This window comes from Elgaria multicarinata, chromosome 3 (assembly GCF_023053635.1).
Source record: "Elgaria multicarinata webbii isolate HBS135686 ecotype San Diego chromosome 3, rElgMul1.1.pri, whole genome shotgun sequence".
NCBI lineage: Eukaryota > Metazoa > Chordata > Lepidosauria > Squamata > Anguidae > Elgaria > Elgaria multicarinata.
Window position 1 is genome coordinate 171582509 of NC_086173.1, and position 144179 is coordinate 171726687.

A 144179-nucleotide genomic window follows, 5' to 3' on the forward strand; every position below is an offset into this window, starting at 1 on the left:
CAGCTGGACAACCATCTGTCAGGGATGCTTTAGGGTGGATTCCTGCATTGAGCAGGGGGTTGGACTCAATGGCCTTGTAGGCCCCTTCCAACTCTGCTATTCTATGATTCTATGATTCTATCTTTGGTAGACTTGTAAAAAAGCCAAAGCGTTCTGGATACAAATACACTCTTAAATTCAAAAAAATTCTCAAGACTAACTTACAAATGAAACCGGAGCCTTCCTACAGGGAGTAATGGATAAACAGCAGAAAGAGAAGGGGGAACTTTATTTCTGTATATGACAACAGCAGCGAGTCCGTTGTATGCAAAAAAATGGGAGAATGAAACACCAACAATGAATGAATGGATGTTGAAGATGTTGGAGTTGGTGGAGATGGCAAAACTCACATCGATAACGAGAGAAAAGTCCACATCCACTTTTATATCTGAATGGAAACCTCTGATAGCATTTTTGCAAGAAATGATGTATTTGTCTGTGGAGATATAGTTAAGATAGAAGAAATAAATGAATTTGTTTACTGTGTTAAATGTAATGGAGGAACGAGAAAAGATAGTTCGCATTTCTGATATGAAGAAAGCCGAAAGTACTAGGCATGTGCTCCGCTCTGATTAGAAGCGCAGAAGCAGGAGCGAATTGGCCTGCTCCGCCTTGCCCAGAGGCGGAGTAGAAGCGGACCGCGGACCCCTAGAAGCAAGGCGAAGAGAAGCGCCCGTTTTCGGAGCGCTCCGGTTTCCGCGGTCCGCTTCTATCGCCATCTTGAAACATTTCGCCCATAGGATTGCATTGCGGAAAAGAGAGGGGGATACCTGTGTTGTTTTTGATGCTATCTTTCTGAAAATTCTTGTGCTTAGAGAGACGTGGATGGGGGTCATTTTGAGCCTACTCTCAGCTCTCTGCGTGCTGCAGTTCCCGTGCTATATTTTTTTAAAAATCGGGTAAACAAACAGGGACAGCGCGGGTAAACTGGCGGGTTGTTTTTTTTTAAGCGATGACAGGCACATTCAACTCCCAATCCTGATGAGAATTGATCACCTCATGAAGCATCCTCCAATCCCAGCGTTCGAGGGGGGGACTAAGGCAGAGGCACCCTCAGAGGGGGGGAAGGCAGAGGCACCCTTGACCTCGTAGCGTCTTGTGGGGTTTTGGCGTTCGTGGAGAGAGGGTCTCCTTTAGTTAGGTGCTGCAGCTGTGTACTTTGGAGATAGATTAGGATTTAGCTTGGCGCGTGTGTGTGTGTTTGTTTGCTTCTTTCTAACTTTTAGCTTAGTTTGCTCTGTGTTTTTCCCTTACTTTGATTTAATATAAACTTTATTTTTAAATTTTGGAGTGTGTGTTTGTTTGTTTGGTTGTCCCCCCCTCCCCTCTCTTAAAGCCTGACTGTGTTTCATCTTCCTTCTTCCTTCTATATACAAAAAAATACCAAAAAAAATTATTCTCTATTTCTTCTCTCTGTTACTTGGACTCTGTGTGTGACTGTGTTATTGTGTGAGTGTGCTGTGTGTGCAGTGCACTGTTTGTGAAGTGCAACAGCCACAGATTGAGCATTTCAAATCCTGTTTGGGCAAAGCACACACACTTCTTGTCCCATTTCCCTACATATAGTAATATTCTTATACATATTATTATATTCTTATACATATCATTCTTATACATATTATTATTAGTATTAATATTTTATTCTTATACATATTATTATTAGTATTAGTATATTCTTATAGATATCATTAGTAGTATTAGTATAATATCATCATGAGAAGAGGGAGCAGGCGCATGTCTGTGGCGGGGTGTGCTGAAAGCAGTGGTCAAGGCAAGGCTCAGGCTGGCACCAGTAAGCAGGCTGCCTCTCCTGCTGTGAAAATCAAACGGGCAACTCCTTGGCTGGCTGCTCCGCAACAGAAGCAGGACAAGCAGCAGGCAGAGCCACTCTCTTCTGCAACTTGTGCCCGGCGTTCTCTTTTTGAGGGTGGGAATGGAAAAAGTGCCCCTTTGCAAGAGGCACGTGGCAGCAGTGCCATTAGAGGAGGAGGAGGACTATCCCCAACTCCTTCATTATCCTTTGAGCCCACGAGCCCGCTGATGGACCTGTCTCCAGACCTCCTAGACAAAGTCCTCAGCACAGTGGAGGGGGAGGAGGAGGAGGCGGTGGTCCTCCAGGATGTGGGGGCTGAGGAGGAGCAGCAGCAGCAGGCCGAGGCTCTCTCCCCAGTCTCATCCCACACCTCTTCCGCTGCCACCCGTTTCTGTGGCAACACCAGAGAGTTCAGGCGGGCAATTGGTGGTGTCACCACGGAAGCGAAAAACAAGTATAGTGTGGGACCACTTTGAGGTGGGAGCGGATCCCTGCTTTGCTGTCTGTCGCCACTGCAAACTCACCCTAAGCAGGGGTTCATCGACAGGGCATTATGGAACCAGCAGCATGAAGATGCATCTTCAGAGGCAGCACCAGGCGATCTTGCTGGGGAAAGAGGCGGGCAAGGCGACTGGTTCCAGGGGAAAGCCGAAGGCGGCTGCTGCTGCTGGCACTGCCACTCTAAGCTCTCCATCTCCCATCCCCACAAGGGTTAGGCAGGCAACCCTGCAGGACATGGGGTGGGGGAAGTATGGACCCACAAGATGGCGTTTTCCAACGCCCACCCAGGGTGCTGCTGTGGTGGGGCATCTGCCGGGACTGACTCCTTGCCTGCTCTGCCTGCCTCTCTGCCCGCCTGGTGCCTGGGAGATGAGCTTTGCGGTTCGTGCCCAGCACCCTCCGGCACGCTTGCTCCCAGTCGTCCTCCTCTGTGCCCCTCAATGCATAACTGCTGGCTTAGAAAGAAACAACCAGCCATCTTTGCCTCACTTGCTCCTTGCGCCCGCTTACGGGTTGGTTTGCTATGCGTTAGTGCTCAAGCCATCCTTGCGGCACTACAATGCATGCTGCCTGCCTGCCTGCCTTCCCTCCCTTCTCCCCTTCCCGCCTCGTAGGGATGGTGTCTTGCTTTGACTCAGGGGAGAAGTCCTTCCTGCGCTCACTTAGACTATATCAAGTTCAAAAATCCATTTTTCAAGTGTGCAAGAAGATTTAGGGTTATCTCATGGCATGTTGGGATTTCCTTTCAACTGGCCCCATTGAGCTGTCTGCATTGCAACTTTAAATCCCTGACATACTGGAGTGTCCGATTTTCAAAACTTCCCCTAACATCAGGGGATAATGGGATTGGCTTGAAACTTGGCATCCATGTGGACACATGGGTAAGCTGTCATGGGACCAAAGGATAGGTTTCTGACGTGCAAATTGACATAGTTCTAAAATGGGACTTGATTTGGGGTGAGTTAAAAGGTTTAAGCCCCGCCAAAAATCAGGGGATGATGGGATTGCCTTGAGTCTGGGCATCCATGTGGACACATGGATTAGCTTTCATGGTGCCAGGTTTGAGGTTTCTAACATGCAAATTGACGGAGCTATCGAAAGGGGTGTGAATGGGGTGCCCGATTTTCAAAAATTCCCCCAAAATCAGGGGATGATGGGATTCCCTTGAAACTTGGCGTCCATGTGGACATGTGGATAAGCTATCATGGTGCTGAGTTTGAGGTTTTTAATGTGCACATTGACATAGTTGTAGAATGGGACAATTTGGGGTGTGTTAAGCCCCGCCAAAAATCAGGGGATAATGGGATTGCCTTGAGTCCATGTGGATCCATGTGGATACATGGATAAGCTTTCATGGTGGCGAGTTTGAGGTTTGTAACATTCAAATTGACGGAGCTATCGAAAGGGGTGTGAATAGGGTGCCCAATTTTCAAAAATTCCCCAAAAATCAGGGGATGATGGGATTCCCTTGAAATTTGGCGTCCATGTGGATGCATGGATAAGCTATCATGGTGCTGAGTTTGAGGTTTCTAACATGCAAATTGACGGAGCTATCAAAAGGGGTGTGAATTAGGGTTATGGGTTGTGCGTTAGAGGTTAGAGCCCCGCCAAAAATCAGGGGATGATGGGATTGCCTTGAGTCTGGGCATCCATGTGGACACATGGATAAGTTTTCATGGTGCCGAGTTTGAGGTTTTTAACGTGCAAATTGACGGAGCTATCGAAAGGGGTGTGAATGGGGTGCCTGATTTTCAAAAATTCCCCATAAATCAGGGGATGATGGGATTCCCTTGAAACTTGGCATGCGTGTGTATACGTCCATTAGGTGTCATGGTGCCAAACATGAGGTTTCTAACTTTAACAGAAAAAAAGTTGTATACTTTTTTAGCTTTCAGTGCAAGCCTATGGGGGGGGAAACGGAGCTCCGATCCGGATCCGGAGCTCCGCAGCGCAGCGGAGCGGACATAGGCGGAACGGGGGCGGGGCGGAGCGGTCCAATCCACAAATAGCGGATCTGGAAGAGAAGCGGAGCGGGGGGTCCGTGCACACCCCTAGAAAATACACCTTAACCTTAGATGATTTTTTAATTGTATTTTTGTTTGTACTTTTGTTTGGACTCTATGTAATGTTCTTGTGGTATGGAAGTCTGTGATGTTTGAAATAATTAAAAAATTATTCCCTCCATCTTCCATCAAGGGATTTCTATGGTGGGGTTGGTTGGTCTCAGAACAACATGCCAAGTCCAGGGATTCCCCACCCACCCTTCTCATATTGCTACTTCTAATTGTTTCTGCCAATGTTGTGGTGGGCTTTCAGTGATCCAAACCAGCAATGTTTGAAATAGAAATAAATGCTTTTGGCACCAACATCATTTGAATGGCTACTAAACGCTCCTTAAGGCCTAACTGTTGGTTCTTCCACTTCCTAGGGGTTTTTGAGTAGCACCCCTTGCTTGCTGATGAAAATGGGAATCTGAGCATCTTTCCACACTCTGAGTAAATTTTCCACATTCTTCTCGGTGGCTGCTCCAGTGCTTTGGAACTCTCTTCCCGGGGAAGCTAGACTGGCTCCCTCCTTGATGGGCTTTCGGAAGCAGGCTAAAACTGGTTTGTTCCAGCAGGCCTTTGGAGAGTAATTTGGTCCTCCATCTATGTTAATGGCTTATTTTTGTTGTGTATTTTAAACATTTTTTTAACATTTTTTTTCTTATGTTTTACAATGTATGTTTTAAACTTTGTAAGACTGCCTTGAGGCCCAGTATTGGGCAAAAGGCGGGATATGAATAATAATAATAATAATAATAATAATAATAATAATAATAATAATAATAATGGGCTTCTCCCTGTTAATCTGGTGCTAAAAGGGTTAAATTATGTTGCAAGAAGAACCTACTAGTTCAAGTGAAATATGATCTGATCTGGAATGGGGTAGCTTGAGTGAGGGTTTTGGGGAGATTCACAAGAAGGCCCCTTAAAAAGACCCCAGACTCATATCTGAAATAGCCCCAGAAGTATATTCCAGACCCCTGAGCCATGGACATGAAGACCTTGATGTTTGATTCTATGCTGATCAATGTTATACCATTAACTAAGACTTTTGCTAAGTTGTGCAGGACTGTCCTTGAAGAAAAGGGGGGGGAACCCTCCACATTGGACGTTTACATGCAGCTTCTTAGAGTAGGCTCAAGGCCAAAGTGCTGGCAGAAAGCTGAGCATGCACTGACAGCCACTAGGAGGGGAAATTGTTTTGAAATCTTGTGGTGTGGCACCTGCTGATAAGAAATGAACTAATTCCAGGTTGGGTGTGGAAAGTGACAATACTGAGCAACGGGACACCTGGGATATGACACAAGCTCAAACAAGAGGTCTTCTACGCCAATCCAGATAAGTCACCCAGATGGCAGCCATGTTTTCTAGGACCCCACGAGTAGAACACGTGAGATATTGGGGAGGCGGAGACACCTAACTTCTGATTGGTGAATGGGTAGTATAATCACGTATTCTTGCCAATTGTGATTGGGAGATGGTGGTCTCATCATTCATTGACCCCCAACTTTGAGCCAGAACAAGTGTATAAAAGTACAGGTAGCAGAGCTGTAAGACAGATTTTTTTTATTTTTCTCTTCAACTTCACCTCGTACTGGGACTTGACGGAGCTGGGTAATTATGGATCTCTTTACAATTTTAGACTTTGAGACTCAGAGTATTTTCCTGAAAGTTGGGACTTAGAGTACCATTAGCCTCTAAGACTTGGGTTTATTTTCTGAAGCTGGAACTTGAAATTATTTCCAAGTCTTAGAAGTTCTCTGACTTCTGCTTTTATTCTTCACACGCCTAGAGGAACTTCAGCATAGAGTAGGGACGGTTAACAACAATGTTTTAGTATAGCGCAAGGTATAGTTTAGTATAATTTAGCTTTAAACCACAAAGAGTAAACAGAAGCGGATAAGGAGGAGTCATAACAATGCTAGAAGCTCACGCCATTAACTTATTAGATAAATTTGTAATACCGGCTTTTACAATTGCAATTCTTGTACTCAATCTTGTATTTACATTTCATTCTCTTTTCTTGTAACCACAGAAAGAGAGATTGTATACTTCTATAACCACCATGCCAATTTGTTTAATTTCGCAATTTTTACAATAAACAAATTCTTATTTGCAATCATGTCTGTGGTGATGCTTGTCGGCTGGGATTAAATGTTTGTCTGTTTGGCTTAGCACTGGTTACCCACTGGGGTTTTGGGGACCCATTTGGTGTAGGTTCTGAGGTTAAAAAGGACCCTGTGTGAGTGCTTTGATGAAATCTAAGTTTGCAGCTCTGTCTGCAGCTACTTCCACTGTCTAAGCATTTATAGGGCTTCTCCACAGTTTGAATTCTATGAGGCAACTTCAGATGTGTCCTGCAAGCAAAGCGCTTTCTGCATTCTAGGGCTTCTCGCCTATGTGGGTGTTTTGATGTGCTTTAAAGATTCACATTGCGATTGAAACTCTTTCTGCATACTGAGCATGTGGAACCGCCAGGAACATCCCCTCACATGACCACAGCAACAGGGCAGGTTCATAGGGGAGAAGGCGCTCTCTCAGGTATCCTGGTCCCAAGTCATTTGTGACTTTGTACACTCCCCTTGTCCCTCTCCCAGCAAAGGTCATCCCAGGCCACAGCTAGACCTAAGGTTTATCCTGGGATCATCCAGGGTTCTCCTCTGCCTGAGCACTGGATCCCCTGTGTGTCACCTAGATGAACAGGTTTGACCCCTGGATGATCCAGGGATAAACCTTAGGTCTAGCTATGGCCCCAGAGGGCAACCAGGGCAGTTCTGTGTTGAGTCCTGGACTGGACTCTATTTTTATCTTTTCCTTATTTCTGTACTATTCTGCAAATCCTGGAAGAAGTGAGGAGTCAGCAGAAGACAATCACTTAAAGCTCAACTTTGCAGGTGGACGTTTATTGAATAATTGGACTATTGCATAGTGGTATTTTTTCTATGAGTGCCAATTAGTGGTTGCATCATTTGTACAGAGAAATGTATATAAGGAGTGTTTGCAACCATTGTAACCAGATTAAATCATCACTCTCGTTGCTGTGAACCCTGATGTAAGCTGTATTTCTGTGACCATGTGTGAGTATTGAATTGTACATTGTTTTGCCATAACTAAATAATATCTGTCAGTATTTATTTTTGTACACTACAAACAAAAATCTCTGGCTTATATTTTTTGGTCTTTGCTGTGTTCATAGTTAAGAGCCGCTGTATACTCTGCTATTCTCTGTACTGTCTGTATTTTACAGCACACATAAGTACAGTTGATTATCCGACATTCTGTTCCAAAACCAGGTCTGAAGCCCGATTGAAAAGGATCTAGGTAACCCACCCAGCCACACACCCCTCGGCTAGCTTTTATTAGCCAGGAGGGACAGAGATCGAGAGGGCAAGTGGTTGTCTGCATTGCCGCAAGCACCTTGTCCCCATCCTCAGTACGCAACAACTGGAACTGATCCCACAAAACCGGGCAGATGGGGGCATCGGACACCTCAGCTGGAGCTGTGCTAACAACAGCGTCAAGCTCGCTGCAGAGAGAAGCGATGTTGTTCTCGAAATGCAATGCAAAAAGGTCGCAGTGGGTCCTTGACTGGGCCAGGGCCCCATTGCCCGGGGGAGGATGTGAACACCCCACGGACCACCCAGAACAGCTCTGCTGGACGGCTACTCAAGGACACAACGGAGGCAGCAAACTAAGCCTTCTTATGACAATGGGGTTACTTGGACACACACACACCTGCTCTTCAGACTGCCCGTCTCTCAACTTGGAGCAAAAACAAAATCAAGAGTACGTCCTGGAGCTTTTCTCCAGTGGGAATTCTTTGATGAAAGCGCTTTCCACATACAAAGCATTCATGGCTCATCTCACCTGAATGGATCGTTTGAGGCAAGGTACAATCTGTGATTGAACTGCTTTCCATACTCTGAGCATGTTTATGGCTTCTCCCCTGTGTGAATTCTTTGATGCGAATTAAGTTGCCAGCTCCAACTGAAGTTTCAGTTCAATCTTGAACTGAACTGACTTGCACCTTCTTTTTTTTTTTTAATAATTTTATTTTTCTACAATACTTAAACATACACATTACATCCTCTCATAAAGAAAAAACAACAACATACTACATAATATTGAAACGTTGAATACATAATATCTTATCTAAATAACATAATCAAAATTAACATAGAAGTGCACCCCCCACCTTGGGATCTCATTCCTGATTCCAGAATCTCATACTTTCTTCTGCTGGTGGTTTCCCACTTCCTTTAGAAAACACAAATATTAGGAACTGTTTCCAAATTCCTTCAAAATCATTTGATTTAGCTATACCTCTTCTCCATTTAATATTACTTGTCAATTTATCATTAATAGCTATATCCCATACTTCTTTATACCATTCTTCAATAGAATATTCCCCTTGAATCTTCCAGTTCCTAGCTACAATCAATCTTGCTGCAGTCAGCAAATTCGTTATCAATTCCTTGATTTCCTTTTTACATTTAAAATCTTCAAATAGTGACAGTAATGCAACTTTTGGTGTTCATTCTATCTTCATTCCCACAATTTCTTCAATCTCCAAAAACACCATCTTCCAAAATTTTTGAACATAGTTACATTCCCACCACATATGTAAATACGTTCCTTTATCCCCACATCCTCTCCAATAGTTTGCTGATTCCTGATTATTTATCTTATTCAATCTTACCGGAGTTAGGTACCACCTCCTTATAATTTTAAAATAATTCTTTTATTCTTACTGACATATTTCTCAACGCTCTTTGTTTCCATAGTCCCTCCCAGCCCTGTTGTCCTATTTGTACATTCAAATCTGTCTCCCAAACCATTTTGCCTGAATTATCCATCAACCCTTTCTCCACCAGTATTCTATATATTTCACTCATCAACCCTTTTAACACTGTTCTTTTCTCCCTATCATTTTCTTTCTTAACTATTAATTCCTCAAACTTCGTCAATTCTCTACAATCTCCATTATCTCTTACCCACTTTTTAGTCCACTGTTCTAATTGCCAATAATTTAACCAAGTTAATTTTTTATCTTTAAGGACCTTTTCCATATCCTCTCTTGTATTCATTCCTCTTAACCATTCCCTTAATTTCATTTTATTTTTTTCTAGTAAAACTTTACTTAATCTACTCTTTAATTCCTCCGGGAAATTCTTTAACATTATTACCGGTGACAAAGCAGAGCTGCTCGGAAGCAGCTCCCCTTTATATTTACTCCAAATTTCCCAGTGAGACCTCAGAAGCGGATTATTTATACTTTCTATCCAGTTTTTTTCCCTTCCCTAAAAAATACATTTTCCAGATTAATCTCTATATTACTTGTAGTTTTATCCTCCATCCAATCTAATTCTCCTATTCCTGTAATTGCCTCCACAATATGTCTTAATCTGTTAGCTACATAATATAGTTTAATATTTGGGAGACCCAATCCTCCCTTTTTTGACTTAAATACCATTTACTTTTATTTACCCTCGCTTTCTTATCACCATTACAATAATTATTTATAATACTTTGCCAACTTTTTATCTCTAATTCTGAAATTTTTATTGGTAGCATCCTAAACACAAAATTAATCTTTGCTAAAATCTTCATTTTTATTAATGCTATTCTTCCAAACTAGGATAAGTTTAATCTTTTATATTTTTCCAATTTTGCTAAAATCTTTTTTTAACACATTTAAATTCTCTTTCTCTAAACTCTCTAACTTCTGCGTATTTTTTATTCCCAAATATCTAATCTGGTTCTTAACTCTCATTTCTCTTCCCTTTCCTTCCCAATCCTTCTCTTCCTTTTTAGTATAGTTAAACAACATCATTTCTGATTTGGACCAATTTATTCTTAACCCAGTAACATCCTCAAATTCTCTCAGTTGCTGTTTAATTCTCCCCATCTTTTCTATTGGATTATTAATAGTCAGCAACGTGTCATCTACAAACATATTCAGTTTAATTTTTTTCATACTACCTATTCCTTCAATCTCATCTTCTTGTATTGCATTCGCCAATAATTCCATTACCATTACAAATAGGACCGGCGAGAGTGGACATCCTTGCCTTGTCCCTCTGGCTAGTCGTATCTTGCACCTTCAAGTCAATCTGTAAACACTTTGAAATCAATGTAGTGATTACTAGAAGAAGCTAATATGGATTTGTCAGGAAGTGGAATAGATGGAACAACTATTAGGTGGATTCACAGTTGACTACAGAATCGGACTCAAAGAGTACTTATCAATAGAACCTTCTCAAACTGGGGAGAGGCAACAAGTGGGGTGCCGCAGGGCTCAGTCCTGGGCCCAGTGCTCTTCAACATTTTTATTAATGATTTGGATGAGGAGGTGCAGGGAATGCTTAACAAATTTGCAGATGACACAAAATTGGGTGGGATAGCTAATACCTTAGAAGACAGAAACAAACTTCAAAGTGATCTTGATAGGCTGGAGTGCTGGGCTGAAAACAACAGAATGAAATTTAAGAGGGATAAATGCCAAGTTCTACATTTAGGAAATAGAAACCAAATGCACAGTTACAAGATGGGGGATACTTGGCTCAGCAATACTACATATGAGAAGGATCTTGGAATTCTTGTAGATCACAAGCTGAATATGAGCCAACACTGTGATATGGCTGCAAGAAAGGCCAATGCTATTTTAGGCTGCATTAATAGAAGTATAGCTTCCAAATCACGTGAGGTACTGGTTCCTCTCTATTCAGCCCTGGTTAGGCCTCATCTAGAGTATTGCGTCCAGTTCTGGGCTCCACAATTCAAGAAGGATGCAGACAAGCTGGATTCTGTTCAGAGGAGGGCAACCAGGATGATCAGGGGTCTGGAAACAAAGCCCTCTGAAGAGAGACTGAAAGAACTGGGCATGTTTAGCCTGGAGAAGAGAAGATTAAGGGGAGACACTCTTCAAACACTTAAAAGGTTGTGACACAGAGGAGGGCCAGGATCTCTTCTCGATCCTCCCAGAGTGCAGGACACGGAATAACGGGCTCAAGTTAAAGGAAGCCAGATTCCAGCTGGACATCAGGAAAAACTTCCTGACTATTAGAGCAGTACATCAATGGAACCGGTGACCTAGGGAGGTTGTGGGCTCTCCCACACTAGAGGCCTTCAAGAGGCAGCTGGACAACCATCTGTCAGGGATGCTTTAGGGTGGATTCCTGCATTGAGCAGGGGGTTGGACTCGATGGCCCTGTAGGCCCCTTCCAACTCTGCTATTCTATGATTCTATGAAAAGCATTACAAAAAAAAATACCCAATGAAATAGAACCACAAACCCCAAATGAAATAGAGGAAAAGAAATATATAGGCTTCCCATTCCAAAAAGAAAAAAATGGAACTGTTTGGTAATAGGTAAAATTGCAATATCCTCTCATATTGATAACATATTTTTTTTATGAATGTGGGGATGAAATGCTAAGGTGTTTGTGAACATATTTAGATAACAAAAATCCAAAATTAACATTCATTTGATAAAACTGAGAAATCATTATACAATTATAAGCTTTCCCTTTTAAACTTGCCTTTGGTACAATAATAATTTCATGACTATATACTGTATTTCTGTACATTGCTTAGAAATCAATTAATGTAAGCGATTCATAAATATTGTTAATTAACAACTTCAACAACATCAACAATACCTTGAAGATTAGTAACAAGCACCAAGAATATTTATAATGTATTACTAGTAAGATTAAAACAATTAAACATAATAAATCTCTGGAGTTGATGGTCTAATAGATGTGGATTTAAAAAATAAATAAACCTTAATAAATAATAAACTTAATTCATAAATAACCACAACATAGAAGGGCACTTTTTGTTTAAATGACAAGAGGTGAAAATACTTCCCATCCCACCTTAAAAGAACATTTCCTGCTAATCAGGCCTCTCTGCTGGTCTAGCCAACTTTCTTCCTGGTGGGCAGGATACAGCCTCCTCTCTCCTTCTGGCCTAACAACATTCCTTCTTTCCAACTTCACTATTGTGGCTTTGGGAAGAGCCACCAAAGAGGTTTCTGTGGCAGCTGTGTGTGGATGTGCTTATGTGTGCAAAGACAAGAACACAAAAAGAAACAAAACCCTATGAAGAGAGACTGAAAGAACTGGGCATATTTAGCCTGGAGAAGATAAGATTAACAGGAGACACGATAGCACTCTTCAAGTACTTAAAAGGTTGTCACACAGAGGAGGGCCAGGATCTCTTCTCGATCATCCCAGAGTACAGGACACGGAATAATGGGCTCAAGTTACAGGAAGCCCGATTCCAGTTGGACATCAGGAAAAACTTCCTGTCTGTTAGAGAAGTATGACAATGGAACCAGTGACCTAGGGAGGTCGTGGGCTCTCCCACACTGGAGGCATTCAAGAGGCAGCTGGGCAACCATCTGTCAGGGATACTTTAGGATGGATTCCTGCATCGAGCAGGTGGTTGGACTCGATGGCCTTAAAGGCTCCTTCCAACTCTACTATTCTATGATTCTAAGATCCATCACCTTATCTCCTCCTTCATGCTAATAGCTGTTTATGGGTGTAGCAGAGATCCGCGGCGTCCTATGACACTGAAGACATAGCCATAGGATTGCTCTATAATTTAGCTGTAGAAAGACATTTTTGGATGATAGAATATGTGTATACTCCCTCCACTGAACTTTCCGGAACTCATTTCAATGCCACTTAATGGCTGCACTTGATTTATTATCATTTTGTTATTGGATTACATGGTTAACATTGTTGTGTATTACCATTTTATTGAATGAAATATAATACCTTTGCTTTTCCTTTTGGATCTCTGTGTACATTTGAAGCTTAAAAGGAATGCATTATAGCAATAATAAAGAATATAATCAGGCCTGAATTATTGTAGTCAACTAAAGATTGAACAGTCTCTAATTGTGGGTTCTTTGAATTTTAAGAAGGTTCAGCAGACAGGCATTCTCTTTAGAAGTCAAGCAAGGTCTAAAGAATGATGTATACTTCTATCATGGCCTGGTCATTTTATGGTGCCTTCCTTATGTGTATTCTTTGATGGGATGCAAAGTGTGTGCTCCACCGAAAGCTCTTTCCACATTCCAAGCACTGATACGGTTTCTCCCCAGTGTGGATTCTCTGATGAGCTGTAAAGTGTGTGCTCCACCGAAAGCTCTTTCCACATTCCAAGCACTGATATGGTTTCTCCCCAGTGTGGATTCTCTGATGAGCAATCAGGCTTGAACTACAAGTGAAGCTCTTTCCACACTCAAAGCAAGGATACGGTTTCTCCCCTCTGTGGATTTTTTGATGTGTAGAAAGGCTTGTACTCTGACTAAAGCTCTTTCCACACTCAAAGCATTTATATGGCTTCTCCCCCGTATGGATTCTTTGATGGCAAGTAAGGTATGTGCTGTTACTGAAGCTCTTTCCACAAATCAAGCATGTATAAGGTTTCTCTCCTGTGTGGATTCTATGATGTAAAGTTAGGTGTGAGTTCTGACTGAAGGCCTTTCCACACTCCAAGCATTTATATGGTTTCGTCCCTGTATGCGTTCTTTGATGGTAAGTAAGGTGTGGTTTCTGACTGAAAGTTTTTCCACACTCCAAGCATTTGTATGGTTTTTCCCCTGTGTGAGTTCTCTTATGTGAAGTAAGGTATGTGCTATGACTGAAGCTCTTTCCACACTCCAAACATTTATATGGCTTCTCCCCTGTGTGGACTCTCTTATGTGAAGTCAGGCTTGTGGTAGTATTGAAGCTCTTTCCACATTCCAAACACATATATGGTTTTTCCCCTGTGTGGATTCTTTGATGTTGAGTTAGGTGTGCACTATGACTAAAGTTCTTTCCACACTCCAAGCATTTATATGGTTTCTCACCTGTGTGGATTTTTTGATGTGAAGTAAGGCTTGAGTTCTGACTGAAACTCTTTCCACACTCCAAGCATCCATATGGTTTTTCCCCTGTATGAATTCTTTGATGTGAAGTAAGGTGCTTGTTCTGACGGAAGTTCTTGCCACACTCCATGCATTTGTATGGTTTTCCCCCTTTGTGAATTATTTGATGTTTAGTGAGGTTGGAGCTCTGAGAAAAGCTCTTTCCACATTCTAAGCATTTAAATGTTTTCTCTTCTATGTGAGTTCTTTGATGAGACACAAGGTGTGTTCTCTGACGGAAGCTCTTCCCACACTCCAAACATTTATAAGACTTTTCTCTTGTGTGGATTCGCTGATGCGAAGTAAGATGTGAGCCCTGACTAAAGCTCTTACCACACTCCAAACATTTATATGGTTTCTTCCCAGTGTGGATTCTCTGATGTTTAGTGAGGGTTGAACTCTGACTGAAGCTCTTTCCACATTCCAAACACGGATATGGTTTCTCTCCTGTGTGACTTCTCCGATGTAAACAAAGGTGTGTGTTTTTGCTGAAGCTCTTTCCACACTCCCTGCATATAAATGGTTTCTCTCCTGTGTGGATTCTGCAATGTGAGATAAGTTTGGATTTAGAATGAAATGTTTTTCCACACGAAGGGCACTCATTCATTCTGTTTCCCTTGAGTTGTTCTTGCTGGACCGGGATTTGACTGAAGTCATCGGCTTCACTAAAAATAGATTTATCCCTTCCATTCTTTACTTTGATTTTCTCCTTCCTCCTTGATTCCTTTTGGTTGCCAAAGTTGTCTTCTTCCATTTTATATTTGGCTGTTTTTGATGAGATCCAATTTGGCTCCTGAGAATGACAGCTATCCTGCCCATCACCTGATGGAATAAAGAGAAGAGTTGGTTACGAGTGGAATTGAGAATCTACAATCTATCATAGAATCATAGAATAATAGAGTTGGAAGAGGCCTCATCTCATCCAACCCCCTGCTCAATGCAGGAATCCACCTTAAGCATCCCTGACAGATGGTTGTCCAGCTGCCTCTTGAAGGCCTCTAGTGTGGGAGAGCCCACCACCTCACTAGGTCATTTGTTCCATTGTTGTACTGCTCTAACAGTCAGGAAGTTTTTCCTGATGTCCAGCCAGAAAACGCTAACCATCCCCAAACCTGCTTAGCTTCAGCAAGGTTGCAGCATCATATGCCTTCGGACTATGCTCTGTTAGCTGTTGCTGAGAACTTTTTATATATTTATTAAAATATTTCTATCCTTATATCATTGAGATCTCAGGGTGACGTACAGATAAAGTCAATTCAAACAGTATAAAACAAATAATTTACACAGTTAAAAATTTATTAAACCATTAACAAACTAACACTGGTCAAAGAGTAAAATAAAAATAAATAAAAACAATTAAAACTATGTGCTGCTTTTAGGCAAATTTAGCTTTCAAAGGCTTTGATAAAAAGCGATGTTTTCACTCGGTGCTGAAATGAAGTCAGCGCTGGCGCCAGTTGGGCCTCCAAGGGGAGAGCATTCCACAATCGGGGTGCCACCACAGAGAAGTCCCTCTCCCTTGTCCCGTCTGTCAGGGATGCTGTAGGGTGGATTCCTGCCTTGAGCAGGGGGTTGGACTGGATGGCCTTGTAGGCCCCTTCCAACTCTGCTATTCTATGATTCTATGTTTAGCCTGGAGAAGAGAAGATGGAGGGGAGACATGATAGCACTCTTCAAATACTTAAAAGGTGGTCACACAGAGGAGGGCCAGGATCTCTTCTCGATCCTCCCAGAGTGCACGATACGGAATAACGGGCTCAAGTTAAAGGAAGCCAGTTTCCGGATGGACATCAGGAAAAACGTCCTGACTGTTAGAGCAGTACGACAATGGAACCAGTTACTTAGGGAGGTTGTGAGCTCTCCCACACTAGAGGCCTTCAAGAGGCAGCTGGACAACCATCTGTCAGGGATGCTTTAAGGTGGATTCCTGCATTGAGCAGGGGGTTGGACTCGACGGCCTTGCAGGTCCCTTCCAACTCTACTGTTCTATGATTCTAGTCTGGCCTATTGGGTTGGGGACTGGTTTTATTGTTATTATTGAATGTTTATTGTAGGGTTTTTTTTTTACATTATTGCTTTAATCAAGTTTCATTTTAAAAATATATGTTTTGATTCCTATGATTGGTTCATCCCTCTGTCAGGGATGCTTTAGGGTGGATTCCTGCATTGAGCAGGGGGTTGGACTCGATGGCCTTGTAGGCCCCTTCCAACTCTGCTATTCTATGATTCTATGATTGTAAGCCACCTTGAGTGCCATTTTCTGGGAAGAAAAGGTGGGGCACAAATCAAACCAATAAATATCTAACTATAGCTTCAACAATCAGGTGCCAGTGGCTCTTTTGAAAAGCAACCATGAAACCAGGTCAATCCAGGACAAGTTGCACTTATAAGCTAGAGTTATTATTATTATTATTATTATTATTATTATTATTATTATTTATTTATTTATTTATATAGCACCATCAGTGTACATGGTGCTGAGCCAGTACTGAGGGCCATCTCAATGGCAAGAGATGTGTGGGTGTGGGTAATCTTTTTCCAATGCTCCTTCTTTGTGACTGACATTCCTGTTTAATTCTTACTGGGCTTTCCTGCCCTCTTCCTTTATTCGGGGTCAAAAAAGGTCCCAACCACACACCTGAGAACATACCTGTCAACCCCTCTTCTTCTTCTTTGACATCCTGGGCAGTCGGACCCTCCCCATCTCCGATCCAGGAGGTAAGCTCAGGTTTGGGAAATCCTTGCGAGGAAGCAAATGGACTAGTTATTTCTGGCTACAAAATATTCCCGCTTTACAAAAGCAAACCTTTTCTATGCCCACCTCCCAAAAGGCAGAAGGGGGAAAAAAAGGCCATGTTCTTCTCACTCCTGCACAAGGTGACATAGCAAAAACAGCCGCATGGACCCAGAAGAACCAGGCTGGGTCCATTTCAATCCATTTGGATGGACTGAAATGCCACTTGGGGATGGAGATTTGGAGGTGCCCTCAGCCTTGTTTCTTAACTGCCTCCAGCAATAGGGCAGTATAGAAATAATAATAATAATAATAATCCTTCAGAAACTGGACCTACCACAATACATCCAAACCAACATGCAAAAAGCAGTCATACTTAAAACATGTTCAATAGTCAGAAAGTTTCTGAATCAGTAAAATGACCTGGCAAAGCCACTGGCAAGAACAGAGAAAAAATCATCATATTGCCATGAGTGAGAGAATAATAATTGAGCAGTGGGTTGGACTCGATGGCCTTGTAGGCCCCTTCCAACTCTGCTATTCTATGATTCTATGATTAATAATAATAATAATAATAATAATAATAATAATAATAATAATAATATTGTTCAGTTCATTTCTATACCGCCCGATTGTCAAAACTCTCTGGAAGGTTCACTAAAATTACAACCCACAAATACAAGGTAATAAGAACAAAATATCAAATCTTCAACGTATACAATTTAAAAGCAACTGAAAACAGCCAAAAAATTAATTACAATAAGATCAATGCAAATGTCCACCCAGTGTGCGACCACTGTAAAGAATGCAAACTCCATATTAGGCATTATGAGAAAAGGAATTGAGAATAAAACAGCCAGTATCATACTGCCCTTATACAAATGTACGGTGAAACCACACTTAGAGTACCGTGTACAGTTCTGGTCACCACACCTAAAAAAAGATATTATAAAGCTGGGAAAAGTGCAGAAAAGGGCAACTAAAATGATTCAGGGGGTGGAGCATCTCTATGAGGGAAGGTTACATCAACTGGGATTGTTTAGCTTGGAAAAAAGGAGGCTAAGGGGAGACATGATAGAGGTATACAAAATTATGCCTGGTGTGGAAAATGGGGACAGAGAGACATTTTTCTCCCTCTCTCAAAATACTAGAACCCAATGGGGTCATCCCATGTAGCTGATTGGTGGGAGATCCAGGACAAATAAAAGGAAGGACTTCTTCACCCAGCACATAGTTCAATTATGGAACTCACTACCACAAGATGTAGTAATGGCCACCAATTTGCATGGCTATAAAGGGGGTTGGAAAAATCCCTGGAGGCAAAGGCTATCAATAGCTACTAGCTGTGATGGTTGGGTGCGATCTCCAGTATTCGAGGCAGTAAGCCTGTGTGCACCAGTTGCTGGGGAACATGGGCAGGAGGGTGCTGTTGCACCATGTCCTCCTTGTTGGTCCCTGGCTGATGGAACTGGGCATGTTTAGCCTGGAGAAGAGAAGATTGAGGGGAGACATGATAGCACTCTTCAAATACTTAAAAGGTTGTCACACAGAGGAGGGCCAGGATCTCTTCTCAATCCTCCCAGAGTGCAGGACACGGAATAACGGGCTCAAGTTAAAGGAAGCCAGATTCCGGCTGGACATCAGGAAAAACTTCCTGACTGTTAGAGCAGCGCGACGGTGGAATCAGTTACCTAGGGAGGTTGTGGGCTCTCCCACACTAGAGGCATTCAAGAGGCAGCTGGACAACCATCTGTCAGGGATGCTTTAGGGTGGATTCCTGCATTGAGCAGGGGGTTGGACTCGATGGCCTTGTAGGCCCCTTCCAACTCTGCTGTTCTATGATCATATGATGGCTGGTTGTCCACTGAGTGAACAGAGTGCTGGACTAGATGGACCCTTGGTCTGATCCAGCATCAGGGCACTTCTTATGTTCTCATTCCAGGTTCTGATAAAACAACTGATGCTTAAAGCCCCGTCATATGCCATGAAACGCCCGAGAGCAGAGGGCAATCTTAACCCAGCACCGCAATGTGCGAACCTGGCAAATGCTGATCAAAACCAGACTGAATTTCTCATACATGCCTGGTTGTGAGCACAGCAGCAAAAGCGGACCAGTGCACACAGTTCTCCTGCAATATCCAGCCTGCAATCCTTACAGCAATTCAAATAAGACCAAAGCAATCCTTACTCAGAGAGAGAACGCTCCCATAATTCTCCTGCACAACTTCCTTGTACAAAGCCCTCTGCACGGCAGAACGCAGCAGGACACACTCCTCCTCCATGAAACGCACAGACAACTCTTCGACGGTCACTGGACCCTGAATGGAGAAGAAAGGCTGATCTCTGGAGGAATAATGCCACCACGTCCTCCAAACACACGATCTGGAATGAGAAATTGCAGTGGAATAACTTGGTATTTTCCTAAGGGTTGCTGCTGCATATCATAGAGGAGAGTAGGAGAACGTGGGGAAAGGCGCACAGATCTTTTTCTCCTTCTTCAGATTTGTGTGCAAAGTAGAAGGATCCCATGTTGTCCAGCCTGTAGCGGATGGTATCAGATATCCACAGACGCTGTGTGGGGTTTTCCCTTAGAATCATAGAATAGTAGATTTGGAAGGGGCTTGTAAGACCATCAAGTCCAACCCCCTGCTCAATGTAGGAATACCCTAAAGCATCCCTGACAGATGGTTGTCCGGCTGCCTCTTGAATGCCTCTAGTGTGGGAGAGCCCACAACCTCCCTGGGGAACTGATTCCATTATGGTACTGCTCTAACAGTCAGGAAGTTTTTCCTGATGTCCAGCTGGAATCTGGCTTCCTGTCACTTGAGCCCGTTATTCCGTGTCCTGCACACTGGGAGGATCAAGAAGAGATCCTGGGCCTCCTCTGTGTGACAACCTTTGAAGTATTTGAAGAGTGCTATCATGTCTCCCCTCAATTTTCTCTTCTCCAGGCTAAACATGCCCAGTTCTTTCAGTCTCTCTTCAAAGGGCTTTGTTTCCAGACCCCTGGTCATCCTGGTTGCCCTCCTCTGAACACGGTCTCACAACAAAGGTTGCCCATAGCACTCTCCGCCTAGGGTGACCCTATGGAAAGGATGACAGGGCTCTTGCATCTTTAATAGTAGCATAGAAAAGGGAATTTCCACAGGTGTCATGTGTATGCATGCTGCACCTGGTGAAACTCCCTCTTCCTCACAACAGTTAAAACAGCAGGAGCCCTGCCTAGTTCCACCAAATACAAAAGAGGGCAGGGCTCCTGCAGCTTTAACTGTTGTGGTGAAGAGGGAGTTTCACCAGGTGCTGCATATTTATTTATTTATTATTTCTTTATTACATTTTTATACCGCCCAATAGCCGAAGCTCTCTGGGCAGTTCACAAAAATTAAAACCATCATAAAACAACCAACAGGTTAAAAACACAAATACAAAATACAGTATAAAAAGCACAACCAGGATAAAACCACGCAGCAAAATTGATGTAAGGGTAAAACACAGAGTTAAAACAGTATAATTTAAATTTAAGTTAAAATTAAGCGTTAAAATACTGAGAGAATAAAAAGGTCTTCAGCTCATACACATGACACCTGCTGAAATCCCCTTTTCTATACAACATCATCAATCACAGATTTATGGTGTCCTGGCAAATTGCCATTATAAACTGTTAAAGATGCAGGAGCCCTGTCTTCCTTTCCGGCCTGGCTGGCAAGAGGATGGTGCACTGCAAACCATGCAACTCCGGGCGCACTTTGCAGCTGGTTGTACGGAGACGCTCTGCAAATAAGGGGTGTCTCTTTACCGCCACCACCGGTCTCCTGCTCTTACCCAAATATTGCAAATGAAATACCTGCTTCGTTTCGGCTCTTTCTCCGGGAAAATCGCGACGAGGCCAATTTGCAAGTGCAATCTCTTGAAACCATAGAAGTTAAATGGCTAAAACTCACACAGCCTTCATTTCCGGCTCCTTTTAAGCACCGGGCAGGAGCCTAGTGCAGAAATGGAAGAGCTCCTCTGTACTGCCATATCTCTATGGTGCCCCCCTCCCTCGTCCCATCTCTTTGCATTTAGCACAAACAGGCCACGTTTGCTTGGGAACCAGAAGTGTCGCTGCATTACTATAGAGTGCAAAGCTTTGCAACTTTGCAGGTTTGCAGACCAGATAGGCAGAAAAAGACGTAGGCGTAGATTTGGCCATCAGTACTGCAAGGGTTAATGAACTGAGCTCTGCATCTTAGAGAGGCAGGAAAGATAACAGTGTAGTAGTAGTAGTAGTAGTAGTAGTAATAATAATAATAATAATAATGATGATGATGATGATGATGATGATGATGATGATGATGATGATGATGATGATGATGATGGTGGGGCGAGATTTTATTTATTATTGCATTGATAGCCAGCCTTTTTTTCTTCCAAGGACCCCAGCATACATAATCCTCTTCCTCTCTATTTTATGCTCACAACAACAACCCTGCGAGGTGGGTTGGGCTGGGCTGAGAGTCTGTGACTGGCCCAAAGTCACCCAGTGGGTTTGCAATGGCTGAGTGAGGACTAGAATAGGGTGAGCCTAAGAAAAGGAGGACAGGGCTCCTGTAACTTTAACAGTTGTATTGGAAAGGAAATTTCAGGGGGGGATCTACACTGCTGCTTTTAAAGCACTTTGAAAACGTTTTGAAAACTGTATATGCAGTGTGTCCTGAGCCCAAACAGTTGTCAAAACTGTTATAAAGCGCTTTAAAGCAGTAGTGTAGATCCCCCCCCCCAGGTGTCATTTGTATATATGGGGAACCTGGTGAAATTCACTCTTCATCACAACAGTTAAAGGTGCCCTCTTTTAAATCTGGCCACTCTAGTATAGCTCCTGCAGCTTTAACTGTGATAATGAAGATGGAATTTCACCAGGTTCTCCATACATACAAACGACACCTGCTGAAATACCCTTTTCTATGCAACTGTTAACGATACAGGAGCCCTGTCCTCCTTTTCATAGGGTCACCCTAGACTAGAACCCAGATCTCCCGACTCCCAGTCCAACGCTCTAACCACTACACCACACTGGTTCAATAGTGACCACACCCAACTTTACTTCCCAGGAAAGGAAATAAGCTGGCTGAGACTTCTTAGTGGGGATGGATGGGGGATGGGTGCAAAGGACACAGAAGTGTGGGAGGGTGTTTTAAGGGGGGCTTTTTTCTGGAGGGTTTGTGGCAAAAGAGAGATGAGTATTCCACCCTGCTATGCATTATTTATTTATTTAAGTTATAATGGCATTTATATCCCACCGTTTTTCCTCCAAGGAATAATAATGATGATGATGATGATGATAATAATAGGGGTAGTGGGGCGAGATTTCATTTATTATTGGATTGATATCCAGCCTTTTTTTCTTCCAAGGAACCCAGCATACATAATCCTCCTCCTCTCTATTTTATCCTCACAACAACAACCCTGTGAGGTGGGCTGGGCTGAGAGTCTGTGACTGGCCCAAAGTCACCCAGTGGGTTTCCACGGCCGAGGGGGGATGAGAACCTGTATCTCCCGACTCCCAGACTGACACTTTAGCCACTACACCACACTGGCCCTTCTTGCTGTGAAGGGTGGAGATGCATGGCTTTCAATGTGCAAACTGCCCTCCCCCGCTTAGGGTAACCACATGAAAAGGGGGACAGGGGTCCTATGTCTTTAACTGTTGCATATGAAAGGGTATATCAGCAGGTGTCATTTGTATGCAGGCAGGACCTGGTGATGTTCCCTCTTCATCACTGTTAAAGCTGCAGGAGCCCTGCCCTCTTTTGTAGAGCTAGAGTGACTGGATACAAGAGGGCAGGGCTCTTGCAGCTTTAACTGTTGTGATGTAGAAGGAGTTTCACCAGGTTCTCCATATATACAAATGACAGGTATAGCTTCCAAATGACGTGAGGTACTGGTTCCTCTCTATTCGGCCCTGGTTAGGCCTCATCTAGAGTATTGCGTCCAGTTCTGGGCTCCACAATTCAAGAAGGACGCAGACAAGCTGGAGTGTGTTCAGAGGAGGGCAACCAGGATGATCAGCGGTCTGGAAACAAAGCCTTATGATGAGAGACTGAAAGAACTGGGCATGTTTAGCCTGGAGAAGAGAAGATTAAGGGGAGACACTCTTCAAATACTTAAAATGTTGTCACACAGAGGAGAACCAGGATCTCTTCTTGATCCTCCCAGAGTGCAGGACACGGAATAACGGGCTCAAGTTAAAGGAAGCCAGATTCCAGCTGGACATCAGGAAAAACTTCCTGACTGTTAGAGCAGTATGACATTGGAACAGGTTACCTAGGGAGGTTGTGGGCTCTCCCACACTAGAGGCCTTCAAGAGGCAGCTGGACAACCACCTGTCAGGGATGCTTTAGGGGGGATTCCTGCACTGAGCAGGGGGTTGGACTCGATGGCCTTGTAGGCCCCTCCCAACTCTGCTATTCTATGATTCTATGACACCTGCTGAAATCCCCCTTTCAATACAACTGTTAAAGAGGAGTCCTGTTCTCCTTTTCATATGGTGACACCCCCACCCACCCCTGACAAACCCCATTCCCCAGGAATTATTTGGGCAGTGTGGAAGCAACAGCCTTGCTTGCTTGGGGTGGAGGGGTGGGTGGGCGAAGGGGAGGGAAGAGCTCTCCCCCACCTCCTAAAAGAGGGAAGCACCCCGACAACACAAAAACAAGGATCTGCATTTGTTTTCAATCACATCCTATAGTATGCTAGAGTTGGAAGGGGGCATTTAGGTAGGGTGACCCTATGAAAAGGAGGACAGGGCTCCTGTATCTTTAACAGTTGTATTGAAAAGGGAATTTCAGCAGGTGTCATTTGTATATATGGGGAACCTGGTGAAATTCCCTCTTCATCACACCAGTTAAAGCTGCAGGTGCCCTGCCCTCTTTTAAATCTGGTCACTTTAGTATAGCTCCTGCACTTTAACTGTGGTGATGAAGAGGGAATTTCCCCAGGTTCTCCATATATACAGACAGCACCTGATGGAATTCCCTTTTCTATGCAACTGTTAAAGATACAGGAGCCCTGTCCTCCTTTTCATAGGGTCACCCTAATTTAGGCCATGGAGTCGAGCTGCTTGCTCAGTGCAGGAATCTGGTTTAAAGCATCCCTGGCAGATGGCCATCCAACCCCTGCTTGAACAAGGTGTGGGGACACACCTGCTCATCCTTCTGCACAAGTGCCTGAAGGACCAAATGTTTGTCTTGGGACCATCCACATGCTTCCCGTGCCTTGGAGTGAACGTCCAACCCAGTTCTCGAAAAGGAATAACCGTATGGCTTGGTTTGGCTCATATATAATTTCTATATGCCTGTCTTTGTACATTAGTGATATTTTTTGAATTATTCGTCTATAAAACTTTCTTAGTACCTTTGTGGTTGAGTGTTATCACTCATATTGGTCTATTGTTTATTTTCAACCACAGCCTTCTATTTTACTTTACCCACGATGGCCTGACAGATGACACATTAAGCCATCATGGCTAAAATAACCCACTCTGCAGACCATGGGGTAAGCCACTGTGAGTGGTAAAAAAACAACAGCCCACAAATAATTTTCCTGTCCTTCCTTTGATATCATAGAATCACAGACTAGTAGGGTTGGAAGGGGCCTACGAGGCCATCAAGTCCAACCCCCTTCTCAATGCAGCAATCCACCCTACAGCATACTTGACAGATGGGACATGGGAGAGGGCTTTCTCTGTGGTGGCTTGAAGCATCCCTGACAGATGGCTGTCCAGCTGCTTCTTGAAGGCCTCTAGCGTGGGAGAACAATGACACGCTAAGCCACAGTGGTTAAGCATTTTGAGCTAAACAATACGGCTTTAGCGTATCATGTGGACCATGAGTTAGCGTGTCGTCTGAACCATTCCTAACCATGGCGGCTACATAACCATGGTTTAAACGTGCTCACTAAGCATTTGCAGCAAAAGAGTTCATGGCCTAACCTTGGCTTAACGTGTCGTCTGAACAGGGCCAATGAGTACTATAAAACATCTTACATCTATTCAAAAGTAACTCCCCCCGCGCCCCCTCAGTTGAATGGCAAGCATGAATAGGGCTACAACCTAACTTGGTAACAAATTGGTAATGTCAATTTTAACTCAGCTAACCTTCTCCCTGAATATAATTCTAGGCTGGAAGAGATTCAACGTGTGTGGCACACTTAGTATTTTGTACTTATTAGGCGCTGTGAAGAAACTGAAGTAACAGTTGAACTCTTATGTTTTATTTCAAACACTGTAGGTCTGATGGGATTAACAGTAAAAGAAAAATGCATGCTTTTTTACTTGAGTTTTTAATAAAATGCGTATGTATCTTTCTGCCCGCCCTCATGTGTTTTGCCTCACAACTAATGGCTAGTTTTCCACACTAAATAAACTGGGTGTAGTTTAATAGTGGCAGTCATAATCAAGCGAGGAATTGTCCAGTGGCGAGAGTGACACTCCACATTTGGGGACAGGGAGGGGTTGCCAGAGTGTAGAGCCATTATACAATCATTATACAAATATAAAACTTTCCTTTTAAAGGAAGTCAACCCTGCTTTCTGTACAGTAGTAACCTTATGATCTCATACTGAATTTTTGTACATTTCTTAGAAATTTCTTTTAATGGAAATGATTTATACAGTGGTGGTCAAAATTGTGGATGTCGGAGCTGAGCTAGCGTGACGTTATGGAAAGGAGGGCAGGGCTCCTGTATCTTTAACAGTTGTATTGAAAAGGGAATTTCATAGAATCATAGAATAGCAGAGTTGGAAGGGGCCTACAAGGCCATCAAGTCCAACCCCCTGCTCAATGCAGGAATCCACCCTAAAGCATCCCTGACAGATGGTTGTCCAGCTCAGCAGGTGTCATTTGTATATATGGGGAACCTGGTGAAATTTCCTCTTCACACCACAGTTAAAGCTGCAGGTGCCCTGCCCTCTTTTAAATCTGGTCACTAGTATAGCTCCTGCAGCTTTAACTGTGGTGATGAAGAGGGAATGTCACCATGTATACAAATGACATCTGCTGAAATTCCCTTTTCAATACAACTGTAAATGATACAGGAGCCCTGCCCTCCTTTTCATACAGTCACCCTAAAGTAACACATCTCTATATCAGACACATAGAAAGTAGTCAACCAATCACCAGTTTTTTAAATCGATCCAGAAAATGTCAAGCCAGTCAGCTAAATTTTTGTTGTGGGTGAATTTGTGGAAAGCATTATTAAAGGTTAAATCAACTGGCATTGTTTAGCTTGGAGAAGAGGAGGCTGAGGGGAGACCTGATAGAGGTGTACAAAATTATGCATGGTATGGAGAATGTGGACAGGGAGACATTTTTCTCCCTCTCTGAAAATACTAGAACCCAAAGGAATAGTCCCATCAAGCTGATTAATGGGAGATCTAGGACAGATAAATGGAAGTCCTTCTTCACACAGCGCATAGCTAAACTTTGGGATTCACTGCCACAAGATGTGGTGATGGCCACCAATTTGGATGGCTTTGAAAGAAGACTGGACAAGTTCCTGGAGGACAAGGTTATCAATGGCTACTAGCCCTGATAGTTGTGTGCTACCTCCAGTATTAGAGGCAGTAAGCCTGTGTGCACCAGTGGCTGGGAAACATGGGTGGGAAGGTACTGTTATACCATGTCCTGCTTGTTCATCCCTGGCCGATGGCTGGTTGGCCACTATGTGAACAGAGTGCTGGACTAGATGGACCCCTGGTCTGATCCAGCCTCAGGGCTCTTCTTATGTTCTTATCTACTCTTTCATATTCATAGCTCTTCAAGGGCATAGTGGAAGAGATCCGCCACATCCTATCACGCTGCAGACACAGGATTGCTCTGTAAGTAATTTAGCTATGGAAAAGTCTCTTATACACTCTTCACTGAACTCTGTGGAAGTCATTTCAATAGCAATTAATGAATGTACATGATTTAATATTATTTTGTTATTGGGTTATGTGGTTACTGTTGACTGTGTATAATTACTTTATTGAATGAAATATATCTACAAATTTGAATATAATTATAAAAATAAGGTCGCTCCACCAACTGAATCTCTGTCTACATTTGGAGCTTAATCAGGCCTAAATTATTGTAATAGTTCAGCTAAAGATTGAACAGTCCCCTGTTGTAGAGTATTTTGAGTTTTAAGCAAATTCTTCTCACAGGCATAGAAGTCAAGCAAGATCTAAAGTATTGTAAATGCTTCTAACATGCCCCAGTCATTTTATGGTGCCTTCCCTATATGGGTTCTTTGATGAGACAAAAAATGGGTGTTCCAACGAAAGCTTTTCCCACATTCTAGGCATTGATATGGTTTCTCCCCAGTGTGAATTCTCTGATGCGCTTTTAAATGTGCATTCCACCGAAAGCTCTTTCCACACTCCAAGCATTTGTATGGTTTTTCTCCTGTATGGATTCTCTGATGAGAAATCAGGCTTGAACTACACTTGAAGCTCTTTCCACACTCAAAGCAAGAATATGGTTTCTCCCCTGTGTGAATTTTTTGATGAGTAGTAAGGCTTGTACTCTGACTGAAGCTCTTTCCACACTCCAAGCATTTATATGGTTTCTCTCCTGTGTGGATTCTCTGATGAGAAGTCAGGCTTGATCTACTATTGAAGCTTTTTCCACACTCAAAGCAAGGATATGGTTTTTCTCCTCTGTGAATTTTTTGATGAGTGGTAAGGCTTGTACTCTGACTGAAACTCTTTCCGCACTCAAAGCATTTATATGGCTTCTCCCCTGTATGGATTCTTTGATGGCAAGTAAGGTATCTGCTATTACTGAAGCTCTTTCCACATGTCAAGCATTTAAAAGGTTTCTCTCCTGTATGGATTCTATGATGCACAGTTAAGTGTGAGCTTTGACTAAAGCCTTTCCCACACTCCAAGCATTGATATGGCTTTTCCCCTGTATGTATTCTTTGATGGTAAGTAAGGTGTGTTTTCTGACTGAAGCTCTTTCCACATTCCAAGCATTTGTATGGTTTTTCTCCTGTGTGAATTCTCTTGTGTGAAGTAAGGTGTATTTTATGACTGAAGCTCTTTCCACACTCCAAGCATTTATATGGCTTCTCTCCTGTGTGAACTCTCTTATGTGAAGTCAGGCTTGTGGTAGTATTGAAGCTCTTTCCACATTCCAAACACATATATGGTTTTTCCCCTGTGTGGATTCTTTGATGTTGAGTTAGGTGTGTGCTATTGCTGAAACTCTTTCCGCACTCCCTGCACATAAATGGTTTCTCTTCTGTGTGGATTCTGCAATGTGAGATAAATTTAGATTTAGAACAAAATGTTTTTTCTACACAAAGGGCATTTCTTCACTCTCTTTCCCTTATGATGTTCTTGCTGGACCCGAATTTGACTGAAGTCAACAGCTTGGCTAAAAAAAAATTATCCCTCCCATTCTCTGCTTTGATTTTCTCCTACCTCCTTGATTCCTCTTGGTCCCCAAAGGTGTCTTCTTCTATTTTATATTTGGCTGTTCTTGATGAGATCCAATATGGCTCCTGAGATTGATAACTATCCTGCCCATCACCTGATGGAATAAAGAGAAGAGTTGGTTATGAGTGGAATTGAGAAATGGGAGGCTAGAATCTATCATCAATTAGCTGTTGCTGTGAACTAATAAAATTGCTGACATGGTTATTGGAAACAGCTTTGGTAGTCCTGGAGGACCACAATAGACTAATTAGATGTCCTCTCCATTATAACAGCAGTGCCTTGGGGAACCTTAAAGACAAACAATTTAATTATGGCAATATGGCATAAGCTTTCATAGAATAGCAGAGTTGGAAGGGGCCTACAAGGCCATCAAGTCCAACTCCCTGCTCAATGCAGGAATCCACCCTAAAGCATCCCTGACAGATGGTTGTCCAGCTGCCTCTTGAAGGCCTCTAGTGTGGGAGAGCCCATAACCTCCCTAGGTAACTGATTCCATTGTCGTACTGCTCTAACAGTCAGGACGTTTTTCCTCATGTCCAGCTGGAATCTGGCTTCCTTTAACTTGAGCCCGTTATTCCGTGTCCTGCACTCTGGGAAGATCGAGAAGAGATCCTGGCCATCCTCTGTGTGCCAACCTTTTAAGTATTTGAGGAGTGCTATCATGTCTCCCCTCAATCTTCTCTTCTCCAGGCTAAACCTGCCCAGTTCTTTCAGTCTCTCTTCATAGGGCTTTGTTTCCAGATCCCTGATCATCCTGGTTGCCCTCCTCTGAACACGCTCTGTGTTCCTCTGAACATGCTCTTACCACGCTCCTCTGAACACGCTTTCATGGACCCACCACATTATTATTATTATTATTAGCATGATACCCATTGAAAAATCAACGGCTTTATTTATGGCTGTTTAATGTGTCTGAGAGTGCCTTGGATGGCAAGAAGATCAAACCAGTCCATACTCCAGGAAATAAAGCCAGACTACTCACTTGAGGGAATTATATTAAAGGCAAAACTGAAGTACTTTGGCCACATAATGAGAAAACAGGACACCCTGGAGAAGATGCTGATGCTAGGGAAGAGGGGCTGACCAAGGGCAAGATGGATGGATGATATTCTGGAGGTGACGGACTTGACCTTGGGGGAGCTGGGGGTGGCAATGGCCGACAGAAAGCTCTGGCGTGGGCTGGGCCATGAAGTAACGAAGGGTTGGAAGCGACTGAACGAATAAACAACAAACAATGTGTCTCACTGGCATTTGTAGGATGATGATAGAAAAGTCAATCATTTTCACAGCTCTTGATATCAAGAAGGCGGTTTTCATTTAAAGAATCTTTACAGGAAATATTAACTGGATTGTAAGGAGGAAACTGCACTTCAATTAAATATTACCGTATACACAATATTTTTTTGTAAATACTTCTTCATTTCCTAGTATATGGCCTTGTTCCTCACTGTCTTGAATGAAGAGTTTTAAATTTTCTTGGAACTTTGTTCTGGTGAGTGCAATATATAGCTGCACATGGGAAAATACCGGCTCTCTGAGGAAAACACCCACGTTGTTGAAAGATTGTCCTTGCGCTTTATTGGGCTCTCCCACGCTAGAGGCCTTCAAGAGGCAGCTGGACAACCATCTTTCAGTGATGTTTTAAGGTGGATTCCTGCATTGAGCAGGGGGTTGGACTCGATGGCCTTGTAGGTCCCTTCCAACTCTGCTATTCTATGATTTTATGATGGTAATAACAAAAGCTCAACTCAAAACTTTTCTTTTTCCTAAAGCTTTTAAAACTTGATGTTGTTTGGACTTTATACTGTTAGTTTTACCCTACCCTGTGCCTGCTTACCCTACCCTGTGCCTGTTTGCATTCTCTTCCCCTCCTTATTGCTTTACTATGATTTTATTAGATTGTAAGCCTATGCGGCAGGGTCTTGCGATTTACTGTTTTACTCTGTACAGCACCATGTACATTGATGGTGCTATATAAATAATAATAATAATAATAATAATAATAATAATAATAATAATAAAAAAAAAAGCCGGGATGATTGGGAACTGCCATTTTTTTAGTGTGAAAGATAGTGTCAGTAGGTGCGATGTCTACTCAGGGCAGAAACACTGTGTGACCCTTGTGGGTGCCAGTAAGGATTTGTGCTTTAATGAAATTTGTGCAGAGTTCTCTGATGATCAGTCATGTACCATGACACAAACCCATTTTGCCGTTCAAGTTCCTAATAAGCATAATTAGAGCGTCCACTTTCAAATGAAGAGCGTGAGGTGGCATTCCTGAGGGAGTCTGTGCGTTAAGGAACTCAATTTGATAAGTACTGTGGTTTTCTGGGTCGTCAGTAATGATGGAGTCAGCATTTTGTAAATTTTTGCTTTTGTTGGAAGGAGGTCCAGTATTTGATTGTTGAGTGTCAGGGCATCTTTATTTTTGCTGGTCACAATAATCTTCTCGGACGTTTTACGGATTCAGGAATTTCATGACAATTGAGCTTTCTGGATGTTGTGGATTATTTTGGTAGGCCCTGTTTCTGAAGGTTTTCTAGATATAGTATTTTGACGTGATGCTGGTGACTGATGGGACGAATGGAATAATTTTGAACTTTTCCTTTTGGCAAACGAAGTCAGCAACAGTAATCAGTGAACACTGACCAACACACGCACCATGGCTTATTTGCGATCAACCCTATGGCCAGGTTCACACAACATGCTAACCCACCATGGGTTATTGTGTCATATGAATGCAGTGTGTTTCTCGCAGATATTGGCCTTAACTAGACAGGGCTTTATTCTGGGGTGAACCCCGGGATCATCCCTGTGCGTCCACATGACGCACAGGGGATCCTGGGATCAGGGAGGAATTATTATTATTATTATTATTATTATTATTATTATTATTATTATTATTTGTATCCCGCCTTTTGCCCAATGCCTCCCTTGCCCCAGGATCTTGCCCTTCCCTTTGGGCCCACTTTTTCCACGGTCTTGGGCTGAATCAGTGCTCAATGGCAAGAGATGTGTGAGTGTGTATGATTTCCCCCCTCAATGCTCCTTCCTTGTGACTGACATTCCTGTTTAATTCTCACTGGGCTTTCCAGCCCTCTTCCTTTGTTCAGGGTCAAAAAGGGTCCCAACCACACACCTGAGAAGATACTTGTCAATCCCTCTTCTTCTTCTTCTTTGACATCCTGGGCAGGCGGACCCTCCCTGTCTCCGATCCAGGAGGTGAGCTTAGGTTTTGGAAATCCTTTTGAGGAAGCAAATGGACTAGTTATATCTGGCTACAAAATATTCCTGCTTTCCAAAAGCAACCCCTTTCTACGCCCGCCTCCCAAAAGGCCGAAGAAAAAGGCCATGTTCTTCTCACTCCTACACAAGGTGATGTAGCAAAAACAGCCGCATGGACCCAGAAGAACCAGGCTGAGTCCATTTCAATCCATTTGGATGGATTGAAATGCCACTTGGGGATGGAGATTTGGAGGTGCCCTCAGCCTTGTTTCTTAACCGCCCACAGAGCTCCGGAAATAGGGTGGAAAAGAAATGTAAATAAATAAATAATAAACCTACAGAAACTGGGCCTACCACAATACATCCACACCAACATCCAGAAAGCTGTCATACTTGAAACATGTTCAATAGTCAGGAAGTTTCCGAATCAGTAAAAGACAGAATGACCTGGCAAAGCCAGTGGCAAGAATAGAGAGATGGTGATGATGAAAAATGACAATGACCCAGTGTACACGTAACAGTTAACTATGGGTTAAATAAACCATGGTCAGTGAGGGCCACACCAGAGTGAGTAAGCATATTGACGGGGTTCACATAACACGCTAACCCACGCTCAGTGGTTGAGTGTGGGTTGTGGTTGAACTATGGCTTAGCGTCTTGTCTGAACTCAGGACATTTTCCACTTGGTGGCTTGCTAACCACGTAGGGCAGGGAGTCTTGTTAACCGCACTGAATAACTCAACAACAAACCATGAGTTCTCAAGGTGGCTTGTTTGAGGAAAAATGACCCACACTGCATTGTTAGAGCAGGCCACGCTGCACAAAAAGTCCTGGGTTTGGACAACCCACTGAGCCATGGTTCTACAACAACCACTGAGTGTGGGTTAGCGTACTGGGGGAATGGTGTCTCTGTCTCCTTCACGCTTTGCATCAACTTTCATAAACAATCCTGCATGGTTTGATGCAATGTCCAAACCTGGAACTCTTGGTTGTTGAGGGAGAAACAACCCAGAGTTCCAAACCAACACCGCACCTGAGGCCTCATAGAATCATAGAATAGTACAGCTGGAAGGGCCCTACAAGGCCATTGGGTCCAACCCCCTGCTCAGTGCAGGAGTCCACCCTAAAGCATCCTTGACAGACAGCTGTCCAGCTGCCTCTTGAAGGTCTCTAGAGTAGGAGAGCCCACAACCTCCCTAGGTCACTGGTTCTAGTGTCGTACTGCTCTAACAGCCAGGAAGTTCTTCCTGATGTCCAGCCAGAATTTGGCCTCCTGAAACTTGAGCCCATTATTCAGTGTCTTGCACTCTGGGATGATCGAGGAGAGATCAGGTTTTATAGCCCTGTCAGGCTTTATAGCTTTCGAGGAACAAATTGAATAAATAAATGTGTACATATAGCTAGGACGGTCATGGGCTAGTGGCTCTTCTGAAAAGCAACCATGAAACCAGGTCAATCCAGGACAAGTTGCACTTATAAGCTAGAGTTGAGCCAGTACTGAGGACCATCTCAATGGCAAGAGATGTGTGGGTGTGGGTGATCTTTTTCCAATGCTCCTTCCTTGTGACTGACATTCCCGTTTAATTCTCACTGGGCTTTCCAGCCCTCTTCCTTTGTTCAGGGTCAAAAAAGGTCCCAACCACACACCTGAGAAGATACCTGCCAACCCCTCTTCTTCTTCTTCTTTGACATCCTGGGCAGGCGGACCCTCCCCGTCTCCGATCCAGGAGGTGAGCTCAGGTTTGGGAAACCCTTTCGAGGAAGCAAATGGACTAGTTATTTCTGGCTACAAAATATTCCCGCTTTCCGAAAGCAACCCCTTTCTACGCCTGCCTCCTAAAAGGCAGAAGACAAAAAGGCCGTGTTCTTTTCACTCCTGCACAAGGTGATGTAGCAAAAACAGCCGCACGGACCCAGAAGAACCACCCTGACATTCGGATGGACTGAAATGCCACTTGGGGATGGAGATTTAGAGGGGACATGAGCCTTGTTTCTTAACCGCCCACAGAGCTCCGGCAATAGGGCAGTATAGAAATGTAAATAAATAAATAATAAAACTTCAGAAACTGAGCCTACAACAGTTTTAAAATCTCTTCACTGGCTGCCAATTAGTTTCCTGGCAAAGTATAAAGTGTTGGTCATCACCTTTAAAGCCCTACATCAATGGTTCCCAAAGTGGGCAGTACCGCCACCTCGGGGGCGGTGGGATTGCATAGGGGGGCGTTAAGAGGCAAGGGGGCAGCAGTGGGGCGCTCAAAGTGGTCTTTTCCGTACCAGGAGTTTTGGTTACAGAAGGAAATTTCTGATCGCTATCCTGCACTATGGAGAGTGGTTCAGAAGCTCCTGCAGTTCCAACATCATATTTGGTGGAATGTGGTTTTAATGTGGTCTGCCTACTTCTCTCCAAGCAAAGAAATCGACTCCAGATTACTAAACATGGTGATATAAGTCTTATATTAAGTGACTTTAAACCAGACATTGGGAAACTGGTATCACTTCATCACATTAAGAATTTACAGAATAGTGAGGTCCTCTACCCTTGTTACTAAATGTGATATCTAATATTCTTGCTAAATGATTATCAGACTTTGGAAGGGTGATATCACTGGACCAAGTTCATCAATTATGTTTTATTGAATAAACTAAAAAAAATGTAATTGGATTTTGAATAAATATTCAACTAATTGTTACTGGTTTGAATTTTATTGTTATTATCTTCTTTAGTGGGTCATTGAAAACCGCTATTCTGAATAATGGTTTTTATAGTGTAGGGTAGGGGGCAGTGGGCATGAGTTTGTGGAACCAAGGGGGCAGTTACCTGAAAAAGTTTGGGAATCACTGCTTTAAAGGACTCTCTGGGGAGGAGAAGCTATGGTTTGTTTCTGTCTTTATGTGACTTTTGACCACATTTCCAATCCTCCTCTTTCTCCTCCTCCTCCTCGTCTGTATGCTACCCTAAGATCCCAGTGATATAGTGTGCAATACCACTACCCTACATGGTTTGGGTCCCGGCTGCCTTCTCCCATACAATCCGCCCTGCACACTTAGGTCTTCTGGGAAGAATCTACTTCAGTCTGCCAAAATTAGGCTGACAGGTATTACCCAGAGGGCCTTTTCCTCTGCCGCTCCCAGATTGTGGAATGGCCTGCTGGGAGAGATTCGTCAACTTAATAGTCTTCCGGAATTTAAGAAAGCCATTAAAGACTGATCTCTTCCGGCAGGTCTACCCAGTTGAATTTTAAGATGCCTTTTAATAATGTGCTGCTTTTAATAATGTATTAGTTTTAAATGTTTTAATTATATGTATTTTATGGTGTTTGCATTTGTGTTGTACCCCGCCTCGATCCGGAGGGAGAGGCGGGTAACAAATAAAATTATTATTATTATTATCCTCATCACAGTATATTCACATCAACATCCAGAAAGCAATCATACTTAAAACATGTTCAAAAGTCAGGAAGTTTCTGAATCAGTAAAAGACAGAATGACCTGGCAATTGTGAACCGCCGAGGGAGCTTTGGCTTTTGGGCGGTATAACAATGCAATAATAATAACAATGATGATAATAATAATAATAATAATAATAATAATAATAATAATAAGCCACTGCCAAGAATAGAGAGATGATAACAATGACAAATGACAATGACCCAGTGTTCACATAACAGTTAACTATGGGTTAAATAAACCATGGTCAGTGAGGGCCACACCAGAGTGAGGAAGCACATTGACGGGGTTCGCATAACACGCCAACCCACGCTCAGTGGTTGAGTGTGGGTTGTGGTTGAACTATGGCTTAGTGTCTTGTCTGAACTCAGGACATTTTCCACTTGGTGGCTTGCTAACCATGCAGGGCGTCTTGTTAACCGCACTGAACAACTCAACAACAAACCATGAGTTCTGAAGGTGGCTTGTTTGAGAAAAATAACCCACAATACATTGTTATAGCAGGCCGCCCTGCACAAAAAGTCCTGGGTTTGGACAACCCACTAACCCACGGTTCTACAACAGCTTTTGTAAACCGCCCAGAGAGCTTTGGCTATGGGGTGGTATATAAATATAAATGTAAAAAATATAATAAACCCACACTCAGCAACTGAGTGTGGGTTAGCGTACTGGGTAAATGGTGTCTCCGTCTCCTTCACGCTTTGCATCAACTTTCATAAACAATCCTGTATTGTTTGATGTAATGTCCAAACCTGGGTTGTCCAAACCCAGGACTTTTTGTGCTGGGTTTTTCCTGCCCTGCTCTGATCGCAGTCAAAAAAGTCCCAACCACACACCTGAGCAGATACCTGTCAATCCCTCTTCTTCTTCTTTGATATCCCGGGCAGATGGATCCTCTCCTTCTTTGATCCAGGAGTCGAGCTCCGGTTTGGGAAATCCTTTTGAGGAAGCAAATGGACTAGTTATTTCTGGCTACAAAATATTCCTGCTTTTCCAAAAGTTCTATGCCCTCCTCCCAAAATGCGGAAGAAAAAAGGCCATGTTCTTCTCACTTCTGCACAAGGTGACGTAGCAAAAACAGCTGCACGGACCCAGAAGAACCAAGCTGACATTAGGATGGATTGAAATGCCACATGGGGATGGAGATTTGGAGGTGGCACCAGTCATAGAATCATAGAATAGTAGAGTTGGAAGGGGCCTACAAGGCCATCGAGTCCAACCCCCTGCTCAATGCAGGAATCCACCCTAAAGCATCCCTGACAAATGGTTGTCCAGCTGCCTCTTGATGGCCTCTAGTGTGGGAGAGCCCACAACCTCCCTAGGTATATTTGTTAACTTCCTAGAGAGCTTAAGCAATAGGGTGGTATAGAAAAGTAATAAATAATAATAATAATAGTATGGGCTTGGCCCACCCATGAACTCCATGCGCTGCCTAAACCCATAACTCTAGGTTGTTGAGGGAGAAACAACCCAGAGTTTTAAGCCAACAACACACCCTTGCCACGTAGGGCTTTATAGATTTCGGCACATGGAGGGGAAGCCCCATGAGGGAAGCATTTCCCCCTAACTCACCTGTTGAAGTTCTGAGCCAAAATGAAGAGAGATGAGGAGTATATATTAGTGACACTCCTAGAGAGAAGGGGAGACTCAGGTTGGTTGGATGCGGGCCTGGTATGATCTCAGGGATGTGAGGCCTCCTTGCTTATAAAGACCTACCCAAGTGTTGTTTAGGGTGCAATCTTACGCAGGTTTAGGCAGAACAAAAGTTCTACAACTCCCAGCATTCCCCAGCCAGCCATGCTGACAGAGGAATTCTGGGAGATGTAGAACCTTTTTCTATCTAAATATATGTATTAGGGTGGTTCCTTTAGATTCTATGATTCTGATACCTGTAAGTAACTTGACTATTTCCTGCACTGCCCACTTTTGAGGAATTGGCTGCTGACTGTATCATTTATTAACAGAATCATAGAATAGCAGAGTTGGAAGGGGCCTATAAGACCATCGAGTCCAACCCCCTGCTCAATGCAGGAATCCACCCTAAAGCATCCCTGACAGATGGCTGTCCAGCTACCTCTTGAAGGCCTCTAGTGTGGGAGAGCCCACAACCTCCCTAGGTAACTGATTCCATTGTCGTACTGCTCTAATAGTCAGGACGTTTTTCCTGATGTCCAACCAGAATCTGGCTTCCTGTAACTTAAGCCCGTTATTCCGCGCCCTGCACTCTGGGAGGAACGAGAAGAGACCCTGGCCCTCCTCTGTGTGACAACCTTTGAAGTATTTGAAGAGTGCTATCATGTCTCCCCTCAATCTCCTCTTCTCCAGGCTAAACATGCCCAGTTCTTTCAGTCTCTCTTCATAGGGCTTTGTTTCCAGACCCCTGATCATCCTGGTTGCCCTCCTCTGAACACGCTCCAGCTTGTCTGCGTCCTTACAGTGTGTATCCGACTCTGTGTTCAGTCTGAATTGTGTGAATAAGGCAATTCCTGATCAAAAATGGACTGATATGAATTTCTTATATATTCCTGGTTGTGAGCATAGCAGTGAAAGCGTACTGGTCCACACAGCTCAGCTGCAACATCCGGACTATAATCCTTACAGGGATAAAGAGCAATTCCAATAAGGCCAAAGAAATCCTTACCCAGAGATGCTACATTCTCATAACTCTCCTCCATGACTTCCTTGTGCAGAGATCTTTGGCCAGGATCCAGCAGAGCCACTCCTCCTCCGAGAAATGCACGGCCACCTCCTCAAAGGTCACCAGACCCTGAAAGAAGAAGAACGCATTTTCTCCTGACCAGTAATGCTGCCTCATCCTCCAAATGCACACTTCCGCTCATGGTCTAAAAGGAGAATTTGCACTGGAATAAATTGGTATTTTCCTAAGGGTTAATCTTTGCACTCTCAAAGTCAAACCCCCTCGCAGTCTGCAATACCTGAGGCCCAGAGACTTTGAGTAGGGTGACCCTATGAAAAGAAGGACAGGGCTCCTGTATCTTTAACAGTTGTATTGAATAGGGAATTTCAGCAGGTGTCATTTGTATATATGGAGAACCTGGAGAAATTTCCTCTTCATCACAACAGTTAAAGCTGCAGGAGCCCTGCCCTCTTTTAAATCAGGTCACTCTAGGATAGCTACTGCACCTTTAACTGTTGTGATGAAGAGGGAATTTCACCAGGTTCTCCATATATACAAATGACACCTGCTGAAATTCCCTTTTCTATGCAACTGTTAAAGATACAGGAGCCCTGTCCTCCTTTTCATATGGTCACCCTAATTTATATTGTTATATTTTTTGTAAACCGCCCAGAGAGCTTTGGCTATGGGGCGGTATATAAATGTAATAAATAAATAAATAGGGCCACATGGTCCTCATTGCATGTCAGAAAAATCTTACCAGTGTACATAAACATATAAAATTTTAAAAAGGTTACAATTGACTAATACATCAAAAAATGAGATGCTCAAAACATAGAAGCTAGGCAAAATGCAAGGTATCTCTCCTATTTCATACCCTGTCAGTCTCCTATGTTCTGTTAACTCCAAGAGAAGATCCCAAGAGAAGATCCCAGGAAAGTAATTGGAAACAGCACTTTTTCAAAGCAGTAATGCAAGATCAAGAGACGCAGTGGCCTGGTTCACACAACAAGCTAAACCATGCTGCTTCACCAACCCCTTTTTGAAGCCATCCAGATGGGTGGCTGTCATTACATCTCGTGGCAGTGAGTTCCATAATTTAATTCATAGAATCATAGAATAGCAGAGTTGGAAGGGGCCTACAAGGCCATCGAGTCCAAACCCCTGCTCAATGCAGGAATCCACCCTAAAGCATCCCTGACAGATGGTTGTCCAGCTGCCTCTTGAAGGCCTCTAGTGTGGGAGAGCCCACAACCTCACCAGGCAACTGATTCCATTGTCGTACTGCTCTAACAGTCAGGAAGTGTTTCCTGATGTCCAGCCGGAATCTGGCTTCCTTTAACTTGAGCCCATGATTCCTTGTCCTGCACTCTGGGAGGATCGAGAAGAGATCCTGGCCCTCCTCTGTGTGACAGCCTTTTAAGTATTTGAAGAGTGCTATCATGTCTCCCCTCCATCTTCTCTTCTCCAGGCTAAACCTGCCCAGTTCTTTCAGTCTCTCTTCATAGGGCTTTGTTTCCAGACCCCTGATCATCCTGGTTGCCCTCCTCTGAACACGCTCCAGCTTGTCTGCGTCCTTCTTGAATTGTGGAGCCCAGAACGGGACGCGATTTGTATAAAGGCAATATGATACTGGCAGTTTAATTCTCAGTTCCTTTTCTTATCATGCCTAACATGGAGTTTGCCTTCTTTACAGCGCCTGCACATTTGCATCTTGCTTTTCCACCACGACCCCAGGATCCCTTTCTGGGGATCCCTTTCTGCAGGAATCCTGCAGTGACCCCCAGCTCTGATCCCATTAGGTTATACTTGAATTTGCAAAAATGCAAATCCAGGTTCACTTTGCAACTGGTTGCATGGAAAAGCCCCACCGGGAAGGGCACATCTTTCACACACACACACACACCCTTTCCCCCTGCTCTTACCCAAATGTTGCACCTGGAATGCCTGCAACGCTTCTGCTCTTTAACTAGAAAACTCGAGAGGAAACCAATTTGCACCCTGCACCCTCTGCAGACCATGGAGGTAGGAAAGGGGGACTTAATGACATGTGCACAGCCTTCATTTCCGGCTTCCTTTAACCACTAGGGAGGAGCCTAGGGCCGAGATGGGGGAGTGACTCTAAAGCTGTATCTCTATAGTTCCATATCTCTATGTTGCCTCCGTCGCATCTCTTCGCATCGAGCGCTGTCCAAAGAGGCCGCGTTCGCTCGGGAACCGGAAGTGTCGTTGCAGTTCAATAGGGTGGGGGAAAAAGAGGCAGAGGGGAGATTTTGCCACTCAGTCCTGCAGTGATTAATAAACTAAGCTCTGCTTCACAGAGAGGCAAGAAACTCTCTCTCTCTCTCTCTCTCTCTCTCTCTCTCTCTCTCTCTCTCTCTCTCTCTCTCTCTCTCTCTCTCTCTCTCTCTCTCTCTCTCCTCTCTCCCTCCCTCCCTCTCTCTTATACACCCACCTTCAATTTCCAGGCTGAGATTCTTCTGGAGTGTGTGTCTGTGTGCGTGCAAAGGTTGATTGGGTTCTATGGATAAATTTCTGGGTGATTTGCAGTAGATCAGTAATGGTTTCTCATGTCCCAGTTCCCCAATAACAGTAACAACTACAACTTTAAACTTTCTTTATTACGATCCATAGATCCATCAAGAATAGGGTGACCCTATGAAAAGGAGGACAGGGCAGGAACCTCACGACTGCTTTATAGCGGTATTGATGTGCACTGATAACTGTGTTGGGTCCTATGACACATGGCATATACCACTTTCATACCACTTCCATAGTGTTATATCCTGCTTGGTGTAGATGTGTCAATGGGCCCCAACAGTTGTCAGTGCACTTTAGTACCCCTATAAAGCATTGGTGTGGCTCCTACCTTTCTATACAGCTTTCCTACCACTTTCATAGTGGAATATCCTGCTTGGTATAGGTGAGCCTCCTGTCTCTTTGACAAAGTTCAGGCCAAGCCCAACTTTTTCTGCCTCTTCGGTGCCTATGGGGCGGCATCCGTGGGTTGTTGCAAACATGTTTTCTCTTGTCCTCCACCTGGAACCATGCAAGACACTCCATGAGCTCAGAGAGGAGATGTTGCCTTCCCTTATGATTATCAAAATCATAATAATTACTTCTTTTTCTTCCTCCCCTAAAGACTGCTCATAAACTTCACAACAGAGAGCACCGTGGAACCGCTTGTTCTATGAAGAATGAAAGGACAGCCGCCCATTAATACCTTGTGTTCCATCGAGAGTTTCTGCTCAGCTTTAGGGCAGGCAGAAACTATCTAGCTATGAGGTTTAATATCACCCCCTCTACTTGTAAAGTCACTGGTGCCTTGCTCACGCAAGAGACGTCCGGTCTCTCTCGAATAGCTGCATATGCTTCTGAGAGAAGCAATCACAAATACAGTAACTAGAGCCCCTAGAGCCCCAAAGATGTTGTTTCTTCTGCTTCTGCTGTTTCCTCATGCAGCCTCCAGGATGCTGCAGGCAAAATGCCCACTGAACTTGCCAAAGGGTTTATTAAATACACCAAATTATTACAAGCCAGGAAACCAGCTTGTGAGTGGTATTGTATCTACAACACACAACATATTCGGACCGCTTCGTTTTCAGACTTATCCTGGTGAGAAAAGCTATACGTAAGTCACGATGTGGCACTGAATTTAGTGCTATGATAACCAGGGCTTGATTTTGTACACTCTGGTAGTCTTTAAGACAGGAAAGTCTGTTTTGTGGAATGTGTTCTTAGAAAATCCCTGTACATGTTTTCCTTTTATAAGAAGCCTTTGGGAATAGAAGAACATGCAGGCCAGTGCTCACTTGGGAAAATAATCTGTTAAAGAAACATCTATTTTGATAGCAATAACTTTTTCTGTGGGATCTCACATTTAGTCTCATAATTTAAGCCTATGCTTAATTGTAAGCCTATGCGGCAGGGTCTTGCTATTTACTGTTTTACTCTGTACAGCACCATGTACATTGATGGTGCTATATAAATAAATAATAATAATAATAATAATAATAATAATAATAATTTTATCTTTTCTGTGGTGTATTGTGTTCAATGTTGCAATATAGTTTGTGGTTAATGAAAATAAAATTTCTATACTGTTCAAAAGAATTACCATAGAATCATAGAGTTGGAAGGGGCCTATAAGGCCATTGAGTCCAACCCCCTGATCAATGCAGGAGTCCACCCTAAAGCATCCCCGACAGATGCTTGTCCAGCTGCCTCTTGAAGGCCTCTAGTGTGGGAGAGCCCACAACCTCCCTAGGTAACTAGTTCCATTGCTGTACTGCTCTAACAGTCAAGAAGTTTTTCCTGATGTCCAGCTGGAATCTGGCTTCCTTTAACTTGAGCCCGTTATTCCGTGTCCTGCACTCTGGGAGGATCGAGAAGAGATCCTGGCTCTCCTCTGTGTGACAACGTTTTAAGTATCTGAAGAGTGCTCTCATGTCTCCCTTCAATCTTCTCTTCTCCAGGCTAAACATGCCCAGTTCTTTCAGTCTCTCTTCATAGGGCTTTGTTTCCAAACCCCTGATTGTCCTGGTTGCCCTCCTCTGAACATGCTCCAGCTTGTCTGCGTCCTTCTTGAATTGTGGAGCCCAGAACTGGATGCAATACTCTAAATGAGGCCTAACCAGCGCCGAATAGAGAGGAACCAGTACCTCGCATGATTTGGAAGCTATACTTCTATTAAAGCAGCCCAAAATAACATTTGCTTTTTTTTGCAGCCGCATCACACTGTTGGCTCCTATTCAGTTTGTACCTGCAACAATTCCAAGATCCTTCTCGTTTGTAGTATTGCTGAGCCAAGTATCCCCCATCTTGTAACTGTGCATTTGGTTTCTATTTCCTAAATGTAGAACTTGGCATGTATCCCTATTAAATTCCAAGTGTTATGCAAGTGTTGTTAGCGAATATCAAGCAGGATGCAAAATAGCAGTTCTCTACTCAACTGTTTCTGTCTGTTTTGAGGGAGGTGAATTGCTGCTTGCTACTTACAGTGCAGAAGTACCCTCTGTTGCTGTAAAGGAAGAATGTACAACCAAGACATAAGTTCATCAAATTTCAGGAAATGATGTAGCATTACTTCAAAAGGAGAGTGGTTAGGGTTAGGGTTTGCTTTGTGGGACTGTTATGATGTTTGGCGTTTTCTCTGGTCGTAATTATGGGTGGCCGTTGTGAAGGAAAGTTGGAATGTCCTCTGAAACTCCCTTCTCCTGGCCAAGAGGCCTGAGCCAAACTGAGCAGAACTAACTGAGCAAGACCACAGCCATTTTGGCCGTTCTTCATAGCCATAATTTGCATAGCTTTGTCGTGACTAGGCCTGTTCCCCTTAGGCTGGGGGAAGGCATTTCAGGTGATCAATCAGAATCAGATTCTGAAGCAGAAGAGACAGCACCAGAAGAGACAGCTTCCACACTAGAGGCCTTCAAGAGGCAGCTGGACAACCATCTGTCAGGGATGCTTTAAGGTGGATTCCTTCACTGAGCAGCGGGTTGGACTTGATGGCCTTATAGGCCCCTTCCAACTCTACTATTCTACGATTTTATGAAACATACCAGCCTACACGGGAAGTCGGGGAGGTGTGACTCTCACCGGCTCTTCACCAGCTAGGGTTGAACCTTCACCAGACCTTATTACTGAAAACGTTAACAACACACAGTCTGTGGGAAATCTGTATTCTTCCGAGGGGTATGGCACTGAAAGGCTAGCTGATCCTAGAGTCTGTGCAGACTCAAACAGTTGGAGTTAAAGGAACGTGAGAGAAAGTCAGCCCGGCTAGCTTCTTGTCGAAGGCTTCCTCAGAACCAGCCTCCTTGAAGTTAAAGCATTCTCGGAAAAGGCTTTCTGTTCTTGAAATGACAATTGTCTTGCTTAGTTTGCATAGTTTTGATTGGTCTCTCTTCAGGTGGGAAGAGATGTTTATTGCCGGAATAGAGTTTTGTGGATTACTTGGCAGACCTCTTTAATGTCTCCCAATAAGGTGGGAGGTTTTTGGGAAACGCCACAAGCTTGTCATTTCATTGATGCAGGTTGAGGAGTTTTATTTTAACCCAACACCAGTTTTTTCCAGAATACCTTTAACCAAAGAACAGATGCTCTCTGATTTCAAATTATGGGACCAGTATCCCAGACAGGCGATGTGCCTAAGATGCTCCATCTGGTTTTCTAAACACAAAATATCAGCACATTGCTTCTTCATGTTCCCTGCTTCTTTTCAATACTAATCTATAAGATCCACCCTTGGAGAGGTTGTGTGGTAAAACTATGTTATAAAAGTCTGCAAAGAGAGAATTAATTTGCATAAGATCAAACATCGAGGTGACATTGTTCCTGCTTATTTGTCAGGGATAATTTCATTTCCTATTTGTCAGGTGCGAGGGCCTTGCAGGTTGTAGGTAGACTTAATTAGAACTAGTTTGGAAGGTGTTTTTTTTATGGAGACTGACATTGTGATGCACATCTTTTGAAGGACAGTAGGAATGACTGAATACTGGAACCTCCTGTCTTTCCTGGTGGCCATTCATGAGGTCAACCAGAATCCCAGTCTATTGCCCAACATCACCCTGGGCTACAACATCTATGAGAACTATTTTGATGCAAGAATGACTTACGATGCCATGGTAGATCTTATTTCTCCTGGGCAAGCAAATGTCCCAAACTACAACTGCGGAAGACGGAACAAGCTGTTGATTTTTATCGAAGGGGCTGACACAGACACCTCCATCCACATTTCAGCTCTGTTGGGCGTCTACAAAACCCCCCAGGTATGAATGCACACACAAAGGCAGTCTGCAAAGAATCACCCTTGTAACCAGAGAAAATGCCAAACATCTTATAGAGAGGGAAGGACTGCCATTCCAGAAATGGTCACCCTGTCCCTTGTTGTAACCAGTAGCTAGAAGCCATAGGTGGAGAACCCATGGGGTCCCACGGAGAAGGGGCTGTTGTACCGTGGGAACAATGGCTCCACAAAGGGAGTTCTAAAAGCACTCTGTGAAACTTGGGCCATAGCTAGACCTAAGGTTTATCCTAGGATCATCCTGGGTTCGTCCCTGCCTGAGCGCTGGATGTCCTGTGTGGCACTTAGATGAACAGGTTTGACCCCAGGACAATCCTGGGATAAACCTTAGATCTAGCTACGGCCACAGTTGTATTGGTTCCTTCGTGGTAACATGGTGACCTTTACCGGAGGTTAATAAAGATCACTAAAATGGGGGGATATTCCATTCAGTGGACACAGAAATGCTGTGGAGGATTGTCCTTCTACTATGTAAAAAGGAAACATACGATTAATAGATTAATAATTTAATAACTCTCTTCGAGAAATTCCTAGCCTAGAAATAACTGGCTATGTCGCTGTGAAACAAGCCTAACGAACTTTGGGTTTGACCGGAAAGTGATAATGGTAAATGATCTACAGCACAATCGTAAATACAGCGTAGCTTGGGGGTTCTTTTAGATCCATCATTGTCACTTGAGGCTCAGGTGACCTCAATTGCACGGAGTGCCTTCTACAAACTCCGGTTGGTGGCCCAGTTATGCCCCTATCTAGACAGGGATAACCTGGCTTCAGTTGTCCATGCTCTGGTAACCTCCAAGTTAGATTACTGCAATGCGCTCTACGTAGGGCTGCCTTTGAAGGCGGTTCGGAAGCTGCAGCTCGTGCAAAATGCAGCGGCCAGATTGATTTCGGGAACCAGAAGGTTCAACCATATAACACCTGCTCTGGTCCGCTTGCACTGGCTGCCTATATGTTTCCGAGCCCAATTCAAGGTGCTGTTTTTGACCTATAAAGCCTTACACGGCTTGGGACCACAATACATGACGGAACGCTTCTCCCGACGTGAATATACCCGGTCACTACGTTCAACATCTAAGGTCCTCCTCCGGGTGCCTACTCCGAGAGAGGCTTGGAGTGTGGCAACGAGGGACAGGGCCTTTTCGGTGGTGGCCCCCAGACTGTGGAATGATCTCCCTGATGAGGCTCGCCTGGCACCAACGCTGCTATCTTTCCGGCGCCAGGTTAAGACTTTCCTCTTTGCCCAAGCATATGGCGGCACATCCTAATTACCCACATGTTTAGTTTTTAATCGGTTTTTAATGCTTTATGTGTGTATGTACTGTGTTTTAGAGTTTTAAATTTTGTATACTTGTATTTACCTCAATTTTAGAATTTCTGTAAACCGTCCAGAGAGCCCTGGCTATGGGAGCGGTATATAAGTGTAATAAATAAATAATAAATAAATAATAAAGAACAGCTCCAATAATACCTTGCTAAGCTAGACCTGGAATCAACGGAAGTCTCCAGATGTTCCTCTAGCTTTTCGTCTCTAAAATCCACCCATGAGGAAGAGAAATACCTGTCAGAAATCGCTGCCCCCTTCCTCCGCAAAGCACTTACAAACCTGCGTTTCCAGACAATGAAAACTAAATTTATTTATTTATTACATTTCTATACTGCCCAATAGCCAAAGCTCTTTGGGCGGTTCACAAAAGTTAAAACCATAATAAAACAACCAACATGTTAAAAGCACAATTACAAAATACAGTATAAAAAGCACAACCAGGATAAAACCACGCAGCAAAATTGATATAAGATTAAAATACAGAGTTAGAACAGTAAAATTTAAATTTAAGTTAAAATTAAGTGTTAAAATACTGAGAGAATAAAAAGGTCTTCATTTAGGGAGGGGAGATATAAAAATATCCTCAGAGAACAATGTCTATGTATTTGTTGTAGCCAGGCAGTAGAAGATCCTATACACTATGTCTTTTACTGTAAGCTACAGTATATAAAAACGCCTAACGAGATTTTTAGCTCCGCGTGCTAACCTCATAGATATAGATATAATAAAATATTTACTCTCAAATACAGCCAAACCCATCATGCTAAACCTGGCTAGGTTTGCTGCCAAACCAGCATGGATTAGGGAAGTTTTAGAGGACAGTGATGCCATTTAAAGAAAGGTTGTTCATAGCTGTGTATTTATATAAATTACTCTGAACTTGTATATCCCTTCTGCCTCGCCATTGATAGCCTTTTCCTCCATGAATTTGCCCAGTCTCCTTTTAAAACCATCAAAACCGGTGGTGATAACTATGTCTTCGGGAAGTGAATTCCACAGTTTAACTGTGTAAAGAAGTACTTCCTTTTCATAGAATCATAGAATAGTAGGGTTGGAAGGGGCCTACAAGGCCATCGAGTCCAACCCCCTGCTCAATGCAGGAATCCACCCTAAAGCATCCCTGACAGGTGGTTGTCCAGCTGCCTCTTGAAGGCCTCTAGTGTGGGAGAGCCCACAACCTCCCTAGGTAACTGGTTCCATTGACATACTGCTGTAATAGTCAGGAATTTTTTCCTGATGTCCAGCTGGAATCTGGCTTCCTGTCACTTGAGCCAATTATTCCATGTCCTGTACTCTGGGAGGATCGAGATGAGATCCTGGCCCTCCTCTGTATGACAACCTTTCAAGTATTTGAAGAGTGCTATCATGTCTCCCCTCAATCTTCTCTTCTCCAGGCTAAACATGCCCAGTTCTTTCAGTCTCTCTTCATAGGGCTTTGTTTCCAGACCCCTGATCATCCTGGTTGCCCTCCTCTGAACATGCTCCAGCTTGTCTGCATCCTTCTTGAAGCTGTTATCTGTCCTGAAGCTTCCACCAATCAGCTTTATTGGATGACCCCATTTAGTTCCAGTATTATGAAAGAGGGCGAAATAGGCCTCCCTTTCCACTTCCTCCATAGCAGGCATAATTCTGTACACCTGTATCATGTCTCCCTTTACTCTCCATTTTTTTGTGCTGAACCGTCCCAGATGTTATAACCTTTCCTCATACGGAAATTTCTGCAGCCCCATGATCTTTTTAGTTTTCTGCACGTCTTCCAACTCTGCCATATTCCTTGTTGGGTGTGGTCACCAGAACTGTCCATGGAATTCCAAATGTGGTCGCACCATAGATTTCTATAAGGCCAGTACGACATTGGCAGTTTTATTTTCACTTGCTTTCCTAATTAATTGTTGTGAACCGCCCAGAGAGCTCCGGCTATTGGGCGGTATAGAAATGTAATTAATTAATTAATTAATTAATTATGCCTACTATGCTGCACACTGGATCAAGCTGTCCACCACAACCCCATGGTGTCTTCCTTGGTCACTCACTGCTAGGGTGACCAACTGTCAGGATTTCCCCGGATTTGTCCTGGTTTTTGTTCTTTCCATGGTGTCAGGGGGGATTTTCTATAATTTTCAATAATGTCCTGGAATGACACACCTTCCCCTTTAAGGCTGCCATTAGCATGGCAGGAGTGAATGACATGCTTTCTTGAGGCACATCATTCCCCCACCCCGAGCTCCAATTGAGGTCTTAAAGGGGAAAGTGGGTCATTCGTGGACATTATAGAAAAGGCCCCAATTGGAGTGGATGGTGGTGGTGCAGAATGAAATCCTTTCCCCTCCTCCACTCCAATCGGGTTCTTTAAGGTGGCGGGGGAATAACGTACTTTCTGCAGGACTCAGAAAGCTGCTTCCCCACACACACACTAGGTGTCCTCTTTTTTGGTTTCCCAAATATGGTCACCCTACTCACTGCTAGCTCAGATCCCATGAGTTTATCCTTGGTTGAGATGTGCTCAAGTTAGAGGAAGCCAGATTCCGGCTGGACATCAGGAAAAAACTTCCTGACTGTTAGAGCAGTATGACAATGGAATCAGTCACCAAGGGAGGTTGTGGGCTCTCCCAAACTAGAGGCCTTCAAGAGGCAGCTGGACAACCCTCTGTCAGGGATGCTTTAGGGTGGAGTCCTGCACTGAGCAGGGAGTTGGACTCGATGGCCTTATAGGCCCCTTCCAACTCTACTATTCTATGATTCTATGGTTTGCGCCGTTATGTACATTAAACCACAATTGCTGTTTTCAGTTCCTCATAATCCCCCCGTTTTTCACAACAATAGGTCACTTATGCTCCTGTTCATCACGTTCTTGACAAAACCCAGTTCTGTCTTCTCTACCGGATGGTTCCAAAAGAAGAACCCCCCTACCTGGGCATTGTCAAATTGCTCCTGTATTTCAGATGGACGTGGGTTGGTCTCTATGCTACAGACAATGAGAACGGCGAAAGGTTCATAAATACCTTGAGACCTGTGCTCATCCGAAATGGCATTTGTGTTGCTTTCTCACAAACCCTCCTAAAAGACCTTCTTGTAGAAGTAAGATTGATCGATGTGTGGCTACAGAAGTATTCATTTTCCACCAACAGAGCCAATGTCTTTGTTTACTATGCAGCATTTTATTCTGATGTGGATATAACAAGTCTGCAGGTTGTATTAAACAAAGTTGGGAACCCCATTTCTGGGAAAGTTTGGGTCACAATAGCGGCGCCATATACCAGCTTGACCATAGCTTTCAAGTTCTATCTCACACGTCTCCATGGTTATTTATCTTTCTTCACCCGGACGAAGAAAGAAACAAGACGTCATGGCATGCCAATGTCACTGTTCCTATGTTGTGGTCCAGTTCTGGAAGATGGATTTCACTGTTCATATTCAAAGGACGCGTCATCTGTGAAAGGCCGGGAACGATGCACAGTGAAAGAGAACCTCAAAGGTTTACCGCAGGAGCTCCTCGAAAGAAGTGTGTACCAAGACACCTACAACATTTACAACACTGTCCAAGGCATAGCACAGGCCTTAAATGCTGCCTACTCATCTCGATCCAAGAAGACAGCGTTGATGAGTGGAGGCAGGTTGGAAGGTGAAAGGATTCCACCACTGCAGGTATTCCTTCTTTGCCCGAAGTTGGCTCCATTTCAAATTGGAATCTATTGTTTTTCTGTGCAGTCATTACTTTTGAAGCCAGGCTTAGGCCATGGCTAGACCAGCCCTATATCTCGGGATCATCCCTGTGCATCCACGTGATACACAGGGCATCCTGGGAGCAGAGAGAGATGATCCCTTCCTTTTTTAAAAAATATAATAGTTTTTTATTTTTCCAATACTTAAACATGCATCAATACGACAAAAAGAAACAACATTATTATTATTATTATTATTATTATTATTTATTTATATAGCACCATCAATGTACATGGTGCTGTACAGATAACACAGTAAATAACAAGACCCTGCCGCATAGGCTTACAATCTAATAAGTTGTAGTAAACAATAAAGAGGGAAGGAGAATGCAAACAGGCACAGGGAAGTGTAAACAGGCACAGGGTAGGGCAAAACCAACAGTGTAAAGTCAGAACAAACTCAATATTTGAAGGCTATAGGGAAAAGAAAAGTTTTGAGCTGAGTCTTAAAAGCAGTGATTGAGTTTGTAGTTCTCAAGTGTTCTGGAAGAGCGTTCCAGGCGTAAGGGGCAGCAGAAGAAAAAGGACGAAGCCGAGTAAGGGAAGTGGAGGTCCTTGGGCAGGCGAGAAGCATGGCATCAGAGGAGCGGAGAGCCCGAGCGGGGCGATAGTGTGAGATGAGAGAGGAGAGCTAGGCAGGAGCTAGGCAGTGAAGAGCTTTGAAGGTCAGTAGGAGAAGTTTATATTGGATTCTGAAGTGAATTGGAAGCCAATGAAGAGATTTCAGAAGTGGAGTGACATGGTCAGAGCAGCGGGCCAAGAAGATGATCTTAGCGGCAGAGTGGTGGACAGAGACCAGCGGACTGATGTGAGACGAAGGAAGGCCAGAGAGAAGAAGGTTGCAGTAGTCCAACCGAGAGATAACCAGTGCGTGAACGAGAGTCTTGGCAGAAGAGACAGACAAAAACATAACCCATAAATGTTGAATAACCTTAATAGCATATTTCCTAGTTTAATCTGTTAACATAATCATACTTAACATAAAAGTGCACACCCCACCCTGGGATCTATTCCTGTTTCCAAAATCTCATTGTTTCTTCTGGAGGTGCTTTCCCACGCCCCTTAGATAAAACAAATTCTAGGAACTGTTTCCACATTCCCTCAAAATCATTCGTTTTTGTTATTCCTCTTCTCACTTTTATATTACATGTTAATTTATCATCAATAGCAATGTTCCATATCTCTTTATACCAGTCTCCTATATGATAATCCCCATGAACCTTCCAGTTCCTAGATATCATTAACCTTGCTGCCGTCAGCAAATTCGTTATCAATTCTTTTGTCTCTTTATTACAGTTAAATTCTCCATATAGTGATAACAATGCCACTATAGGTGTCTCTTCAATCTCCATTCCTACAATTTCTTTTATCTCATTAAATACCATTTTCCACAATTTTTGAACAAATTTACATTCCCACCACATATGCAAATATGTTCCTTTTTTTTGACACCGTCACCAACAATTTGCTGAGTTCAGCTTATTTATTTTATTTAATCTCACTGGGGTTAGATACCACCTCCATATAATTTTATAATAATTTTCTTTTATCCTCACAGACATATTCCCTCTTTGTTTCCATATTCCCTCCCAGCTGTGTTGCCCTATTTGAACCTTCAAATCAGTTTCCCAGACCATCTGATTATCTAGATCCATTCCAGTCTGGGTTCCGATCTGGTTACGGGACTGAATCAGCCTTGGTCGCCCTGATGGATGACCTTTATCGAGAGAGGGACAGGGGGAATGCAACCATGTTAATCCTGCTCGATCTCTCGGTGGCTTTTGATACTATTGACCATGGTATCCTCCTGGATCGACTCCGTGGGATGGGCATCGGAGGCACTGTTTCACAGTGGTTCCGGTCCTACCTACGGGGTCGTTTTCAGAGAGTAGCATTGGGTGACCAGTCCTCGGCCTCCTGGCAATTGAGCTAAGGAGTGCCGCAGGGCACCATCTTGTCCCCAATGTTATTTAACATCTATATGAAGCCATTGGGAGCGGTCATTAGGGGATTTGGAGCTAAATGCCATCAATACGCTGATGACACGCTGCTCTATCTCCCTGTGACAACTGAATCAGGTGAGGCTGTGCAAGTCCTGGACCAGTGCCTAGACTCAGTAATGGGCTGGATGAGGGCCAATAAACTGAGACTGAATCCTGGCAAGACGGAAGCCCTGTGGGTGAGTGGTTCCCGAGTCCGGGAGACAGGCTCATTGCCTGTTCTGGATGGGGTTGCACTGCCTCTGAAAGAACAGGTTTGTAGTTTGGGGGTACTCTTAGACCCATTTCTGTCGTTGGAGGCTCAAGTAGCCGCCACGGCTCGGAGTGCCTTTTACCATCTTCGGTTGGTTCGCCAACTATGGCCTCTCCTGGACAGGGATAGCTTGACCACGGTGGTACAGGCATTGGTAACCTCAAGATTGGATTACTGCAACATGCTCTATGTGGGGCTGCCCTTGAAGCTGCTCCGGAAGCTGGAGCTAGTGCAGAATGCTGCAGCTCGGCTGTTGTCTGGAGCTGCCCCTTTCCAGCATGTAACTCCTCTGCTGAGGGAACTGCACTGGCTGCCTATTCGCTACTGGGCCATGTTTAAGGTTCTTGTACTTGTGTACAAAGCCCTAAACAACTTGGGACCAGGATACCTGAGAGAGCGCCTTCTCCCTTACCGACCTGCCCGGTCACTGAGGTCATCCGAGGGCCTGCGCCTGGTGGTTCCACCTAGATCCATCTTCCGATTGGAATCCACCAGGGGAAGAGCCTTCAGCGTGGTGGCGCCCCTCCTGTGGAATTCCCTGCCTCTGGAGGTCAGACAGGCTCCAACCTTGCACTCCTTTCGGCGTCTCCTGAAAACATATTTATTCCAAGAAGCCTTTCTTTAACATTCAGCCTTGGATTTCTGTGTTGTTGTTTTTTGCTTCTTTTAAAATTTTGTTTTAACTGTTTTATTCTGTTTTTATTTGCATTTTACCTTGTACTCCGAAATTTTTCAATGGGGAGCGGAATAGAAATATTCTAAATAAATAAATAAATAATCTTACCCATACTTTCTATCTCCCCCTTCCCAACTAATATTCTATATATTTCTCTCGTTAACCCTTTTATCATTTTATTTTCCCCTTTCTCAATTTCTTTTTTAAAAATCAGCTCCTCAAATTTTGTTATTACGCTACACTCTCCGTTATCCTTTAACCATTTCTTCATCCATTGTTCTAATTGAAAATAATTTAACCACAATATTTTTTTCTCCTTTAGTGCCTCTTATTATTATTATTATTATTTATTTATATAGCACCATCAATGTACATGGTGCTGTACAGAGTAAAACAGTAAATAGCAAGACCCTGCCGCATAGGCTTACAATCTAATAAAATCATAGTAAAACAATAAGGAGGGGAAGAGAATGCAAACAGGTACAGGGAAGGGTAAGCAGGCACAGGGTAGGGAAAAACTAACAGTAGAAAGTAACAGTAGAAGTCTGCACAACATCAAGTTTTAAAAGCTTTAGGAAAAAGAAAAGTTTTTAGTTGAGCTTTAAAAGCTGTGGTTGAACTTGTAGTTCTCTTCTACTTCTTCTCGAGTATTCATCTTCCTTAACCAATGATTAAGCTTCATTATATTCCTCTCTATTAAAATTTTCCCCAGCTTATCTTTTAAATTTCCTGGAAAATTCCGTAACATTATCACTGGTGTTATTGAGGAAATACTTGGAAGTAAGTCCTTTTTGTATACACTCCATATTTCCCAGTGATTTTTTAAGAACGGTTTCTCTATTTCTTCCCCCCATTTTTTATTATATTCTCTAAAACATATATTTTCTAGTTTCCATTCTATCTTCTCCCTTTCTATCCTCCAACCAACTTAAATATCCTAATCCTATCATGCTTTCTACTAAATGTCTCAACCTATTAGCTACGTAATATAATTTTAAATTTGGGAGTCCTAACCCTCCTTTTTTTTGCATTATATACCAACTTTTTTTATTTATTCTCGCTTTCCTATCACCATTGCAAAAATTATTTAAAATATTTTGCTAACTTTTTAATTATTTTTCAGATATTCTTATTGGTAACATTCTAAATAAAAATTTACATTTGGTAAAATCCTCATTTTTACTAAAGCTATTCTTCCAAACCAAGATAAATTTAGCCTTTTATATTTTTCTAATTTACCCATAACTGCTTTTTCAAATTATTTAAATTTCCCTTTTCTAAATCCTCTAAATTTTTTGTAAGTTTGATTCCCAAATATTTAATTATTTCTTTAATTTTCATATTCTTCTCTTTACGAGATGATCCCCTTCTTGGGCTGGGATTTCACCCTACCCTTTTAGCTTGCTTTTTCCACAGATCCCGAGACAATGGAATGTGTGGCCAGGCTTCACGGATTGTCCCAGCTCCTCGCGAGTAACTTTTTAAAAACAAAACAAAATGGCGGCCGTGATGTCACGCACCACGTGTAGACCAGGGCGATGATCTCGTAATCATAAAATTGCAAGATCGTCGTTAACCTACCCCCTTGTCTAGCCATGGCCTCAGAAAAACGTTCAGAAGCAGCGATGAGATTAAGTAGAATTCACAAAATTAGGGTGACTAAATGCACCGGGAAACCTGGAGACCTCTGGAAATACAGAGGTCTCCAGGCCAACTGGGACTGGCCCCCAATTCACTGGGGAAAAGGGCTGGTAGACGCGTTCCTGGACTTTCAGGAACAGGTGCTCCAGCCCTCCCCCAGCGCCAATCTAGCATAGCAGAAGGCTAGATCAGTGTTGGGGGCGGGGACTGGAAGACACGTTCCCAGACTTCTGCTGTGCTGACATGATCACATCAGTGCAGCAGAAGGCTGAAATGGCCCTTATGGTGAGGAGCTGGAGGACGCATCCCAAGACTTCTGGGATGGTGTCTCCCAGCTCCCGCCTCTCCCCAGGGTTGATCTAGCCCCTCTGCTGCGCTGACTAAGGCCACACCCCCTTGGGGCTGGACATGTTGGGGTGGCCACGCCTCCTGAGGGCAGCTATATTGTCCTCCTTTTTGGTTTCCAAAATAAGATCACTCTACACAAAATGGATTCTCCTGTGTTGTGGTTTATAAATCTCCATGTCTGGATGAAAAGAGAAGTAAACCAGACATGAAAAAGCAGAAGTGATGTCCAGTTTAGGGACAAACAGGTACATCAGAATTTATGAGACATTCTGGGAAGAGGTTGGTCTAAACTGATGATGTGGGCTCATGGACTTAGATATTTTAAAATAAATGAATATGTTTTAAGAGGAAGGACACTGACTTTGAGAAGGGTTTTTTTTAAGTCTGAAAGAGGAGGAAGGTTTCTTTCCTTTCCCTCAGGCTTGAGATCCAGGATGTTGCTCTGAACCTAGCATATAGACCTCAGTGACTCCGTAGTTTTGCCCGAGAGACATGGAAGTCCCTGTGCTGAGAAGAATCCCTTTTGCAGAGTCTGCATGAGTGGTGCAGGATTTGTGAGTGTACAGCTGCAAGATTTGTGAATACGTCATCCTGCGTTGCTTAGGTTTGTGATTGTGTTAAAACTTGTCTTTTCTCTAATAAAATGCATTTAATATTAAACTTCGACAGATGTTTTAAGTTATAAGGTGAATGCAAATATTCTGTGTTGAATCCTCAAGTGCACTTGCACCTACAATACTCGGGCTAAACCAGGGAAATCTGGAAAGAGCGTGCCTAGTTATCTAATACCAAGAACGCTAGAATTTCAGCCTTTTAGAGCTTCATCACACCAGCGTTATACTGTGCATTCACCGCGAATTATATGCAAAGGACTCTGATGTTTTCTGCTTTATAATCTGCTTTTAATTGTGAAGTACTCCGATGCATCCTGGTATGATTGTGCTGCTACCCTAAAAGAAGCGCCAAAAACAGAATCGTGGAAAGAGCGACTCTTCTTACTCTCCCACAATCCCAAGGCTAATTTTAACATACTTCCTTGTCCTCCTCCGAGTGGCCACTGGGGGCGCAGAAGGATGATTTTTAAAGATAAAGACATCGCAATTGGCACAGTAATAGATATTAAGGAGAGTTTTCAGCATACCAAATTTGAATCAGATTGGGTCATCTGTTGATTTTTAATGATTTCTTACTTTCCCCCCCTTAAAACCTTTTCCTGGTATGCAAAGGATCTTGGGAATGCCGCCACCCACAGTGTGATTTAGCTAACAACAACAACAATGATGACAGCTTTACGCTATGGAGATAATTTGAGGGAAACAGTTACGTGGGATGAAGCTCTGAGTTTCCCCCCTACACTTTCCTTCTGGAATTTTCTTTAAAATGCGAAACAGGAGTTCCGCTAAAATGTTTATGCAAAATGTCAACGTCCACAGCATTAGACTTCAAGTACTTGAAGAGCGTATCAGCTATATGTCTAAAAGATGTATGTTCCAACCATCGGTCCTAGGGCATGGTGGAAGTTTCACATCTATTTAATGAATTAAAAACAGTATTGCAATTATATGTCTTAAAGTCATAAGTTCCAGTCCTAAGGCATGGAGATCACCTTCTAATCTCTGGTGTTTTCTCCATTATTCTAGCTTTACCGTTTCCTGGGAAACTTCCAGTTTTACAATACCACCATGGACGGAGTGTATTTGGATGAGGACGGAGACTTGGCAGCAGACTTTGACATTGTAGACTTTGTGTTACTTCCCAATAGAACTGTTTTTATGGGAAAAGTTGGGAGTTTAGAGAGACATCGGTCCTCAGACGTCACACTCAGCATTGATGATGGTGCTATGGTGTGGCCTCTCTGGTTTAAGAAGGTGGGTAAAAAATACCTGTTTCATTGTAATACCCTTAAACATCTGTTATGTTTGCTAAATCTGTTATTATTATTATTATTTATTTATATAGCACCATCAATGTACATGGTGCTGTACAGAGTAAAACAGTAAATAGCAAGACCCTGCCGCATAGGCTTACAATCTAATCTTACAATCTGTTGTATATTAATATTTGTTTTCTTGAATTTAAGAAACCCAAAACTTCTGGGTTTTTTTTATGGGAGCTGAGGGTCTTGTGAATTCACTCATTCACCTGAAATCAAAGCAATGATACATCAAGGTTCCTCTCCCTTGTTGTCATCACAAAATACGGCATGACATGCACTATAAAATATAATGCTTCCATTACTCATTATAACCCCCTGCTCGAATCCACCCTAAAGCATCCCTGACAGATGGTTGTCCATCTGCCTCTTGAAGGCCTCTAGTGTGGGAGAGCCCACCACCTCCCTAGGTATAGAATCATAGAATAGCAGAGTTGGAAGGGACCTACAAAGCCATCAATGGAGAGACAATGGAAGCTATAAATTGTATATGCGGTGCTCTGCAGATTCATATAGCAGACAAACCAGGAGCGGCTTTGGGGGGGGGGGGGGAGGAATGAGGCAGCAGAATCGGAAAATTCAAACTAAAAATGGCGCGAACCAATGAGGCAGCCGATAGGTGGGAAATCGGCCAATCCCGTTGTCCTACCCTCATAGCTATGCCAACATGTCAAAATTCAATTTAACACATTGTGATAACACGGTGCAAACTAGGATGTGATCTAAAAGTCATGGTAAATCGCAAATGTGAATATATGCACTATCGTGTAAAAAACCCAGCGCTACAGCAAATGGATGGCTGTTTCATGTGTCCTGAAATGTGAATATGTGCATTTAAGTTGGGGTAAACAAGCTGTATAGAATATGTGCATTTAAGTTGGGGTAAACAAGCTGTATAGACAAGGCCCTGGTCTACTTAGCTCAGTATTGTTGGCAAGGAGAGACATTTGACCTGCAGGGTCTGAGGGAAGGATTTTCTCTGCCTCAGCTATAGATTTCAGGAGATGAATGTAGGATTTTTGGAAGCAAAACATGCGCTCTTCCACTGAGCCCTAACCCAGAAGTCAAGCTGGACTGCTCAGCCTATGAATGCTTAAGACGATAGGGTTGCGAATTCTCTAATTTTAATCCTGACAAGCAGCCTCTTGCAAAGGTTATCTTAAAAAACAATCGCATGAGGCTAAGGCTATCCATGGCTACTAGCCCTGATGGTTGTGTGCTATCTCCAGTATTTGAGGCAATAAGCCTGTGTGCACCAGTTGCTGGGGAACATGGGCGGGAGGGTGCTGTTGTGCAACCATGTCCTGCCTGTTCATCCCTGGCCGATGGCTGGTTGGCCAATGCGTGAACAGAGTGATGGATTAGATGGACCCTTGGTCTGATCCAGCCTCAGGGCACTTCTTAGGTTCTTATGAATGGTTAACTACATTGATCAGAGAATCAGAGAATAGCAGAGCCAGAAGGGGCCTACAAGGCCATCGAGTCTAATGCAGGAATCCACCCTAAAGCATCCCTGACAGATGGTTGTCCAGCTGCCTCTTGAAGGCCTCTAGTGTGGGAGAGCCCACAACCTCCCTAGGTCACTGATTCCATTGTCGTACTGCTCTAACAGTCAGGAAGTTTTTCCTGATGTCCAGCTGGAATCTGGCTTCCTTTCACTTGAGCCCGTTATTCCGTGTCCTGCACTCTGGGAGGATCGAGAAGAGATCCTGGCCCTCCTCTGTATGACAACCTTTTAAATATTTGAAGAGTGCTATCAGGTCTCCCCTCAATCTTCTCGTCTCCAGGCTAAACATGCCCAGTTCAAGATATTTCACACTTGTCTGGAGAATAGCAGCTGTTGGGGTGGGTGGGATCTGGTCCAGATTGGGACTGTGGAGGAGAGAGGTTTAAACATTTCCTAAAATGGCAGAGATTTGATATGGTAGGGAAATTCCTATGGGTGCCACTGAAGTTCCATAGATCAAAATATCCCTAACTCTTGATGTTCTGTCTTTATGGGTAGATGGTGCCTTATTCCAGATGTAGCCCAAGATGCAGGCCTGGATCCCTCAAGGTGATTCAGCAAGGAGAGCAACCTTGCTGCTATGACTGTTTTCCTTGCCCAGAAGGAACCATCTCCATCAAAGAAGGCAAGTGACTCCAGAGGAAAGGGTGGTCCATTCCTCTAGAACAGAGTTAATATATCCCTCCATTCACCAAAACTCAACCAGGTGGTTCTCAACTTCCCTGTGACTGAGGTGTAAGCAGCTTGTGCTGTTTCAGATGTTGCTGGACTTCAGTTCCCATCAACCCTATCTAGTATAGAAAATAGTGATGAGTGTAGCTGTAGTCCAACAACATCTGGAGGGACACAAATATCCCATTCATGCTATGTGTGTCATTTCTACAGGTAATTCTGTCCGGCAGAGTGCAGCCTCTCTGCTGAACAGTGTCTCTCCTCCAGCCCAGAAAGAAGACATCTTCAGCACTGCTACACACACCACTTTGGATGACTGAAGTCTCTTCTTGCCCATCAGTACTCTGCATGGATAGTTCCTGGTCTCTTCTCAATCCTTCACCTTGTGTGGCTCCTGTGGCATCTAAACTCTCTTAGCAAATAAATTGGAATATAATAATGTTGCTGAAGCCTCTCCTTTTCTTTCCAGATGCAGACCTTTGCACTGCATGTTCTGAAGATCAGCATCCAAACAAGGAACGAGATCAATGCATCCCCAAGGTTATAACCTTCTTATCATATGGAGAAAATGTGGGCATCAGTCTGGTTTCCATTGCTGTATTTTTGTCCTTAACCACAGGCTTTGTTTTAGGAATCTTCATTAAATTCCTAGAAACTCCCATAGTCAAAGCCAACAACCGGGACCTCTCCTACGTTCTCCTCATATCTCTCCTGCTTTCCTTCTTGTCCTCCTTCCTCTTCATTGGCCGGCCAAGGAAAGGGACCTGCCTCCTCCGACAAACAGCCTTCAGCATCATCTTCTCAGTTGCTGTCTCTTCTCTGTTGGCCAAAACGATCACTGTGGTGTTGGCCTTCTTGGCCACAAAGCCAGGGAACAGCATGAGGAGATGCTTAGGAAAGAGCTTGGCAAATGTTATTGTTCTTTCTTGCTCCAGTGTCCAAGTTGGACTTTGCACCATCTGGCTGGGGACCAATTCTCCCTTCCCTGTTTCTGACATGCACTCCCAGCCTGGACAGATCATCTTGAAATGCAACGAAGGGTCTGTCACCATGTTCTATGCTGCCCTTGGCTACATGGGCTTCCTGGCTGCCATCTGCTTCACAGTGGCTTTCTTGGCTAGGAAGCTGCCTGGGGCCTTCAACGAAGCCAAGCTGATCACCTTCAGCATGCTGGTCTTCTGCAGTGTCTGGGTGTCCTTTGTGCCCACCTACCTGAGCACCAAGGGGAAATACATGGTGGCCGTGCAGGTCTTCTCCATCTTGGCCTCCAGTGCTGGTTTGCTGGGCTGCATCTTTCTTCCCAAGTGCTACATTATTGTACTGAGGCCTGACCTAAATGCAAAGGAGCATCTAACGATGAAAACAAAAGATAGCATCTGATTCTGGATTCTCTTCCGTTTTGGAATCTGCATCCAGCATAGCAACCATGAAAGCAAGGTAGCAGCCTGAAGATGCCTCCATGAGCTGTTATTATAAACTGTCTCCTTCCCTTCAGAGATATCGCAAATGCAACTGGTCACATCCAATGGAGATGGATGCATGGTCAGCATGGAATGGCCACAGGCTCTTTTTAATTCATGTTTGCCATGTAATACCTTTCCTCCAGTATAAGAGATACTGTACCTCTGTATACCAGTGGCTTTAAAGCCACTTCTTTAATTATCACATCTTGAGTTGTGCGAGTTGCCCCCTTGCTTACTGTTCAAATTGAGCTTCTCTCAATGGAGAACAAACATAGAATCATAGAATAGTAGGGTTGGAAGGGGCCTATAAGGCCATCAAGTCCAACCCCCTGCTCAATGCAGGAATCCACCCTAAAGCATCCCTGACAGATGGTTGTCCAGCTGCCTCTTGAAGGCCTCCCATGTGGGAGAGCCCACAACCTCCCTAGGTAACTAGTTCCATTGTCGTACTGCTCTAACAGTCTGGAAGTTTTTCCTGATGTCCAGCCAGAATCTAGCTTCCTTTAACTTGAGCCCATTATTCCGTGTCCTGCACTCTGGGAGGATTGAGAAGAAATCCTGGCTCTCCTCTGTGTGACAACCTTTCAAGTATTTGAAGAATGCTATCATGTGTCTCCTTAGCCTTCTCTTCTCCAGGCTAAACATGCCCAGTTGTTTCAATCTCTCCTCATAGGACTTTGTTTCCAGACCCCTGATCACCCTGGTTGCCCTCCTCTGAACATGCTCCAGCTTTTCTGCATCCTTATGTTTTTAAATTTTGTATATTGATTTTTAATGTTCGGCCTTTTAAAGTTTGTGAACTGCCTTCACATAGCTTCTGCGGCAGGGTTTTGCTATTTTATTGTTTTACTCTGTACAGCACCATGTACATTGATGGTGCTATATAAATAAATAAATAAATAAAATATATGGGGCTGTACATAAACGTAATAAATAATAATAAATAAATAAATCCTGATGTGAGCAGACATGGACCCTGTTCTTCTGCCTGGCATGTCCTGGCAGATTTTCATCCCACCTCTTCTCAAGGTGGCTTGTTTGAGAACAAGCCTGGTTAAAAAGCCATCCTATGGAAAATGTTCTGGGTGCAGGGAATGTGCTAGCCTACAATTCCACAAACAATCTGCAGTAGAGTAAAAAACTATACTCAGCTACTGAGTGTTTTCGCATGATATATCTGTACATAAAAAGCGGAACGTACGTGTGTTTGTATGTCTGGAAATTCTAACCCACTTCTAGATGAGTTAGAAACCTAAAATTTGGGACGCTGACGTCTCTTGGTGTACAATCAACCTCCAGTATCAACTACAGAATTCGTTACCACAAGATGTAGTGACGGTAACCCAATTTGGATGGCTTGAAAGGGGGTTGGATAAATGCCTGGAAGAGAATGCTGTCAATGCCTACTAGGCTTTATGACTACGTATGTGCTGCCTCCCGTATCAGAGGCAGTAAGCCTATATATACATACCAGTTGCAGGGGAGCATGGGTGGGAGGGTGTTTTGCACCATGTCCTGCTTGTGGGTTCCTGCTCAACAGCTGGTGGGCCACTGTGTGAACAAAGTAGTGGACTAGACGGACCCTTGGTCTGATCCAGCCTCAGGGCTCCTCTGGTGTTCATTCCAATCCATGCCTTGCCATGGACACATTTTTCCTGTTGCTTCTGAGACCAATATGTTATCACCACATCAACCGTCCACTACAAGAATGGGCCTTCTTCTCCAGAGAAAGTTGTCTAAGCCTCTGCCTATCTTCTGTGGTCTTTTTACACATTGTCGTCACCAACACTTCCTTTCTATGGTCTGTGCGTCTGTATATAATTTGATCTAATTTCAGTTTTTAATCATCAGAACGCCAGCTTTCCAGTACATCTGTCCATAGCGAATAAACAGAGGGCTGCACAAGTGTTTCAGCTCCAAGGGCTACGTCCAGGGTCACTTGCAGCTGTGCGCGGGAGGGCACACAACACTTCACACAATTCTGCCTCCCTCACAGACACATAAAAGGGTGGAAGGTTGAGCACTCCTGCCCCAAAGGAATTTGTTATAGTGTTACTATTGTAGACCCTCCGCAGATGCTCAGCCTGCACATATATATAGTCAAATTTCATATCACAGTGATGCCAGAGGTGCATGTCTGTAACAATATGAGAGCCAGTGTGGTGTAGTGGCTAATGTGTTGGACTGGGAGTTGGGAGATCTGGGTTCTAGTCCCCACTCAGCCATGGAAACCCACAGGGTGACTTTGGGCCAGTCACAGACTCTCAGCCCAACCAACCTCACAGGGTTGTTGTTGTTGTGAGGATAAAACTGAGAAGAGGAGGAGAGTATGTACTGTATACTGTCTTGGGTTCCTTGGAGGAAACAAGTTGGGATATAAATGCAGTAATAAATAAAATTAAAATAAAACAAATACATTCATAATATTTAGGGGGAACTCATCCAATCCATATGTGCCTAAAAGAATAGCTTGACCAGGGCTCATCTACACCAAGCAGGATATTCCACTATGAAAGTGGCATAAAAGCAGTATATAAAAGGCAGGAGCCACACGACTGCTTTATAGAGATATTGAAGTGCACTTCAGGATCTACATGACTGCTTTAGAGTGGTATTGAAGTGCACTGACAGCTGTTGGGGCCCATTGAGACATCTACACCAAGCAGGATATAACACTACGAAAATGGTAAGAAAGCGGTATGTGGTATGTGTCAATGGGCCCCAACAGTTGTCAGTGTATTTCAATACTAGGGGTGTGCACGGACCCCCCGATCCTCTTCGCGCCCAATCCGCAAATTGCGGATCCCACCTCGATCCGCCTAGGGGCCACTCTGCTCCACTGCGGAGCTCTGGCTCCGAATCGGAGCTCCGCAGTGGCAGGGAGTGGCACCAGGTGAGGCCCCCCTCCCTCCTCCCCCTTACCTGTGTCCGTCCCAGCCCATCCCAGCTTAAGCCCGTGGCTCAACCAGGAACTGTAGGCCCCGATTGCAGGCCTACACTTCCTGGTTGAGCCGCGGGCTCTAGTGAAGCTGGGATGGGCCGGGCCGGACACAGGTAAGACCCTCCGCCCCCTTACCTGGCTCTGCCGCCATTGCCGCATGGGCGGCGGCAGCAGGGCCAGGTAAACCCCCTCCCTCCTCTCCCTTACCTGCATCCGTCCACGGTCCCGCAGCTGCTTCAACTGAGCCCGAGGACTCAACCAGGAAGACTAGTCCGTAGTTGCGGCCTAGTCTTCCTGTTTGAGTCCTCGGGCTCAGTTGAAGCAGCCACGGGACCATGGATGGATGCAAGTAAGACCCCCCCCTCCACCTTGCCCCCTTATCTGGCTCTGCCGCCGTCACCGCATGGGCGGCAGCGACAGCGGCAGGGCCAAGTAAACCCCCTTACCTTTTTTGCGGAGCTCCGGATCGAGGCGAAGGATCCGCCTTCACCTCGATCCGCTCTGCAACGCTCCGTGGCTCCCCCAATCCTCTTCGCATCTGCCTTAATGGGAGGCGAAGCCCCCCGATCCGCTCCTGCTTCTCCGGTCCGAGGAGAAGCAGAGGACATCCCTGTTCAATACCGCTATAAAGCAGTAGTGTGGCTCCTGCCATTTATATACCGTTTTCATACCACGTTCATAGTGGAATATCCTGCTTGGTGTAGAATCATAGAATCACAGAATAGTAGAGTTGGGAGGGGCCTATAAGGTCATCGAGTCCAACCCCCTGCTCAATGCAGAAATAATGAGCCCCAGGTCTCCTCCATGTTTCTCTAACATAGTTCAGGCCACGCTCAACTTTTTCCCTCCCTGACCCTTGTCTGACCATGGCTCTGTGTTGGTAAGTTCTTACAAACATGTTTACTCCAGCCCTTTGATCACACAAGAGAGTCCATGAACTTGGAGAGGTGAATTTTCTTCCCATTTATAATTATCAAAATCACAGTGGTTATGTCTTCTTCTTGCCAAAGCTCAAGAGATTTCCCCCAAAGCTTGCCTTTTAGACCAATAACGTATACATCAGCATCAACAGCAGCAAGTTGTAACTTCTTCTAACAAGAATGAAAGGACTGGTGTGCACAAATACTTCATGTGCCATTGAGAGTTTCTGCTGAGATTTATGGCAGGCAAGGAGACTACGCAGCTGTGAAAGTCATCCCTGTATTTGTAAAGTCCCTGGAGCCTTGATCTTGCAAGTGACTTCAGGTTCTTCTGATTAGCTACTTACAAAGCTGGGAACAGCGGTCACTATTGGAGTGACTAGTGCAGGCAGACCCAGAATTATGTTCCTGCTGCTGTTTCACCTGTTACCCTGTGCAGCCTCCGGGATGCTGAAGGCAAAATGCCCACTGAACTTGGTAAGGGATGATCCGGATGCGCTGAGTTTTTACCAGCCAGGACACCACCTCATTAGTGGTGTTGTATCTACCACACACCCTATATTTCCACTACACGTTTTCTTCAAGCCTTCCCTGACCATAATTTCTCTGTAAGTAATTCTGTGGCACAGGGTTTAATGATATGCTACCCAGTTTTTGTTGATAGTCTCATAGAATCATACAATAGTAGAGTTGGAAGGGGCCTACAAGGCCATCGAGTCCAACCCCCTGCTCAATGCAGGAATCCACCCTAAAGCATCCCTGACAGATGGTTCTCCAGCTGCCTCTTGAATGCCTCTAGTGTGGGAGAGCCCACAACCTCCCTAGGTCACTGGTTTCATTGTCGTACTGCTGTAACAGTCAGGAAGTTTTTCCTGATGTCCAGCTGGAATCTGGCTTCCTGTAACTTGAGCCTGTTATTCCGTGTCCTGCGCTCTGGGAGGACCGAGAAGAGATCCTGGCCCTCCTCTGTGTGAGTAGTGATGTAGTTAAAAGCAGCTAAAGTTGCATTTCCTAAGCATTTCTTGCTGTTAGAAAAGGATGGCTGAGCCCATTACTAAGACTTCTGTATTGTTGTCTCTGATAGTTAAGAAGGACAATTCTTGTTTTGTGGAACTTGTTCTTGGAATGTTAGTGTCCACATTTTGCCTTTGGAGGAAAGGCTTTGGGAAGAGATAAACACGCAGGCACCAGCAATTGCATCCTTGCAAATTGCTGAAGAAGCATCTATTGCGTTATCAATATCTTTGTCAAGGAAGGTATGTGCTTTATCTGGTTGTTTGGGTGACCACCAACTGAATAGTGTGTAGTTTTTGCAGACATACAAACTGATGAGGGCCATTTAAACTAATATGTTATAGCACAATCTGGTGTCGTAGTTTTTTGGCATACCGTAATCCAAATAAACAGATGCTGTCTTTGATTTCAAACTATATTACTTCCTCCCGTTCCCTGATAATTAAAATGGTGAACATTAATAATAAATAAATAAATAAATAAATAAATAACATTGTTGGATGTCTTTGAGTTGCAGATATTAAGCACAACTGAATACATTGTGTAATTGAAAATTGTGTTCTTTACAGTACAGGAGGCTAAGGGGAGACCTGATAGAGATGTTCAAAATGATGCATGGTGTGGAGAATGTGGACAGGGAGACATTATTTTCTCCCTCTCTCAAAATACTAGAACCCAACAGGGTCATCCCATGAAGGTGATGGGTGGGAGATTCAGGACAGATAAATGGAAGTACTTATTCACACAACACATAGTTAAACTATGGAACTCACTACCACAAGATGTGGTGATGGCCACCCATTTGGATGGCTTTAAAAGGGAGTAAAATTGTTTCTTTATGAGTAAAACCCAGGTATTTAGGGTGCTTTCAGATAGGCGGCTGCTGGTGCTAACAATCAGAATGCATGGTGCAGCAATTCCAGCTTCTTATCCTCAACAAATGCACGTTACCAAAAGCAGACACCACCATGCGGGGCTCTCCTCTTTTGCTTCTGGCATGGATCTGTGCTGACAGTTTATTGCTGTGCTAACAAACTGAGACTCAATCCAGACAAGACGGAGGTACTGTTAGCGGGTGGTTCATCTGTCCGGCGAGGTGATGTTTGCCCTGTCCTGGACGGGGTTGCACTCTCCCTAAAGGATCGGGTCCGTAGCTTGGGGGTGCTCTTGGATCCAGAACTGTCACTTGAGGCACAGGTGAACTCAGTGGCAAAGAGCACCTTTTATTAGCTTAGGTTGATATACCAACTACGCCCTTATCTGGACAGAGATAGCCCAGCTACAGTGATGACCTCTGATAACCTCTTGTTTGGATTACTGCAATGTGTTATATGTGGGGCTGCCTTTGAAAATGGTCCGGAAACTTCAACTGGTACAAAACAGGGCAGTGTGCTTACTAACAGGGACTGGCCGATGAGACCACATCACGCCAGTCCTTTCCCAGCTTCATTGGCTGCCAGTCCAGGTCCGGGCCCGATTCAAAGTGCTGGTATTGACATTTAAAGCCCTAAATGGCTTGGGGCCAGGATATTTGAAGGAACGCCTCCTCCCATATGTACCTGCCCAGACCCTAAGGTCATCCTCAAGGGTCCTTCTCCACGAGTCCCTGCCAAAGGAAGTGAGGCAGGTGGCTACCAGGAGGAGGGCCTTCTCTGCTGTGGCACCCCGGCTGTGGAATGAGCTCCCTGGGGAGGTTTGCTTGGCACCTACGTTATTGTTTTATTTAATTACATTTATATACCGCCCCACAGCCAAAGCTCTCTGGCCGGTTTACAACAAAAGTATACAAAAATTTAAAAAACATAAAAACAGTATAAAAACAACAGTATCCATTTAAAAATAACATGGGAGGCCTTAGACGCCAGGTGAAGACCTTTTTATTCTCCCAGCATTTTAACAGTCTATAAATGAATTTTAACTTGGTGTTTTAAATTTGTAATTTTGCATTGCTGCTGTTTTTATCTGGTTGAGCTTTTATATTGTATTTTATATTATGGTTTTATACTGTTGTTTTATACTTTGAATGTTTTTAATTTTTGTGAACCGCCCAGAGAGCTCCGGCTATTGGGCGGTAAGAAATGTAATAAATAAATAAATAAATAAATAAAATAAAATATCTACATGATGTAGAAAAGCCCTTAGGGCTGTGCACTCCCCCCCAATCACGTCAGAGGTCATTTCGGAGCCTCTGAAATCGCTGCAATTTGACTCGGAGTGCTTCGGGCTTGGCCACCTCGCTTTGGGACTGAAGTGAGGTTCACCCCCCCTCTAAAGTGGGTCAGCCTCTGCAGGTTCCTGGGCAACCACACAGCAGGTACCCTAAAAAACTGGGTGCATGACTGACTGGGGTCCATTGGACTCCCTGCTCACCTCCCTCCCCCCTTCTCCACCATACCTGGAGCTGATACAGCCAGGACTGACCTTTGCTGTACATCCTCCTTCCTTGGATCCACGGCTTCAGGTAAGAAGGGGGCACTCTCTTTTTCATATATTGATGGCCACAAACTATGGTAGCTGTAAAGGGTTACAGTGGCCAAATTGGCTTGCCTTGACTCAGATTTGGGGCTCCAGCCCGAGGCGGTGCACAGCCCGACTTAGAATTACAAAAGAAGGAATTTGACATGTGTATTTTGAATGGAGAATGACATGAGGATGCACATCTTGTTGCAGTACAGAAGCACCACGTGAATACTGGAAAGTCCTGTCCTTCCTGATAGCCATTCATGAGGTCAATCAGAATCCCAGGCTGCTACCCAACATCACCCTGGGCTACAACATCTATGAGAACTATTTTGATGCAAGAATTTCTTACGATGCCATGATAGATGTGCTCTCTCCTGGGCAGGCGAATGTCCCAAACTACAACTGTGGACGACAGAACAAACTTCAGATTTTTATGGAAGGGACTGACTCTGATACCTCCATGCAGATTTCAGCTATGCTGGGCATCTACAAAATCCCCCAGGTACCAATGCACAAACACTTGTCATCTACAAAGCATCAACATTGGCCAGAGAAAATGCCACAAGTCATACTGGGTTGGAAGGAGTGCCATTCCAACAATGCTTACCTGGTCCCATATTCTCGTGTGGCTAGAAGGCACATGTAGGGAACTGTTAGAATCTCCCAGGGAAGGGGTTGTTGTACTGTAGGAACAGTGTTTCCACATGGGGAGTAATCAGATCACTCAATGGAACGTAGTCGTATTGGTTCCTTTTGGGAAGGGAGGGACATCCTTGCAATTTTTGTGAACCGCTCAGAGAGCTCCAGCTATTGGGAGGTATAGAAATGTAATAAATAAATAAATAAATAAATAAGCTACAATAGCAAATTCACAAGTGGTGACACCATGAGCATAGTGGCAAAGAACATCCTGATGGATTATGAGATGAGGGCTCAGATTCCACCACATAAAGATAGAAATATAGCCTCCATGTAGCCTTTGGGTGGGGCGGGGCGGGAGATAGGCAGTTCTCAGTGGGATCTACTTTATTTTTCAATAGAACTCAAAAATCCACCATTCAAAGCTTGGTGACAAATAGTGGCTTCTATACATGGAAATATTTTAAGCATGAAGGAACAGGGTGAACCTGAACATGCCAAGCTCAGGAATTGTTTTTCAGTACCAGATCGAAGTCCTTCTAAACTTAAATCCATTACTGCCTTTATCCCAAGCTTTCTTTTTCAGCATCCGAATTTAGGTAGGACCTGGATTTAGATGCTGTCATTTTAAGAGAATTGGGGATCAGAAATGTTCCTTGTTTTACTGCAAATCACCTGGAGATCTACCCAAAGACCCAAGTCTATCTTCTTCCTACCCCTGTTATAGGAGATTGTCTGTCAACAGTAACATTGGGTTGGACATCCTGCAACCACTGGGATGCAGAAGAAGGCAGACATGAAGTTCCTGATGGAATGTCAATTACTGCATTAATATAAGTATAGATTCCAAATCCCGCAAGGTACTGGTTCCTCTCTATTTGGCCCTGGTTAGGCCTTATCTAGAGTATTGGATCCAGTTTTGTGCTCCACAATTCAAGAAGGATGCAGACAAGCTGAAGCGTGTTCAGAGGAGGGCAACCAGGATGATCAGGGGTCTGGAAACAAAGCCCTATGAGGAGAGTCTGAAAGAGCTGGGGATGTTTAGCATGGAGAAGAGAAGATTGAAGGGAGACATGATAGCACTCTTCAAATACTTAAAAGGTTGTCACACAGAGGAGGGCCAGGATCTCTTCTCGATCATCCCAGAATGCAGGACACAGAATAACGGGCTCAAATTACAGGAAGCCAGATTCCAGCTGGACATCAGAAAAAAATTCCTGACTGTTAGAGCAGTACGACAATGGAACCAGTTACCAGGGAGGTTATGGTCTCTCCCACACTAGAGGCCTTCAAGAGGCAGCTGGACAACCATTTATCAGGGATTCCTGCATTGAGCAGGGGGTTGGACTTGATGGCCTTAGAGGTCCCTTCCAACTCTACTATTCTATGTTTCTATGACTTTGTATCTCCCCTGACCCGCAACGGGACCCATTCCCTCCCACTTAGCCCATGATTGATCCCAGCCACATACTCTGGCACCCCATGGGACCCTACGAGAAGCTGTAGTTCAGTGGTACAGCAAAGCCTCTCAACCATTGTTGGTGTACAGCTCCAACTAGGGATGAACGGGCTTTGTTAAATAACTTCTGTCTGTGTTTCATGGATTCTCAGGCATCTTTCATTGATGGAATCGGGGACTGTTGTTTTTAATGACAATTTTGTTCCTCTGGCGCAAATATGCACTTGTACAAATTCCCCCCTTCCAATTTTTTTAAAAAACCTGGCCTGAAAGCCTTCAGAAGCCAAAGGTTCATAGAATCATAGAATAGTAGAGTTGGAAGGGGCCTACAAGGCAGTGTATTGTATTCCTTTATTTACAGTCAACAGACCAATATAAAACAAGAAGATACACCATTATATAAAACAATACAGAGTAGGGATAAAAAGAAGGAGTGTTACAAAATCACTAAAGATACTAGATGGTTATTTGTTGGTTTCTGAAAAGGGAACAGAATTGGGTTATTGGGGCCTAGCATAGTGAAAAAGGGAGGGATATATAGATAATAAAATTGCTAATCTGTGGATTTAAACGCAATCAACATCCATAAGCGATCTGGTGCGGATGGCCAAATTCAGGAATTTGGCCACCTGCTCAGTGGTAGATTTACTGGAGCCCTGAAGTAGACTAATCAGGAGTGACTCAGGGGATCGTCCAGGGAGACGTTGCATAATAGGACATAATAGGTCTTTTCTTGCCTGTTGGTAAAAATTGCAATGGAAGAGCACATGCAAAATGGATTCCACCTCGATGTTATTACATGGGCAGTATCTGTTTTTGGATGGAATTTTCTTATATCTGCCCTCCAGCAACTTGGAGGGGAGGACGTTAAATCTTGCTAGGGTGAATGCTTTCCTGTATTTGGGAATGGTTAACCAACCCAGGTATAGCATTCCGTCTTTGCAAGAAGGGACTGGGAGACCCAATGATTGGGGGGAACATGGTCCCCAGGCAGTTCCCCGGAGCTCTTGGTGGTCTATATCCAGTAGTCTCTGTTTGGTGATCTGTTTAGCGCTGTCCAAGTCCAGAGATAGCAGGAAAAAAGGGGATAGCCCTATTGAGGTTACTTTTTGCACCACTGCCCTAGACCAGTGAGATTCGGAGGGTTCTAACAGGACTTTGGTAACCAAGGAGTTGGGGGTGAGCATTAGGTGACAGCGGAGCCAGTAGTGTATGGTGAATATCCAAGCTTGGCATTTAAGTGTACTTAGTCCAGCCTCCAATTTGAGGGCAGCACCAGAAACACATCTAGGGACTTCAAATATAAGCCTGAGGTAGAGATGTTGCACTCCTTCAAGAGAACTTTTGAAGTGTGGGAACCATATTGGAGCTCCAAATAGAGTCTGAGACACTATTTTAGCTTTGTAAACCTGGATGGCTGCCGGTAGATATTTCCCACCTTTCGCATAGAAGAATCGGGATAACGCACCAATAGTTTGTTCAGCTTTGCTCTTGGTGTGTTTGCCATGTGCCCTCCAGTTTTGAGCTTCATGAAACCATAAGCCCAGGTATTTATATGCGTCAATTTGGTTGATTCTGTTTCCCCCCATGGACCAGGGGAATCTTACCTTCCTCCTGGCAAAAACTACCACTTTGGTTTTTGAATAGTTAATTGTCAGCAGGTTTTTCTCGCAGTATTTGGCAAAACCATTTAGTAGTCTCTTGAGGCCCAGTCGAGTCTGGGAGATCAAAACGGCATCGTCAGCATAGAGAAGAACAAAAACTTTTGTTGAACCAATCTTGGGTGCATGCGATGGTAATGAAGCCAACCAGACAGGGAGGTCTGCCAGATAAAGGTTGAACAAGATGGGGGCGAGAACACATCCTTGTCTGACACCAAGTGAGGTGACAATCTCATTTGTGAGATGTCCTTCTCTACTGCAACGAACCTGGGCAGATGTTTTATGATGCAGAGATTGAATCAGGAACAGAAGCCTGCTTTCGATAGAAAGCTGTTCCAGTTTGCTCCAAAGATGGGCTCGGCATATTGAATCGAAGGCAGATTTGAGATCAATAAAAGCGGTGAATAATTTGCCTCCACTGGGTGTAGAATATTTATGAACCAGGTGAGCCAGTACCAGGCAATGGTCAAGAGTAGAGCAGCCTGCTTTAAAGCCAATCTGTTCTTCTCCCAATATATTGTTATCAAGGATCCATGTTTTTAGTTTCAAGGCCAAGAAACTGGCATAGACCTTACCAACTACAGATAAGAGGCTAATGGGTCGATAGTTGGATGGGTCCTTTTTGGGTCCTTTTTTATATATTGGAATGACAATGGCTTTTAGCCAGGTTGCGGGAATTAACCCAGTTTTATTTATTAAGGAGAAAAGAGGTGCTAGCAGGGCAGTCCACCAGCTGATGTTGCTTTTCAGCATCTCTGAAGGGATGCCATCTGGTCCAGGAGCCTTACCTGACTTTAACTGTAGTATTAAGTCCTCTACAGTGCTGATATTGACATTGGGCCAGTTAGGGGAGTCAGGTGGCAGTCTCGGATCAGAATTTGATATGTGGCTGTCATTAAAGGCGATATGGAGATGATTCTCCCAGATTTCAGCCGGTATATGGCATTCCATGCTGCCATTGCTGTTTCCTAGGGCACCTGATACTATCTGCCAAAAGGTTTTACAATTGTTGGAAATGGAAGCCCCTATCAGTAGTTGCCAGGTTTCCCTGTCTGCCTCTCTTTTTTTGTGTTGCAGGAGCTTCTTGTATTTTTTCTTTAACTCATAGTATGTGCGTGGTAGTTGGCGTTCATTGTTCTCACGGTAGGAGCGGTAGGTGAGCTGAATTTTTCTTTTAAGGTTTACACAGTCCCAATCAAACCATTTATTAGTACGAGCTCTCTTGCATTTGGGGTTGCTGAGGTTGTTTAGGAGGGAGGAGTACAAGTCCTGCATTAGCTCCTCGTAGGCTAAGATTCCCAACTCAGGGGGCGCGTCTACTAAAATCTGTGCGATAGTGTTCCTATAGCTGGGAGAGAGGACTAGCCGATCAAAAGCCTGTGCCGTTTTGTCTGTCCATTTGAGCTTTTTAGCACACACAGCAAAGGGTGGGCTGGAGAGTGGAAAATGTTTCGCTTCCATCCTAATAGGCCCTGGAATATGGAGAGAAAGCTCTAGGGGCAGATGGTCACTGTCAAAACGTTCCGCAACTCGGAGGTTACACCCCAGGGTTTTCAGGTCCTTATGGACTAAAATGTAGTCGACCACACTGGCCCCCCTGGAGGAGATGAATGTGAATTCACCCCAGTTATCATCTGTGCAGCAGCCGTTCAAGATAAGCAGGGCGTTTTTTGAGACAAATTGGAGCAGACATTGCCCAGCAGGGTTTACAAATGAGTCCTTAGAATGACGTACATTGGCTCTAAGTTGCTCCTTGCTTGCAATCAAGCTATCACCGCGGTTGGCAGGGTCCACTAGGTAAGTTCCTGTTCTTGCATTTAAATCTCCTGCAATGATGGGGTAGGCGTGCGGATATTTGGCTATCGTTTCCAGATAGAAGCAATCGGCTTTAAGCCAGGAAGCCATTGCCTCCTCCTTGCAAGTTGCTGGAGCAAAATAGACATTAAATAAAAGTAGGGTCAAATTAAAGGCCCTCAGTTCCAGGATCAGGGCCAGCACAGAGGAGTCACAGCTAGGCAGCTCTGTTGTTTTGGCATCGAGGGAGGATGAAATCAGGAGACTCAGCCCCTTGCTTGCTCTACCCTTGCCTTTATTGGGAAGTGCAGGAAGACAAAAGGATACAAATCCATTCACATGTATGTGCTCGCAACACCAAGTCTCTTGTAGCAGGACAATATCAAAGTCTGTCAGATAGTCGAGAAAACTTTGGTTCCCACTTTTAGAGTTCCACCCAGCGATATTCCAGGAGAGGAGTTTTAGGGGAGGAGTTATTTTCCCCTTTCCTTGTCAATCTTGCTCGGTGATTGTGTCCAGGATTCCTTCCAGGTTTTCCAGGATACAGCCGTTGGAAAAGTTTACTTGGGGGCTGGGTAGATCCCTGGTTAGCTTGCATGATTTGATAGGATCTGAGGAAACACCTTCATGGGGTTCTGGCTGTTTCGAGTTAGACCAAGATAAGTGATTTGAACTTAAGATTTTACTTTTAGGGTCGTTTTTAGTACACCTGTGTGGATCAGCTAAGGGCTCCCTATTGCCCACACTGCCAAGTGCTGCGTTTTGGTGTAGATTGCAGGATTTTGATATCACAATCTTGGGGCTCAGAGCCACGCCTCCCTTGGAATATGGTTGCTGCAGATCGCATGTTCGATGCGCACCCTCATACGTATCACAGTGATCCTCTGCTGGAATTGCTTCCACGACAGAATAGCGGTCAGGGGATTTTGGGCTGATTGTCGTTAGGCACTTTGTATTGTGTTGGTTATTGTGCATAAGGAGCTTTCTAAGGTTGGAAAGTCTCAGTAAAATCTTATGTTGTTCTTGCACCGGTAGGGCGTCATAGCTGTCAATTAGCTGAATTTCTTCGGGTGAGAGGTCCTTGTTGACAGAGTTGGTACTGTCTGGTGTAATTTTCTTAAAGCAGTCGATTTTGTTATTGTCATTTGAGAAGCCTACACTATGGTTAATTTCGAATGATTGGTAGAGAGTAGGGGGATAATCATCAGACATATTTAGATCAATCAGTTCCCCTACCGGTGGAGCATTGTTAGCAAGTCTGGGGAAGCAATGGGTTCTTAAAGAGAAAACTGGGGATACATCCTCAAAATGCCTGCTCACCCTCATGCCAATCCTTTGGAATGTTTCTTTAGCCTTGTAGATTCTGGAAGCTATATTGGGTGACACAAATGTTACAATGGCTCGAGCTGAGTGGTAGTTATAAAAGATATATTCTACTTTAAGGACCGAGTCTGAGTTAAGCTGTAGTGAGGTGCAAGCTGTTATAACCTGTATAAGGTGTATTATACGCTCCGATTGTGCTAAGCACCCCTTGGGCTTCGGGTAATTGGAAAAAACTAGATTCTGTTTCAGAAGCTGAAGCTGCCATGGTTTGTTAGCTAAGTTATAGTTCGAGTTTGGATTGAACTCCAATACCGCTGAGGTAATAGGTATTACCTTTTTTGGGAGATGTGAGATTGACCAGGGGTCCTGGGTCACATCTTTGATGGAAACAGGGGTTTGAAGGCAAAGAGCATTTGGTTTCTGTTCCAGGCAGGCCCTATTAGCAGAGTCCTTATTTGCTTTTTTAATTTTTTTGCATGATCTCGAGGGGCTTCCCTGTGGGTTCCTGTCCCTTCCATTCTCGTTTTCTTCCAATAGCTTAAATAATCTATCAAATTGCATTTTGGGTATGCTTCTCGAACTAGGAAGGGTTTTTATATTTTTTGATTTCTCTGTGTTACAAATTGGGACCTTTGAAGTTTTGAGTTTACGTTTGCCGCTGAGCTTGACTGTTTTGTTATTATCTTTACTTTCATCAACATCAGCTTCATCATCACTCTTCATATCGTGAGTGTTTTTATTAACCTCCCTATTTGGATGATCTTTGGCAGAGAGCCCGCTGACATATATGACGTTGGAGGTTGGTGTCGATTTTTTTCCAGAAGTCCTTATTTCAGTTTCACTTGACTTGCCCTGGATTCCTTCTTTAGATCTGCCAAGCGCAAAGACTGTTAAAGTAGTCAGAAGCTCCTTGCATTCTGATAGAAACTTCTTTATCAAAGATATATCGTCAGCCCAATTCAGAAACAGTTTCTTGGTCAGCTCATGTTGGCTGTTAAGCATATTGACTACTGCGTGGAGGTCTTTGTCTTCAGAAGAGATAGAGTGAGTGTTTCGATATGAAGATGAAGAATCGAGTTTCTTGTCCGAGAATGCATCCCGGCCGATTGGTATGACAGGACTTGTAGAACTGCCTTGAGGAGTTTCAGATGCGTGAGACGTAGGTCTAGTCTCTGCAAGGGGAGCCCCCACAGATGCAAGTTCTGCGGCTAAACTGCATCTACGTTCCTCTGGGTTTTCCCACTCCATAACCCTCATTATACTCTGAGGACCCAGGGACCAGTCTAAGACCTCCAAATCAGGAGTCTTTGTCTCAGGCGTTGGATTGGGATTTTCCTCAGAGTTGGTGGCAAAGAAGTTAGTAATTTTTAATTGTTTATGGGCTTTAGTATAGGAGATCACATCATCAGTCACTGGGACCAGACCTAGTTGTTTATATCCATCCCTGGTGAGGACCATTGTGCTCCTTATCGTGTTGCACACAGTCAGGGAGCTGGAAAGAGCCCAGTGAGGCACAAGGAGTGATATCCAGTAACTGGTGGTCAATGTATTTTCGGCGATTCCTTTTTGTTACGTCTGAATGGCGGTAGCTCTAAGGGCAGCAGGAAGAAACAGTCCAAGTTGCAGATAAGCTGGTTTACTAACAGACAAAGCAGTCTCCCTGTAAGCAGGTGAGGGCAGTTCACTAACTTTAAGAGTTAGTGATTAGATGATGATTAACAACTTTAATGCTTCGGAACCTCCCAATACTTAGTTCCTAATTGGACTTGACGTCCTGCCATTAAACACACCTGGGGGAATCAGCATCTAGAGAGTGGGATCACTTACGACAAGGATTTATGTATAGCGTAGTTACTGGTAATCAAATATTTTGTTTTGTTTGTTTGTTTTGCTTCTGCCTTTTTATCCGTTTCCTTCCTTCTTCTTTGTTTCTTAATTTCTTAATTCTTTGGTTCTTTGATGACTTACTTCTTTTAATTCCAAGTTCCTGTCTCTCTTATTTCATGTTTAATTCTTTGATTCTTGTTTGGTTCTTCTACCTCCTCGATGCAGCCTGAGAGGTTTGGTATGCGGGGGAGCTTCTCTAGAGATATCCAAGGGAGTCAAAACAGCCAGGGAACCCTCTATTTGCCGCTCCTTACTTGTTAGAGAACAGCCCAGCTTCAGCCCAGCTTCAGGTACAGAAGATTAAAATTCCACGGCTCCACAGCAGCAAGTAAAACATTAAAAAAGTTAAAAAGTTAAAAACAACAACTCTGCTATATAGAAACAGAGGAGGTCAAAATACCGCACAGCCTTCCTCCTTCTGAGAGGCTGCCAGTTTTTTTTTTTTTTTTTGCTTTGGTTTTAAAATACAAGATAAAATGTTCAAGGCTTGTAAGAAAAAAGAGAGCTAAAATCGGTCGAGTTAAAAAAAAGAATACTAAAATAATTGTTGGTAGTTCCGAGAGCTCGGAGCAAGGTGTCCTCCCTCCTCAGACCGGAACAGGAAGCTCCAGATTCCCTTTGCTGCAGTGATGTTGACCTTTACCGTGGTGACGTTGACCATGGGCCTACAAGGCCATCGAGTCCAGATTGGATTAATAAAAACCCAAACTCAACTGAACACATCGGAGATTTCTCTGACACTTCTAGCCATAACAGGCTTATGTTTAGCCGATTTGGCCCATGGGCCAGAATAAATTCTCCACCCCTGGGCTAGGGCTATTCTTTTTTTCAGGAGATTGTCAGAGAATCAACTCAAAATCTTGTTTTCATAGAATCATAGAATAGCAGAGTTGGAAGGGACCTACAAGGCCATCGAGTCCAACCCCCTGCTCAATGCAGGAATCCACCTTAAAGCACCCCTGACAGATGGTTGTCCAGCTGCCTCTTGAAGGCCTCTAGTGTGGGAGAGCCCACAACCTCTCTAGGTAACTGATTCCATTGTCATACTGCTCTAACAGTCAGGAAGTTTTTCCTGATGTCCAGCCGGAATCTGGCTTCCTTTAACTTGAGCCCGTTATTCCGTGTCCTGCACTCTGGGAGGATCGAGAAGAGATCCAGGCTCTCCTCTGTGTGACAACCTTTCAAGTATTTGAAGAGTGCTGTCATGTCTCCCCTCAATCTTCTCTTCTCCAGGCTAAACATGCCCAGTTCTTTCAGTCTCTCTTCATAGAGCTTTGTTTCCAGACCCCTGTTCATCCTGGTTGCCCTCCTCTGAACACGCTCCAGCTTGTCTACATCCTTCTTGAATTGTGGAGCCCAGAACTGGACACAATACTCTAGATGAGGCCTAACCAGGGCCGAATAGAGAGGAACCAGTACTTCACGTGATTTGGAAGCTATACTTCTATTAATGCAGCCCAAAATAGCATTTGCCTTTCTTGCAGCCATATCGCATTGTTGGCTCCTATTCAGCTTGTGATCTACAACAATTCCAAGATCCTTCTCAATCAGGTATATACAGAGGGATGATCAATCCAAGCCGAGGTCAGAGCACATGCAGTCAATCAGTCAAGAGGGTCGGGCAAGAACTGGAGTCATCACAATAACAGGCCAAGGTGAAAACACCATAAACTGTCAGTACATTACACAATCTGGAGGCAGTCCAAAAGGTCAGGAAACAGGATTTCAGGCAAGGTTCCGGAAACATGGTACAAGGCAGGATGGACCAAAGTTGTTCCACCGCTGGCTGATTCCAAATGCAGGCTTTTCAGCCCACAGCCTGTTGGACCCCACCCAGAGCTCAGCTGCAGTCATCCAAGCTCTCCTTTCAGAGCCCTACTCCTGAGGAGACCCTTTCTCCCTGAGGAGACCTTTTCTGCAGGCGAGCACTCTATCGCACAGGAGACTTATTCGCCTGTCGCTTGAGGCAATGTCACTCCTGGGGGTCAAGGGGGCACTCAGCCTCTGCCTCAGAGGCAGAGTCCCTTTCCCCTGGCAGGGATGGTCCTGCAACGACCTCCCCTGAGGGCTCTGGTGGGTCTGATAGTGGTCTTGGGTCTGGGGCTTCGGCTTCTGGGGCACCCTGGGCTTCTGGGGCCTTTAGGTCCTCCTCTGAGGAACTCCTCAAGTAGGGGCATGACACTGGGCAGTTTACAAAAGTTATATATGATTTGGCCTAAATATAGGGTGACCATATGAAAAGGAGGACAGAGCTCCTGTATCTTTAACAGTTGCATAGAAAAGGGAATTTCAGCAGGTGTCATTTGTATATATGGGGAACCTGGGGAAATTTCCTCTTCATCACAACAGTTAAAGCTGCAGGTGCCCTGCCCTCTTTTAAATCTGGTCACTCAAGTATAGCTCCTGCAGCTTTAACTGTGGTGATGAAGACGGGATTTCATCAGGTTCTCCATATATACAAATAACACCTCCTGAAATTCCCTTTTCTATGCAACTGTTAAAGATACAGGAGCCCTGTCCTCCTTTTCATATGGTCACCCAACTAAATACAATTCATAGAATCATAGAATAGTGGAAGGGGCCTCTAAGGCCATCGAGTCCAACCCCCTGCTCAATGCAGGAATCTACCCTAAAGCATCCCTGACAGATGGTTCTCCAGCTGCCTCTTGAATTGAAATCCTCCATCTCTTCTTTTCCTTACTAGGTCAGTTACGCTTCTGTTCAACATGTTCTTGACAAAACCCATTTCCCTCTTCTCTACCGGTTGGTCCCAAAAGAAGAACCCACCTACCTAGGGGTTGTCCAACTGCTCCTGCATTTCAGATGGACGTGGATCGGTCTCTTTGCTCCAGACACCGAAAATGGGAGAAGGTTCACGAGCACCTTGACACCTGCGCTCTTAACGTATGGCATTTGCGTTGCCTTCTCACAAACCATCTTACGATATTTTCCTTCTATGTATGAATGGTTAATAGAGCAGATCTATGAGTCTTCCTTGCCCACCTTCAAAGTCAATGTATTTGTTTACTATGGGGCAGCTCAGTCCTTAATTGATGTAATTGGTCTGCAAGACATGGTTGATGAAGTATTTTTCCCAACGTCTGGGAAAGTTTGGATCACAATAGCTTTGCAGTACACCTGCTTGAACTTGGCTTTAAAGTCCCGTAGTACCAACCTCCATGGTTATTTGTCAGTGCTTATCGGGGAAAAGAAAGGAACAAAGAGTCATAAAGTGCCACCTTCATCGCTTCTTTCTTTTGGTCCAGACTCAACTGAGGCATTTCATTGTTTATATTCAAAACACGGATTTTCGGTGAAGGGTCGTAAACGATGCAGAGTGAAAGACAGTCTTCAAGGGTTGGCTCCAGACCTCCTTGAAAGCAGCCAGTCCCAAGACACCTACAGCATTCGCAACACTGTGCAAGCCATAGCACAGGCCTTAGATGCTGCATACTCCTCCAGAGCCAAGCAGAGGGTCTCGGTGGGTGGAAGCAGATTGGAAGGAGAAAGCCTTCAGCCATGGCAGGTACTCTTCATTTCCTCAATGGTGGTCCCATTGAAATTATAGTCAGATTCTGAGAATCTTTTGGAAGCCGTCGTGAGATGAGGTAGACTTCACAGATTCCTGAAGCACTGTTATTATTATTATTATTATTTATTTATATAGCACCATCACTGTACATGGTGCTGTACAGATAACACAGTAAATAGCAAGACCCTGCCGCATAGGCTTACAATCTAATAAGTTGTAGTAAACAATAAAGAGGGAAGGAGAGTGCGAACAGGCACAGGGAAGTGTAAACAGGCACCGGGTAGGGAGAAGCTAACAGTATAGAGTCAGAACAAACTCAATATTTGAAGGCTATAGGGAAAAGAAAAGTTTTTATTTATTTATTTATTTTATTTATTTATTTATTACATTTTTATACCGCCCAATAGCCGAAGCTCTCTGGGCGGTTCACAAAAATTAAAACCACAGTAAAACACCCAACAGTTTAAAACACAATTACGAAATACAGTATAAAAAGCGCAACCAGGATAAAACCACACAGCAAAGTTGATATAGGATTAAAATACAGAGTTAAAACAGTAAAATTTAAATTTAAGTTAAAATTAAGTGTTAAAATACTGAGTGAATAAAAAGGTCTTCAGCTGGCGACGAAAGCAGTACAGTGTAGGCGCCAAGCGGACCTCTCTGGGGAGCTCGTTCCACAACCGGGGTGCCACAGCGGAGAAAGCCCTCCTCCTAGTAGCCACCTGCCTCACTTCCTTTGGCAGGGGCTCACGGAGAAGGCCCCCTAAAGCATCATTTTAGCTGAGTTTTAAAAGCAGTGATTGAGTTTGTAGTTCTCAAGTGTTCTGGAAGAGCGTTCCAGGCGTAAGGGGCAGCAGAAGAAAAAGGACGAAGCCGAGTAAGGGAAGTGGAGGTCCTAGGGCAGGCGAGAAGCATGGCATCAGAGGAGCGGAGAGCACGAGCGGGGCGATAGTGTGAGATGAGAGAGAAGAGATAGGCAGGAGCTAGACCGTGAAGAGCTTTGAAGGTCAGCAGGAGAAGTTTATATTGGATTCTGGAGTGAATTGGAAGCCAATGAAGAGATTTCAGAAGTGGAGTGACATGGTCAGAGCGGCGGGCCAAGAAGATGATCTTAGCGGCAGAGTGGTGGACAGAGACCAGCGGACTGATGTGAGACGAAGGAAGGCCAGAGAGAAGAAGGTTGCAGTAGTCCAACCGAGAGATAACCAGTGCGTGAACGAGAGTCTTGGCAGAAGAGACAGACAAAAATGGTCGAATCCTGGCAATATTATACAGGAAGAAACGACAGGATTTAGCTACTGCCTCGATGTGAGGAGTGAAGGAGAGTGAGGAGTCAAATATAAAGCCAAGACTACGAGCTTCCTTGACCATGTCATGCTTTTACCAGCTTCGGCTGGTTCGCCAACTATGGCCTCTCTTGGACAGGGATTGCTTGGCCACGGTGGTACAGGCATTGGTAACCTCAAGATTGGATTACTGCAATGCGTTCTATGTGGGGCTGCCCTTGAAGCTGCTCCGGAAGCTGGAGCTAGTGCAGAATGCTGCAGCTCGGCTGTTGTCTGGAGCTGCCCCTTTCCAGCATGGAACTCCTCTGCTGAGGGAACTGCACTGGCTGCCTATTCGCTACCGGGCCAGGTTGAAGGTTCCTGTACTTGTGTACAAAGCCCTAAACAACTTGGGACCAGGATACCTGAGAGAGCGCCTTCTCCCCTACCAACCTGCCCAGTCACAAGGTCATCCTAGGGCTTACTCCTCGTGGTCCCACATAGACCCATCCTCCGATTAGAGTCCACCAGGGGAAGAGCCTTCAGCGTGGTGGCCCCCCTCCTATGGAATTCCCTGCCTCTGGAGGTCAGGCGGGCGCCAACTTTGTATTTCTTTCGGCACCTCCTGAAAACGTCATTGTTTCTGGATGCCTTTCCTTCACGACCAGCCGTGGTTCACAGTACACCTTTCATTTTGCTTTTAGAAATCTATTTTAAGGTGTTTTCTTTTGTTTTTATTTTATTTTATCTTGTACACCGCTCTGAGATTTTCAAAGGGGAGTGATATATAAATATTGCAAATAAATAAATAAATAACCATCATGAGTTATCAGGTTGTCTGGTGGGAGTAGAGTGAGCATATGGAAAGGAGGTCAGGGCACCCGTATCTAACAATTGTGTACAAAAGGGTTTTTTTCAGCAGGTGTCATTCATAAGCATGCAGCACCTGGTGAAATTCCCTCTACATCGCAACAGTTAATGCTGCACTAGCTATACTAGAGAGACCAGATACCAAAGAGGGCAGGGTTATCGTGATGTGGGGTGGTCACCATGGGTTATTTGGGCTGGCTACAGAGCTGAAAGGCAAGAGTAGTAAAAAACTATCTGCCCCTCTGCTCTTCACTGGCTTACTGATTAAGAACACATTAAATTGGCCAAGCCAGCAATGTAGAGGAGGCAGCCTATGAGGTTTGGTCCTGATAAGAAGTACCCTGCTGGATCAGACCAAGGGTCCCTCTAGTCCAGCACTGTGTTCACACAGAGGCCAACCAGCCATTGGCCAGGGACCAACAAAGCAGGACAGGGTGCAACAGCACCCTCCCACCCATGTTCCCCAGCAACTGGTGCACTCAAGCTTACTGCCTTGAATACTGGAGGTAGCACACAACCATCAGGGCTAGTAGCAATGGATAGCCGTTGTCTCCTGGAATTTATGCAACCCCCTTTTAAAGCCATCCAAATGGGTGACCATCACTACATCTTGTAGTAGTGAGTTCCATAATTTAACTATGTGCTGTGTGAAGAAGTCCTTCCTTTTAATCTGTTCTGAATCTCCCACCCATCAGCTTCATGGGGTGACCCCATTGGGTTCTAGTATTTTGAGAGAGGGAGAAAAATGTCTCCCTATCCACATTCTCCACACCATGCATGATTTTGTACACCTCTATCATGTCTCCCCTTAGCCTCCTTTTTTCCAAGCTAAACTATACCAGTTGATGTAACCTTCCCTCACAGGGAAGATGCTCCAGCCCCTTCATCATTTTAGTTGCCCTTTTCTGCACTTTTTCCAGCTCTATAATATCCTAAGGAGGCACCTGATCCTGCAAACCTTCAATGTGTTATAGGTGCCCACTGTTTTTTGGTGCACCTGGGATTTTTGCTGCTTTCGTAGGTAGTGCTGGGTTTTCATCATGCATCAGATGCCTCCTTAGTAGAGGATGCTGGCTATGAGGTTTGGTCCTGATCCTGCAAACCCCTAAGATGCTATAGGCATTGCCCCACTTTTTGGTGCACTTGGGAATTTTGCTCTTCTGGAGTAAATGCACAGCGGATTTTGGCGCCTCCTTAAAACGTCACTATTCCAGGAAGCCTTTCCTTAATGGTGTCTCCCAACAAGGAGAGGCTCTGTGTGGAGTTTGGTCCAGATCCTGAAGAACCCCAAGGTTTTCTATCCACTTCCCACTTTATGGGACCCTCACGATTTTTGCTCTCCTGGAGTAAATTAGAGTGACCCTATGAAAAGGAGGACAGGGCTCCTGTATCTTTAACAGTTGCATAGAAAATAGAATTTCAGCAGGTGTCATTTGTATATATGGAGAAGCTGGTGAAATTCCCTCTCATCACAACAGTTAAAGGTGCAGGAGCTATACTAGAGTGACCAGATTTAAAAGAGGGCAGGGCTCCTGCAGCTTTAACTATTGTGATGAAGAGGGAATTTCACTAGGTTCCCCATGTATACAAATGACACCTGCTGAAATTTCCTTTTCAATACAACTGTTAAAGATATAGGAGCCCTGTGTTAAAAGGGTTGATGAGCGAAATATATAGAATATTGGTGGAGAAAGGGACAATGGATAATTCGGGTAAAACGGTTTGGGAGACAGATTTGAAGGTACAAATAGGACAACAGGGTTGGGAGGGAATATGGAAACAAAGAGCGTTGAGAAATATGTCAGTAAGAATAAAAGAGAATTATTATAAAATTGTATGGAGGTGGTACCTAACTCCGGTTAGATTGAACAAGATAAACAATCAGCAAACAGAAAATTGTTGGAGAGGTTGTGGGGTTAAAGGAACGTATTTGCATATGTGGTGGGAATGTAACTATGTTCAGAAATTGTGGAAGATGGTGTTTTTGGAAATTGAAGAAATTGTTGAAATGAAGATAGAAAGAACACCAAAAGTTGCATTGCTGTCACTATTTGAAGAAGATTTTAAATGTAAAAAGGAAATTAAGGAACTGATAACGAATTTGTTGACTGCAGCAAGATTAATTATAGCTAGGAACTGGAAGATACATGAGATCCCGTGGTGGGGGGTGCACTGTAGGTGTATTGATTATGTTATTAAGATAAGATATTGTATTCAACTGAATTATGTAGTATGTTGTGTGTTTTTTATGTGATGTAATGTGTATGTTTATGTATTGTAGAAAATAAAAAAAAAATTATATATAAAAAAAAAAGATATAGGAGCCCTGTCCTCCTTTTCATATGGTCACCCTAGAGTAAATATGACAGAGGTTGGTGGTGGATCAGGTGCCTCCTGATTGGGGGAGGCTGTGCATGGCATTTTGTCCCAATCCTCCAAATGTCTAGCACTTCAGAGCTGAAACAGCAGCACTGCTTGACAGGGAGATCTGCAGCAGAACACAGGTCTACGTGTGAGTCAAATAACCCACAGTAGCTTAATAAGCTCTTGAGAGTAGCTTATTAAACCATCATGGGCTATTGTGATGTCTGAACACAGCCTGAGTGTTCAAAAATATAAAATCTACATATCCATCATGTCTAAAATATATGTGCACCTACTATGAGTCTTAGGACAAGGTAGACATTTTCACATTCTATATGTCCGTCCCCCCTGCCGTTCTAGTTGCATCCTTTCCTGGGAAACTTCCATTTTTACAATACTAGCACGGCCGGCATGTATTTGGATGAGGACGGCAACCTGGCCACTGACTTTGACATCTTGAATTCTGTGACACTACCCAACAATTCCATTCTTATAGAGAAAATTGGGAGTCTAAGCAGACAAAGGCCCTCAAACATGATGATCACCATTGACCGGGATGACATTGTATGGCCTAGCTGGTTTAACAAGGTGGGTATAAGCACTTGTTTCAATATATGTTCTATTGTTATGACCCACAGCATAATCAGCCCAATATCAGAGTCTACTACCGACCACCCAATCAAGGGGAAGATGAGGATGAAACTTTTGAGAAACAAATTGCCAGTGTTTCAAGGGAGTGTGATGTAGTAGTGATGAGGGACTTCAATTACCCCAATATCTGTTGGGAGACAAATACTGCCAAAAGTGGCCCTTCCAAGAAATTCCTGACATGTGTGGGTGATAACGTTCTCCTACAGAAAGTGGAGGAAGGAACTATTTATTTATTTATTTATTTATTACATTTTTATACCGCCCAATAGCCGAAGCTCTCTGGGCGGCTCACAAAAATTAAAAACATAATAAAACAACCAACAGGTTTAAAGCACAAATACAAAATACAGTATAAAAAGCACAACCAGGATAAAACCATGCAACAAAATTGATATAAGATTAAAATACAGGGTTAGAACAGTAAAATTTAAATTTAAGTTAAAATTAAGTGTTAAAATACTGAGAGAATAAAAAGGTCTTCAGCTGGCGACGAAAGGAGTACAGTGTAGGCGCCAGGCGGACCTCTCTGGGGAGCTCATTCCACAGCCGGGGTGCCACAGTGGAGAAGGCCCTCCTCCTAGTAGCCACCTGCCTCACTTCCTTTGGTAGGGGCTCACGGAGAAGGGCCCCTGTAGATGATCTTAAGGTCCGGGTAGGTACATATGGGAGGAGGCGTTCCTTCAAATAACCTGGCCCCAAACCGTTTAGGGCTTTAAATGTCAATACCAGCACTTTGAATCGGGCCCGGACCTGGACTGGCAGCCAGTGAAGTTGTAAAAGGACTGGCGTAATGTGATCTCGCTGGCCATGATCGGCAATCCTTAACATGATATTGACCACGTCCCATGTGGACTAAGGGCAATGATCCCGGACGCAAGTAAGTCCGGGATCGCCCTTTCTCCCTCCCTCTACACCCATAGGTGTAGAAAGGGCCTGAGAGGCGGCAACCTTCGTGGGTATGAGGGAGGGACCTTTCTCCATCCTAGCTGAAGTTGCCAGGATTAAACCTTGCACCTTTTGCATGCTCAGCATGTACTCTACCACTGCACCCTTTCCCGGCAGTCAAGTGCTCATCACTGTGTAAATATTTAAGAAGATAGAGTTGGGAATGCTAACATTTTTTCTTGCAAACATTATCTTGAAAAGCAATCACATGCACGATTAACCAAACTGATGGATCAAGCTACACTGAGAAGCCAGTGTGGTGTTGTGGTTAGAGTGTTGGACTGGGAGTCGGGAGATCCGGGTTCTAGTCCTCACTCGGCCATTGGAAACCCACTGGGTGACTTTGGGCCAGTCACAGACTCTCAGCTCGACCTACCTCACAGGGTTGTTGTTGTGAGGATAAAATGGAGAGGAGGAGGATAATGTGTGCTGCCTTGGGTTCCTTGGAGTTAAAAATGTGGGATATAAATGCAATAATAAATAAAATAATATTTAACACTTCAATTGTGACTGACAGCTGCTGTGGGACAGGCTTATCAGGATTGGGACTGTGGTTCAGAGAGAAGGGATTTAAATGTATCCTATTGTTCCACAATCCCGATGGAGATCTCTCACTGATCCTGCCTGAGTTGCTATTAGAAATGATTAGGGTGACCCTATGAAAGGAGGACAGGGCTCCTGTATCTTTAGCTTTGTTGTTGTTTATTCGTTCAGTCGCTTCCGACTCTTCGTGACTTCATGGACCAGCCCACGCCAGAGCTTTCTGTTGGCCGTTGCCACCCCTAGCTCCCCCAAGGTCAAGTCTGTCACCTCCAGAATATCATCCATCCATCTTGCCCTTGGTCGGCCCCTCTTCCTTTTGCCTTCCATTCTCCCTAGCATCAGCCTCTTCTCCAGGGTATCCTGTCTTCTCATTCTGTGGCCAAAGTACTTCAGTTTTGCCTTTAACACCATTCCCTCAAGTGAGCAGTCTGGCTTTACTTCCTGGAGTATGGACTGGTTTGATCTTCTTGCAGTCCAAGGCACTCTCAGAATTTTCCTCCAACACCACAGTTCAAAAGCGTCTATCTTCCTTCGCTCAGCCTTCCTTATGGTCCAGCTCTCACAGCCATAGGTTACTACGGGGAATACCATTGCTTTAACTATGCGGACCTTTGTTGTCAGTGTGGTGTCTCTGCTCTTAACTATTTTATCAAGATTTGTCATTGCTCTCCTCCCAAGAAGTAAACATCTTCTGATTTCCTGGCTGCAGTCAGCGTCTGCAGTAATCTTTGTGCCCAGAAATACAAAATCTGACACTGCCTCCATGTTTTCTCCCTCTATTTGCCAGTTATCAATCAAGCTGGTTGCCATAATCTTGGTTTTTTTGGTGCATAAAAAAGAGAATTTCAGCAGGTGTCATTTGTATATATGCAGAACCTGGTGAAATTCCCTCTTCATCACAACAGTTAAAGCTGCAGGAGCTATACTAGAGTGACCTGACTTAAAAGAGGGCAACTTTAACTGTTGTGATGAAGAGGAAATTTCCCCAGGTTCCCCATAAATACAAATGACACCTGCTGAAATTTCCCTTTCAATATAACTGTTAAAGATACAGGAGCCCTGTCCTCCTTTTCATAGGGTCACCCTAGACATGGTGAGAGAACTCTTATTGGTGCCAATTTAGGTCCATGGACGAAACAACACCCTGTTACCATGTCTTTATGGGTAGAGTGTGCCGCATTCCAGATGTACCAGTAGCTGCAGACCCGGCTACGTCAAGGTGATTCGGGAAGGAGAGCCACTTTGCTGTTATGACTGCGCTCCCTGCATGGAAGGGACCATCTCCACCGAGGAAGGCAAGTGATTCCAAAAGAAGAGGGCCAAGGTTTCCATCTTTCCTTTGGAAAACTTTGAACTTGGAGTGAAAAGAACTGACTTTTAATCAGCTTCCCTCAGCCTGGTGTTTGGTTGTGGGATGCTGCTGAGAATGGTAGTTCGACACATTCAGACATTACCAGAATTAGGATGATAGTGTTAGGCGTAGGGAAAGGATTGTGATTGCAAGAGCTCATGGTGGTAATGGTTTTACTTTGCTTGAGCTATTTATCCATACTTCAGGACTTTGGGAGCTTTTGGCTACCTGTTTACACCCTCTAGATGATCAATAGGATTGTCATGAGCACCTGTCTGTGTCCAGGAGCCCAGTGGACCTCCACACAACACACATCCCCAGCTGGGAGTTCCTCTTGCAAGTGCGGTTGACCCCTGAGCACTCGCGAGGCTCCAGCAAGTCCTCAGCAGCTCCCTGCGTCAACCTGAAAATTGTGCATTCGCCACTGATGCAACTGGGGAAGTATGCATTTTTGGGAGCCTCTGTAAATTTCACATTTCCCCTCCTGTCCTTCACCAATGGTGGTCTTAAAGGCCCCCATTGACGCAAGGGTAAAGGCGCCATTGACTCAAGGGTAAAGGTGCCATTGACGCAAGTGTATGTGGTTGTAAATGACCTGATTTCCAGAGGCCCCAGAAAGTGTGTTTTCCCCTCCTCCACCAATTGGGTACTTAAGGGAATTGACTGGAGATGAGGAGGGGAAAGTATGTCATTCTTACTGCTCCAATGGAGGCCTCCGGAAAGTGCATTATCCCCCCTCCCCACATCATCCCCCCTCCCCACACTAATGGCAGTCTTAAAGGGGAAAGTGTGTCATTCCAGGACATTTTAGAACATTACAGAAAATCCCCCGACACCCAGGATAGAACAAAACCCAGGACAAATACGGGAAAAACCTGATAGTTGGTCACCCTAAGGTCAGGTCTTTGGGTTGTGATCCAAGGCAGCAGCAGAGTAGTGGGCTTGATGTAATTTCTTTCTTTCAGCCTGAGGAAGAGCTGGTGCAAAGCCAAGCGAGTTCCTTTCTAGAGACAACTAATCAATGCACAACATCAAGGCCTGATCAGTTGCCAATAGACAAAGAGAAGGTGAACTAGAGCAATTACAAATGCAAGGTCTAGGAGGGAACATAGAAACCAAATGCACAGTTACAAGATGGGGGATACTTGGCTCAGCAATACTACAAATGAGAAGGATCTGGGAATTGTTGTAGATCGCAAGCTGAATAGGAGCCAACAGTGCGATATGGCTGGAAGAAAGGCAAATGCTATTTTGGGCTGCATTAATAGAAGTATAGCTTCCAAATCACGTGAGGTACTGGTTCCTCTCTATTCGGCCCTTGCTAGGCCTCATCTAGAGTATTGCGTCCAGTTCTGGGCTCCACAATTCAAGAAGGATGCAGACAAGCTGGAGCGTGTCTAGAGGAGGGCAACCAGGATGATCAGGGGTCTGGAAACAAAGCCTAATGAAGAGAGACTGAAAGAACTGGGCATGTTTAGCCTGGAGAAGGGACGTTTGAGAGGAGACATGATAGCACTCTTCAAATACTTAAAAGGTTGTCACAAAGAGGAGGGCCAGGATCTCTTCTCGATCCTCCCAGAGTGCAGGACACGGAATAATGGGCTCAACTTAATGGAAGCCAGATTCCAGCTGGACATCAGGAAAAACTTCCTGACTATTAGAGCAGTACAACAATGGAATCAGTGACCTAGGGAGGTTGTGGGCTCTCCCACACTAGTGGCCCTCAAGAGGCAGCTGGACAACCATCTGTCAGGGATGCTTTAGGGTGGATTCCTGCATTGAGCAGGGGGTTGGACTCAATGGCCTTGTAGGCCCCTTCCAACTCTGCTATTCTATGATTCTATGAAATAATTTAGCACCCAATTGGTATTTATACATTTAGGGCCCGTTTAGGGCTCATTTAGTCCACAAATTAGGACTATTCTCTCATTGTTATTCCTAAAAAAATAAAACATATAGATAGATAGATAGATAGATAGAGAGAGAGAGAGAGAGAGAGAGAGAGAGAGAGATTCCAAAACACCTTTCAGGCTAGATACAATCAATTTTGAATTATACCTTTGAGAAGATAATACCTTACTCAAAATATGCCAATTGAACTGAAGCCTATGATTCTTTTCTAGACATCTATATTTCAAGCTTTCTGATGTGTATAACTCAGACAATTGTTTTTGCTCATACATAAGTGAAATTTTAAGTACACTTTTGACCTGGAATAATACAGGTCACGCCTGTCCTCGCGCCTGTTCATTACCAAATAACTTTTTGGCCCAAGTGACAGGGCTTTAAATCAGCATTTTCTCTTTGGATACCATCCAAATCACCTTGACCTTTATTTTTATGCCAGTTACCCAGTATTCATCGTGAACCTGCTTGTGAATCTGCTTATTCCCTTTCATACAATGACTACTTCTTACTGATTTAAATTTTAAATTCTTAATTATTTATCATTAATATTTGATATTTGCATTTCATAATAAGACATCCTACATTGTTTTATGCGAGGTGGTTAGGGATTTCTCAATAGTCTTCCCTGCAAGTCCAATAAAGCAAAATCAGGTATTTCCCAGGACAGTGGCTTTGGTGGAGATTCCTACCAACACACACTGGTTCAGAGAACATGCTAAGCTATGGTTAAGCCACTAACCCTTTTGCAGCAAGTGGTTAGCGAGTGTGTTTAGCCATGGTAAGGAATGGTTTACATGGCACACTACATCATGGTTCAGATGACATGCTTAGCCATAATGTTTAGTTCAAAAAGCTTAACCATCATAGTTTAGCATGTTGTCTGAACAGGACCAAGATGGTGGTTTATGAACAGGAGAGGTATAGGAAACATTCAAGATCCCATACTGCACATTAGGCTCCTTGAGGAGCAGAATTAATTCATCCCCCAATATAGATTATGGAAGGACAACTTGTGGCTCTCCAGATGTTGTTGTGGCTCTCTAGCATAGCCAATGATGAGGCATGATGGCACCTGAAATCTAACATCTGGATAATCACAAATTGTCCAGTCCTGCTAAACATGTTGTTCCAACTTGTAAATTGTCTCACCCAGGGGTGACTCTCTGGTGGACAGTGTCATCCCAGAACACCTCAGCCCTACTACCCACAATACGTTCCATCACTTCATCCACTGATCAGATTCCTCTCCCCATCCCCACTACACATGGATATTTTCTGGCCTCTTCTCCATCCTTGGTTTGCATAGGCCCCCTTGGTATCTCAGTTTTCATCAGAAATATATCATAGAATCATAGAATAGTAGAGCTGAAAGGGGCCTACAAGGCCATTGAGTCCAACATCCTGCTCAATCAATGGGGGATATTAATGATGCTGAAGTCCCTCTTTTTCTTTTTAGATGCAGACATTTGTACAGCATGTCCAGATGATCAGCATCCCAGCATGGACCGAAATGAATGTGTCCCCAAGATTATAACCTTCCTGTCCTGTGAAGAAACTTTGGGGATTATCCTGGTTTCTTTTGCCCTATTCTTATCCATAACTACAAGCTTTGTCTTAGGAATTTTCATTAAATTCCTAGAGACCCCGATAGTCAAAGCCAACAACCGGGACCTCTCCTATGTCCTCCTCATCACCCTCCTGCTTTCCTTCTTGTCCTCCTTCCTCTTCATCGGCCGGCCAAAGAAAGCGACCTGCCTCCTCCGACAAACAGCCTTCAGCATCATCTTCTCAGTTGCCGTCTCTTCTGTGTTGGCAAAAACCATTACTGTGGTACTGGCCTTCTTGGCCACAAAGCCAGGGAACAGGGTGAGGAAGTGGCTGGGGAAAAGTTTGGCCAACTCCATTGTCATCTACTGTTCCAGTGTCCAAGTTGTCATCTGCACCACCTGGCTGGGAGTCTCTCCACCCTTTCCAGATTCTGACATGCACTCCCAGCCTGGACAGATCATCCTGCAATGCAATGAAGGGTCTGTCACCATGTTCTATGCTGCCCTTGGCTACATGGGGTTCCTGGCTGCCATCTGCTTCACAGTGGCTTTCCTAGCCAGGAAGCTGCCTGGGTCCTTCAACGAAGCCAAGCTGATCACCTTCAGCATGCTGGTCTTCTGCAGCGTCTGGGTGTCCTTTGTGCCCACCTACCTGAGCACCAAGGGGAAATACATGGTGGCCGTGCAGGTCTTCTCCATCTTGGCCTCCAGTGCTGGGCTACTGATCTGCATCTTTCTTCCCAAATGCTACATTATTGTACTGAGGCCTGAACTGAATACAAGGGAACATCTCATGATGAAAATGAAAGATGGCATCTGATTCTTAGTATACTATTTTCACTTCTGGAATATATGTCCAGCATGGCTATCATGGATGTGAACTGTATGACTTAGGAGTCAACTGCGGGCTTTAACATTTATCATAAATAGCCCCCCCTTCCCTTCACAGATATCTCGAAAGGTCCATGACCAATGTAGGTAAATTCAAGGTGACCTTGGAATGTCCACAGACAGTTTTGATTTAGTATTTTGCATGTAATAATTTACCTCTAGAATAAGAGAATAGAAGTACAGCTTCCAAATTACGTGAGGTACCCCTCTTTTTGGCATCGGTTAGGCCTCATCTTGAGTATTGCATCCAGTTCTGGGGACCACATTTCAAGAAGGATTCAGACAAGCTAGAGGGGGTTCAGGGGAGGGCAACCAGGAAGCCCATTCTGCCATGCCAGGCAAAGCCTAGGCATGGGGAGGGATTTGTGGGCAGAGAGAGAGAGAGACGAGGCCATCCTGCATAGGGCAGGAATTCGCGCCACTCTGGACTGGGAGGAGACTTGACCAGATATAAGCTGGTCACTTACCCCTTGAGACCCTCTTTCTAGCTTCCGCGGCTCCAACTGGACATCTCAGCAGGACATCCCGGCATCAATGGCGCACGGATCTCCCAGGAGCACATCATCTTCAGGCCTAGGCCCTCAGGTTTGCCACCGCGGGGAAGGGACGCAGGGACGGACCTGATTTTAGCTCGGGAGGCCCTCGCCTCATACTTAAGCCTCCGTGCATCGAGAGTGGGAACGCGGGGAAGCCCCAGCCCCCGCCTTTCTTGATTTTCCCCTGTGCGCATCGGGACAAGCGTCGGGCTCAGCCTCGTGGCCTTGCCTCGGCACGGGCAAGCCCAACCAGTGCTTTGCTTGGCCGGGCTCTGGCCTGTGCCTGAGCGGGGAGCGCCAGCAGGGACCGGAAGCCTAATTCCGGCCCCAGCACAAGGGAAAACGAGATCAGCAACACCCGGAGGCTATGCAAACGGGCCGTAAAGCCCTGTGTTCTTATAATACACCTCGGAGGGAACGACCTTGGGCTGCTAAAAGGCAAAGCCCTTATACTGCAAGCCATAGCTGACTTCAAGATTATTCGGCAACGCTGGCCGGGCGTAATCATAATGTGGTCGTGCGTGCTGCCCAGGTTTACATGGCGATCAGGCTGCGACATCAAAGCGATGGAACGGGCGCGGCGACACGAAAACAGCGAGATCTTCAGAGAAATAATCAAACATGGAGACTTTAGCATTTTGCACCCCACGATCACGCTAACCCGGAGGGAGCTTTACAGACAGGACGGCGTGCACCTTTCCGACATAGGCAATGATCTATTCCTACATGATCTGCAAAGGGCTCTGCGAGGCATACTCCTAGGTAGTGTGGGGGGGAGTGACTAAGCAAGTGGCTTGACGCCCCCCATGGCAGGTAGGGTCGGGCATCCAGAGGGAACTGAATGGCGAGCATTCATAGGCACTGTTACAATGATAGGTGATTCCCGAGGGCTCCCAGTGTTGAGCCTTGTGGCCGGGCTGGGGGATAAGGACCATCTATGAGGCCGACGTCTCTCACCCACCTTGAGCCTAGGGGGCATGGGTTGGGGGTGACAAGGGAAGGTCTCCCTACCCCATTTGGGGAAGGACAGCAGGGCGGTGAGAAGCAGAGCGCCACCCGCTGGGCCAAGAAAGCAAGCCCCTTCGCATAGAAGGTCTGCTTGCAGGCTTGACTGGATGCCCGATAGGAACCCTTTGCAGATCTTGAATAAAAGTGGCCCAGTTTAAATCCAATATATTGTGTCGTCTCTTATTTCTTGCGTCCGCCCCACAAATGTTGAACTAAGGGTGTCTCTAAGGAGCCAGAAAGTTCACATGAAATTCTCCATCTTCCAAAGCAAGTAAACGATGCGGAAATATGAAGAAGGGGCTGTGGGATGTATGCAGAGGTGACAAACCATGTAGGGGCTGCTTCTTTTCATTCTTTGAGCAGCCTGCCATCTTTCCCAGGAGAATTTCTGCCTGTATTTCCTGGAGGCAAGTGAAGTTCTCCCATCTTTCATCACTCTCCATAACTCAAGGCCCATACAAGATTGTTGCCCTGAATAATGTCCCTTACTCCATTTAGTAGGACCGAAGGACCCTTCCCAGCTCCTATCAATGCAGGCAGATATTCACCTGCCTTACCCCATATCATACATAAATGGGAATACCTCCTTTCCCAGTTGAACTTCTGTCTGCATTCCTTGGACATGCAGGTTGTCTGCAAACAGCCTCCTTTTCCCCAAAATAAACAGTCCTAGTTGATGTCACCTTCCCTCATAGGGGAGATGCTCCAGCCCCTTAATCAGTTTAGTGGCCCTTTCCTGCACTTTTTCCAGTTCTATAATATCCTTGTTTAGGTGTGGTGACCTACTGTGGAGGAGGTCACCAGGATTCGAACCATGGTGTATCAGGCTGGAGTTCAGCCATTTCCTTCAGTGCCACATTCCTGAAGAAGATCACTCCCAATCCAGCCCCCAGCCCACCCAGTCTGCATGTTGATGTGGTAGGAAATCTCTTGTAGGTGTCCATGAAGTTCCATAGATAGAAATACCCCCTGACTCTTGGTTCTCTATCTTTATGGTTAGACGGTGCCTCAGTCCAGATGTAGCAGAAGCTGCAGTCCTGGATACATCAAGGTTATTTGGGAAGGACAGCTCCGTTGCTGCTACGGCTGCGCTCCTTGCATGGAAGGAACCATTTCCACCACCGAAGGCAAGTGGTTCCAAAGGAAAAGGTGGTCTGTAGGGAATGGGGCCAAGGATTCCCCCGCCTCTTTGGATGGCTTTGAATAATTTTTTTAATGATGCTGGAAGTCACTCTCCCCCCCACCCCAGATGCAGAACTTTGCACTGCATGTCCAGAAGATCGTCATCCCAACATGGACCGGAATGAATGTGTCCCCAAGGTTAGACCCTTCCTCTCCTGTGAAGAAACTTTGGGGATTATCCTGGTTTCCTGTGCCCTATTCTTATCTGTAACTGCAGGTTTGGTCTTAGGAATCTTCATTAAATTCCTAGAAACCCCCAAAGTCAAAGCCAACAAGCGGGACCTCTCCTACATTCTCCTCATCTCCCTCCTGCTTTCCTTCATGTCATCTTTCCTCTTCATCAGCCGGCCAAGGAAAGCGACCTGCCTCCTCCGACAAATAACCTTCAGTATCATCTTCTCAGTTGCCGTCTCTTCTCTGTTGGCCAAAACGATCACTGTGGTGCTGGCCTTCCTGGCCACTAAACCAGGGAACAGGGTGAGGAGATGGCTGGGGAAGAGTTTGACCAATGCCATTGTCTTTTCCTGTTCCAGTATCCAGATTATTATTTCTACCATCTGGCTGGGAACCTCTCCCCCATTCCCTGAATCAGACAAGAACTCCCAGCCTGGAGAGATCCTACTACAATGTAATGAAGGGTCTGCTTCCATGTTCTATGCTGCCCTTGGCTACATGGGCTTCCTGGCTGCCATCTGCTTCACGGTGGCTTTCCTTGCCAGGAAGCTGCCTGGGTCCTTCAACGAAGCCAAGCTGATCACCTTCAGCATGCTGGTCTTCTGCAGCGTTTGGGTCTCCTTTGTGCCCACCTACCTGAGCACCAAGGGGAAATACATGGTAGCCGTGCAGGTCTTCTCCATCTTGGCCTCCAGTGCTGGGCTCCTGGGCTGCATCTTTCTTCCCAAGTGCTACATTATTATATTCAGGCCTGAAATGAATGCAAAGGACCATCTAAGGATGAAAACAGAAGATGGCATTTGATTTTGACTACATTCGTTTCAGTTTTGTCATCTGGAACCACCTTGGCTTTCACAAATACAAGCTACTAGTCTTAAACTGGAACCTTAATAGCATCAAGTCTCTCTTCTTGATGTAGTTACTGCAAAAGCGTTTGGTCACATCTGACTGATGTGAATGCATAGCGACCCTAGAATGGTCACAGACCTTTTTAATTTCATGGGTTGCTTGTAATTTTTCCACTCCAGAAACAGAGGTGTCATTCCTCTGTATACCGGTTGCTCCAAAGCCTCTTCTTCCATCCTTAGGTGCCAAATAGTTTGTCGGCGCTCCTGTTGTGTCTCTGAATGCCCACATGCCTTTCTTGCTCCTGCCACGAGTAGCGGGGAGTGTCCCATTGGTAGCAACCACTGACTCCTCTAGTGCCACAAATGAAGGTTTGTAATTGTGTATGGTTGGAAACTGACCAGGAACTTAAGATGCAGAACGGAATTCCGCTGGTTATCCATTTGAATTTCTCATGAAAAACTGAAACAGTCAGAGAGTGCTACTTAACAAGAAAGTACCGACCCTATTTCTCCGGTCAGAAAACTTCTGCCTCCTCTTTACAATTTAAAGGCTAAGGCTAAGAGTCCTGTGTAACTCCAAAGCTCCCCCAATGCATTGTGAACCCTCATTCAGTGCAATAAAGGCTTTCTATTTCTGGACCTTTGTGTTGAACTCATCCTTCTCCCTTCTGCCCTGCTCTTTCAGTTTCATTTGGTAGAAGCTCTGCTATAGGTTGTCAGATAGAGAGGAGCCTTCCAGCGGTGTTGGAATGCAAGTCCCACCATCCCCAGCCAGCAAGGCCAAAGCCCATAGGAGCTGCAGTTTAAGAGTGGGGAAGGGTGGAGCAGACTTTTTGTTTCATCTTTCTCAGCTTCTGAGAACCACAATGGATCTTGGATCTTTGGAAGGAACAAGTATTTCAAGGTTCTTAAGACCTTTATTAGCTAGAGTTGCTGAGATCTAACTTGGATCTAGATATGCAAAGATACCAGAAGTGAAAGGAGCATGACGTGTGCTCTGCTCCTACTAATAGGAAATGAAAGAAAATCTCCTTTCCTCTCAGACACTGAAGGGAGGAATGATAGACGTGAACGATATTATGCATGGTGTGGAGACTGTAGAGAGGGAGACATTTTTTTCTCCCTCTCTCATCTTATGAGTATCCAGATTCATCCCATGAAACTCTGGTGGAGATTCAGGACAGATAAAAGTAAGAACTCCTCCACACCGCATATGGTGAAACTATGGGATTTCCTACCAGAAGATGTGGTGACGGCCCCCCATTTGGATGGCTTTAAAAGGGGGTTGGATAAACTGCTGGAGGAGAAGGCGATCAATGGCTCCTAGTTGTGCTGGTTCTGTGCTTCCTCTGGTATCAGAGGCAGTAAGCCTACCTACAGCAGTTGCTGGGGAACTTGGATGGCGAGCAAAACCAGTGATCTAAGACTCCAGGGAACAGCCACCCCCTCTCTCTTGCAACACATGCTGTCTCATCGGTTGTTAGGAAACCTGGGGGGGACCCTTCCAGCATTTGGGAAGGCACAGAGGAGATGTTGGAGGACCACGTGCAGCTACCCAGGTAAAGTTTGTCCTTCTCTGTCCCATGATGGTTGTGAACGACCCAGAGAGCTTTGGCTATTGGGTGGAATAGAAATGTGAAATAAATAAATAAATAAATAAATAAATAAATAAATAAATAAAGTGGTCTTGAGCACCCAAAAAGAATGGCTCCTAACATGGTGTTTCTCCAACAAAGTGCAGGCCCAACTCAACTCCCCCGCCCCCGGTTCCACCCTTCTTTAAGTTTGGCGCGGTGCTGGGGAATATCTTGCAAACCTGTTTTCTCCATCCTTGCACCTGGAGTCACACAAGAGACTCCACGAACTTGGAGCACTGATGAACCTATTATCAAAATGATAGTGGTGGTGGTTTCTTCTTCAGCTTTCCAAATCTCGAGGGATTTCGTCCCTAAAGGTTGACTTTGAGAATAACATAACCATCAGAATGGAGAGAAGCGTGAGCTAACTTCTTCCAACAAGATGGAAAGGACTGGTGCATATAAAGTCCTGGTGTGCCACTGAGCCTTTCTGCTGAGATTTTGCGCAAGCAGGGGTTAGGCGGCTGTGAGGTTTAATATCACCCTCGTATTTGGGAAATTGCTGGAGCCTTGCTCAAACAAGGCACTTTGGGTTTTGTCCAATTAACTGCTTATCAAGTTGAAATCAGCCGTCATGATTGCAGAGACTATAGCAGGCAGACCCAGAATTATGCCGCTGCTGCCGCTGCTTCTACCCTGTGCAGCTCCTCGGATGCTGAAGCCAAAGTGCCCACTGAACTTGATAAGGGATAAACCAGGTGTACTGAATTATTACAAGCCTGGAGACCACCTCATTAGCGGTGTCATGTCTACAATTCCCATTCAAGTTCAACTTCATGATTTCCACAAACCTCCCCGAATCTTTCTGTATATGTAAGTAATTTTGCTGCAATGGATTTAATGCAGTAATAGCAGTAACTTTCTTGCTTGGAACCAGGCACCACCAGTATATACAACCAATACAGTCACATATCTGTACAGCACCATGTACATTGATGGTGCTATATAAATAAATAATAATAATAATAATAATAATAATAATAATAATAATAATTTATATACACACTTTTTCTTGCTTGCAATTTTATTGATCATGTGTAAGGGTAGGGTTATCAGGGCTTGGTAGTACAGCACCCTGGGAAAATCTTGTCTGTCTGTCTGTCTGTCTGTCATTCTCTCTCTCTCTCTCTCTCTCTCTCTCTCTCTCTCTCTCTCTCACACACACACACACACACACACACACACACACACACAAAACCTCTGCATTTGAGGAGGGATGTCTATTCTTCACTTTGCTGATGCACAGCTGTGCATCTCCAGTTAATTAAAATTAATAGATCTGCTACATTCCCTGAGAGTTTGCTCTAATGGGACAAAACTGGGCTCAGGGTGCTGTTTTCTCTTTTGTGTTTGTGGGTGCTAAACCTATATTTTTCAGATGCTAATGAAAAAAGAACAGCATGTTTATGACAGAGAGATCAAGAAAAGGGTGGATGTCTGACTGAGAGGAAATTGACAGAAATGTTCAAGTACTAAGCACAAAGTTGATGACTTAGGCCTTAGCTAGACCTACATGATAGTTCGGGGGAGAGGAAGGGAGACCTCATGTTGGGATTAACACCAGATCTCCCACCCCCGTTTACACGTAAGGTGCTACGACCTCAGGAGGGGAGGCGTTGCGCCCGCCATTTTTTTTCTTAAAGCAATGGCAATACATACAGGTGTGCGTAAAGGTAAGGTTTTTTAAAATTTCATTTCATTTCCCCGCTACCCCCACCCTAACCCTGATGGGTGCAGTGCTCATGGCTCCGCGTGAGATCAAGAAGATCTGAACTGTCCAGAAAAAACTGATGAATCAATTAGATGGCAACTAAATAGATTTGGTTCATGTGAAGGACGCAGACAAGCTTGGGTGTGTTCAGAGGAGGGCAACCAGGATGATCAGGGGTCTGGAAACAAAGCCCTATGAAGAGAGACTGAAAGAACTGGGCATGTTTAGCCTGGAGAAGAGAAGATTGAGGGGAGACATGAGAGCACTCTTCAAATACTTAAAAGGTTGTCACACACTCTTCTTAATCCTCCCAGAGTGCAGGACACGGAACATTGGGCTGAAGTTAAAGGAAGCCAGATTCCAGCTGGACATCAGGAAAAACTTCCTGACTGTTAGAGCAGTACGACAATGGAATCAGTTACCTAGGGAGGTTGTGGGCTCTCCCACACGAGAGGCCTTCAAGAGGCAGCTGGAAAACCATCTGTCAGGGATGCTTTAGGGTGGATTCCTGCATTGAGCAGGGGGTTGGACTCGATGGCCTTGTAGGCCACTTCCAACTCTGCTATTCTATGATTCTATGACTGTAACCTGGACCCAAATCATGTAGGGCTTTAAAGGTAGTAACCAACACTTTATACTTCACCCGGGAAACTAATTGTCAACCAGTGAAGTGATTTTAAAGTTGGTGTAAACATTTTAAAATGGGCAATCACCTTGTGAAGAACTTCTTGTTGCAGGAGTGGAAGCCAAAGTGCATACTGGAATCTCTTTTCTTTCCTGGTTGCCGTTCAAGAGATCAATCAGAATCCCAGCCTGCTACCCAACGTCACCCTGGGCTACAACATCAACGAGAACTATTTCAATTCCAGAATGACTTATGATGCCTTGCTAGACCTGCTCTCTCCTGGGCTGGCAAATGTTCCCAACTACAACTGTGGACGAGGGAGTCAGCTGCTGGTTTTTACTGAAGGAGCTGACACAGACACCTCCGTTCATATTTCAAATATGTTGGGCATCTACAAAATCCCCCAGGTAAGAATGAAGTCTGCAACAAATCACTGTTTGGCCAGATAAAGTGCCAGAGTTCGTAAAGAGGAGAAGGACCTCTGTTTCAGTACTGGTCACCCAGTCCTCATTCCAGTGGCTGGAAAGAATGCGTAGAGAACCCCCTAGGATCCCCCAAAGGAGGGATGGTGGTTTTGTGTGGGAATAATGTCTCCACAAGGGAGTCATCAGAGTCCCTTGGAACATGGAAGACGTAGTATTGTATCCTTTAAGACAGTGAGGGAAACTCTTCTAATTGTAACTTGCTTTTTTAGATTTCTTAAATATTTTAATATTATAGAGGGTTTAATTCTCTTTTAAATTTTGTAAATTAATTTTCACATGTTTTAATTGTATATATTTTAATATTGTATCCACCTTGAGTCCCAGTATTGGGGAAAAGGTGGAATAACAATAATACAAATCATAATGAAGGGCTTTGTTGTTGCCTGGTTCAACTGTGGGTCAAATAGTTAGGAAGGATCTGTTGTGTAGGTTGGGGCAGGATAGATAGATTAGCACCATGGAAATATCTGCTTTGGGCAGGAGGTTGTTTCTATGTAGCTCCAACAATCACCAAATTAAAACTGAGCTGTAAGTAGGATTTGGGAGTCACTGTGTTACATTAGTGTCCTCATGGGCAGAGTTCTCTGAGTCTGACAATGGTCGTACAGCCTCCTCTGAATTCAGGGGGTCTGGGTTATTTCTGGAAATCTGGGTCCTGGAGAGGCGGAAGCCTTGTGATGACTTTCAGTGACCAAATCCTCTCCCTGACATATTAACTCTGGGACCTCTTCTAAGAACAAGGGGTTATTCCTGCCCCAACCGGATGTCTGTATTCCATGTAATGTTTTTATGTTATGTATAAAAAAAATCATTCCAAAACGAGAAGAAGAGGTTAGAATCCTCGGAAGATGTAGGTTTGTGGTTCAGGTTAGACTTCAGATGGACTGTGCTATAAAGCCCTCCCTTTGCAGTAATGCTGCCAATCAGAATGATAGGCAGTTTTAAAATTATAAAAACGTTTCAATGAATATATTTTATCTCAGGATTGACTTGAAAACAAGACAAATCCTACATCTTTTCCTTTCCTACCAGGTCAATTACGCTTCCATTCATCCTGTTCTTGACAAAACCCTGTTCCCTCTTCTCTACTGGTGGGTCCCAAAGGAAGAACCCGATTACCTGGGGATTGTTAAATTGCTCCTGCATTTCAGGTGGACATGGATCGGTCTCTTTGCTTCAGACACTGACAATGGAGAAAGGTTCCTAAACACTTTGACACCTGTGCTCATTGAGAGTGGCGTTTGTGTGGTTTTCTCAGAAACCATCCTACGATCACCTGACTATTCAGGTGACTTGTTGATAAAGCAGCTACAGAAGTACTCATTTTCCATCATCAGAGTCCATGTGTTTGTTTACTATGGGGCAGCTCAGTCCTACCTGGATGTAGCATTTATGCAATACATAGTAAACCAAGTCTTTAAACCAATTTCAGGGAAAGTTTGGATCACAATAGCCTTGCTTTACAGCAGTTTGACCATGTCTTTTGAGAGGCCTATAATACACCCTGAAACGCATGGTTATTTATCATTTTTAATAAAAATGGAGAACCAAAGAAAACGTAAGAATATGCCATTTTCACAATTTCTTCTTCAGCCGTTTTTGATTGCTCATGGGATGGATTCAGGTCGAAAAGAAGGATTTTATCCTGCATATTCAAAGCATGCATTATCTGCGAAAGGCCGGAGCCGGTGCACGGTGAAAGAGAACCTAGAAGGTTTCCCTCAGCATCTCCTTGATGCGAGCCTGTCCCAAGACACCTACAGCATTTACCACACGGTCAAAGCCTTAGCGCATGCCTTAAATGTGGCGTACACATCCAGATCCAAGCGGATGGCTTTGGAGGGTGGAGGCAGAGAGGAAGGCAAAAAGCTCCAGCCGTGGCAGGTATTCTTTCTTTCCATGAAGGTGGCTCCACTGCAAATTACCATGAGAATTTACATATTTCATGGGATAGAATTCATACATTAATCAGGCAAGGTGGACTCTCCTCATCAGCACCTGCAACTTCTTGCCATGTGCTTGTGTCCATTTTGTAGTCTCATTGCTATAGGAAGCTCCCAGTGTGAAGAGAATTCCTTGGGCACTGCAACATTCATTTCCTCTGTCCCCCGACTTCTTCTGTCTGACTGAGTGATTCCACCTTCTTCTGCCAACATCTGCTCCTATCAACCACTTCCCTCTTTTCTGGAAGAGCTTATATGGTGCTTCCATGTAAGCCCTGAGTGAAATGGTGTCCTCCCAAAATAGGGTGTCTGTGCTGTTTTTAAGCAAGTTCTGACTCAGCTAGACTGGTTGCCAATTTCTTTCCAGGGAGAGAGATATCTGCTGTCCTACGTATTTGGACAACGGACTTTGCTACAATGATTAGGGATTTTTGTATAAGTTGCCTGCCGACTGCTTCTGCAGGGTGAAATGACATGTATATTGAAGGAATGAGTGTGTGGGGGTGGTGAGGAATGAATGTTCATGCCCATAGAATCATAGAGTAGTAGAGTTGGAAGGGGCCTATAAGGCCATCGAGTCCAACCCCCAGCCTAATCCTGTTTCCTTCCCCAAGGCTGATTGTGCTGCAAAGTTGCTGGCCATTTGCACAGCTCCCAAGGGAGGTGTCTGGCAGAATTAGTCCCATTAATTGCATAAAAGCCTATGTACACCATTTGCTGGGGAACATGGGTGGGAGGGTGCTGCTGTTGCGCCCAGGTCCTGCTTGTGGGTTCCTGGTCGACAGCTGGTTGGCCATTGTGTGAACAGCATGATGGACTTCAAATACTTAAAAGGTTGTCACACAGAGGAGGGCCAGGATCTCTTCTCGATCCTCCCAGAGTGCAGGACACGGAATAACGGGCTCAAGTTAAAGGAAGCCAGATTCCGTCTGGACATCAGGAAAAACTTCCTGACTGTTAGAGCAGTGCGACAATGGAATCAGCTACCTAGGGAGGTTGTGGGCTCTCCCACACTAGAGGCCTTCAAGAGGCAGCTGGACAACCATCTGTCAGGGATGCTTTAGGGTGGATTCCTGCATTGAGCAGGGGGTTGGACTCGATGGCCTTGTAGGCCCCTTCCAACTCTGCTATTCTATGATTCTATGATTCTATGACTAGATGGACCGATGGTCTGATCCAGCAGGGCTCTTCTGATGTCCTCATGAACTCAGAATATAATGCACAACTCAGCATTTCTGTCCCTATAACAGTACCCAGAATCTCCTGCCTGAAAAGACCTGCACCCCATTCTGATCCTTGAGGGTATTTTTTAAAAAAGCATGTAAAACTGCATCGATAACGTCAATTCAACTAGGGCAGGATCTACACTACTGCTTATAACGCTTTATAAGGGTTATGACAACTGTTCAGGCCCAGGACACATTACATATACAGTTTTCATACTGTTTTAAAAGTGTTATATCCTGCTTGGTGTAGATTGGCCCTAGGTCTTCCAGTGTCTAGAATGTTACAACTGGAAGTTAAGGTCTGTAGCATTAGACCACAAGTATGGAATGGCCGGCCGGAGCAGAGTCGTCAACTTGACCGTCTTTTAGCATTCAAGAAAGCTATCAAGACTCATCTCTTCCAGCAGGCCTATCCACTGGAATTTTAGGATTTTCTTGGAATGTTTTTAGGATGTTTTAACTATGTATATTATGTTCTTAATTCAGTTTTATGTATTTTATATTTACTGTTGTTCCCTGCCTTGATCAAAATGGAGAGGTGGGTAAGAAATAGATGATGATGATGATGATGATGATGATGATGATGATGATGTATATGCTGAACCAGAAAACTTTTTTAAAAACAAGAACAACAACCACACATTTCTATTTCATGTATAAAAGAAGTGTGAGCAGATGTCCCAATATTTTAACTACAACTCCCAGAAGCCCCAGCCAGCATGGCCAATGGTCACGAATGCTGGCAATTGAAATCCCAAATATCTAGAAAGCTACTTTCTGCCCACCCTGGTCTAAAAGTCATGTGCACCAATGATGGATTGTAGAACACAATCAAGTGCTCCATTCGGATGTTTCCTCTGCCATTCTAGCTTCATCCTTTCCTGAGAAATGTTCAGTTTTACAATACCTCCAGGATGAGAATGAAGTTGGATGAAAACGGTGACTTGGCACCTGACTTTGACATCGTGAACTACATGATGCTTCCCAATAAGTCCATTCATTCAGGGACCGTTGGGAGTCTGGAGAGAAAGGGGACCTCAGACATCACATTCACCATTGACCAGGATGCTGTGAAATGGCCCAGCTGGTTTCACAATGTGGGTAAAAACATATTTTATTTATTTATGCATTTATTTTAGGGTGACCATATGAAAAGGAGGACAGGGCTTCTGTATCTGTAACAGTTGTCCTGAAAAGGGAATTTCAGCAGGTGTCATTTGTATATATGGGGAACTTGGCGAAATTCCCTGTTCATCACAACAGTTAAAGCTGCAGGTGCCCTGTCCTCTTTTAAATCTGGTCACTCTAGTATAGCTCCTGCAGCTTTCGTTTCTATGCAACTGTTAAAGATACAGGAGCCCTGTCCTCCTTTTCATATGGTCACCCTATTTTATTTAAGCATTGAAGGATTTCTTTATAGTTATAGTTCAGTGATTATGGTGATCAACGTTAATATTTTTTCTCAATTTCTAGATATGTGCATTTTTTTAAAAAATAAAAATATCCAAGATCTTCTCTTTGATCCTCCCATATCCTTTGCTGATATTTCAGTTGTAGACAGTAAGAAATGTTTACAAGCCTTAATTTAAAGTCTTTTGGAAGAAAAGCTGTTTAAGTGCTCAACATGATGAGAATCGCAGGTCTGAAACTTTTCCTTCAAACAGCTGGATGAAGCAGGCAAAGAAACAAGCTCCAATAAATAACATTTTAAAAATAAATCTATTCTTCCTTTAATTATGAACAGAGAGTTTGTTTAAAAACGTTTGCCCTTGTGAGATCTCAGTCTTGAGCAAAGGATGAAGGATGCTTCTGGCTGGTAATTGTTTTTTAATTGTCCACCTTCGTCCCGTGCAGCTATGAAGAATAAGATCTGTACCTGACATGTCTTTATTCTCAACTTCCAAGCAATGTCCTGTCCCTTCATGGAATTTAATTTACTTCAATTTCTGTTGCATTCTAATCATTTGTTGAATTTTATTATATATTTTGTGTGTGTGCATGTGTGTATCTGTGGTTTACAAAAAAAATTGTTAGGGATATATACTTTTCAATCAAGCACCAAAAAGAAGAGAAATGTTGAACTAAGGGTCTCTCTAAGGAGCCAGGACGTTCACATGAAATTCTCATTCTCCCAAAGCAAGTAAACCATGCGGAAATATGAAGAAGGGACTGTGGGATGTATGCAGAGGTGACAAACCATGTAGGGGCTGCTTCTTTTCATTCTTTTGAGCAGCCTGCCATCTTTCCCAGGAGAATTTCTGCCTGTATTTCCTGGAGGCAAATGAAGTTGTCCCATCTTTCATCACTCTCCATGACTCAAGGCCCATTCAAGATTGTTGCTCTGACTAATGTCCCTTATTCCATTTAGTAGGACCCAAGGACCCCTCCTAGCTCCTATCAAAGCAGGCAGATGTTCACCCGCCTTACCCCATGTCATACATAAATGGGAATTCCTCCTTTCCCAATTGAATTTCTGCCTGCATCTCTTTGATCCCCTCCCCCCATTTTAATGCACAATAGGATTCAAGGCAAAGACACTATTGTTGCTCTAAACATTATAAATGACTCCCATTAGTAGCATTCAAGGAATCCTCCTAGTTCCTTTCAACAAAAACATTTAGAAGTTGGCTTTTGACATACTGTATGTTGTCTGGGTATATGTTTTTATGTACTTTGCATAATATGTTTGTATGGTTTTATATTTTCGTGAACAACCCAGGGAACTTCAGCTATGGGGAGGGAGAGAAATATCAGAAACGAAAAATGGAATTAGTGAAGCATAGGGAGATCCTCAACTGGAACATCCCAAACATCTCATAAAGCGATGGGACTATCGTATTTTCCAGTTGAACGTTTGCCTGTATTGCCTGGATAAGTGGTAACCCCTTTTACCTATGCCCATGACTCAAGGCTGGGACAACATGGTTGCTCTAACCACTGTACTTATTCCGTTCAGTAGAACTCAGGAGGTCCTCCCAACTGGAACCATGTTCTCTTTGTTACGCTGTCCCCCTGGTGTGTTTGTGGGTGTGTGGGTGGGGGTGTTGCATCTGCTGGTGAAAATGGAGCACAAGGGGGGTCCTCTTTATATTCCAGTTTCCAAGCAGAATCGGAGATCCCCTCCCCCATCACCCCACGTTTCCCAAGAGACCTAGATGGAGATGCCTGGGGTTGAACTGCCCTTTCCCAGCAATCTGGGTTCATCATGATATAGATATTTAAGAAGACAGGAGCAAGATTATCTTTAAAAAGCAACTATATGCATAATGAACCAATATTAAGGTTCAAGCTACACTGATATTCAACCCATCACTTATAAATAGCAGCTACTGTGGAGGAGGTGACCAGGATTCGAACCATGGCGTATCAGGTGGGAGTTTAGCCATTTTTTTCAGTGGCACATTCCTGAAGAAAAGCACTCCCAACCCAGCCCACAGCCCACCCAGTCTGCATGTTGACGTGGTAGGAAATCTCTTGTAGGTGTCCATGAAGTTCCATAGATAGAAATACCCCCTGACTCTTGGTTCTCTGTCTTCATGGTTAGACGGTGCCTCAGTCCAGATGTAGCAGAAGCTGCAGTCCTGGCTACGTCAAGGTGATTCGGGAAGGACAGCCCAGTTGCTGCTACGGCTGCGCTCCTTGCATGGAAGGGACCATTTCCACCAGTGAAGGCAAGTGGCCCCAAAGGAAAAGGTGGTCCATGGGGAATGGGGCCAATGATTTCACCTCCTCTTCACATGGCTTTGAATGTGGGAGTGAAAACAAATGATTGTTTGGGCAGCCTCTCCCAACCTGAATGGCTCCAAGATGGGGAAGGCTTCCCAGGATGGCAGGGAGAGATCCTTATGGCTGTGGTGGGGATTCCAGCAATCACTCACACACACACACACACACACACACACACACACACACACACACACACACACTATGGGCCCATTCAAAAGACACCTTAAATTATGGCGTTAACCAAAAGCTTTATTTACCATGGTTAAAGCCATGGTTTAAACTCTCTACTGAACACGGCTCAGCTTTCTGGATTAACCACTGTATTCTGATCAGGGACACACACACATACACAAACTTAGGCATAGAAATATAAGCATTGAGCAGGGGGTTGGACTCGATGGCCTTGTAGGCCCCTTCCAACTCTGCTATTCTATGATTCTATGATTCTAAGCAACATGCAAGTAACGTGTAGATGGGAGAGTCAGAAGGTTATGCCTAAACAGTGTCTGTTGGAGGACTTGCCTTTGCCAGGAAAGCTGTGGCTCCCAGAAAAGGATCCTCTCATACTCAAAGAAGACATGGTAGGAGTGCTGTTTCTCATGAGCAAGAAGGGTTGTGGCCTTACTGCAGAAGTCGCAAGATGTGCATAGTGTCAGGTGCAGGCCCAATCCCTCTGGCATCGACACAACACATAGCCACGGGGTTCTGAACATGCCCCTACATCAAGTGTTGATAGCCTGGGCCCCTGCAGATGCTGTTGGATTGAAACTATCATCAAGCCTAGTCAGCAGAGCCAAAGGGAAGGTGTGCATGAGCAGAGTTTAAGCCATACAACATCTGCAGGAGAACACGTTGCCCCATCCTGCTATACGTTCTTGATCTTCTCAAAAGTCCGCCTAGCCAGGGGAGGAGACCATCTTCGGACTCCTGCCCGCAATTACATTCTACCATGCAAAATCTCCTGCTTCACATTTCAGAAGCAAAAGCAATGGAAAGAAAAGCAGCTGATGAAATGAAAAGAAGGAGAAACAAATTTTCAGGATGCTGAAGGTTTTATTGTGGCTTGTAAAGCCCTAAGTGAAAGTCTACAATAAACAGTTCAGCATCCTGAGAATTCATTTCCCCTTCTCACTGCTTTACATTCCTACTCCACGAGATAGTTCCTGACCTTTCTACCATCATTGGCTAAGGTGCCCCCATCCCAGAACATCAGCATTTACATCACCAAAAGAAAATGTTTGTTTTTTAATGACGCTGGAAGTCACTATTTTTTTCTCTCCAGATGCAGAACTTTGCACTGCATGTCCAGAAGATCGTCATCCCAACATGGACCGAAATGAATGTATCCCCAAGATTATAACCTTCCTGTCCTGTGAAGAAACTTTGGGGATTATCCTGGTTTCCTGTGCCCTATTCTTATCTGTAACTGCAGGTTTGGTCTTAAGAATCTTCATTAAATTCCTAGAAACTCCCATAGTCAAAGCCAACAACCGGGACCTCTCCTACGTTCTCCTCATCTCCCTCCTGCTTTCCTTCTTGTCCTCTTTCCTCTTCATCGGCCGGCCAAGGAAAGCGACCTGCCTCCTCCGACAAACAGCCTTCAGCATCATCTTCTCAGTTGCCGTCTCTTCTCTGTTGGCCAAAACGATCACTGTGGTGCTGGCCTTCCTGGCCACAAAGCCAGGGAACAGGGTGGGGAGGTGGCTGGGGAAGAGTTTGACTAACGCCATTGTCTTTTCCTGTTCCAGTATCCAGATTATTATTTGTACCATCTGGCTGGGAACCTCTCCCCCATACCCTGAATCAGACAAGAACTCCCAGCCTGGAGAGATCCTACTACAATGTAATGAAGGGTCTGCTTCCATGTTCTATGCTGCCCTTGGCTACATGGGCTTCCTGGCTGCCATCTGCTTCACGGTGGCTTTCCTAGCCAGGAAGCTGCCTGGGGCCTTCAATGAAGCCAAGCTGATCACCTTCAGCATGCTGGTTTTCTGCAGCGTCTGGGTGTCCTTTGTGCCCACCTACCTGAGCACCAAGGGGAAATACATGGTGGCCGTGCAGGTCTTCTCCATCTTGGCCTCCAGTGCTGGTTTGCTGGGCTGCATCTTTCTTCCCAAGTGCTACATTATTATATTCAGGCCTGAAATGAATGCAAAGGAACATCTAAGGATGAAAACAGAAAATGGCATTTGAATTTGACTACATTTGTTTCAATTTTGTTATCTGGAACCACCTTGGCTTTCACAAATACAAGCTAGTCTCAAACTGGAACCATAATAGCATCAAATCTCTCTTCTTGATGTAGTTACTGCAAAAGCGTTTGGTCACATCTGACTGAAGTGAATGCATGGTGACCCTAGGATGGACACAGGCCCTTTTAATTTTATGGGTTGCTTGTAATTTTTCCACTCCAGAAACAGAGGTGTCATTCAGTTGTTCCAAAGCCTCTTCTTCCATCCTTAGGTGCCAAATTGTTTGTTGACGCTCCTGTCGAGTCTCTGAATGCCCACATGTCTTTCTTGCTCCTGCCACGAGTAGCGGGGAGTGTCCCATTGTTAGCAATCGCTGACTCCTCTAGTGCCACAAATGTAGGTTTGTAATTGTGTATGGTTGGAAACTGACCAGGTACTTGAAATGCAAAACGGAATTCTGCTGGATATCCGTTTGAATTTTTCATGAAAAACTGAAACCGTCAGAGAGTGCTTCTTAACAAGAAAGTACTGAGCCTATTTCTCTGATCAGAAAACTTCTGCCTCCTCTTTACATTTTAAAGGCTAAGGCTAAGAGCCCTGTGTAACTTCAAAGCTCCCCCAATGCATTGTGAACACTCATTCAGTGCAATAAAGGATTTCTATTTCTGGACCTTTGTGTTGAACTCATCCTGCTCCCACCTGTCCTGCTCTTTCAGTTTCATTCGGTAGAAGCTCTGCAGGTTGACAGATAAAGAGGAGCCTTCCAGTGGTGTTGGAATGCAAGTCCCACCTTCCCCACCCAGCAAAGCGGGAATCCATAGGAGCTGCAGTTCAAGGGTGGGGAAGGATGGAGCAGACTCTTTGTTTCATCTTTCCCAGCTTCTGAGAAACAAGATGGAAGGATCTTGGGAATGAACGAGTATTTCCTGGTTCTCAACACCCTTATTAACTAGAGTTCCTGAGAGCTTGCTTGGATCTAGATATACATAGGGTGACCATATGGAAAGGGGGACAGGGCTCCTGTATCTTTAACAGCTGTATTGAAAAGGGAATTTCAGCAGGTGTCATTTGTATGCATACAGCACCTGGTGAAATTCCCTCTTCATCACAACAGTTAAAGCTGCAAGAACCCTGCCCTCTTGTCTTGACCAGATACAAAAGAGGGCAGGGCTCCTGAAGCTTTAACTGTTGTGATGAAGAGAGTTAAGGTTGTAGAAAATTCCCTTTTCTACAAAACTGTTAAAGATACAGGAACCCTGCCCTCCTTTTCATATGGTCACCCTAGATATACAAAGATACCACCAGTGAAAGGAGAGTGAGGTGTGCTCTGCTCGTACCAATAGGAAATGAAAGAAAATCTCATTTCCTCTCAGACACTGAAGGGAGGAATGATAGAAGTGAATGACATTATGCATGGTGTGTAGACTGTAGAGAGGGAGACGTTTTTTATGAGAATCCAGAGTCATCTCATGAAACTCACTGGTGGAGATTCAGGATAGATAAAAGTAAGAACTCCTCTACACCGCATATGGTTAAGCTATGGGATTTACTATCAGAAGATGTGGTGGTGGCCACCGATTTAGATGGCTTTAAAAGGGGGTTGGATAAACTGATGGAGGAAAAGGTGATCAACAGCTCCTAGCTGTGCTGGTTCTGTGCTTCCTCCGGTATCACAGGCAGTAAGCCTACATACTACAGTTGTTGGGGAACTTGGATGGTGAGCAAAACCAGTGATCTAAGATGCCAGGGAACAGCCACCACATGCTGTCTCATCGGTTGTTAGGAAAACCGAGGAGGGGGACCCGTCCAGCATTTGGGAAGGCACAGAGGAGGTGTTGGAGGGCCATGTGCAGATACCCAGCAAAGTTTGTCCCTTTCTGTCACATGATCGTTGTGAATGACCCAGAGAGCTTTGGCTATTGGGTGGAATAGAAATGTGAAATAAATAAATAAATAAATAAATAAATAAATAAATAAAGTGGTCTTGTGCACCCAAAAAGAATGGCTCCCAACATGGTGTTTCTCCAACAAAGTGCAGGCCCAACTCAACTCCCCCACCCCCGGTTCCACCCTTCTTTACCTTTGGCTCTGTGCTGGGGAATATCTTGCAAACCTGTTTTCTCCATCCTTGCACCTGGAGTCACAGAAGAGACGCCACGAACTCGGAGCACTGATGAACCTATTATCAAAATCATAGTGGTGGTTGTTTCTCCTTCAGCTTTCCAAATCTCGAGGGATTTCGTCCCTAAAGGTTGACTTTGAGAACAATAACATAACCATCAGAATGGAGAGAAGCCTGAGCTAACTTCTTCCAACAAGATGGAAAGGACTGGTGCATATAAAGTCCTGGTGTGCCTTTAAGCCTTTCTGCTGAGATTACGCACAGGCAGAGGCTATGCGGCTGTGAGGTTTGATTTCATTCTTGTATTTGGGAAATTGCTGGATATTTGCTCAAACAAGGGACTTTGGGTTTTGTCCAATTAACTGCTTATCAAGTTGAAATCAGCCGTCACAATTGCAGAGACTATAGCAGGCAGACCCAGAATTATGCCGCTGCTGCCGCTGCTGCTGTTGCTGCTGCTTCCACCCTGTGCAGCTCCTCGGATGCTGAAGCCAAAGTGCCCACTGAACTTGATCAGGGATCAACCAGGTGTACTGAATTATTACAAGCCTGGAGACCACCTCATTAGCGGTGTCATGTCTATAATTTACATTGAATTTGAACAATTTGATTTCCACAACCCTCCCCGAATCTTTCCGTGTATGTAAGTAATTTTGCTGCAATGGATTTAAGGCAGTAATAGTAGTAAATTTCTCGCTTGGAACCAGGCACCACCACAATATGCAGAGAAAATGAAGAAAACAATACAGTCACATGTTTATGCATAAACATTTTCTTGCTTGCAATTTTATTGGTTATGTGTAAAGGTGGGGTTATCTGGCCTTGGTGGTACAGTATCATGGGAAAAGCTTGTCTGTCTGTCTGTCTGTCTGTCTGTCTGTCTCTCTCTCTCTCTCTCTCTCACACACACACACACACACACACACACACATCTGAAACGCTGCATTTGAGGATGGATGTCTATCCTTCACTTTGCTGATGAACAGCTGTGCATCTCCAGTTAATTAAAATAGAGATCTGCTACATTCCCTGAGAGTTTGCTCTAATGGGACAAAACTGGGCTCAGGGTGCTGTTTTCTCTTTTGTGTTTTGTGGGTGCTAAACCTATATGTTTCAGATGCTAATGAAAAAGGGTCAGCATGTATATGACAGAGAGATTTAGAAAAGTGTGGATGTCTGACTGAGAGAAAGTCGATTGAAATATTCAAGTACTAAAGCACAAAGTTGATGACTCAGAGTCCTTTGCTCATAGAGAAAAGATGTGAATATTCCAAGCATCAAAGACTGTATTGATTGACAATCACTTACATTGTGATAACTGGAGATGAGAATTAGAGATGTCCAGTTTGTAGTATTTATGGTTTCATATATCTGAAGAACTTCCTACAGCCAGCATACGAAGAATAACCTTTATTTCAAGTGAGTCACGATACATACAAAAACTGCCTCTCCCATGTCATGTGAATGCATTTATACAAACCACTAGAACACTCACTCAAGTCAATTAACCCAATCAGCACACAATCATTACATCTTTCCTTTTTTCTATTTTTTAAAATTATCGTACCCAATTCTTAGAGGTTTTCTCACAATTCTTCCTCTAGATGTGATTACTGGTTTCTCCTCCAGCTCCATCTTTTTTCTTCATTCTGTTCCATATTTACACTTCCACCACCTTCTTTCTCACTCTCCCTGTCATGACTTTCCTCACTCATCCTTTTCCCAGACGTTTGTAAGTCCTTTCTATTTCGCCTATATAACCTTTCATCCTGCGTTTCCACCACATATGATCTAGGATTTTGATGATGCTTAATTACTTTTGCTGGTTGCCATATTCCTTCTTTCTGAATAGTAACTCTTTCTCCCACATCCAGTGGTGGCAATAGCTTAGCCCCATGATCATAATACATTTTTTGCTTTTTCTGTCTTTTTTTTAACTGTTCTTGCACCCTACTATGTGAAATACCTTCTGGTTGCAGCAATGTCTTTGCTACAGGTAATCTTGTTCTCAACCTTCTTCCCATTAGTAGCTGTGCTGGGGACTGATTATCTAGCATAGGTGTATTTCTAAGATCTAACAGGCAAAGATATATATCTGTATTATCCAAGCTACTCTTCTTTAAGATCTTTTTGACTGTTTGAATAGTTCTTTCAGCCATTCCGTTTGATCTTGCACAATATGGACTAGAAGTGACATGCACAAAATTTCATTCTTTTGCAAACATTCTGAATTCCTTAAAGTTAAATTGAGGACCATTATCAGATATTACAATTTCTGGTATGCCATGTCTAGCAAATACAGATTTACAATGCACAACCACACATTTACTAGTTAGTATTTCCAATGCACACATTTCTGCAAATTTTGAATAATAATCTACTATCAAAAGATATTCTTTCCCATGAAACTCAAATAAATCTACTCCCAGCTTCTGCCAGGGTCTTTCTGGTATTTCATAAGGCAACATTGGTTCCTTTTGATTATTATTTCTGAAAGTTTGACATATCTTACAAGATTGTATTAATCCTTCTATTTGCATGCACATACCTGGCCAAAACATCACATCGCAAGCTCTTCTCTTACATAACTCAATTCCCAAATGACTTTCATGAATTAATTGCAACATTTCTTTCCTTAACTTTTGAGGCACAATCAGCCTATTATTTTTAAATAATAATCTATCATACACACTCAATTCCTCTCTATAATTCCAAAATGGCTTAAGTCCTTCAGATACTTGTGCTTTCCTTTCTGGCCACCCTGACAAAATAACTGCTTTTAATTCTTGTAGAATGTTATCTTCTGATGTTAATAATTTAAATTCCTTATATTTTGATTCAGAAATAGGTAAACAAGACATTAGCAGATTTACAGCTACTTCAGCTTCTTCAGTGTTAAAATTTTCTCCTGACGTCATACAAGCTCTTGATAATGCATTAGCTATTTTCAACTCTTCACCAGGTTTCTATTTTACATTCAAATGGTATTTCTGTAATGTTAACAACCATCTCTGAATTCTTTGAGGAGCAGCATGTAATGATTTTTTAAAAATTACTTCCAGTGGTTTATGATCAGTTTCAACAGTAATTTCTCTACCATATATATATTGATGGAATCTAGTACACCCAAATACAATAGCCAACATTTCTTTTTCTATTTGTGCATATGATTCCTGACACTCATTCACTGCCTTAGAAGCATATGCCACTGGTAAACCTCCTTGCAGCAAAACTGCTCCCAATCCTATACCACTAGCATCTACTGATACAACCACAGGTTCATTAACACTATAATATCTTAACACAGGAGCTTTTGTTAATATCTGTTTTAATTCATTATATGCTTCTTCATGATCTGGGTCCATTCAAACTCTACCTCCTGAGTTAGAAGTTGTCTCAAATTAGTTGTCAATGTAGCAAGATTTGGAATGAATTTAGCCAAATAATTGACCATGCCTAAAAATCTCTGTAACTCCTCTTTATTTTGAGGACTTGGCATTACATTAATAGCTTCAATTTTACCTTTATCAGGTTTTATTCCTTCTATAGTCAAAATATGTCCCAAATATTTGATTTCACTCATAGAAAATTTACATTTATCTTTGTTCAATTTCAAATTCTTTAACCAAATCTTTCTAGAACTTGTTTAACGCTTTCATCATGTTCTTGTTGTGTCTTTCCCCATATCAAAATGTCATCAATATAACACACAACTCCTTCTAACCCTTCAAACACTTGTTGAATGGCTCTTTGATATATTTCAGGAGCAGATGAGATACCAAAAGGCATTCTAGTAAATCTATATCTGCCAAAAGGTATATTAAAAGTACATAGTCTGGAACTCTTTTCATCCAGTTTGATCTGCCAGAATCCATTACTAGCATCCAACACAGAAAACACTTTTGCACCTGACAACTCACTAGTAATTTCATCTACTGTTGGTAATTGAAAGTATTCTCTCCGGATTGCTTTATTCATATCCCTTGGATCCAAACAAATTCTTATTTGATCTTTACCAGGTTTGTCCACAATTACTATTGAATTTACCCATTCATTTAATTGCTTCTTAGTCACTTCCTCTGCTCTGCAAATGTCCACAGCTTTTTCCAAAGTCAAATCGGCTTCTCTCAGTAGCCTTGCTCTGAGATTATCTGATCTTATTCCACAAACAATTCTGTCTTTAATTAAAGAGTCACACAGCTGACTGAATTCACATGACTGTGCCAATAGCTTCAATTCAGTCACATAGGAATCAATAGGTTCTTCCTCATTTTGAACCTTTGGAAAAAAAAGTGTCTCTCAAATGTAACATTTCTTTTAGGAGCACAATATAATTCAAACTTACTCAGCAAAATTTGTATCTTGTGCCTATCAGTTTCATCATCAAAATGGAAGGTATTGTATACTTCTCTTGCTTCTTCGCCTATTACATGCAAAAATAAAGCAGCTTGAAGCTTCTCGCTTTTCTTATCAGCTCCACTTGCTATACAATACAGTTCAAATGCTTGCTTCCACTTTATCCACTTTTCAGCCACATTACCTTCAAACAAAAGCTTTTATGAAGGCTTTAGCTGATCCATTTGATTACTTCTGACACCATGTAGTATTTATGGTTTCATATATCTGAAGAACTTCCTACAGCCAGCATACGAAGAATAACCTTTATTTCAAGTGAGTCACAATACATACAAAAACTGCCATGTCAGGTGAATGTATTTATACAAATCACTAGAACACTCACTCAAGTCAATTAACCCAATCAGCACACAATCATTGCACAGTTCAGGCAAAAAGTTTAAAGAAACCAACATACTTTTTTAAGGGAAAAAAAAGAGCATAGTAAAATGTGACTTTATCAAGGTGATGTGCTATTAACCTTATAAGAACAAGTCCAGATACAAGAAAATTGGTTCCACCATCCAGTATCATTATGAAAGACTCATATTTAATTTTAGTGAACCACCCAGAGAACTTTGGCTATCAGGCAGTAGAAAAATGTAATAAATAATTATTTGATTTTTCTATTTTATTAGTAACGAGAAGATTCAAAACTTCGTCTGATGCATGCAACAATTATTTCCCCTTTTCATTCTTCTTCCTTTGCTTTATGGATAAAATAAAAAAAGAATTGTATTTACAAACCTTCACCCATATATTGTAAACTTGGCTAGGATGTTTAATAAAGTGCTTATTAGTATTTTAACATAATTGTTTTGTTTATTTTTCTAAGATAGAACAGATCAAGAAGGTCTGAACTGTCCAGAAAAAAACGGATGAATCAAATAGAGGGCAACTGAATAGATTTGATTCATGTGAAGTAAGAATGGAATTTTGCAGACAAAAATCTTAATGCAAAGGTACATACATAAAAGGAGGAGGGGAAGAATAAACTTAGTAAACTGGTTTAACAATAAGAGAACATGAGAAATACCAGGTATGCAGGGGACATCAACAAAATAAACCTGCTGAATAAAGCAAGTCTATATCCTGACTCTGAGAAAGATGACCTGATGAACAACAACAGAAAATGCAGATTGCACTTACACTAGCCTGTGACCCTACATAGGGAACTTTCGGAGTGACCATAAAGGACCCGAGTCCTTGTAATATTTCCTCAGAAGTTCCCAAAGCATCCACAGCAGCAAAAACAGTCATTCTCTCCAAGATAACATCTTGGGGTTTACAAAGAACAACTGTACTTCTCTTTGCATCTTTCCATTCTAATACAGCTCTTTTTTTTACCTCCCAGAGTTTCCCATTATCTACAGAAGCAAGATTCTGAGAGGATCATAAAGTCTATCACACTTTTACCCCTCAGGCCACAATATGTATATAAATTTGAATCTGTCTGTGCTGTTCCTTGGGTGTCTATGTCTAACTGGATCCTGCAATTCTTTCTTATATGCACCATTTCTGAGCCATTGAATACCATTCACCACATCATTAGCATCTTATAATATCGGGCACTTTCACACCTTAACAACTTCACAGCCTTCAAACAACAACCTGAGGCCATGAGGCCCTCTCTCACATAGCCAAACGCCACCTCACACATGAATGGTGCTCACAGAAGGGGTCACATTGGGGAACATCCACCAATGGGCAAAGACACAAGTACTGCTGGTTGCATTGTTCTAGTTGGTATCTCTGAATAACCAACATTGTCAGATGCTTGGATTTGCTTGAGGCTTGGCATGGATGTGTGTACATGGATAAGCTATCATGGTGCCAAGTTTGAGATTTCTAATGTGAAAATTAACAGAGATATCGAAAGGGGTGTGAATTGGGTTTAGGGGTGAGGCGTTAGAGGTTAAAGCCCCGCCAAAAATCAGGGGATGATGGGATTTGCTTGAAACTTGGCATGAATGTGGATCTTGATGGCATCTGTGAGGGTGCCTGCTTCCAAGTTTTTATCTGTCAAAATGTCAGAGAAAGTCCCATGTCTGAAAATGGGGTGTCCGATTTTCAAAATTTCCCCGAAAATCAGGGGATGCTTGGATTGGCTTGAGGCTTGGCATGCATGTGTGTACATGGATAAGCTATCATGGTGCCAAGTTTGAGGTTTCTAACATTAACAGAAAAAAAGTTGTAGGGTTTTTTGTATTTCGATGCAAGCCTATGGGGGGAAAGCGGAGCTCTGATCTGGATCCGGAGCTTCGCAGCGAAGCGGAGCGGACTATAGGCAGATCGGAGCGGAGTGGAGCAGACTCGATCCAGAAGTGGCGGATCTGGAAGAGAAGCAGATTGGGGGGTCCGTGCACACCCCTAATATGCACCATTTCTGAGCCATTGAGTACCATTCACCATATCATTAGCTTCTTATAATATCGGGCACTTTCACACCTTAACAACTTCATGGCCATCAAACAACAATCTGAGGCAACGAGGCCCTCTCCCACATAGCCATCCGCCACCCCGCACATGAACGGTGCTCACAGAAGGGGTCAAATTGGGGAACATCCACCAATGGGCAAAGATACAAGTTCTGCTGGTTGCATTGTTCTAGTTGGTATCTCTGAAGCGTCTTTCCCAAAGGAAAGACGACAAACCCATTTAAAAGTTGTGTTTAATTAAATTATTTACATACCGATTCAGGGGCTGGGTGCTGCATTTCATGTTTTAGTATGCGGCTAAAAAAAAAAGTACCCTATTCCCCTCTGTACAAAGTATCATTTTGTGATTAAATCCCATACTGAATTTACTGGAAAGGCCAGATGAATTAAAGCAAACAAACAAACAGAAATTGGATGTGTTTTTGTAATAACACCAACACCAACGATAGTAATTCTTACCCGCCTCTCACCATGGAGTGAGGTGGGGAACTACATTAAATACAACAGTACAACACATAAAACTGGTTAAAAGAGCATTTTAAACCAATACAATTTTAAAATAACAATCACAATATTCTAAATTCTGAGGTTTAAAATCTGTCTGGGTAGGCCCGCTGGAAGAGATTAGTCTTCATGGTTGTCTTTAACTCAGAGAGAGTACGAAGCTGATGAATCTCCTCTGAGAGGCCCTTCCACTGTCTTGGGGCGGCAGAAGAAAAGGTCCTCTGGGTCACTGTTGTCAGCCTAGTTTGGGCTGAGGGGTAAATTCTTCCCAGAGGCCCTGAGTGTGTGGGACGGATCGTAACCTAGACCCAAACCATGTAGGGCTTTAAAGGTAATAACCAACATTGTCAGCCAGTGAAGTGATTTTAGAGTTGGTGTAAACATTTTTTAATGGGCAATGACCTTATGAAGCACTTCTTGTTGCAGGATAGGAAACCAAAGTGCATACTGGAATCTCTTGTCTTTCCTGGTTGCTGTTCATGAGATCAATCAGAATCCCAGCCTGCTACCCAACGTCACCCTGGGCTTCAACATCAATGAGGACTATTGCCATCCCAGAATGACTTATGATGCCTTGCTAGACCTGCTCTCTCCTGGGCTGGCAAATGTTCCCAACTACAACTGTGAACGAGGGAGTCAGCTGCTGGTTTTTACTGAAGGAGCTGACACAGACACCTCCGTTCATATTTCAAATATGTTGAGCATCTACAAAATCCCCCAGGTAAGAATGAAGTCTGCAACAAATCACAGTTTGGCCAAAGAACATGCCAGAATTCGTACAGAGGAGAAGGACCTCCGTTTCAGTAATGGTCACCCAGTCCTCATTCCAGTGGCTAGAAAGAATGCGTAGAGAACCTCCTAGGATCCCTCAAAGGAGGGATGGTGGTCTTGTGGGGGAATAATGTCTCCACATGAGAGTCATCAGAGCACTACATTGAAGACAGTGTATTGCGTCATTTAAGACAATGAGGGAAACTCTTCTAATTGTTACTGGATTTTTTAGATTTTTACAATATTTTAATACTATAGAGGGTTTAATTCTCTTTTAATTTTTGTAAATTAATATTCATATGTTTTAATTTTATATATTTTAATCTTGTATCCACCCTGAGTCCCAGTACTGGGGTAAAGGTGGAATATTAATAATGAAAATAATAATGAAGGGCCCTGTTGTTGCCTGGTTGCCTGGTTCAACTGTGGGTCAAATATTTAGGAAGGATCTGCTGTGTAAGTTGGGGCAGGATAGTTAGATTAGCACCATGGAAATATCTGCTTTGGGCAGGAGGCAGGAGGTCAACTAGGGTTGTTTCTACGTAGCTCCAACAATCGCCAAATTAAAACTGAGCTGTAAGTTGGATTTGGGAGTCACTGTGTTACATTAGTGTCCTAATGGCCAAGTTCTCTGAGTCTGACGATGGCCGTACAGCCTCCTCTGAATTCAGGGGTCTGGGTTATTTCTGGAAAACTGGATCCTGGAGAGGCGGAAGCCTTGTGATGACTTTCAGTAACCAAATCCTCTCTCTGACATATTAACTCTGGAACCTCTTCTGAGAACAAGGGGTTATTCCTGCCCCCCCCCAAATGTCTGTATTCCATGTAATGTTTTTATGTAATGTTTTTATGTTATAAATGTTTGTGAAACAATAAAAAAAATCATCCAAAATTAGAATCCTCTGAGGATGTGGGTTTGTGGCTCAGGTTAGAGTTGATTGATTGATTGATTGATTGCATTTCTATACTGCCCAATAGCTGAAGCTCTCAGTTTAGAGGGACTGCGCTATATAGCTCTCCCTCTTCAGTAATACTGCCGATCAGAATGACAGGCAGTTTTAAAATTATTAAAACTTTTCAATGAATATGTTTTATCTCAGCATTGACCTGAAAGTGAAACTACTCCTACATCTTTTCCTTTCCTACCAGGTCAATTATGCTTCCATTCATCATGGTCTTGACAAAACCCTGTTCCCTTTTCTCTACCGGTGGGTCCCAAAGGAAGAACCCCCCTCCCTGGGGATTGTCAAACTGCTCCTGCATTTCAGGTGGACGTGGATCGGTCTCTTTGCTTCAGACACCGACAATGGAGAAAGGTTCCTAAACACCTTGACACCTGTGCTCATCGAGAGTGGCATTTGTGTGGTTTTCTCAGAAACCATCATATGGTCATCTGACTTTTCAGGTGACTTGTTGCAAAATCAGCTACGCAAGAACTCGTTTTCTGTCATCAAAGTCCATGTGTTTGTTTACTATGGGGCAGCTGAGTTCTACATGGATGTATCATTCATGCAAGGCGTAGTAAACCAAGTCTTTAAACCAATTTCAGGGAAAGTTTGGATCACAATAGCTTTGCTTCACAGCAGTTTGACCATGTCTTTTGATAGGCCTCTAGAGGACTCTGAAATGCATGGTTATTTATCATTTTTAATAAAAATGGAGAACCAAACACAACGTAAGAATATGCCATTTTCACAAATTCCTCTTTGGCCATTTTTTATTGCTCCTGGGATGGATTCAGGTCCAAATAAAAGATTTCCCCCTGTATATTCAAAGCATGCATTATCTGTGAAAGGCCGGAGCCGGTTCACAGTGAAAGAGAATCTAGAAGGTTTGCCTCAGCATCTCCTTGATGCCAGCCTGTCCCAAGACACCTACAGCATTTACCACACGGTCCAAGCCTTAGCACATGCCTTAAATGCGGCATACACATCCAGATCCAAGCGGATGGCTTTGGGTGGAGGCAGAGAGGAAGGCAAAAAGCTTCAGCCATGGCAGGTATTCTTTCTTTCCATGAAGGTGGCTCCACTGCAAATTACAGTCAGGGATGGGAAGAAATCAACTCAGTGGAAAACACCAAGTGGTGCTGATGCAGAAATCCAAGTGGGGGTTTCAGTATGTTGCTCCAACAAAGAGCAGATGAGACTGAGATTTAAATATGAGCTTGGTTGCCTTTAGAAACCTCTGTGACTGTTAGAGCAGTACCACAATGGAATCAGTTACCTAGGGAGGTTGTGGGCTCTCCCACACTAGAGGCCTTCAAGAGGCAGCTGGGCAACCATCTGTCAGGGATGCTTTAGGGTGGTTTCCTGCATTGAGCAGGGGGATGGACTCAATGGCCTTTTAGGCCCCTTCTAACTCTGCTATTCTATGTGTTGCAATGATCTGTGGATTGAGCAATAAATATATTGCTTGATTGCTATTCTATGATTCTGTGATTCTATGATTCTACATGTGGTCCTGACTCCATACTGGTTGAGGTGTGGTCTCATAAGAAATGGGTAGTCTGAAGTTTGGGGGGGTCCAAGTAACCCCACTCCATACTGGTTGAGGTGTGGTCTCATAAGAAATGGGTAGTCTGAAGTTTGGGGGGTCCAAGTAACCCCACTGTCATGGTCATTTCTTGGTGAGATTTGAACTCACGGCGTTACTACCCTCCTGCAAGGGTGAGGAACCCATTCGGATGGTCCGACCCAGGAGACTGATGGAATCCAATGGATTTCTGAATGCTCTTGGGGATTTTCCAGTGGAGAGAGCTGGCGATCCAGCTGAGGCCCTAGCCTCACTGTGGAACAGTGAGATGCGGAGGGCCACCGACTTGATCACACCTGAGTGCCCTCTCTAGTCCTGTAGAGCCCGCTCTGCTCCTTGGTATACTTTTTTTTGTCATAATTTTTTATTAACACAAATTAAAATACATCAACATCACATTAAAACAATCCATCAAAGAGAAAAAAAATATTACATAGATTTGCTCAACTGTTAACATTTGTAATTTTTCATTATTCATAATCAAACAATACAATTGCTCCCCTTCACCCTTTGGGATCTATTCCTGCTTCCAAAATCTCATTACTTCTTCTGGTGGTGGTTTTCCACTTCTCTTAGAGAACACATATACAAGGAACTGTTTCCAAATTCCCTCAAATTCATTCGTATTTGTTACTTTGCTACAATGATTAGGGATTTTTGTATAAGTTGCCTGCCAACTGCTTTTGCAGGGTGAAGCAACACCTAAATTTAATGAATGAATGTGTGTTTGTAGGGGAGGTGGGAGGAATGAATGTTCAATGCTCAGCCTAGTCCTATTTATTTATTACATTTATATACCGCCCCATAGCAGAAGCTCTCTTCCCCTTGGGCTGATTGTGCTGCAAATTTGCTGGCCATTTGGCACAGCTCCCAAGGGTGTCTGGCAGAATTAGTCCCATTAATTGCATAAAAGCCTATATACACCATTTGCTGGGGAACATGGGTGGGAGGGTGCTGCTGTTGCACCCAGGTCCTGCTTGTGGGTTCCTGGTCGACAGCTGGTTGGCCATTGTGTGAACAGAATGATGGACAAGATGGACCATTGGTCTGATCCAGCAGGGCTCTTCTGATGTTCTCATGAACCGAGAATATTATGCACAACTGAGCATTTCTGTCCCTATAACAGTACCCAGAATCTGCTGCCTGAAAAGACCTGCACCCCATTCTGATCCCTGAGGTTTTTTTTTTAAGGATATAAAATTGTATTGATAGCTTCAATTCAACTAGGTCTTTCAGTATTTAGAATGTTACAGGGTCTGTAGCATTAGACCACAAGTATGGAATGGCCTGCCGGAGGAAACTCGTCAACTTGACATTCTACTAGCATTCAAGGAAGCTATCAAGACTGATCTCTTCCAGCAGGCCTCCCCAGGGGAATTTTAGGATGTTTTTAGAATGTTTTTAGGTTGTGTTAACAATGTAATCATCATCATCATCATCATCATCAAGTGTATGCTGAACCAGAAAGCATTTTTTTTTAAAAAAACACACCACCACCAAATATCTATATCATGTATAAAAGAAGCGTGAGCAGATGTCCCAATGTTTGAACTACAACTCCCAGAAGCCCCAGCCAGTATGGCCAATGGTTGAAATCCCAAACATCTAGAGAGCTACTTTCTGCCCACCCTTTTCATCTTCAGCAGGAGAGGCTGTGGATGTGCTGAACCGGTGCCTGGCTGCGACAATGGACTGGATGAGGGCTAATAAACTGAGACTCAATCCAGACAAGACTGAGATGCTGTTAGTAGGTGACTCCGCTGCCAGGATGTATGGCGTTCTACCGGTTCTGGATGGGATGGCACTCACCCTGAAGGAGCAAGTTCGTAGCTTGGGGGTTCTTTTAGATCCATCATTGTCACTTGAGGCTCAGGTGACCTCAGTGGCACGGAGTGCCTTTTACAAACTCCGGTTGGTGGCCCAGCTACGCCCCTATCTAGACAGGGATAACCTGGCTTCAGTTGTCCATGCTCTGGTAACCTCCAAGTTAGATTACTGCAATGCGCTCTACGTAGGGCTGCCTTTGAAGACGGTTTGGAAGCTGCAGCTCGTGCAAAATGCAGCGGCCAGATTGATTTCGGGAACCAGAAGGTTTGACCATATAACACCTGCTCTGGTCCGCTTGCACTGGCTGCCTGTATGTTTCCGAGCCCAATTCAAGGTGCTGGTTTTGACCTATAAAGCCTTACACGGCTTGGGACCACAATACCTGACAGAACGCCTCTCCCGACGTGAATATACCCGGTCACTACGTTCAACATCTAAGGTCCTCCTCCGGGTGCCTACACCGAGAGAGGCTCGGAGTGTGGCAACGAGGGACAGGGCCTTTTCGGTGGTGGCCCCCAGACTATGGAACAATCTCCCTGATGAGGCTCGCCTGGCGCCAACGCTGCTATCTTTCCGGCGCCAGGTTAAGACTTTCCTCTTTGCCCAGGCATATGGCGGCACATCCTAAACCCACCTGTTTAGTTTTTAATCGGTTTTTAATTCTTTATGTGTGTATGTTCTGTGCTTTAGAGTTTAAAACTTTGTATACTTGTTTTTACCTCAATTTTAGAATTTCTGTAAACCGCCCAGAGAGCCCTGGCTATGGGAGCGGTATATAAGTGTAATAAATAAATAAATAAATAAATAAAAGTCATGTGCGCCAGCGAGGAGTCCTGGGTCGCAATCGCACAATCAAGTGTTCCATTCTGATAATTTCCTCTGCCATTGTAGCTTCACCATTTCCTGGGAAGCGTTCAGTTCTACAATACCTCCAGGATGGGAGTGCAGCTGGATGAAAACGGTGACCTGGCAGCTGACTTTGACATCGTGAACTACGTGATGCTTCCCAATAAGTCCATCCATTCAGGGACCGTTGGGAGTCTGGAGAGAAAGGGGACCTCAGACATCACCTTCACCATTGACCAGGATGCTGTGAAATGGCCCAGCTGGTTTCACAATGTGGGTAAAAACACATTTTACTTCTTTATGTATTTAAGCATTGAAGGATTTCTTCATAGTTATAGTTTAGTGATTATGGTGATCAACATTAATATTTTTTCTCAATTTCTAGATATGTGCATTTTTTTAAAAAATAAAAAAAATATCCAAGATCATCTCTTTGATCCTCCCATATCCTTTGGTGGTATTGCAGATGTAGACAGTAAGAAATGTTTACAAGCCTTAATTTAAAGTCTTTTGGAAGAAAAGCTGTTTAAGTGCTCAACATGATGAGAATTGCAGGTCTGAAAGTTTTCCCTTCAACCAGCCGGATGAAGTAGGCAAAGAAACAAGCTTCAATAAATAACATTTAAAAATAAAAAGATCTATTCTTCCTTTAATTATGAACAGAGAGTTTGTTTAAAAATGTTTGCCCTTGGGAGATCTTAGTCTTGAGCAAAGGATGAAGGATGTTTCTGGCTGATAATTGTTTTTTTAATTGTCCACCTTTGTCCCGTGCAGCTATGAAGAATAACATCCGTGCCTGACATGTCTTTATTCTCAACTTCCAAGCAATGTCCTGTCCCTTTATGGAATTTAATTTATTTCAGTTTCTTTTGCATTCTAATCATTTGTTGAATTTTATTATATATATTTTGTGTGTGTGTGTATCTGTGGTTTACAAAAAATATATATTAAGGATATACAGTTTTCAATCAGAGCCAAAAAGAAGAGAAATGTTGAACTAAAGGTCTCTCTAAGGAGCCAGAAAGTTCACGTAAAATTCTCCTTCTTCCAAATCAAGTAAAACATGTGGAAATACATAGTAGGGATTGTGGGACCTATGCAGAGGTGTCAAACCATGTAGGGGCTGCTTCTTTTCATTCTTTGAGCAGCCTGCCATCTTTTCCAGGAGAATTTCTGCCTGTATTTCCTGGAGGCAAGTGAAGTTGTCCCATCTTTCATCGCTCTCCATGACTCAAGGCCCATACAAGATTGTTGCCCTGAATAATGTCCCTTAGTCCATTTAGTAGGACCCAAGGACCCTTCCCAGCTCCTATCAATGCAGGCAGAAATTCACCTGCCTTACCCCATATCATATATAAATGGGAATACCTCCTTTCCCAGTTGAATCTCTGTCTGCATTCCTTGGACATATGTTGTCTGCGAATAGCCTCCTTTTCCCCAAAATAAACAATCCTAGTTGATGTCACCTTCCCTCATAGGGGAGATGCTCCAGCCCCTTAATCAGTTTAGTGGCCCTTTCCTGCACTCTTTCCAGCTCTATAATATCCTTGTTTAGGTGTGGTGACCTACTGTGGAGGAGGTCACCAGGATTTGAACCATGGTGTATCAGGCTGGAGTTCAGCCATTTCCTTCAGTGCCACATTCCTGAAGAAAAACACTCCCAACCCAATATCCAGCCCACCCAATCTGCATGTTGATGTGGTAGGAAATCTCTTATGGGTGACCATGAAGTTCCATAGATAGAAATACCCCCTGACTCTTGGTTCTCTGTCTTTATGGTTAGACGGTGCCTCAGTCCAGATGTAGCAGAAGCTGCAGTCCTGGCTTCATCAAGGTGATTCGGGAAGGACAGCTCAGTTGCTGCTACGGCTGCGCTCCTTGCATGGAAGGAACCATTTCCACCACCGAAGGCAAGTGGTCCCCAAGTAAAAGGTGGTCTGTAAGGAATGGGGCCAAGGATTCCCCCTCTTCTTTGGATGGCTTTGAATAAGGGAGTGAAAACAAATGATTGTTTGGGGCAGCCTCTCCCAACCTGAATGGCTCCAAGTTGGGGAAGGCTTCCCTGGGCTTATGATCAGAAAGGCAGGGAGAGATCCTTATGGCTGTGGTGGGGATTCCAACAATCGTACAATCACACACACTGTGGGCCCATTCAGAAGACACCTTAAACCATGGCTTTAACCATGGTGAATAAAGCAAAAAGCTTTATTTATCATTGTTAAAGCCCTGGTTTAAACTGTCTTCTGAACACGACACAGCTTTTTGGCTTAACCACCATGGTTAAAGCCCTGATTTAAGGTGTCTTCTGAATGCCCCCACCCCACTCAGGCATAGAAATATAAGCAACATGCAAGTAACATGTAGATGGGAGAGTCAGAAGGCGCAAAGCTTATGCCTAAACAGTCTCTGTTGGAGGACTCGCCTTTGCCAGGAAAGCTGTCGCTCCCAGAAAAGGGTCCCTTCATGCGCAAAGAAGACCTGGTAGGAGGGCTGTTTCTCATTGTAAAGGAAGCACGCCCCAGCAGAAGCTGGTTTCTTGACTGGATTTAGCACGGATCCCCAGGACAGACACTCACAGGACAGACCCTCCTGTACATCTCTATTATTATTATTATTATTATTATTATTATTATTATTATTATTATTATTATTATTATTATATCCTGCCTTTTGCCCAATGCTGGGCCTCAGAGGAACCTGAGAAGCCATTCTAGAAGAATTTATTTATTTATCTATTTATTTTATTATATTTTTATACCGCTCAATAGCCGAAGCTCTCCGGGTGTTTCACAAAAATTAAAACCATAATAAAGTTCAGCATCCTGAGAATTCATTTCTCCTTCTTCTCACAGCTTCACATTCCTACTACACCGAGATAGTTCCTGACCTTTCCACCATCATTAGCTTAGGTGACCCCACCCCACAACACCTGCATTTTTCATCACAGAAAGAAAATGTTTGTTTTTTAATGATGCTAGAACTCACTCTTCCCCCCCACCCAGATGCAGAACTTTGCACTGCATGTCCAGAAGATCGTCATCCCAACATGGACCGGAATGAATGTGTCCCCAAAATTATAACCTTCCTCTCCTATGAAGAAACTTTGGGGATTATCCTAGTTTCCTGTGCCCTATTCTTATCCATAACTACAGGTTTGGTCTTAGGAATCTTCATTAAATTCCTAGAAACTCCCATAGTCAAAGCCAACAACCGGGACCTCTCCTACGTTCTCCTCATCTCCCTCCTGCTTTCCTTCTTGTCCTCTTTCCTCTTCATTGGCCGGCCAAGGAAAGCCACCTGCCTCCTCCGACAAACAGCCTTCAGCATCATCTTCTCAGTTGCCGTCTCTTCTCTGTTGGCCAAAACGATCACTGTGGTGCTGGCCTTCCTGGCCACGAAGCCAGGGAACAGGGTGAGGAGATGGCTGGGGAAGTGTTTGACCAACGCCATTGTCTTTTCCTGTTCTATTGTCCAGATTATTATTTCTACCATCTGGCTGGGCCTCACTCCCCCATACCCTGACTCAGACAAGAACTCCCAGCCTGGACAGATCATCCTGCAATGCAATGAAGGGTCTGTCTCCATGTTCTATACTGCCCTTGGCTACATGGGCTTCCTGGCTGCCATCTGCTTCACGGTGGCTTTCACAGCCAGGAAGCTGCCTGGAGCCTTCAACGAAGCCAAGCTGATCACCTTCAGCATGCTGGTCTTCTGCAGTGTCTGGGTTTCCTTTGTGCCCTCCTACCTGAGCACCAAGGGGAAATACATGGTGGCCGTGCAGGTCTTCTCCATCTTGGCCTCCAGTGCTGGGTTATTGGGCTGCATCTTTCTTCCCAAGTGCTACATTATTATATTCAGGCCTGAAATGAATGCAAAGGAACATCTTAGGATGAAAACAGAAGGTGGAATTTGATTTTGACTACATTCGTTTCAGTTTTGTCATCTGGAACCACCTTGGCTTTCACGAATACAAGCTACTAGTCTCAAGCTGGAACCATAATAGCATCAAGTCTCTCTTCTGAATGTAGTTACCGCAAAAGGGCTTGGTCACATCTGACTGAGGTGAATGCATGGTGACCCTAGAATGGTCCACTCCAGAAACAGAGGCGTCATTCCTCTGTATACCGGTTGCTCCAAAGCCTCTTCTTCCATCCTTAGGTGCCAAATTTTTTGTTGGCGCTCCTGCTGAGTCTCTGAATGCCCACATGTCTTTCTTGTTCCTGCCACGAGTAGCAGAGAGTGTCACATTGGTAGCGATCACTGATTCCTCTAGTGCCACAAATGTAGGTTTGTAATTGTGTATGGTTGAGACACTGACCGGGTACTTAAGATGCAAAACGGAATTCCGCTAGTTATCTGTTTAAATTTCTCATGAAAAACTGAAACAGCCAGAGAGTGCTACTTAACAACAAAGTACTGACCTTATTTCTCTGGTCAGAAAACTGCTGACTTCTCTTTACGTTTTAAAGACTAAGGCTAAGAGTCCTGTGTAACTTCAAAGCTCCCCCAATGCATTGTGAACTCTCATTCAGTGCAATAAAGGATTTCTATTTCTGGACCTTTGTGTTGAACTCATCCTGCTCCCACGTGTCCTGCTCTTTCAGTTTCATTCGGTAGAAGCTCTGCAGGTTGACCGATAAAGAGGAGCCTTCCAGTGGTGTTGGAATGCAAGTCCCACCTTCCCCACCCAGCAAGGCCAGAATCCATAGTAGCTGCAGTTCAAGGGTGGGGAAGGATGGAGCAGACTCTTTGTTTCATCTTTCTCAACTCTGCTTCTGAGAACCACAATGGGAAGGATCTTGAATCCCTGATTCCTCTCTATTGGACCCTGGATAGGCCTCATCTAGAATATTGCATCCAGTTCTGGGCACCACACTTCAAGAAAGATGCAGACAAGTTGGAGCATGTTCATAGGTGGGCAACCAGTATGATTAGGGGTCAGGAAGCAAAGCCCTATGAGGAGAAACTGAAATAACTGGGCATGTTTAGCCTGGAGGAAAGAAGACTGAGGGGAGACATGAGAGGACTCTTCAAATACTTAAAGGGTTGTCACACAGAGGAGGGCCAGGATCTCTTCTTAATCCTCCCAGAGTGAATGACATGGAATAATGGGCTCAAGTTACAGGAAGCCAGATTCCAGCTGGACATCAGGAAAACCTTCCTGAATGTTAGAGCAGTACAACAATGGAACCAGTGACCTAGGGAGGTTGTGTGCTCTCCCACACTAGAGGCCTTCAAGAGGCAGCTGGACAACCATCTGTCAGGGATCCCTAAGGTGGATTCCTGCATTGAGTAGAGGGTTGGACTCGATGGCCTTATAGGCCCCTTCCAACTCTACTATTCTATAATTCTATGATCTGCCCAGAGAGCTTTGGCTATTGGGTGGTATAAAAATTCAATAAATAAATAAACAACCCCTACACACTAAACAAATAGCTGGCCATGGCTCTTAAGATGGTGTTTCTCTAACAAAGTTCAGGCCAGTCTCAACTTTCCTCCTGCCTTGACCCTTGTCTGACTATGGGCCTGCATCAGTAAGTTCTTGCAAACATGCTCCCTCCAGCTCCGCACCTGGAGCCACACAAGAGAGTCCATGAACTTTGAGAGGCAATGCTGCTTCCCCTTTGTAATTATCGAAATCATAGTGCTTATTTCTAGTTTTTGCCACAGCTCAAGGGACTTCCCTTCTAAAGGTGGCCTTTGAGAACAACATCGGAATGATGATTAGCATGGGATGGGGTGGGGTGGGGTTGACTTCTTCTAACCAGAATGACACAACTAGTACATATTAATACTTTGCATGCCCTTGAGAGCTCCTGCTGTGACTTACGGCACAGCAAGTGGAGAGTATGAAACTAGGAGCTTTAATATCGTCCCTCCACTTGTAAAATCACTGGAGCATTGGTCTTTTAAGAGATATTCACTTCTTCTCATTAGCTGCTTATGCTCCAGTGACTATGGCAGGCAGACCCAGAACGATGCTTTTGCTGCTGCTGCTGCTGCTGCTGCTACTGCTTCTACCTTGCGCAGCCTTTAGGATGCTGAAGGCAAAATGTCCGCTGAACTTAGTATGGGATGTACCAAAAACACTGAACTTTTACAAGCCGGGTGACCACCTCATTAGTGGCGTTGTATCTACAACACACTGTCGGCTCCAGCAATCTTCTTTTCACAGACCTCCTCATAAGAAACTGTATAGGTAAGCAATTCAGTAGCACTGGAATTAACACTGCAATACCTGGTTTTGATACAGTATACCCATTTCTTTGGAAGGACAAACCTTTAGGGTGACCATATGTTTTATTATGGTTTTAATTTTTGTGAACCGCCCAGAGAGCTTCAGCTGTTGGGCGGTATAAAAATGTAATAAATAACTAAATAACTAAATAAAAGAGGACAGGGCTCCTGTATCTTTAACAGTTGCATAGAAAAGGGAATGTCAGCAGGTGTCATTTGTATATATGGAGAACCTGGGGGACTTCCCGCTTCATCACAGCAGTTAAAGTTGCAGGAGCTGTACTAGAGTGGCCAGATTTAAAAGAGGACAGGGCACTTGCAGCTTTAACTGCTGTGATGAAGAGGAAATTTCACCAGGTTCTCCATATATACAAATGACACCTGCAGCAATTCCTTTTTCAATACAACTGTTAAAGATGCAGGAGCCCTGCCCTCCTTTTCGTATGGTCACCCTACAAACCTTGTTTTGTGGAATATGTTCTTGGGGTAAATCACTGTCCATATTTTGCTTCTGTTTTGACTTTGGAGATAGGCTTTCAGAAGAGTTGAACAGACAGGTAAGAATCACAGAATCACAAAATAGTAGAGTTGGAAGGGGCCTATAAGGCCATCAAGTCCAACCTCCTGCTCAGTGCACCTAAAGCATACATCTGTCCAACCATTTGTCACCTAAAGCATCCCTGACAGATGTTTGTCCAGCTGCCTCTTGAAGGCCTCTAGCGTGGGAGAGCCCACAACCTCCGTAGGTCACTGGTTCCATTGTCATACTGCTCTAACAGTCAGGAAGTTTTTCCTGATGTCCAGACGGAGTCTGGCTTCCTGTAACTTCAGCCCATTATTCCGTGTCCTCCACTCTGGGATGATGGAGAAGAGATCCTGGCCCTCCTCTGTATGGTAACCTTTTAAGTATTTAAAAGGTATTCAAAAAGGTATTGCAGGAGTTCTTGCAAACTTGGAAAATAATTTGCTACGGAAACATCCTTTTTTCGTTGTCAATAGCCTGTTTAGGATTGCTATGGCTTTATCTGTTTGTCGGGGTGGCCATGAATTGCATAGCTCATCATTTCACTGACAAGCTGATGAGATTAATTTAAACAAACATATCAGAAGACACTCAGATTTTTCTGGCATAACTTTAACCAAGGAACAGATGCCCTCTTTGGTTTCAGAGTATGAGACCAGTGTACCAGGCAGCTTGTGTGCCTAAGATGGTGCTTTCTTGGTTTCCTAAAAACAAAATGCCGCCGCATTGCTTTTTCTCTTCCCTGTTTATTAGCAAATGTGGTAGGAAGAGTTTGGGTTGCAGATTAAAGGGACACATTGAATGGCCTAAAATCAATGGGTCTTTGCCTGTCTGGCACCAAAATGACACCAAGAGCATTGGCTAGTGAGGTGCTCTGGGCTGGGCATTCTGCATTTTGGGTGCCACCACTGAAAAAGCCTGTGTCCACTTGGCAATGGTGCTTGAGGAAGGGATCACTTCACGGCTATCCAAAAATGGTCAGAGAAAAGAACTGCCTGTTTGCGAGTAGGGGTGTGAAAGTAGGTCTTCTCCACCCCAAAATTTGAGCCTTTTTGGATAACCATTCTAATCAATGGAAATTAATCAAATGCTTACAGCTCCCTCATTTTTAAAGATAAAGAGATAAAACTTGGCACAGTGATAGCTCTTAAGGAGGGTGTTATCCACATCCAGTTTGAATCAGATAGGTTCACGCCTTTACTTTTTAGGAAGTTTTTAAAATGGGAAATACAAAAATTCTTACGTCTGTGTTTTTATAGATAAAGAGATAAAAAATCAACAAGATGATAACTCTTAAGGAGGACTTTAGCCACACCAAGTTTGAATCAGAGCCATTCATGCCTTGATTTTTTTTAGGATTTTTTTTTTATCTGGGCTCTATCCCTTCTCTATTGGACGGAGCCCCCCTCCCTGCACCCAGCCACTGAAATAAAGAGACTGCCTGTGCCTGACTCAGGTGTAGAAGCTTTCTCATTCACCATGTAGGCAAGCCCACCCAGCCCAGCAGCATTTTCACACTGTGGAAATGAGGATGATTGACTTTTATGAGTCCGAGCAGAAATGTGCTCCCTCTCTCCTCTGATAACCAGATTCAGCAGCAAATTAGTGTTTCCTATTCACCCCAAACACTGCAATTGGAGGAGAACATGATCAGAGACAGTGCTGTGGCAATTCTAATTGGTTAGCTACCCCTCACCCCACTCAGAATTTTCCAAATATAGAGACACAGAGAGAGAGAGAGAGTGAGAGCAGGATAATTATGGATACTTTAGAAGCACAAATCGGCTGCATCTACACTCTAAAATTATTTGATGCAGCCAATCTCTGCTCTGGAAGATTGAATGCTCTGTGGATATTATTATTATTATTATTATTATTATTATTATTATTATTATTATTATTATTAATTTATATAGCACCATCAATGTTACCAGATAATTCCGGGGCGGAGTGCACACCCCTATTGTGTGCACACCCCTATTGTGTAGGTGTTTGAATTTGTTCCAGCCTCTGTTTCAGGTTTCAGCACAAAGAAACTCATCTATTCCCCTTTTTCTGTGTTCAGAGGAGGGCAACCAGGATGATCAGGGGTCTGGAAACAAAGCCCTATGAAGAGAGACTGAAAGGACTGGGCATGTTTAGCCTGGAGAAGAGAAGATTGAGGGGAGACATGAGAGCACTCTTCAATTACTTCAAAGGTTGTCACACAGAGGAGGGCCAGGATCTCTTCTCGATCCTCCCAGAGTGCAGGACACGGAATAACGGTCTCAAGTTAAAGGAAGCCAGATTCCGGCTGGACATCAGGAAAAACTTCCTGACTGTTAGAGCAGTGCGACAATGGAATCAGTTACCTAGGGAGGTTGTGGGCTCTCCCACACTAGAGGCCTTCAAGAGGCAGCTGGACAACCATCTGTCAGGGATGCTTTAGGGTGGATTCCTGCATTGAGCAGGGGGTTGGACTCGATGGCCTTGTAGGCCCCTTCCAACCCTGCTATTTTATGATTCTATGATTCTGCGTCAGAGTGTACTGGTTTTGTTTAAATGGCAAGTGGCAACTCACCTTACAAGAAACATGCATGAGCCATGATGTGGGGATCTCTTATTTTGCTTCTTAGGTAGACCTGTGCTCACACTCTGTGAGTAAAAATCCAAAGATGTGTATTGTTTACAAAGACCTTTAAAATGACAAAAGCAGGCACTTGACATATTTTTGCAGAAAGGAGCATGACAGGATGCTGTGTACCCTTTTGCAGGGAAGCAGGGGAGAATGAGTACTGGAAACTTCTGTCCTTCCTGATTGCCATTCATGAGATCAATCAGAATCCAAATGTGTTACCCAACATCACCCTGGGCTACAACATCAATGAGAACTATTTCGATGCAAGGATGACTTACGATGCCATGGTAGACCAGCTCTCTGCTGGGCAGGCAAATATTCCAAACTACAACTGTGGAAGACAGAAGAAGATGCTCATTTTCATAGAAGGAACTGTCTCAGATACATCCATTCAGATTTCAACTATGTTGGGCATCTACAAAAAGCCCCAGGTATTAATGCACAAACACTGTCAGCCGGAAAAGAATCAGCCTTTGGCCAGAGAAAATACTACAGAGAAGGAAGGACTGCCATTCTAACAATACTCACCCATTCCAACTGGGCATGTTTAGCCTGGAGAAGAGAAGATTGAGGGGAGACATGATAGCACTCTTCCAATACTTAAAGGTTGTCACACAGAGGAGGGCCAGGATCTCTTCTCGATCCTCCCAGAGTGCAGGACACAGAATAACGGGCTCAAGTTAAAGGAAGCCAGATTCTAGCTGGACATCAGGAAAAACTTCCTGACTGTTAGAGCAGTACAACAATGGAACCAGTTGCCTAGGGAGGTGGTGGGCTCTCCCACACTAGGGGCCTTCAAAAGGCAGCAGGACAACCATCTGTCATGGATGCTTTAGGGTGGATTCCTGCATTGAGCAGGGGGTTGGACTCGATGGCCTTGTAGGCCCCTTCTAACTCTACTATTCTATGATTCTATGATTCTATTCTGGCTAAAAGCCAAGTTTGGAGAACCCATGAGATCCTCCAAAAAAAGGGGGTTGTTGTACTGGAGGAACAATGGTTCACATCATAGTGCGCAACACAAAATAGTTGTATTGGTTTACTTTTAGGAAGTGAGAGACCTTTGCAAGTTACAATAGCAGATTCACAAGTGGTAACACTGTGAAATTCCCAGTAGATTAATGGAAAAGAACACTATGAGTTCCATCACACCAGTGATTTATCTCATTCTCGCCAATCCTGGTATGTGGTTTTGCAGCCCAGTACTTACATGACGTTGTCCCTGTCCTGTACACATCTCGCTCCTCCCCCCCCGTTGCATTTTATTTTGGTGCGGGGAAAGTCTGGATTATTTCCCCCTCTCGCTTTTTCCTTTGCTGGGGGCGTGTGCTAATGGAGTTTTTCTGACAAAGGGGGATGGCCGGGCAGGTCTCCTCCTCCAGCACATCATCGTTGGGACTTGTTAGTTGGTTGAATGGACTTTTTAGTGCTCCAACTGCCTGGCCCGAATGGAGCCCAGATGAAAACTTAAAAGTAATTGCTAAATAACAAAGCCAGAGCAAGGGTGGGGGAGAGCCCACGCCCATCAGAGTACCACAACCAATGAACTGGAGGAGGAAGGAGAAGGGGTAGGGTGGAAGGGAGGAGCAAACAAGCAAAAGCCCACATAAAAGGGGACCGTGTGTGAGGGAGCCCTTGACGCGGTTATGAAACGGAGGTAAAAAACACGGAGACAAACCAGAAGGGGGAAAAAAAGGTGTGAAGGAGCCCTATGATGAGAAACGAGGTGTAGGTTCAAATTCCACCCCTGCAAGATAAAAATGCACCCCTCATGTGGCCTTTTAGGGCAGGGATGGGCAAATGTCTAGTCCATGGTCTCTATCCATTTTTCTTTCTTTTTTTTTTTACCAGTACTAGGACCAGGTGTAAAATAGTAATGCTAATTTTCCTCCATGAAGCCCACATGAGGGGTGAATCCTTCCCCCCAATAACATCCCATAATAAGCTTTGTTATGCATCAAACATAGCTATTCTGCTTGAAAAATTAAACAACTATCTACATGCAAACTTTGGGGGCAGATCGGACAACAGGGAGTTTAGCTATGGTCCCAAAACTAACGTTTTGCCTGCATGAGAAAAATGTGCAAAATGGCGTTCCCCGATCAGGCCACCCACCATAACAATGGATTCCTGTCAGCTTTCTAGCGTCAGAGTGAATATGAACATGCAGTTGTTGGTATAGAATTTCATGGGGCATGAAAATCGTAATCGCTTTTGAACTGCTGCTCGGATCTTGATCAATCTAATGAAACCCTTCAACAAGTCTAAATAATATACTTCAGTAGATTTTACCAAACTTTGAAAGAAATGTATGATATGCCAAGTCATAGTTTGAGGAGGCGATAGAAGCAGGTCAATTTTCACACTCCTGGGGCGCATTCGGACGACACAATAGTCAACCCTGTGTGCATAAGTCCACTCCACAGTTGACTATTAGCATGTCGTGTTGAACACAACATGCTAATAGTCGTCAACAGAATAGTAAGCCCCATCCCTACCAAATGGTGGGGCCTGTGGAGAGACCCCTATGAAGAGAGACTGAAAGAACTGGGCATGTTTAGCCTGGAGAAGAGAAGATTGAGGGGAGACGTGATAGCACTCTTCAAATACTTATTTATTTATTTATTTTATTTATTTTATTTATTTATTACATTTTTATACCGCCCAATAGCCGAAGCTCTCTGGGCGGTTCACAAAAATTAAAACCATAATAAAACAACCAACAGGTTAAAAGCACAAATACAAAATACAGTATAAAAAGCACACCTTTTAAGTATAAAAATATAAAAATACTTAAAAGGTTGTCACACAAAGGAGGGCCAGGATCTCTTCTCGATCCTCCCAGAGTGCAGGACATGGAATAACTGGCTCAAGTTACAGGAAGCCAGATTCCGGCTGGACATCAGGAAAAACTTCCTGACTGTTAGAGCAGTACGACAATGGAACCAGTGACCTAGGGAGGTTGTGGGCTCTCCCACACTAGAGGCCTTCAAGAGGCAGCTGGACAACCATCTGTCAGGGATGCTCTAGGGTGGATTCCTGCATTGAGCAGGGGGTTGGACTTGATGGCCTTGTAGGCCCCTTCCAACTATACTATTCTATTATTCTATGAGTCTCTTCTGACAGAGTTCTTCCCCCACCCTCACCATAGCAACAAAAGCTGCAGGCAGCAGAGTGGAGTGATCCCATCTCCTGTTTGGAAATGGGATTATTCCGCCGCTTGTTGCTACAGCGAGGGCTGTGGCGTGCCTTTTGCCACAGCCTTTGCCGCAGCAACAAGGAGGCAGTGGAGTAATCCCTTCTCCTGACAGGAGATGGGATCACTCCACCCTGTCGCCCGTGCCATTTGTGGAGAGGGGCGGAGAGAGGGGATACTGTCAGAAGACAGTATCCCTTCTCTCTACCCCCTCTCCATAGATGATGAATGGAAGGCGGGATGCAGGCAGATGCTCTCGGTGGAAGGATTATCTCGCATGGTTTGATGTCATATGTCAAGCCGCGGGAGTCTTTTAGGATGTTTTTAGGGTGTTTTTAACAATGTATTCTTTTTTTAATCAGTATTTTATGTATTTTATGATTGCTGTTGTTCCCTGCCTTGATCCAATCGGAGAGGCGGGTAAGAAATAAAATAATAATAATAATAATAATAATAATAATAATAATAATAATAATAATTGCAGAGACACAGTCCTCCTTCCGAAGACACTCTGCCCATCAGAATGACCAGGAATGTGCCATTTGTAAACCAATTTCAGTTTATAAATTTATACCTCTGCTCTCTCCTGAAAATAAAACAAATCCTCCCATCTTTTCCTTCCTTACTAGGTCAGTTATGCCCCTTTTGATAATATTCTTGATAAAACCAAGTTTCCTTTCTTTTACCGGATGGTCCCCAAAGAAGAACCCCCCTTCCTGGGCATTGTCCAACTCCTCCTGCATTTCAGATGGACCTGGATCGGCCTCTTTGCTCCAGACAATGACAATGGAGAAAGGTTCATAACGACCTTGACACCTGTGCTCATCAGGAATGGCATTTGCGTTGCCTTCTCACAACCCATCTTACCAGTGTATGATCGTCGTGAAACTCTGTCCGTAGAGCGCCTACGCAAGTCTTTGATTTCCACCCACAGTGTCACTGTATTTGTTTTTTATGGGATGTCTCAGTCCTATGTGGATATAGAACATTTGCAAGACCTAGTTGACAAAGTCCTGACACCAATTTCTGGCAAAATTTGGGTCACAATTGCCTTGCCGTACTTCAGCTTTTCGTGGGCTTTTGGGTATCGCCGAGGCCTTCCCCATGGTTATTTATCTTTATTTACCAAGACAAAGAAAGAAACAAAACGTCATACTTTGCCATCTTCAGTTATAATTAGTTTTGGTTTTACTACACCAGTGGGATTTCGATGTTTATATTTAAAGCATAAGTTATCTGTGAAAGGCCGGAAACGATGCCGAGTGAAAGAGAACCTGGAAGGTTTGGATCAGCGTTTCCTGGAACTAAGTGTCTTCCAAGACACCTACAGCATTTACAACACCGTCCAAGCTATAGCGCAGGCCTTAAATGCGGCCTACTCCTCCAGATCCAAGGGGATGGCATTCAGGGCTGGAGGCAGAATGGAAAGCGAAAATGTTGAGCCATGGCAGGTATTCCTAGTTTCCTCAAAGGTAGTCCCAGTGCAAATTACAATCAGACTCTGAGAAGCTTTCAGAAGCAATGGTGAGATGAGAATCATAGAGTTTGAAGGGGCCTACAAGGCCATCGAATCAAACCCCCTGCTCAATGCAGAAATCTACCCTAAAGCATCCCTGACAGGTGGTTGTGTCCAGCTACCTCTTGGATAGGGTGACCCTATGAAAAGGAGGACAGGGCTCCTGTATCTTTAACAGTTGTATTGAAAAGGGAATTTCAGCAGGTGTCATTTGTATATATGGGGAACCTGGTGAAATTCCCTCTTCATCACAACAGTTAAAGCTGCCCTCGTTTAAATCTGGTATAGCTATTCTCTAGTATAGCTCCTGCAGCTTTAACTGTTGTGATGAAGAGGGAATTTCACCAGGTTCGCCATATATACAAATGACACCTGCTGGAATTCCCTTTTCTATGCAACTGTTAAAGATACAGGAGCCCTGTCCTCTTTTACATATGGTCATGCTACTCTTGAAGGTCTCTAGTGTGGGAGAGCCCACAACCTCCCTAGGTCACTGGTTCCATTGTCGTACTGCTCTAACAGTCAGGAAGTTTTTCCTGATATCCAGCTGGAATCTGTTTCCTGTAAATTGAACCCATTATTCCATGTCATTCACTCTGGGAGGATCGAGAAGAGATCCTGGCCCTCCTCTGTGTGACAACATTTCAAGTATTTAAAGAGTGCTGTCATGTCTCCCTTCAGTCTTCTCTTCTCTAGGCTAAACATGCCCAGTTCTTTCAGTCTCTCTTTATAGGTCTTTTTTTCCAGACCCCTGATCATCCTCGTTGCCTTCCTCTGACCACACTCCAGCTTGTCTGCACCCTTCTTGAAGTGTGGTGCCCAGAACTGGACACAATACTCAAGATGAGGCTTAACCAGTACCTCACGCAATTTGGAAGCTATACTTCCAAATGCAGCCCAAAATAGCATTTGCCTTTCTTGCAGCCATATTGCACTGTTGGCTCATATTCAGGTTGTGATCTACAACAATTCCAAGAGTCTTCTTGTTTGTAGTATTGCTGAGTCAAGTATCCCCCGTCTTGTAAATGTACATTTGGTTTCTTTTTCCTGGGTGTAGAACTTGGCATTTATCCCTATTAAATTTCATTCTGTGGATTTCAGCCCAGCACTCCAGCCTATCAAGATCACTTTGAAGTTTGTTTCATAGGCTGGAGTGTTGGAGGTCAAATTAGGGTGACCATATGAAAAGGAGGACAGGGCTCCTGTATCTTTAACTGTAATGTAGAAAAGGGAATTTCAGCAGGTGTCAATTGAAGTGGGTGAAATTCCCTCTTCATCACAACAGTTAAAGCTACACTAGCTATAGCAGAGTGGCCAGATACAAAAGTGGGCAGGGCTTCTGCAGCTTTAACTGTGTTGATGGAGAGAATTTCACCCACTTCAATTGACACCTGCTGAAATTCCCTTTTCTACATTACAGTTAAAGATACAGGAGCCCTGTCCTCCTTTTCATATGGTCAGCCTAATATCTTCCTGAGGTAGGGTGGGCTGCCCTCATGCTCAGCTGAAACTTCTCTGTATCTCTTAGTACCCACTTTTTATTTTCCACCACCATAGGAATCCCCCAGTTTTAAGAGAGTTCCTTGGGTGGAGAAGTGTCTGGGCCACTGCTCTGGAATCTACATGGCCCTGCTGACATCAAACTCCTGCCGCCTCCTTCCATCTTCTACTGGGAGTGCTAATACGTGCCCTCATAGCAGTCATTTGTGCCCAAGGAAACATCTCTTGGCATTCTGGGGAATTAAAATAAATCCAAGTGACTATTTCTAAATTTTCCTATGTATTGATATAAATGAGAAACTCCAAATGTTTATGGGTGTGTGTCCAATGGGTCTGGGGCCTGAGCCTTTAAAGTGACTATCAACACCTGCGGAATTCTGTATCATTTTTCTGTAAGTTGCTCCAAGATTGCTTTTGCTGTGGTTGTAGCACAAACATTTGATGAATGAATTGGGGTGGGTGAATGAATGCATACGCCCAGTCCACTCCAGTCCAGTTTATTTGAAACTGGGATGCTTCTGCTACAAAGTTTCTGGCTATCTGGCACAGCTTGCATGTTCCTGTTGGATCGGGCTGGCCTAGTAACAAAAGACTCACTCCCCACCACTCATGTACACAATGAATATACACTACAGAATGGGATATTTCTGGCCTTTAACAGAACCTGGAATCTACTCCTGAAAAGACCCATCTCCCTCTGCCTAATGGTAGAACCAGCATGTACTTTTGGAATATTCTTTAGGATGCAAAGATACATAGAATCATAGAATAGCAGAGTTGGAAGGGGCCTAAAATAGGGTGACCATATTTTGGAAACTAAAAAGGAGGAAACATGTTCGCCATGTTAAAATTACTTTTAAAAAAGTAATTTTAAAACCTCAAACTTTTTTAAAAAATCCTAAAATTCAAAGGATGGACAGATCTGTTTCAAACTTAGCATAGCTAAAGTCCTTGTTAAGAGCAATCATGCTGCCAAGTTTCACCTCTTTATTTTTTAAAATAACATTTTTTAAAAAAAATTAAATCCTCAAATTTTAAAGAATTCCTAAAAATCAATGTATGAACTGATCTGTTTCCAATTTAGTATGGCTAAAGCTCTACCTAAAAGCTATCATGGTGCCAACTTTCATCTCTTTATCTTTAAAAATGACAATTTTAAAAATAATAATTTTAAAACCTCAATTTTTAAAAAAATCCTTTAAAAATCAATGGATGAATGGATCTGTTTCAAAGATGTTAAGAATAAAGCCCTTCATAAGAGCTACCATCATGCCAAGTTTCATGTCTTTATCTTAAAAAATGACAGAGTTATAAGCATTTTTGTTAATTCCCATTAGAGCTGCTCTTTGGAAAAATCCGGATTTCCCCTCCCCCTCCCGGATTTGTCATAACAACCCAGGGCAAATCCGGGAAAATCCAGTCATATGGTTACCCTACAAGGCCATGAGTCCAACCCCCTGCTCAATGCAGGAATCCACCCTAAAGCGTCCCTGACAGATGCTTGTCCAGCTGCCTCTTGAAGGCCTCTAGTGTGGGAGAGCCGACAACCTGCCTAGGTAACTGATTCTATTGGCATACTGCTCTAAAAGTCAGGAAGTTTTTCCTGATGTCCAGCTAGAATTTGGCTACCTTTAACTTGAGCCCATTATTCCGTGTCCTGCACTGTGGGAGGATCGAGACAAGATCCTGGCCCTCTTGTGTGTGACAACCTTTTAAGTATTTGAAGAGTGCTATCAGGTCTCCCCTCAATCTTCTTTTCTCCAGGCTAAACAGGCCCAGTTCTTTCAGTCTCTCTTCATAGGGCTTTGTTCATCTTTAGTGACAGGAAGGTTATTTCCTTTGGGATACATTGATCTCGGTCCTTGTTTGGATGCTGATCTTCTGGACACTTGGTGCAATGGGCTGCATCTGCAGAGATCATAAGTATATGAGAAAAGCCATGCTCAACTTGATCATGTGTCTATCTAGTCCAGTAGTTGTTCACACAGAATAAAATACGTAGGCACAGTACACCTGATAAATTTTGGGAATTCTCCAAAAGGATCCAAGTTTAGAGCTTGCTTTTCATAGAATCATAGAATAGCAAAGTTGGAAGGAGCCTACAAGGCCATTGAGTCCAACCTCCTGCTCAATGCAGGAATCCACCTTAAAGCATCCCTGACAGATGGTTGTCCAGCTGCCTCTTGAATGCCTCCAGTGTGGGAGAGCCCACCACCTCCCTAGGTAACTGATTCCATTGTCGCACTGCTCTAACAGTCAGGAGGTTTTTCCTGATGTCCAGCTGGAATCTGGCTTCCTTTAACTTGAGCCCGTTATTCCATGTCCTGCACTTTGGGAGGATCGAGAAGTCGTACATTGACCGTGACTCCTAGGTCAGGATAGACTGGAAATAAGCAACATTTTTATATACTGGTGTTTTCTATGTCATTCTAGCTTCACCCATTCTTGAGAAATTTCCAGTTTTACAATTCCTCTATGGACGGGGTGTATTTGGATGAGAACGGAGACTTGGCAGCTGACTTTGACATTGTGAACTCTGTGAAATTTCCCAATGAAACTATTTATACAGCAAAAGTTGGGAGTCTAGAGAGGCAGGGATCCCCAGACGTCATAGTCACCATTGACCAGAATGCTATTAGATGGCCCAGTTGGTTTAATAAGGTGAGAAAAACCACTTCCTTCATTCTATTCCTTTCAACATCTGATATGAGAAAATAAGTTGTTGGGTACTAATATATATTTGATGATCAAACCACGTGTCAGTTCATGACCAGAGTTAAGGGCTAATCTCATGTTGGCTCAAACAAAGCCAAGGAACTGGATAGTAAAGAGCATGTCTTAACTGATGCACCCCATGATCACTGGTGATGTTGTGCAATGTCAGAAATTGTGGTGGTCCTGTGTGGCGCAGAGCGGTAAAGCAGCAGTTACTGCAGCCGAAACTCTCCCCATGGCCTGAGTTCGATCCCAGTGGAAGCTGGTTTCAGGCAGCCGGCTCGGGTCGACTCAGCCTTCCATCCTCCCGAGGTTGGTAAAATGAGTACCCAGTTAGCTGGGGGAAAGGTAATATCGGCCGGGGAAGGCAACAGCAAACCACCCTGCTATAAGGCCTGCCAAGAAAACGTCAACGAAAGCTGGCGTCCCTCCAAGAGTCAGTAATGACTCAGTGCTTGCACGAGAGGTTCCTTTCCTTCCCTGTATTGCCTTCCAAAGCATCTAGCCTGACCGATAAATAAATAAATTTTGCACCACCTGGTGCGCCTGCATCAGGCTGCCACATTATAGGGCCAGCCCTGGTCCCGGCAGACTCCCCGTCTTCCCCAACTGGATTGGGGCCTGAAAACCTTCTCCAGAGTCCGAGAGAGCAATTTTTCTCTGCCCTGCAGAGACAATCTTCGAAGTGATCTTCATAGGCTGGAGTGCTGGGCTGAAAACAACAGAATGAAATTTAATAGGGATAAATGCCAAGTTCTTCATTTAGGAAATAGAAACCAAATGCACAGTTACAAGATGGGGGAGACTTGGCTCAGCAATACTACAAAAGAGAAGAATCTTGGAATTGTTGTATATTGCAAGCTGAATATGAGCCAACCGTGCGATAATGGCTGAAAGAAAGGCAGTATTGGTTCCTCTTTATTTGGCCCTGGTTAGGCCTCATCTAGAGTATTGTGTCCAGTTCTGGGCTCCACAATTCAAGAAGGATGCAGACAATCTGGA

At 43.9% G+C, this 144179-nt stretch overlaps 3 protein-coding genes across 4 annotated transcripts; 2 read left to right on the top strand and 1 right to left on the bottom strand.

Annotated features, from left to right (window-relative positions):
• Window positions 1–13353: 13353 nt before the first annotated feature.
• LOC134396397 (zinc finger protein 501-like) lies at window positions 13354–39858 on the bottom strand. Of its 2 annotated transcripts, XM_063122881.1 has the most exons (8): window positions 39756–39858; window positions 37834–37959; window positions 36029–36130; window positions 33393–33497; window positions 31660–31764; window positions 28506–28614; window positions 27320–28334; window positions 13354–14861 (listed from the first exon to the last, which is right to left on the bottom strand). In XM_063122881.1, the coding sequence occupies exons 2-8, from the start codon at window positions 37865–37867 to the stop codon at window positions 13416–13418; spliced, it is 2916 nt and encodes a 971-aa protein (XP_062978951.1). In that variant the 5' UTR covers window positions 37868–37959; window positions 39756–39858; the 3' UTR covers window positions 13354–13415. The 2 variants fall into 2 exon arrangements, with proteins under 2 accessions (XP_062978951.1, XP_062978950.1); XM_063122880.1 differs by lacking the exon at window positions 13354–14861 and having other exon boundaries at window positions 27116–28334; window positions 36041–36130.
• A 4454-nt stretch (window positions 39859–44312) lies between these two features.
• LOC134395787 (vomeronasal type-2 receptor 26-like) lies at window positions 44313–68158 on the top strand. The gene is made up of 6 exons (XM_063121948.1): window positions 44313–44597; window positions 48783–49604; window positions 56240–56467; window positions 58538–58664; window positions 59181–59751; window positions 67720–68158. Exons 1-6 carry the CDS (start codon window positions 44313–44315, stop codon window positions 68156–68158), a joined length of 2472 nt encoding a protein of 823 aa, XP_062978018.1.
• Window positions 68159–75479: 7321 nt separating this feature from the next.
• LOC134395788 (vomeronasal type-2 receptor 26-like) lies at window positions 75480–92074 on the top strand. The gene is made up of 5 exons (XM_063121950.1): window positions 75480–75497; window positions 78980–79801; window positions 84670–84897; window positions 87617–87743; window positions 91164–92074. Exons 1-5 carry the CDS (start codon window positions 75480–75482, stop codon window positions 92072–92074), a joined length of 2106 nt encoding a protein of 701 aa, XP_062978020.1.
• The last annotated feature ends 52105 nt before the right edge of the window (window positions 92075–144179 follow it).

What these genes read in the sequence shown, in the direction of transcription:
- LOC134396397 (XM_063122881.1), bottom strand. Translation starts at nt 37,867, where the DNA reads ATGGAGGAGAGTTATGAGAATGTAGCATCTCTGG. An exon ending in TGAGAATGTAGCATCTCTGG is followed by an intron (nt 36,131 to 37,833) that starts GTAAGGATTTCT and finishes CTTCCTCAAAAG; the next exon opens with GATTTCCCAAACCGGAGCTC. An exon ending in ATTGACAAGTATCTTCTCAG is followed by an intron (nt 28,615 to 31,659) that starts GTGTGTGGTTGG and finishes TTATTCCATCAG; the next exon opens with GTGATGGGCAGGATAGTTAT.
- LOC134395787 (XM_063121948.1), top strand. Translation starts at nt 44,313, where the DNA reads ATGACTGAATACTGGAACCTCCTGTCTTTCCTGGTGGCCATTCATGAG. An exon ending in AAAGGATTCCACCACTGCAG is followed by an intron (nt 49,605 to 56,239) that starts GTATTCCTTCTT and finishes CCATTATTCTAG; the next exon opens with CTTTACCGTTTCCTGGGAAA. An exon ending in GGCCTCTCTGGTTTAAGAAG is followed by an intron (nt 56,468 to 58,537) that starts GTGGGTAAAAAA and finishes CTTTATGGGTAG; the next exon opens with ATGGTGCCTTATTCCAGATG.
- LOC134395788 (XM_063121950.1), top strand. An exon ending in GGCCTAGCTGGTTTAACAAG is followed by an intron (nt 84,898 to 87,616) that starts GTGGGTATAAGC and finishes CTTTATGGGTAG; the next exon opens with AGTGTGCCGCATTCCAGATG. An exon ending in GACCATCTCCACCGAGGAAG is followed by an intron (nt 87,744 to 91,163) that starts GCAAGTGATTCC and finishes TTTTCTTTTTAG; the next exon opens with ATGCAGACATTTGTACAGCA.